At 46.7% G+C, this 122,677-nt stretch overlaps 1 protein-coding gene and 1 long non-coding RNA gene across 2 annotated transcripts in view; both read right to left on the bottom strand.

The window, feature by feature from the left end:
* Nucleotides 1-4,561: 4,561 nt before the first annotated feature.
* On the bottom strand, nucleotides 4,562-75,064 carry LOC149365220 (uncharacterized). The gene is made up of 3 exons (XM_089540971.1): nucleotides 74,724-75,064; nucleotides 34,996-35,112; nucleotides 4,562-5,614 (listed from the first exon to the last, which is right to left on the bottom strand). The coding sequence occupies exons 1-3, from the start codon at nucleotides 74,992-74,994 to the stop codon at nucleotides 5,493-5,495; spliced, it is 510 nt and encodes a 169-aa protein (XP_089397097.1). The 5' UTR covers nucleotides 74,995-75,064; the 3' UTR covers nucleotides 4,562-5,492.
* A 14,426-nt stretch (nucleotides 75,065-89,490) lies between these two features.
* The window catches only part of LOC149365218 (uncharacterized), a 163,011-nt gene continuing 129,824 nt past the window's right edge, over nucleotides 89,491-122,677 (bottom strand). The window contains exon 3 of the long non-coding RNA XR_016282528.1: nucleotides 89,491-89,821. This is a non-coding gene — a long non-coding RNA (uncharacterized LOC149365218). The remainder of the gene's footprint in view (nucleotides 89,822-122,677) is intronic.

The following is a 122,677-nucleotide window of genomic DNA, read 5'->3' as shown; positions in this document are numbered from 1 at the left end:
AAATAGAAGAGGAAAGAGTAAACGTGCTAATAAGACAGGCCTACAAATCGGCTCTAAATCTCCCTCAAGGGACTTCAACTAACAGACTCCTCCGCGCAGCACAGTTGGACTGACTATCCTCCACAAACACGGGCGGCCATAGCATCTTCCAATGCCACACTCATAATAAGCGGCTCCAAAACCACAATCAGGAATTTTATTGGGAAAGCAATATTGCTAGCACTTTTCTGCCGTCGGTGGAGGTCGTTCCTTCGCTCCGGCGCAGCTGCGGCGCACGACCAGAGGAGAGCAGGGGCCCCAACTCGTTTCTTCGGCCGTAGTCGTTCCTACGCTCGGCGCGGCGGCTACCACGTGACAGCCTCCTCGGCCCGTCGCGTGAGGGCGCCGCAGGCGCGCTCCGCTTAGTCATATCTGAGGAGTTCTACAAGGCGTCGCTGGAGCGACGTGCTGCGCGCAAACGCCGGCGCCGTGTCGAGGAGAGAGATGAAGAAAGGCAAGAGCGGTTGGCTAAGCAACCGGCCTATGCCGCAGAATGGCGAGCCCGGCGGCGTTCTACAAGTTCAGTGAGCGAGAGTAGTTTCATGGACTCTCTGAATGCCGAAGAATCGTCTATGAGTAGTGCAGAGCGATATAATTACCACCAGCAGAGCCAAGCGCAGCCAGGGAGCTGTTGCTGTCGCAATCACTCAGGCTTAACCAGAGCTAAGCTATAGCTAATTTTTCAAAGGGACAGATCCATTCCGCCTTTAATAAACCCGGGTCAATAGAAGCATGAATGCTTTCTTTGTGGGGCTCCTAGAGAAAACTTCTAACGCATACTCCACATATGCCGAGAACTCCAACCACCATCCCGCTGGAACATCACAGACCTAGAAGGTTGGGAGATCGCGGTCTCTAGCTGAGAGCCGGTAGAATGCGCGGAGAAGGTCACCAGGTAACGAGGCTGCAGACGCAGCCGCCTGCGCACTCACTTCCCGGGCACCTGGCGATGACCTTACCGATTCGGATTTGGACAACGAACCCCTTTTAAAATTTAAAGACATTGTCAATCACTATCAAGACTCTCACCGAAAGTACCCGACTCCCCTCAAGGGGCTGGGAAAAGCAGGTGAGCGTCTTCTGATAAGGCTTTTTACGAATACATTGCTGTGCCCGGCAGTCATGAAACACTTCGACCCCTCCTTTTCTGGCCTCTGCCCATACTGTACGGAGGTGGCTGACACCTACCATATGGTGTGGGCATGCCAGAAAAATCCTTCCCTCACCCCCCACCCCAACCCAACCCGAGAGGACTGGGAGGCGGCGCTGCTCGGATGCCACGACCTTCCGGCCCAACAGGCCATGGTCCGGCGTACCCGAGCGGCGGTAGAGTCAAATGGGATCCCGGAATAGGGACCCCACCTAGTATTGTGAGGGGGGTGGCGCACTAGGGGCCACCTCCCAAACTACCTCTCTATGTATAGTAACCTGTAATAAATGCTTTTCACCACCACCACCAGAACTCATGGACTGATGACCGCCTCCCGGGATTAAGTACCAAGGGAATCAAACCTCCCCTAACGCTTTCCCTGACTTGGCTCATCAGTAAAGTGTTTGCCCACCTAGCTGGCTAGTGGAAGGAACTCTCTGTGAGGCCCAGAATCATAGTGTGCTCCACAAGTAAGAGCCCATCCTTGAGGAGCGCATCTTGTATTTTTTGCTTGAAAATAAAGTTGTTAGTAACGTTATGCTACAAATGCCTTTCCCGCCTGAAGAATAAAATAGTTGTAACTAAGTGCCCGTTTTATCAAAGTTGGTGTTTCCATTTCGGTAATGCTATAGCAAGTAGACCGAATAATCGGGTCAGTCTAAGTGTCAACTCCGAACTGAATTTTCGAAAAGTGCACAGCTGTGCTTTCGGTGAAGAGTGAGTATGTTGAAAAGTACAAGAGGGCTATCTTATATTTCGAGGGCTGCCTTGCCTGAGCAATTCGATTTCGAAGGCAGAATGAACTTTAGCGAAAAAAAAAGAAATGAGCATGGTTCTTGCATTGACTGTTGCGGAGATACACAGACCGGTATAGGGTGGAAGGTACTGCGAAACTGTTAGGCCTAAATAGGACAATCTAGCACGAAATATGCTCTCTTTGAGGAATAACTGTAGCGCCTAGTATGTGAGATGTAAAGCCAGAGATTCGTTAGTCAGCTGGTTGTTATATCATCTACAACTGAAGTTGGTAGATGAAGTTGGCCGTTGTACACGTTCCTTCCAGCTATCTGGTTAATGTTATTTGTATTCTCGGGTACCTACCACGTAGAAAGAATTATTTGTTGACAGAGAGCATTTACGAGGTGAAGGAAGGTGAAGTTTCAGTCCTAGGCCCAAGATAAATGATGCAAGTGCTCTCAACAGGTGTGTGGACGACTGTACGCAGAAAACGTTTTGGCCATTAGTGTGGTGTGTGACTCTGGACTTGGAGGTGTCCCCGCCTGTATACAGGGCGTTTCACCGAAGACTTTACAGAATTGTTTAAAAATGAAATTATTTATAAGAGCACTTTTTTCCGCTTAGAATTGTCAGCTGAGTAGTGCATCAGAATGCAGCTAATACTGGCTGATTAACAAATATTCATTAGCTATTACTAGTGGGCTGGTTAATTAATGAGACGCCTGTAGCCTATCGTAACCTCTATATCAGTTTTTATAATTTCGAAAATACGGTCACCCTCGACGCTGTGGGCCAACAAATTTTGGCTATTTCGACGAGTTACGTGGCTACATCGAGCCAAAATGCATGCGCTTTCAAGAAGCTTGGAGGCAAAGCAAACTTCCTAGTGCACGTAACTCGTCGAAACAGCCAACGTGAATTGTGCCACCGCGGGGAGGGAAGCCGGTATGATGTTAAAAACTTTGGATGCTACTGTGGGCTACAGGCCTCTCAATAATCAAGGCTTGTAAGAGCAATAGTTTAGAAGAAAGCTATTGAATATTGGTTTACCGTCCTGCTACAGCACGCCTTAGCTATATTCTAGTGTACTACACCGCCGACAGTGCTATACCGAAAAAAGCTCTCTTCGAACACAGAAAGCCTATTCTAAAAAAAAAAAAAAACGTGTACAGTCTGAAGTTGAACACTCACTATATACATCCCTCGCGGTCGGGTTGTGCTAGTTTTCCGGCAGCTGCGCACCGCTGCCTGCAGGCTTCCCTAGAGCGAAGTAATCGCTATAGAGATCAGAAACTGCAAAATCGAAGCGGCGGAACGTCGGCGGGAGAAAAACGAGTTTCCACGGGCCAAACCAAACATACGGCGTATGCGGACGACTGCGCTGCATGAGTAGTTTCAGCGGGGAAGTACAAACTGCGACCGTAGGACGTTGATTGGCACGGTGCTGAAGGTGCCGTGGAAGGCAGCTGCGAGCGTGCATCGACCGAACATCCGGAAACGGGACGTATGCGTGCAATTTTTGTCCCTGGATAATTTTTTGGCATGCTGTTATATCCTGATGTCCCGTAAGAAAAAAAAGAAAGGGCCATGTGTAGTGTATTTCGGATGTGTGCTCGCGATGGTATTTGCAGCGGCATGCCTGTTAGTATAACGATATAAAATTATCTTGACAAAAGGAAAATTGTTTACAGTGGCTGCAGTCCACATCGTCTCTCTCTGCACTTTCCCCATGTTTGTGACATGCAATGGTGCTGTAGCACCGCGTAAACTGCGCAATGTTGAACTACGTAGCGCAATCAAGACTGGGGCCAGTAATTAGAGAAGACTCGCTATGTGTTAACGGTTCCACCTACCGGATTGTCGCAGACCTTTGCGGCAAGTGATCATCAATTCGGCGGTTGCAACAGACTATGATAATCGGAAGTGGCGAGCCATTCGCAATGACTGTCTGCAGCCTTCACCTTACGTTGCTGAGTTGTAGCAAGGCGATATGGACGTACTGCGGAAGCAATAACTAGAGCTAGTGAAGTTTAAGTTGTGCAGTGTGCGCGCTAATACAGCAACAACACAAGACACGAAGATGTTGACAGTGCAGAGAAAGACAATGAGGAGCGCAGCCGCTGTATATTCCGTACTTTCATGAAGGTGCTAGATAATGTTATACGAAAGGGCACGCTGCTGCAGGTGCCGTAAAAGACCGCAGCAAGCACACACTGGGCAGGCATGCGAAAGACACTGCGTACGCCCATATTATCGTTTTTTTTTTTATGGAACATCAGGATATGAGAGCGTTGTTAAAAAAAAAAATATAGGAACAAAAAAGAAGCACGTACGTTTCGTTTTCGGATGCATTTCTGTAACAATTGGCAGGCTGCTGCAGGTACCGTAGAAGTCCTCAGCCGCAACCAAACACGACAAGACATCCGAAAGGCACCACGTACGCTATCTTTTTTTTACTGGACGTTTTGGTTTTCATGACCGTTCTTGAAAAACAAAACGTCCAGTAAAAAAAAAAAGAGCGTGTGTACGTGGTGCCTCTCGGACGTCTCGTCGGTGTGTGGTGCTGCGGACTTCTGCGGTGCCAGCAGCAGCGTGTGCACTCCTCCCGGGAGTTCCGCACTAAGAGAAAGAAAAAAAGAAACTTCCTCCCCCGGGGACACCTCCGCAGGAGCAACGGGCATCCGCCCTCTGGATACCCGGGGGACAGCGAGAAGAAGAGCTGTGCGAAAAAGCACAGATCCTCCCCTTGTCCTCCTCACACGGCGGCCGAGCTGTGACGCTGGTGGGATCACCAGGTGCCGTTTTTTCTACAGCGATCCGCTGTGCCGGCGCTGGGAATCGAACCAACGTCGGTGGGGATATTCGCCCAAGCATTGCCAACTGGCGCGCTAACCACTCGGCTACCGTGCGGCTCTGGTTTTTGACGGCGTCCGCGAGTGCTGATAGAAGGGAAGTGAAGCAGGCCGAAACTGAGCATGCGCGGGGGACGCGGGTATCTGGCGATCGGGCGTGACAGCAGAAACGTGCTACGCGTCGACCGTGGAGCGGGCCGCACTAGCGCGGAAGTGCGATAGCGCGTGGGGCACCAGCTCCGTCATGGTATATCGTCTGTGCAGATGAAAGAGAGTTGGGAATGCGAAAACCACAACTTGAAACTCGATCGGTGCGATGTTCGGCGGTGAAAAAAAGTGTCCGCGCGGCGAGGCAAGATGGCCGGGAACGGCTTTGTTGTAGGTGTAGAAGCGCAAGCCAAAAATTGGCGGGATGCCTTAGCGCATGTATACAGTAGCACGCAACAGCGTTGGAGGGTGGTTACATAGGCTTCGGGATTGCCGGCGGCCCGTCTGTCGATAAGGCACCTGTCGATAATGGCGCGCGCAAAGGCGCATCGCTTCTGTGAGCGAAACGTATGTGACCTCCTGATAATTAATGATTCGTGCACGGCAGACATTTTCTGGCATATGCGTGGCCTACCCCACAGAGATGCTGCCGTACTAATAATCGAACTGTTACATGCATTGAATGAGGTATGCGTCATCGCAGTTGTAGCGACCATATGCAGTCTCTACCCTCGCAGGCCGTGGCACGGATCGGAGGATTCAGTCCCAGCCCGAGGACAAGGAGGTGCGTGGACTCCATCATTGGTCGTGGTGGGGCAACTACCCAGCCTGCAGTGCTCTTCCACACCTGCGCGAAGGGAGAGCAGGATATAAGGGACTTCAAGGAACACAAGGCTGCAACGGCAGTGCCATCGCGCGAGACCACTTGAAATTTGCAGGAGGGCGCAGTATTTCACGTGCTATACAGAGTGTGATGGGTTTCATTTATTCATTGTACACTCTTCACTTTCTAATGCAGACACTAGACAGTCGAACTGATCTCTTTCGATCAGTATACACTCTTCATTTTCCATTTCAGACACTAGACAGCGTGATGGGTGTGATTTATTCAGTATACACTCTTCATTTTCCATTTCAGACACGGGACAGTCTAACCGGTCTCTTTCGATCAGTATACACTCTTCATTTTCCATTTCAGACAGTCTAACCGGTCTCTTTCGATCAGTATACACTCTTCATTTTCCATTTCAGACACTGGACAGTCTAACTGGTCTCTTTCGATCAGTATACACTCTTCATTTTCCATTTCAGACACTAGACAGTCTAACTGGTCTCTTTCGATCAGTATACACTCTTCATTTTCCATTTCAGACACTAGACAGTCTAACTGGTCTCTTTCGATCAGTATACACTCTTCATTTTCCATTTCAGACACTAGACAGTCTAACTGGTCTCTTTCGATCAGTATACACTCTTCATTTTCCATTTCAGACACTAGACAGTCTAACTGGTCTCTTTCGATCAGTATACACTCTTCATTTTCCATTTCAGACACTAGACAGTCTAACTGGTCTCTTTCGATCAGTATACACTCTTCATTTTCCATTTCAGACACTAGACAGTCTTACCGGTCTCTTTCGATCAGTATACACTCTTCATTTTCCATTTCAGACACTAGACAGTCTTACCGGTCTCTTTCGATCAGTATACACTCTTCATTTTCCATTTCAGACACTAGACAGTCTAACCGGTCTCTTTCGATCAGTATACACTCTTCATTTTCCATTTCAGACACTAGACAGTCTAACCGGTCTCTTTCGATCAGTATACACTCTTCATTTTCCATTTCAGACACTAGACAGTCTAACCGGTCTCTTTCGATCAGTATACACTCTTCATTTTCCATTTCAGACACTAGACAGTCTTACCGGTCTCTTTCGATCAGTATACACTCTTCATTTTCCATTTCAGACACTAGACAGTCTTACCGGTCTCTTTCGATCAGTATACACTCTTCATTTTCCATTTCAGACACTAGACAGTCTTACCGGTCTCTTTCGATCAGTATACACTCTTCATTTTCCATTTCAGACACTAGACAGTCTAACCGGTCTCTTTCGATCAGTATACACTCTTCATTTTCCATTTCAGACACTAGACAGTCTAACCGGTCTCTTTCGATCAGTATACACTCTTCATTTTCCATTTCAGACACTAGACAGTCTAACCGGTCTCTTTCGATCAGTATACACTCTTCATTTTCCATTTCAGACACTAGACAGTCTTACCGGTCTCTTTCGATCAGTATACACTCTTCATTTTCCATTTCAGACACTAGACAGTCTAACCGGTCTCTTTCGATCAGTATACACTCTTCATTTTCCATTTCAGACACTAGACAGTCTAACTGGTCTCTTTCGATCAGTATACACTCTTCATTTTCCATTTCAGACACTAGACAGTCTTACCGGTCTCTTTCGATCAGTATACACTCTTCATTTTCCATTTCAGACACTAGACAGTCTTACCGGTCTCTTTCGATCAGTATACACTCTTCATTTTCCATTTCAGACACTAGACAGTCTTACCGGTCTCTTTCGATCAGTATACACTCTTCATTTTCCATTTCAGACACTAGACAGTCTTACCGGTCTCTTTCGATCAGTATACACTCTTCATTTTCCATTTCAGACACTAGACAGTCTTACCGGTCTCTTTCGATCAGTATACACTCTTCATTTTCCATTTCAGACACTAGACAGTCTTACCGGTCTCTTTCGATCAGTATACACTCTTCATTTTCCATTTCAGACACTAGACAGTCTTACCGGTCTCTTTCGATCAGTATACACTCTTCATTTTCCATTTCAGACACTAGACAGTCTTACCGGTCTCTTCCGATCAGTATACACTCTTCATTTTCCATTTCAGACACTGGACAGTCTAACTGGTCTCTTTCGATCAGTATACACTCTTCATTTTCCATTTCAGAGACTAGACAGTCTAACTGGTCTCTTTCGATCAGTATACACTCTTCATTTTCCATTTCAGAGACTAGACAGTCTAACTGGTCTCTTTCGATCAGTATACACTCTTCATTTTCCATTTCAGAGACTAGACAGTCTAACTGGTCTCTTTCGATCAGTATACACTCTTCATTTTCCATTTCGGACACTAGACAGCGTGATGGGTTTCATTTATTCAGTATACACTCTTCATTTTCCATTTCAAACACTGGGCAGTCTTACCGGTCTCTTTCGATCAGTATACACTCTTCATTTTCCATTTCAGACACTAGACAGCGTGATGGGTTTCATTTATTCAGTATACACTCTTCATTTTCCATTTCAGACACTGGACAGTCTAACCGGTCTCTTTCGATCAGTATACACTCTTCATTTTCCATTTCAGACACTGGACAGTCTAACCGGTCTCTTTCGATCAGTATACACTCTTCATTTTCCATTTCGGACACTAGACAGGGTGATGGGTTTCAATTATTCAGTATACACTCTTCATTTTCCATTTCAGACACTAGACAGCGTGATGGGTTTCATGTATTCAGTATACACTCTTCATTTTCCATTTCAGACACTAGACAGCGTGATGGGTTTCATGTATTCAGTATACACTCTTCATTTTCCATTTCAGACACTAGACAGCGTGATGGGTTTCATTTATTCAGTATACACTCTTCATTTTCAATTTCAGACACTGGACAGTCTAACTGGTCTCTTTCGATCAGTATACACTCTTCATTTTCCATTTCGGACACTAGACAGCGTGATGGGTTTCATTTATTCAGTATACACTCTTCATTTTCCATTTCAGACACTGGACAGTCTAACCGGTCTCTTTCGATCAGTATACACTCTTCATTTTCCATTTCGGACACTAGACAGGGTGATGGGTTTCAATTATTCAGTATACACTCTTCATTTTCCATTTCGGACACAGACAGCGTGATGGGTTTCATTTATTCAGTATACACTCTTCATTTTCCATTTCAGACACTGGGCAGTCTTACCGGTCTCTTTCGATCAGTATACACTCTTCGTTTTCCATTTCAGACACTGGGCAGTCTTACCGGTCTCTTTCGATCAGTATACACTCTTCAATTTCCATTTCGGACACTAGACAGGGTGATGGGTTTCATTTATTCAGTATACACTCTTCATTTACCATTTCAGACACTGGGCAGTCTTACCGGTCTCTTTCGATCAGTATACACTCTTCATTTTCCATTTCAGACACTAGACAGTCTAACTGGTCTCTTTCGATCAGTATACACTCTTCATTTTCCATTTCAGACACTAGACAGTCTTACCGGTCTCTTTCGATCAGTATACACTCTTCATTTTCCATTTCAGAGACTAGACAGTCTAACTGGTCTCTTTCGATCAGTATACACTCTTCATTTTCCATTTCGGACACTAGACAGCGTGATGGGTTTCATTTATTCAGTATACACTCTTTATTTTCCATTTCAAACACTGGGCAGTCTTACCGGTCTCTTTCGATCAGTATACACTCTTCATTTTCCATTTCAGACACTAGACAGCGTGATGGGTTTCATTTATTCAGTATACACTCTTTATTTTCCATTTCAAACACTGGGCAGTCTTACCGGTCTCTTTCGATCAGTATACACTCTTCATTTTCCATTTCAGACACTGGGCAGTCTTACCGGTCTCTTTCGATCAGTATACACTCTTCGTTTTCCATTTCAGACACTGGGCAGTCTTACCGGTCTCTTTCGATCAGTATACACTCTTCATTTTCCATTTCAGACACTAGACAGTCTTACCGGTCTCTTTCGATCAGTATACACTCTTCATTTTCCATTTCAGACACTAGACAGTCTTACCGGTCTCTTTCGATCAGTATACACTCTTCATTTTCCATTTCAGACACTAGACAGTCTTACCGGTCTCTTTCGATCAGTATACACTCTTCATTTTCCATTTCAGACACTAGACAGCGTGATGGGTTCATGTATTCAGTATACACTCTTCATTTTCCATTTCAGACACTGGACAGTCTAACTGGTCTCTTTCGATCAGTATACACTCTTCATTTTCCATTTCAGACACTAGACAGTCTTACCGGTCTCTTTCGATCAGTATACACTCTTCATTTTCCATTTCAGACACTAGACAGCGTGATGGGTTTCATTTATTCAGTATACACTCTTCATTTTCAATTTCAGACACTGGACAGTCTAACTGGTCTCTTTCGATCAGTATACACTCTTCGTTTTCCATTTCAGACACTGGGCAGTCTTACCGGTCTCTTTCGATCAGTATACACTCTTCATTTTCCATTTCAGACACTGGACAGTCTAACTGGTCTCTTTCGATCAGTATACACTCTTCATTTTCCATTTCAGAGACTAGACAGTCTAACTGGTCTCTTTCGATCAGTATACACTCTTCATTTTCCATTTCGGACACTAGACAGCGTGATGGGTTTCATTTATTCAGTATACACTCTTTATTTTCCATTTCAAACACTGGGCAGTCTTACCGGTCTCTTTCGATCAGTATACACTCTTCATTTTCCATTTCAGACACTGGGCAGTCTTACCGGTCTCTTTCGATCAGTATACACTCTTCGTTTTCCATTTCAGACACTGGGCAGTCTTACCGGTCTCTTTCGATCAGTATACACTCTTCATTTTCCATTTCAGACACTAGACAGTCTTACCGGTCTCTTTCGATCAGTATACACTCTTCATTTTCCATTTCAGACACTAGACAGTCTTACCGGTCTCTTTCGATCAGTATACACTCTTCATTTTCCATTTCAGACACTAGACAGTCTTACCGGTCTCTTTCGATCAGTATACACTCTTCATTTTCCATTTCAGACACTAGACAGCGTGATGGGTTCATGTATTCAGTATACACTCTTCATTTTCCATTTCAGACACTGGACAGTCTAACTGGTCTCTTTCGATCAGTATACACTCTTCATTTTCCATTTCAGACACTAGACAGTCTTACCGGTCTCTTTCGATCAGTATACACTCTTCATTTTCCATTTCAGACACTAGACAGCGTGATGGGTTTCATTTATTCAGTATACACTCTTCATTTTCAATTTCAGACACTGGACAGTCTAACTGGTCTCTTTCGATCAGTATACACTCTTCATTTTCCATTTCAGACACTAGACAGTCTAACTGGTCTCTTTCGATCAGTATACACTCTTCATTTACCATTTAAGACAGTGGACAGTCTAACTGGTCTCTTTCGATCAGTATACACTCTTCATTTTCCATTTCAGACACTAGATAGTCTTACCGGTCTCTTTCGATCAGTATACACTCTTCATTTTCCATTTCAGACACTAGATAGTCTTACCGGTCTCTTTCGATCAGTATACACTCTTCATTTACCATTTCAGACAGTGGACAGTCTAACTGGTCTCTTTCGATCAGTATACACTCTTCATTTTCCATTTCAGACACTAGACAGTCTAACTGGTCTCTTTCGATCAGTGTACACTCTTCATTTTCCATTTCAGATACTGGACAGTCTAACTGGTCTCTTTCGATCAGTGTGCACTCTTCATTTTCCCTTTCAGACAGTGGACAGTCTAACTGGTCTCTTTCGATCAGTATACACTCTTCATTTTCCATTTCAGACACTAGATAGTCTTACCGGTCTCTTTCGATCAGTATACACTCTTCATTTTCCATTTCAGACACTAGATAGTCTTACCGGTCTCTTTCGATCAGTATACACTCTTCATTTACCATTTCAGACACTAGACAGTCTAACTGGTCTCTTTCGATCAGTGTACACTCTTCATTTTCCATTTCAGATACTGGACAGTCTAACTGGTCTCTTTCGATCAGTGTGCACTCTTCATTTTCCCTTTCAGACAGTGGACAGTCTAACTGGTCTCTTTCGATCAGTATACACTCTTCATTTTCCATTTCAGACACTAGATAGTCTTCCGGTCTCTTTCGATCAGTATACACTCTTCATTTTCCATTTCAGACACTAGATAGTCTTACCGGTCTCTTTCGGTCAGTATACACTCTTCATTTACCATTTCAGACAGTGGACAGTCTAACTGGTCTCTTTCGATCAGTATACACTCTTCATTTTCCATTTCAGACACTAGACAGCGTGATGGGTTTCATGTATTCAGTATACACTCTTCATTTTCCATTTCAGACACTAGACAGCGTGATGGGTTTCATTTATTCAGTATACACTCTTCATTTTCAATTTCAGACACTGGACAGTCTAACTGGTCTCTTTCGATCAGTATACACTCTTCATTTTCCATTTCAGACACTAGACAGTCTAACTGGTCTCTTTCGATCAGTATACACTCTTCATTTTCCATTTCAGACACTAGACATCTAACTGGTCTCTTTCGATCAGTGTACACTCTTCATTTTCCATTTCAGACACTAGACAGTCTAACTGGTCTCTTTCGATCAGTGTACACTCTTCATTTTCCATTTCAGATACTGGACAGTCTAACTGGTCTCTTTCGATCAGTGTGCACTCTTCATTTTCCCTTTCAGACAGTGGACAGTCTAACTGGTCTCTTTCGATCAGTATAGACTCTTCATTTTCCATTTCAGATACTGGACAGTCTAACTGGTCTCTTTCGATCAGTGTGCACTCTTCATTTTCCATTTCAGACAGTGGACAGTCTAACTGGTCTCTTTCGATCAGTGTGCACTCTTCATTTTCCATTTCAGACAGTGGACAGTCTAACTGGTCTCTTTCGATCAGTATAGACTCTTCATTTACCATTTCAGACACTAGATAGTCTTACCGGTCTCTTTCGATCAGTATACACTCTTCATTTTCCATTTCAGACACTAGATAGTCTTACCGGTCTCTTTCGATCAGTATACACTCTTCATTTTCCATTTCAGACAGTGGACAGTCTTACCGGTCTCTTTCGATCAGTATACACTCTTCATTTTCCATTTCAGACACTAGATTGTGTAACTGGTCTCTTTCGACCAATTTGCCCATTTCCTGTTTGGGTTAGTGCAACACGATTCCCTCTGAGCGTTCATTTCTCGCGCTATTCCCCTTCGGTCCGGCTTCAAGTCCTGAAATCTGTATTATATTTAATAAACAGTACACAAATACTTACACAGTGCTTCAACGCTTTGGGGGAATGTGTACAGCGATGTGCTCCGTGCCATGTTGGTGCTATCAGCGCTTACATCGCACCGATCGAGTTTCAAGTTGCGGCTTTCGCATTCCCAACTCTCTTCCATCTGCACGGACGAAATACCATGACTGGGCTGGTGCCCCACGCGCTATCGCACTTCCGCGCTAGTGCGGCCGCTCCACGGTCGACGCGTCGCACGTTTCTGCTGCCACGCCCGATCGCCAGATAGCCGCGTCCCCCGCGCATGCTCAGTTTCGGCCTGCTTAACTTCCCTTCTATCAGCACTCACGGACGCCGTCAAAAACCAGAGCCGCACGGTAGCCGAGCGGTTAGCGCGCCAGTTGGCAATGCTTGGGCGAATATCCCCACCGACGTTGGTTCGATTCCCAGCGCCGGCACAGCGGATCGCTGTAGAAAAAACGGTGCCTGGTGATCCCACCAGCGTCACAGCTCGGCCGCCGTGTGAGGAGGACAAGGGGAGGATCTGTGCTTTTAAGCACAGCTCTTCTTCTCGCTGTCCCCCGGGTATCCAGAGGGCGGATGCCCGTTGCTCCTGCGGAGGTGTCCCCGGGGGAGGAAGTTTCTTTTTTCTTTCTCTTAGTGCGGAACTCGCGGGAGGAGTGCACACGCTGCTGCTGGCACCGCCGAAGTCCGCAGCAACCACACACCGACGAGGCGTCCGAGAGACACCACGTACACACCTTTTTTTTTTTTTTTACTGGACGTTTTGTTTTTCAAGAACGGTCATGAAAAACGAAACGACCAGTAAAAAAAAAAGGCGTACGTGGTACCTTTCGGATGTCTTGTCGGTGTTTGGTTCCGGCTGCGGACATCGACGGTACCTGCAGCAGCATGCCGATTAATCCAGAAATACATCCGAAAACGCAACGTGCGCGGTTTTTTATAGAACGCTGTCATATCCTGATGTTCCATAAAACAAAGAGATAAAAAGTACATACGCAGTGTGTTTCGCATGTCTGCCCAGTGTGTGTTTGCTGCGGTCTAACATCTAGCCTTCATGAAACTACGGAATATACAGCGGCTGCGCTCCTCATTGTCTCTTTCTGCACTGTGAACATCGTGTTTTGTAGTGTTGCTGTATTAGCGCGTGCACTGCACAGCATAAAATTCACTAGCTCCAGTTATTGCTGTAAGCAATTTTTCTTTTATGAAGATGCTTTATATCGTTATACGTATAGGCATGCCGCTACAGATACCATAACAGGACCCTGCAAGCCCTAATCCGAAAGATACTACATATATACTTTTTTTTTTTCACGAGACATTAGGATATAGGAGTGTTAAGGTCGAAGCCTAGGGCGCCAATAGCTAATTTCCTCCTACCGTGTCCGTCTGGAGGGGTTAGGAATGGTGACAGCGAGTCGCGCGCTTCGGACGCTTCGGACGGGGACCAAGGGGTCCCTTGACGACCATTGAAAAAAAGGATTAGCTGTCAAGTGGGTGGGGGTCAGTAAGGTAGGCGACTTCTTAAACCCCCGACTGTCTAGCTAAGCAGTGGACGTTACTGGCGCCTCTAGAGTCGGGCTCTGGCGAGCACTGGGCTCCGCCAACTTGTATGTACAGTGTGATTGCAGCGGTATTGGTCGAAATTGGGCGAGAGCAGGTTTGATAACGCACCGCCCAATTATCGAAGGTTTAAAACCCGATGCAAACAAAGAGGACGAGCGTGCCAAGTCTCAGTCTCGGCCGCTTTTCTACAGCCCTTCTTTTAAGCCGCCTTTTTCTCCACGTCCTTCTATTTTGCTCCAGTCTTCAGTAAAATAGTTTTTTGCTCTTCAAGAAGTTTCGTGTGGCTGCCCGAACCGGGAACGTGTCGCCGGACGAGTGGACGAAGACGTGAAGTGCCCAGAATACGTCAGACCAACCGGCCATTACGACCTTTTTTTAACTAGGAGCATGCCAAAAAGTTATGCAGGAACAAAAAACTAGAGCCGTACGTTGCGTTTCCGGATGTACGGTCGCAATTAGCAGTTCCCCGGATACACCGCCGCTTCGATTTAGCAGTTTCTGCACGGTTGATGTGTCTGCCTGTGTTTGTGAAGGATAGCCAGTTCTTGTAGAGTATCATCGACTCCCTTGAGGGAGATTTAGAGCCGATTTGTAGGCCTGTCTTATTAGCACGTTTACTCTTTCCTCTTCTATCTTTGTGAGCATCATCCACATTTAATTTGTGGATGATGCGATTTACGTTACGTTGTTGGGAGACTTTAGTGTTTTCTGGTTCTAAAAGGCAACATAGCAGTTTCCACGTGTCTTTCAGTGCCAGATTTCCTCCCGTGCGGTTGCAAATCTGGCCCCACTGTTGACGGGTTAGGTGTGCTGCATGTGTTTAGATCATTTTTACTAAGGCCGCTATCCAGAGGTCAGCTGTGCACGGTTTCCGCTTCCCGATTGTTCGGGACTCAAGATGTGGCGACGTGCTTCGTCAGTCTATTCACCCAGTTTGGGAGGTTCTCTACTTCAGTAGGAGATTACTTGCTGAGATTACAGAATTTATCCCAGCCTGTGATCTTTAGTTGCCTTTTTACAAAGCGGCATATTGACTGCAGTGCGAAGGTTGTTTGAATGATGCAGTGGTCGCTGCCTAGGGAGGCCTGCGTGTGCTGTTGCTTATCGTTAACAAGTTAGGCCCTCATTTTCTATTGATGTTCACAGTCGCGATTTCTTTCTACACTTGTGCTTGTAACCCCAGATTACGTGTCTTGGGTTAAAATCTCCTCGGATTAAGTAGCGGATCTTTAGCACTTTTGTAATGACCGCGAGGAAGGGGCTCTATCAAGGACGGAGGGGGAGATGCAGCGGTTTGTCTGGTGTTGCCATCAGACCTCGCTGTATTTTGAATCCAGTAGTATGTTGAGGTGGATGGAGGATGAGGCGTCTGTTTTTGTAATATTTGGTGATATTTGTATGTTCCATTTTCCCGGGCACGGAGGGATAGTTCACGGGACAGTGCATGAGCTCGCTGTTTACCACGGATCGAGGCAACTAAGGGCATCATGCGCCAAGCGCAAGGTATTACGAAAATTTTTCCGCTGAATTTTATACAAATAAGAAGAATCACTGGTGTTGTAGGGGGTCTAAACTGTTAGTACTACCTAGTGCTCACATAGGAAAGAACTTCTAGAAATGGCTAATATTAAAAGCTTTAAAGGGGGTTAGTAACCTCAGCAGCTATCGTTGGCTGGGCAGGAATCTCGAAGCTCCCAACGAACCAAATAAGAAACCAGTTAAGCAGTAGGTAAGTATTTAGAGCTTCTCTTAAAAAGATAAAAACGCGAGACATGTCAATGAATGCATTATCGCCTAAAAGCAGTGTTGGATGAAAAGGAATGTATTCGTTGTAAAATTGAATAAACACATTTTATCAGTTTTTCCAGTTTTGCACAAGAGAATAAGATGTGGTTAACTGTAAACTCCGTCCTTAAGGTGTGTATGGCCTATTCGGAGATGACAGAGAACCACTTCCTTGAAACGTTCCTGGTGCACACGTGACTAACATTCACCTTAAAACTGACTTTACCAAGTGTACGTTGTCATTTACTTCGTTTTTCCAAGCCGACTGCCATTTTTTTTCATAATTTACGCAATCCGTAAATTGTATACATCGTTTATTTTTTCCCCACGAGCTTCAGCAGCGCACAAATCTGCTCTGTCGTTGCCTTTCATTTTGACATGACTGAGGACCCAGCAGAATTTTGTTTGCCCTCGAGCTGTGTCTTTTGCTATGTCGTGAATGCTGTCCACAAGTAGCGGAGTGATTGCACTTTAGGGAGTCTGTGTAAATAATACTGTTCCTGAGGTTCTCGTTTACTATTTTTTCGGCAGTGAAAAGTGGATGCACACTCCGGAAGTCTTACGGACGGTTTCTTTCCAGTTCCCTCGTACCATTACGCTTCCTACGTAACCACCCGTGTTTGAACCATGAGTATAAAAGCTACTGTATTTTTTCTTGAAGTGCAAGCAATTCTTATATAGTATGTTGTTGCGGAGTTTCTTTCCTACAGAGTGAAACTGCAAATTGCAGGAAAGCTGTAACATGGAGGTGTGCATCTCATCTTTGTTAAAGATCTTACTTTATAGACATATGCGCCGGTTAAAGCTGTTCTTCAGTATTCCAGGGAGGGTTCATTTGTTTCTGCATAGAGGTTGACTATGGGAGGTGTCCTGTATGCGCCACATGAGAGCCCTAGGCCTCAGTTTTGTACTCGATCCATTTTTTTGAGGTATGACAGACCTGCGGAACCGTACACAATGAACCCATAATCTAATGAGAAAAGTATCAAACTGAGAGTTGCAGGCGGAGTGCTCAGGTGGTTGCATTTTGATGAGAAAGTGCTGGGAAAGGTGATTAGGGCGTCTATCATGTTAAGGGTTCCCCTCTCTGACAGGCCGTGATTGCATGTAGCAAATCTGCGAATAAAGCCTGCTGTTAATTTTGGTTTCCTTCTCATGTATATTGTGGGAATTTCGGAACGCCGTATCCTTCCCTGGCCGGCGAGGCGCGCTGTGGAGACGAGGGAAGTGGTCGCTGATTGGACGAAAGTGACAGCGGGTACTGGCTGCGGCCGGAGAAAGAACACCGCGAGGTGAATATCTTTCACTTTGCCCCGCCAGCGATTTGGGAGAACCCAATAAACGTTTGGCTCTGGGCAAATCGACCTCTTCTGTGTCTGGTCCTCATTCGCATTTCCGCTGCGCCGCCAATAGTGGTCAGTTTCAAAGTGATAATATCAATTGTCTGTTGTAAAATATCTTGTGTCTCTCCTATGGAGAGACACCCATGAAGTGGTGCCGCGTGGAGGTCAGGCATGTTAGTGAGTTGTTTGGCCAGTGGGCTAACGCAATTTTCATTAGGAGGGACGTGAGTGTCACCTTTAATAAACCTCCCCATCCAGAACACTCCATAAGGTGCAGTTCTCACCTCCCTCCTACTGAAAATAGTTGAGTTGTTTGGCCTATACTGGCCAAACAACTCACAAACATACCGGACCTGGATGGGGAGGGATGATAAAGACGATGGTATAGTGCCGGCTTGGATGTAGCGCCATATGCGCGACACACAGCCAGTGGTGGCCATGGTGCGAAGGATGTGATCGTGGCTAACAGCGTCGAACACTTTTTAAACATCCAGGGAGAGAATAGCATGTGCGCTGGCTATGTGCTTCTTAGTGTGGAATATAGTTTCCTTATGGGATAGTGCCGAGGGAGTGGGATGAAAGCCAGACAGATAGGAATCATGAGGCTTCTGGAAAAGGTTGCAGTCTGTTGAGCATGATATGTTCTAAGAGTTTTCCCACGCAACTGATAAGGGAGATAGGGCAAAGGTTTGGAATGATGTGTGCATGTTTCCAGGTGGAGGGCAGCGGTCCATCAGTTCCTAAAGTTGGGTGTCGTTAAAGTTGCGGAGGAACCTGTATGCCATGTGGTCTGGTCCGGGGGGCATAAGGCGGCGTATGATAATCAGCGATCGGTTGATGTCAGTGCCGTTTTTGTAAATCAAGGTAGAGAGGCGGTAGGCAGATGGTTCTTGTAATCACAAAGAGAACAAGGAAGAGGAAAGCCTGAGGGTGCTTGCCAGCGTTTCGGCAAGAAGGCATGGCCCAGGTGAACACAAATCCTTTTGTCGAAACGCTGTCAAGGCCCCTAAGGCTTTCCCCTTGCTTGTTCACTTTGTGTCTTTTGTAGATCGAATTGAAAAATTGGCAGAGGCTCAGCTTGGTTAAGCCCGGAAATTGCGAAAGCAACTTCATTCGTGTCTACCGCCGCTCTACGCCGACAGTTGTTGTTGTGACTGGGAGAAGGATGAAAAAGAAATGCAATGGCCCGAGCCGAGCCACCACCTCTTCATCTGTTTTTTCAGCGCACCGGCGTTTCCTGGCTGCTGCATTTCGTTGGAGCTTTGCCTTATACACATCATCCGACATACCGAGGTAGCTCCACCACGGCAACTGGGAGCAACCGAGCTGCTCTCCTACCTTCATCCCCTGGTGTGAAATCATAGCAACGCGCGGCCTCTCGCGGCAGCTGCGCAGTGCGCCGTGGCAGCTCCGTCGCGCCCATGCTAACCGCGCGAGTTGGCGCCCTGTCTTTCTCGGTCTGGCGTGACGTCACCACAGGGGTCAGCTAAAGGTCCATGGTGGAAGCGCCACGACCACGCTAATGGCTCGAAAGCGAGAACAGTATTGCTTTCGCAATAAAAAAAATTCGCTGTGGCTTAGCTTGGTTAAGCCCGGTAATTGCGAAAGCAATATCCGTACCTACGCCATGGTACAGCTGGTAGTGTAGCTGGTGGTGGCGCTTGTGGTTAGACTTGTGGTGATGCATCGGTTATACAATCCAATCCAATGTAATCTAATGTAATCTAATCCAGTCCAGTCCAATGCAATCAAGGTCAATGGTGGTCCCCGCCGCGGCACGGCAAAGGCGTGAAAGTGCAAGTAGTATTGCTTTCGCAATAAAACGTTGCGTGTTGTGAGTTTGAGTATTGGCGGTGGTGGGGTCTAGGAGGGCTCGGAGAGTGGTCCAGGTGCGTTTTGTGTCTAATGTGTCTGAGTGCCCTGCGGCCGGTTGGCGGTGGTCGGTCACGGCGTCTGCGGCGCTGGGAGACACAGGTGGTCCGTTCCATCGCCCTTCCGAGCGCGGTCCTCGCCGGCTTTCTTTTCTGGGGCGCTGGCCTTTTTTGGCCGTGTTTTTCGCGACGCTGGGTCTCTCCGCTTCGCGCTGAGGCTTAGCACTAGCAAGGCCTAGGCCCTTCATGATTGCAATTCTCCATCGGTTTTTTTTTAGACATAAGAACACTCCGTGTGTCGATCTCGGTGACCATAACCGACAACACACTTCCTCACCAGAGCAGGATTAGGCCACCCTGGTGTAGTACTTGGCCGCAACCTTCCATGAATAACCCAATTAAGCCTCGGCCCTCAGTCCCCAGCGGCTGCGGAGCAACTGACCAAGGCGGCGGACAGGCCTCCATTGGAAACTGAACCTAGCAACGTTTAACGCAAGAACTCTATCCAGTGAGGCTAGCTTAGCAGTGCTTTTGTAGGAATTGGCGGGTATTAAATTAGATGCCATGAGGGGAGGGGGGGGGGGGGGGGGGGGGGGGGCTTGTACTGTGCTGTCGTGGATCAGCAGATAGACGAGAACTAGGTGTGGGATTCCTCATCAGTCAGGGTATAGCTGGCAACAGAGGAGTTTTATAGTATTATGTGAAGACGTTGAATCGGCAATGACCAAAGTAAAATCACAGTACACTGTACTGATGGGCGACTTCAATGCGAAGGTAGGCAAGAAACAAGCTGGAGACCAGGCGGTAGGTGACTATGGCGTAGGTTCTCGGAATAGCAGGGGAGAGTTACTAGTAGAGTTCGCGGATAGAAACAATTTACGGATCATGAATAGCTTCTTCCGCAAACGAGCCAACAGGAAGTTGACGTGGAAGATCCCCAATGGTCAGACTAAAAATGAATTAGACTTCATACTATGCGCTCGCCCTGGTATCGTAGAGGATGTGGAGGTCCTCAGAAAGGTACGTCGTAGCGACCACAGAATGGTAAGGTCTCGTATTAGCTTAAATTTGAAAAGGGAACGGAGGAAATTAGTGAAGCGGAAGTCTATTACTGAGTTAGCATTAAGAGGGAAAGTAGAGGGATTCAGGATTTTGCTGCAGAAAAGATTTTGTGCTTTAACTGAAGACGACCGTAATGTTGAAACATTGAACGGTCATCTCACAGCTATAATTATGGTGTGCGCCATAGAAAGAGGCGGTAGGATGGTTCGACAGGATACCGGCAAGCTATCTGAGGAGACTAGAGATCTGATTAAGAAACGGCAAAGCATGAGAACGCCTAACTCCACAGACAGAATAGAACTATTAGAGCTGTCGAAGTTACTAAATAAGCGCAATGTAGCCGACATCAGGAAGTTTAACGTGAAGAAAGTCGAGCATGCTCTAAAGAGCGGAAGTAGCCTAAAAGCAGTGAAGAGAAAAGTAGGCAGAGGAAAAAACCACACGTATGCGATAAGAGACAAAGAGGACAATGTCATTAGCAATATGGATAAGATAGTTAAAGTAGCCGAAGAGTTTGACACAAATCAATACAGCAGCGATTGTCATCAGAATGTTACTTAGAGAGGCAGTAGAGCACACCAATGGGACATCCCATCAGTAACGGAGGAGGAAGTAGAAAGCGTTAGGAGCAATGCCAAGGGGGAAAGCAGCTGGTGAGGATGAGATAACAGCAGATTTGTTGAAGGATGGAAGAGAAATTGTGCTAGAAAAACTAGGCACCCTGTATACGCAATGCCTTGTGACCTCGAGCGTACCTAGAGCTTGGAAAAACGTTAACATTATCTTAATTCATAAGAAATGAGACGTCAAGGACTTGAAGAATTACGGACCGATCAGCATATATTCTGTTGCCTACACGGTATTTACTACCGTAATCGCTAATAGGGTCAGGACAAACTTAGACTTCAATTAACCGAATGATCCGGCAGGCTATCGTAAAAGATACTCGACAATAAACCATATTCACGCTATCAGTCAGGGGATAGAGAAATACGCAGAATATAACCAGCGCCCATATATAACGTTCATTGATTACGAGAAAGCATTCGACTTAGTAAAAACCTCAACAGTCATGCACGCATTGCAGTCAGGGTGCAGAAGAATGTTATGGGAAAATATTGGAAGATATTTACAACGATTGCACAGCTACCATAGTTTTCCATAAAGTCAGCAATGAAATCCCAATAAGGAAAGGTGTGAGGCAGGGAGACACGACCTCGCCTATGCTATTCACCGCCTGTTTACAGGACGTATTCCGGGGCCTTCAATGGGAACAGCTGGGAATAAGAGTCAATGGAGAATACCTAAGTGATCCGCGATTCGCTGATGACATTGCCTTGCTAAGTCACTCAGGACATGAACTGCAGAGCAGAATAGTGGGACTAAAAATTAACATGCAGAAAACCAAAGTAATATTCAACAGTCCAATATGAGAATATGTCTATTTAGGGCAGGTAGTGACCGCTGATCCGGATCATGAGAGGGAAATAACTGGAAGAATAAGAATAGGGTGGAGCGCATGGACAGGTTCTCTCAGATCATGAATGGCAGTTCACCAGTATACAACAGTTGTATCTTAGCGGTACCCACATATAGGGTGATGGATTCTATGGGGGATCCTGGTCGAAATCAAGACGAAGAAATGGGCTTTGGCAGGGCTTGTAATGCGACGACAAGCCTAGCAGGGGGCGGCAGGAAATTTGGTGGCAAAAGAAACGGTTAATTGGAGAGAAATGGGAGAGGCCTTTGCCCTGCAGTGGGCGTAGTCAGGCTGATGACGATGATGATGTAGAAGGAAGCCCAGCTGTTTCAAGCGAGGGTGGCTGCATAAATTTTCGCGGCCTGTGTGTAGATGGAGATTCGGAGGCGGAGTTTGCTGTTGAGGCGTTGTCGACGCCAGCGTCCAAGGAGGTGTTGGCGGCTTGCCAGATATGTAAAATGTGTGAGTCTACCTGTGATGTCCTGGGTATCCTTTTGACTCGTTTGCTTGGGGTGTGCAAAGCTTGCTCAATCTTGCTGGTTCTGGCGGAAGATGAGAGCCAAGTTTGTCTCGCTACCAGAGGAGTTGAGTGCATTGGGTTACAGGGGTTTAACATTTCACCAGCGCTGCGACTAGGAACAAGAACAGAGAAGGAAGACAAGGACAAGCGCTAAAGAGAGAAATAACGTGCCAAAGGAAATAACCTTACCGTGCCAAAGCGACTCAGGCTATGAGGGACGCCGTAGTGAAGGGCTCCGGAAATTTCGACCACTTGGGGTTCTTTAACGTGCACTGACACCGTACAGAAGAGAAAAGTGTGGGGAAGAAATATTTTGGTTTTGAATGTAAGGGTAGTGTTAAAGATGGGGAGGTTGCTGCCGATCAAGACGTGTGGGCTTGAATATATAAGCAAGGTCTGTGGTGGGGCCTCATGTAACCGTTGCGCCGATTCTTGCGGGTGTGTTTAGGTTTAAGGAGTGAGGATGGCTTTGCGGCGTGTGGGAGCTGTCACCGGATAACCTTTAAATGGGTTATGACACCATTTTTCAGACTCACGTTGTTCATTACATTTTGTTCGCTATGCATCTCAGAACAGGGCAAAATGTGAGCTGATATAGTGCAGATAGTAATTTGTAATTTTTATGGTTTTTATGGGGTTTAACGTCCCAAAGCGACTAAGGCTATGAGGGACGCCGTAGTGAAGGGCTCCAGAAATTTCGACCACCTGGGGTTCTTTAACGTGCACTGACATCGCACAGTACACGGGCCTCTAGAATTTCTCCTCCAAAGAAATTCCAGCCGCCGCGGCCGGGATCGAACCCGCGCCTTTTGGGTCAGCAGCCAGTAATTTGTAATTGAATGTTTAAAACTTCTGCTGTACCGTGTGGTAGTTAGGTAAGACTAACGCGCTCGCGATTCATGACGCCGTGCTTTCGCTCAACAGAGCGAGTGAACTGCGCACTCCGCGTAATGAGCGTAGGGTAGTCGGTTGCTCGCTGTTCGGGATAGGGGTGCCGAAGGGTAAAGGGGGGGAGGGGGGGTCACGACAGGGTAACAAAGGCAACAGAGGTGCGTGTCCTTCCCTTTTCTGTCTACTGCCGATCTCGGCGGCTTCACCGTAATGTGTCCAGGTGGTTTTGCAGCGGTTTTCCACCAGACGGCGGCGCTGTCGGGGGAGGGGCTTAGACCCGATAACTTCAAATTTCAATTTTCAGCTAAAATGCGCACGTAGAGCCCTGCTTCTTTTTTAAGTATGCATAACAACGGTCGTGGCTAGAACCCCACGATTTGTTGGTAGATCATGTCATGATCCCTTTAATGTTCGCGTTGCTTGTTCCTGCGTAACTGCCTTCGGTGTGGAATTCTTCTGTCTGAATGTATTGTTGGACTCCTTGGTGGGTGGTATATGGGGTACGTGAGGGTGGAGATGAGCCTTTGGGTTGTGAATGGGTGGGGGTTGGGAAACTGTCTGGACCACGTATAACTTCGTGCGTGTCCCACTGGCAGCACTGATGGATGAATATGTGAGCAGCCCATCCGTTTGACGGATGGGCTGCTCACATATTCATCCATCAGTGCTGCCAGTGGGACACGCACGAAGTTATACGTGGTCCAGACAGTTTCCCAACCCCCACCCATGGCAGTAAATAATATTAAACCTCTCCACGTCAGACGCAAGATAGCCCGTCTATCTTTCCTTCACCAACTAATCCACGGAAAACTAGGCATCTCTCCAGCCCCCTATGTGCAGTACTCTGAAACGCGTAAAACTCGACGTCACCATAATCACACCTTAGCACCATACTTCGCGCATACTAACGCTTTTAAATTTTCTTTTTTCCCGAAAACTATTGACGAATGGAACGCTCTGCCTCTACAAGCGATATCGGCTGTTGATTTTGACAACGCACTTTGTGAGCTATTTTAGATTGTATATGTGCTACACTGTTGTATGAATGTGTTTTTTTGCCCGCCCTGCCTGGACCCAAATGAGGGTCTGCAGTATTGTGAAAATAAAATTAAAAAAAAACATCATGGCACATCAAACCATCAGGCTAATCAAAACAATGGCAAACAAGCACAGAGGCATGCGAGAACATGACCTCAGGCGGTTAGTGCAAGCATTCGTGATTAGCAGAATGGTATACACACTCCCTTATCTTCACCTGACAAAGGTAGAAGCGGATAGAGTAAACTCGCTAATAAGACAGGCCTACAAATCAGCCCTAAATCTCCCACAAGGGGCCTCAAACAACAGACTCCTCCACATGGAGGCCCACAACACTCTACAAGAATTGACTGAAGCCCACCGCACAGCACAGTTGGACAGACTATCCTCCACAAACACGGGCAGACACATTCTAGCCGCATTAAACGTTCAACCAACGGGTCCCCCTCCGGAGAACACCCACAGCGTTCCTGAACAAATCAAAGAAAAGCTAATCGTCCACCCACTACCCAAGAACGTACACCCAACCCACAACCGGGAATGACGCGAAGCACGCTCCAAGGCCCTGTATAAAAAACACGCGGACAACGCACTCTATGCAGACGCGGCAGAATAGCCATGCAGCCCAGCGCACGCCCTAAGCGTGGTGTCACACGACCTCAAACACAAGGCTTCGGGTTCGATAAGGGCAACCACCTCCTTCGAACCGGAAGAGGCGGCCAAAGCATCTTCCACTGCCGCAGTCATAATGAGCGACTCCAAAACCGCAATTACTGTTAAGATCCTTACTTACTGAGAAACGTGTAGCCCATCGTAAGTATTATTCATATCGGTTTTTAGAATTATCCAAACGTGGTTACCCTCGGCGTTGTGATCCAAGAAATTCTGGCTACATCGCACCAAAATACATGCGCTTTCGAGAAGTTTGCAGGCAAAGCTACCTCTCCAGTGCACGTAACTCGTCGATAAATCCAAAATTTGTTGGGCCACAGTCTCTAGGGTAACCACGTTTTCGAAATTCTAAAAACTGTTATGGTGGGCTATAAGCACCTCGGTAATTGTTTCAAAGTTTACTATTTAGTATTAGTTAACCATTCTGCGAGTTCGCAGGCCGTATCTAGATGTACTACACCACTGACGATACCATGTTGAAAAAGCCTATTTAAAAAAAAGAATGTATACTGTCTCAAGTGAAACACCTTGAGAAAACAGGTGCCGCGCACAATATGAATTATGCAGTTCATGCTATCTTGCAGAACCAATTTCTCAGGCACTGTAACCGCCGCAACTTTCAGCAATGCTCACCCTTCCCCAAAGGCACATTTCAGCATTACACTAAGGAGTATGACTACTCTGTCAATATACCAAACATGGCCGCCTCGTGATTGATCGCAAATATCCTGGCCACAGCACAACAGTGACAGTATGGGGAGAATGCACATATGCTACAAACCACTTGCTTGTTCACGCTGCGGCATTCCCTCGCGAGCTGGAATGAGTGGTGTGCTCTGGCGTCCACAGCTTTACTTGGGGCTACGTGGAGACCATGTCCTGCCCCTCCAGTCATCCAAAGCCTCGCTCGCGTACAGTCCTGACCTGCACAGATTCGTTACGGGGGGTTCAAACGTCGACCTCTTAGCAACCTCTGCGCCAAACGTTTGCACAAAACCCCGTTAGCCCAGTACCAGCTACGGCGCGTCCAATAGTGGAAGTGCGGATAGCATCGTCGCTTGGTACATACGATTTCTCTCATCTTGAGTCTGCTGCGTAAGAATCTGTCGCATTTAGTAATCTAAGCAGGGCGCCAAGGTGTTGGTCGGCTCAAATCTATTGCAATAGTGGGCAAGTGTGTGCCTTTGACGTGCTGCGGTAGCGTTTCCAAAGGACAGTACCCGGAGGGTTATTTTCTTTGCTAGGGCCATTTCGTGAACAGCGCCTCAAACCTGATCCGTGTTCTCAAGAAGGTGCAAGCTAGGGAGGACCAGTGGTGCGCTCCAGAATAGTAGGTGGAGAGAAGTGCGTGTCATTTCCTACTTCAGTTGCGGAAAACACAAAACACTGTAAGCAAGCGTCGATTTATCTGTCGCAGGAAGCGCGCTGCACACAGCTTCCGTTACAAATGCTTTCCTTCTCTTTTATTTGAATTTCTGAGGGGGATCGGTTTGCAGGGAAGTGTTCGTAGGCCTGAAGGAATAACAAATCATAGCTGCCTTCATATGCAGTATTCTCTACATTTATTTTAACGCCAGGAACAAGGTTCTTTTTTTTTTTAGAAGTGAGAGCTTTGTAATATGTATATCTTGTCTCTTTGCGCAGCAGCTGCAACGCAAGATGCAGTAGTGCCTGTAGTACTTAGATATTTCGAGTGCAATGGCAAAAAAGCAGCTAAGTCTATGGTGCACTAAACACGGGGTTAGAGTGTCTTGTGGGAAAGGTGAAGTTTTTAATACCTACAGTTAGTTTAAAATGCTACCTTCCTTGCTGACGCCGAGGCTCGGCTAGCACATGATGATGGTGCTTTCATAGCAATAGCCTTTTCCAGACCTAACGTTGGAGCCTTGCTGGCGCATTTCATGCAAGCCGCAATGCAATTGCACTGTAACGATTCCAGCCATCTACGGTAATGCGACATCAAGGGACTTTATTCCACCGTTTACAGCTTGGCGTTGCCTGCACCAAACAGTACCTTCACAAGATGGGAATAGTAACTAACCCAACTTGCGTACAGTGCCACACTCCAGAGACTATTGGACATCTTCTTTGCGAGTGCTCGAACTACACTGATGAGAGGAGAACAAACATTGGAAGCGACCGGACTAAAACTGCACTCCCGCCCTCTCTCTGAAGAAGCTCTTCTATAGGCGCCAAGTCAAAACGTGCTCAAGTTTTATGCGAAACATTCCTGGATACCCGTCTGTGACCGCCTGTGCTCTACCAACACGGTCTACAGTCTGACATGCGTGAGGGTGCAGATCCGTGTTTTCATAGAGCCCCTACTCCAGTATGTATTAATGATATTCGTCGGTGTGTGTGCGTGTGGACCTCACCCATGAAACTCATTGTATTACGCCATCATCAACCTTCGTTCGCAATTTCCTTTCTCCAGTGTGGAGTAGCAGGCCAGGGCCATGTTACCACCCACCGGCCGACCTCTAATTAAAATTCCTCTCTCTCTAGCTTCCTTGAAAAACTTACAAATATATGAGAAATACAAAAGTGCTTGATCACCTAAAAGTAGCATGGAGCGTAGGGGAATGTATTCAATGTAAAATGATCTAAAATATTTTTCTTAGTCCTTCAAATTTTGGGCAGGAAATTAAAATGTGGTTTATAGTGAGTTGATCAGCACAGAAGTTTGTCTTTTTTCTTGACAAGACATTGTGTGTGTGTCCCATGCGAACTCTACACGATTTGCATTCTCTTAAAAAGGGCTTTATGCTATGCAGCCTGCCGTTCATTTCTCAGTTTACCCCATTAACTTCGTACAATCCCTGTGTGGTAGGTTCATTAGATGTATTTGACCAAATTGTGCTTATCTGCTTTCTCATTACCCACAATTCCGACATGGCTAGGAACCCAGCAGAATTTAATGTTATGTTTTTGTTTTCTGATTTTAACTATGTTATGTATTATGCTTACCGTCATAGGTTCAAGAGCGCCGCCGCGGTGGCTCAGTGGCTATGGTGCCCGGCTGCTGTCCGGAAAGACGCGGGTTCGATCCCGGCCGTGGCGGTTGAATTTCTTTGGAGGAGAAATTCTAGAGGCCCGTGTACTGTGCGATGTCAGTGCACGTTAAAGAACCCCAGGTGGTCGAAATTTGCGGAGCCCTCCACTACGGCGTCTCTCATAGCCTTAGTCACTTTGGGACGTTAAACCCCATAAACCAACCAACCAACCATAGGTTCAAGAGCATTTCTAGAGTGCAGCGCTTTAAGCATGCTCAGGGAATCAGTGTTGATGTTCTTTTAAATTTTACTCTACAGCTACGAAGATTTGTCGGCAGTAAAAACCGACCCACACTGTGGCAGTCGTATCATTCTTTCTCTTTTGCGGCCATCAGTGTGAAATTCTGAGAACGTGTCATACTTTTCTTGCAGCTTATATCTGTCTGACCGGCTCGAACCAGATGGCGAGGCGCGGTTCCTGCGACGCTGGCACACACGTTTTTATGTTGTGAGGGATGGTAGGCTCGAGATGCCGCTCCCGGTCTCCTCCCTCTCATTTGTCACTCTACCCACTTCTTTGAATTAAGCTTTTGATTCTGTGCCCATGTTTTACAGGCCGCACTAGGCTTATGCTTAACTGACCTCCCCCTCCCGCATTATTTGCTTAGAGTACTTGTTCTGTATTGTAGACGAAATGTTCGCACTGTACGAGTTTTGTGTGTAGTATGTGCTCGTTTGGCTTATGATTTTATTGCGAAAGCACTACTACGCTCATGAACGGCCTTTCGCGTAGCGGCGGCCGGTAGCCACGTTTGACCTTTAGAATGACCTCTGACGTCATACCAGGGTGAGAGATGGGCTACCAAGTAGAGTTGTCGCGCAGCGGCTGCCGGTAGCCACGCGTGACCTGTAGGCGCGGCGCACTGCGCTCGCTTTCGCAACCTACCAGGCTTAACCAAAGCTAAGCCCTCGCCAATTTTTATTTGTCTGAATATATCAGTAAGACGTCACATAATGAATGGCAACAGTACCATGGTGGCGAATGTTCTTCATCATCAGCAGGCTGGCTACGCCCACAGCACGACAAAGGCCGCTCCCATGTCTCTCTAATTAGCCCTGTCCTTTGCTACCTGCGCCCATCGTATCTCCGCAAACTTCTGAATCTCATCTACCTAAATAACTTTCTGCCGACCCCTGCTGCGCTTGCCTTCTCTTGGAATCCACTCCGCTACCCTTAACGACCAGCGGTTATATTGTCTTCGCATTACATGCCCCGCTCAAAGCCATTGACTAGCATGTCATTAACCCGCGTATGTTTCCTCACCCAATCCTCCCGCTTCCGGTATCCTAACGTTACACTTATTCCTTTTCTTTCTATAGCTCGCTACGTTGTCCTCAACTTAAGCTGAACCCTCTTTGTTAGCCTCCACGTTTCTGCCCCATAGGTGAGCACCGGTAAGGTACAGCTGATATATTCTTCTCTCTTCAGGGATATTGGTAAACTGCCTAGTGGCTTGAGCGCCCGTCTCGGCTGCGGGAGGTGGGTGGTTCGAAACCCACCGCCGGGCACCCACCGGTACAAAAAGGTACAAGCGTCCCCCGGCCTGGCGCTCGGCTCTCTTTAGGGGTGTACGCTTGGGTGTACGCTTGGTAGAACATGCCATATGCGCTCCGGATCGTCGGTCACTACCTGCCCTATAAAGTATTCCCTTACCATTTCCAGCACCTAGCTATCAATTGTGAACTGCTGGTCCCTTGCTAGACTGTTGAACATTGCTTTGGTTTTCTGCATGTTAATTTTAAGGCCTACTGTTCTGCTTTGTAGCTCATCTTCTGAGTGACTTAGCAATGCAATATCATCAGCGAATCGCAGACTACTTAGGTATTCTCCTCTGACTCTTCTCCACAACTGTTCCCAATCCAGGCCTCGGAAAACCTCCCGTAAAGAGGCTGGTTTTGGTTTGGTTTTGGCTTTGTGGGGTTTAACGTCCCAAAGCGACTAAGGCTATGAGAGACGCCGTAGTGAAGGGCTCCGGAAATTTCGACCACCTGGGGTTCTTTAACGTGCACTGACATCGCACAGTACACGGGCCTCTAGAATTTCTCCTCCAAAGAAATTCTAGCCGCCGCGGCCGGGATCGAACCCGCGTCTTTCGGGTCAGCAGCCAAGCACCACAGCCACTGACCCACCGCGGCGGCCCCCTAAAGAGGCGTCGAATAGCATTGGAGAGATCGTGTCTCCCTGCCTGGCGCCGTTCCTTATGGCAATGTTACTGCAGACTTTATGAAAGGCCATGGTAGCTGTGCAGTTGCTATAAATATCTTCCAGTATTTTCATATAAGGCTGTCATACAGCCTGATTCTGCAATGCCTGCATGACTGATGAGTTTTACGCGGAGGCAAAAGGTTTCTCATAATCAATCAAGGCTATATATAGGGGATGGTTACATTCTGCGCATTTCTCTATCACCTGATTGATACTGTTAATATGATCTATTGTGGAATATCCTTTACGAAGGCGTGCCTAATAATTTGTTTCATTGAAGTTTAAGGTTGTCCTGACTCTATTAGTGATTACCTTCGTAAATATCTTGTAGGCAACGGACAGTAAGCTGACCGGTCTGTAATGTCCTTGACGTCTCCTTTCTTATGAATTAAGATCCCGGTATGCTTGAGGTCATAAGGAATTGCGTATACAGGGTGGCTAGTTTTTCTAGCACAATATCCCTTCCGTCCTTCAAGAGGTCTGTTGTTACCTGATCCTCACCATCTGCTTTCCTCCTTTGTATAGCTTTTAAGGCTTTCTTTACTTCCTCTTTCGTTAATGGGGGGATGTCCCAATGCTGTTCTCGACTGCCTTCCTCTCATTAACGTTCTGATTACATTGGCTACTGTACAAATTTGTGTAAAACTCTTCGGCTACTTTAATTATCCGATCCATATTGCTAATGGCATTGCACTCCTTATCTCTTCACTGCTTTTAGGCTACCTCCGTTCTTGAGGTCATGCTCGATTCTCTCCATATTAAAATTCGCTACGTCGGCTACCTTGCGCCTATTTATCAACTTCGACAGCTCTGCAAATTCTATTCTGTCTGCAGGGTTAGACGTCCTCAAGCTTTGGCGTTTCTTAATCATATTTTTGGTCTCCTAAGATAGCTTCCCGGTATACTGTGGAACAATCCTACCACCTACTTCTATTACGCAGTCCGTAATGATAGTTGTGAAATTATTGATCACTGTTTGAACATTACGAATGTCTTCCTCAGTTAGATCCGAACAACAGTTTTGCAGCGATATCCTGAATTACTCTACTTTCCCTCTTACAGCTAACTCGTCTACGGGCTTCCGCTTCAGTAGCTCTCTCCGTTTCCTCTTCAAATGTAAGCTAATTCGAGACCTTACCATTCTGTGGTCGCTACAACGCACCTTTCCGGGAACCACCCCATCCTGCACGAAACCAGGGTGAGCGCGTCACATGAAGTCTTTTTCATTTTTAGTCTCATCATTCGGGCTCTTCCACGTCTACTTCCTATTATTTCGTTTCCGCAAGAAGGTAATCATGATATGTAAATTATTTCTATCTGCGAACTCTAATAATAACTCTCCCCTACTGTTCCTAGAACCTACCTAACCTTCGCATTAGTCGCCCATCAGTAGAGTGACTGTGATTTTACTTTGTGCATTGGCGATTCCAAGTCTTCATAGAGGCTTTAAGGAAAAATGATAGGTGTAGCGTTAAAAGATCGGAAGCGGGCGGAGTGGGTGAGGGAACAAACACGGGTTAATGACATCCTGGTCGAAATCAAGAGAAAGAAACGGGCTTGCGCAGGGCAAGATAATCGCTGGTCCTTTGATTTCTCATACATTTGTAAGCTTCTCAAGGGCGAGGTTGTGTAGCCTTAGCAAGGATGGCGTTCGTGTCGCGATCATGTTCGCCGATCCAGCTCCCCGGCGCACACAATTTGGCAGGTTCACTCAGATCATGAATGGTAGTTTACAAATGTCCCCGAAAAGAACGGTGTACAACAGTTGTATATTACCGGTCGTCAGCTATGGGGCAGAAACGTGGAGGCTAACGAAAAGGGTTCATCTTAAGGACACGGAAGCGAGCTATAGAGAGAAAAATGATGGGAGTAGCGTTATCAGCCAGAAAGAGGGCAGAGTTCGATAGGCAACAAACGCGGGTTACTGACATCGTAGCCGCAATATAGAAGAAACGGGCTTGGGCAGGACATGTAATGCGAAGGCATGCGCAGCAGGGTGCGGGGATACGGTGGCCGCAACTGACAAAGGACGGGTTAATTGGAGAGGCCTTTGCCCTGCGGTGGGCGTAGTCAGGCTGATGATGATGGTGGTTATGGTGTCTTAGGAAGGGACCGGTTTGTAGCCGTCTAAGGTGGCACTCCTCGGTTCTGTCGAGACCCTTGGGTGTAGCCCCCTGCAGAGGCTTAAACGATTTGTAATCTCGGCGCAAGAGATTAGTGGGATTAGTACGAATGCAGAGGCAGAACCGGGGGACTGAGTGGAACCCCGGGGAAGGAACGCTTGGGCGGCCGCGTGGGCACCCTCCTTCCCCTCCACCCCCTGTTGACCGGGAACCGACACAATTCTTTTTTCACTAGTGGCCGAAACGAAATTGCTTCTATTTGCCCACACCATTGTGCGGGAGAGCGGCGATATTCCACTGCACACCTACCGAGAGTACGACATTATGTATACGCGGCGTCGGAGTGGGTGGAGCCAGTGCGATCTCCACTTCCCCTAGCATTAGGCGTCGCCAGTTTCTACTACCGACGTTAATGTTCTAATTTTTTTTTTAACATACAGCGATAGCGTAGAGCTAGAGTATCCGGCTCGCTTGCAACAGTACCGGGGTTCCGATCCAGATGCAGCGCAATTCTCCACCGAACAAGAAATAGCCTCCGGAGTTGATGAATTGCATAACCTCGTCGGGGTTGCGGCCTGATCTCGGTGACCAGAACCGCCAACGCACTCCCTCATCAGAACAGGATTTCGCCACCGCAGTGCAGTGCTTGGCCACAACCATCTATATGAATAAGGCCTGGACTGGGAACACTTGGGGATAAGAGTTGATGGAGAATACCATGATGATTTGCGATTCGCTGATGGCAGAGCCTAGTTAAGTCAGTCCGGAATGAACTGCAAAGCATGATGACTGAGTTAGACAGGAAGAGCAGAACGGTGAAGCTAAACAATTCTAAGGACAATTAGGATGCGGGATTCGAACGCATATATATGTCGGTGTTGTGATTTTGTGATATATTGAGGTAAATAATGAGAGAGGTACAGTACGTTAAGTACAGTTACAAAGCGCTGTTTATTTCCCACGGACACTTTTTCTTTGCGTAACCATCCTGTCCCAGTCTTTGGTTGTCATGAATATGGCTTTGTGGCCGGAGCAATGGATGGAGATTTGTTCACCTTGCTGCATCAATGCGTGATTCATCGGCAGACGCTTTAGTCTACGAAGCAAACGTTGTGAGTGTCGTGGCCGACGCGGACAATCTGTCGCGTGCAGCACATTTTACAGCCCGCTAACAGAGTAGAACATGGCGCTACTGCGAGAAGGCAGCGCGTGTGCTCCGCAGACAAACCGGCCCCTACCCTAGCCATCTATCTGCGCTTTCAGAAGGGAAACTCTTGAATGTGTGCCCTCATCCACGAGCGAGCTCCCAAAATAACCTCAACTACTGGATTTTTCACTAATTTTCTTTTTTACCAGGATGGGGCTGCTTTTGTGCGATTAAGTCGGCGTGACGGGTGCAGTTCCTTCACCTGCCCATTTCCTTTGTGTTGGTGCAGTTGTAGGGCGCGGCACTTGCCTCGCTCTTGAGGTGCGAGGAGGACAGAAGAAAGCAACGAGATGGCGACACAGTGGGGGAGGGACGAAGATGAAGAAGAAACGCCCGGCGCAATTCGACTGAGCGAGTTCCACTCGGCCAGCTGTAGCTATCGCGTCAATCCAGCTTTAACCGGAGCTAAACCATGGCCAATTTTTTTTGTTCAACTGTTAATTTTTCTCTCCGGTGTATGTCCTATTCTCCACGGTCGCACCTATGGTCGTACAAGTATCTTCCTTTTATTTTGTCGGACGGTAGTTCATCCACGCCTTCAAAGTAGTGGAGTGCCTTCCTAAAATTTCTGCACTGTTCGCGTTTGGCTTTTGTATCGATTTTTCACAAATAAATCTTTAAGCAAGGTACTAGGCACTCTGCACAAAGTTCATAGAACATGTCTTACAAGTCATCGGAACACCCGCCTTTGGAAACATGAAAATTTTCAGCAGAGACCTCTGCCTGCAAATCCAAACTGTTCATATCATCCCGCACTATTCCAAATTGAAACAAAAACCAAAATATTCCTTAAAGATAGCTTTTTGACAATCATCATGGGCAAGGCTGTTGCCAGAAAGGTGAGGTGGTATGGCTGCAGTACATTTTCTATCACGCTTTAAACGTTTTTTTTTTCCTCAGAGTTACAGGGTTATCCCTCGAAAGGGAAGCTAGGCCCCTATTTCAGACTTAGTCTTCACATTTCGCAACGTCGCAACGCGAGTTTCAATAATGCTCACCCTTCACCAAAAGCACAGTTCAGCACTGAGCACTGAACTGTACTCACAATCAGTTTGGAGCTCACACTGAAGGCCATAATTGGTGTGTTCACAGACCAAATATCATCACCTTGTGATAGATCATAAACATCCTCGCTACAAAACAACAGTGTCAGCATGGGGAGCGCACATACTGTATAGGCATCAAAGAAATTTTCCCTTTCCGTAGCCCTGCTGCTACTCGCCCAACTGTCCGTGCTCGTGCATTTACCGCATGACATTTGGGAATGCAGACTGAAATGAGTGGTGGGCTCACCATGTGCCGGTCCTCGTCGACGGTGAGCTCTGCCGTCCACAGCTTTAATTGGGGCTACTTGGAGAACACGTCCAGCACCTCCAGTCATCCAACGCCACGCCCGCGTCCAGTAGTGACCTGCACAAATTCGTTTCGGAGACATTAAACAGTGGCCTCTTAGTAGCCGTGATGTCACACATTTCCACAGCACCCAGTACCAGCTAGGGCGCGCCCCTGCGACAGTTTCATCAGCGCGTCTTTCCAATAGTGGAAGGGCGGATGCAGTTTCGTGACCATCGGAGCAAGACGCCGATGTGTTGCTCCGCTCAAAGCTATTGCATTAGTGCGTAAGTGTATGTCTGTGACGAGCTGTGATAGCCTTTCGAAACGACACCAACCTCCAGAGGGCACGGATACATGTGTCGCAGCCATCCCTGTCAACGTGAGCAGTACCCGAGAGTGATTCTCTTTGCTAGGGCCATTTCGTCAACAGCGGCTGCGATACTAGTCTCGCCCTTCTGCTAACCCTCGGCATGCCGCTGACACGACAGCACCTCAAACCTGATCCGTGCTCTCAAGAAGGTGCAAGCGAGAAAGGACCAGTGGTGAGTTTCAGAATAATAGATGGAAAAAAATTGCGTGTTATTTCACGCCTTAGTTGAGAAAAACCGAAAGCACTGTAAACAAGCGTCGAGGAAGTGCAGGAGACACTGGGACTGAAGTCTGAAGCGCGCTGCACACAGCTTCCGTTGCGGCATTCCGTTCCAACTGTTTTCCTTCTCTTTTATTCGATTTCTGAGGGGGATCGGTTTGCATGGAAGCGCTCGTAGGCCTGAATGAATAACAAATAATATCTATACTGACATGCTGTATTCTCTACGATCATTTTAATGTCAGAAATAGTTTTGGGGTCAGGAACAAGGTTTTTTTTTAGAAATGAGAGCTTTGTAATATGTATAATTTATCTCTTTGCGCAGAGGCTTTCTGACTGTCCATTCTATTTGAGTTTGAGTTTCTGCGTGTTTTCATCTCCCTAGCGATTGCTTCGCTCTAGAGAAGCCTGCAGGCAGCGGTGCGCAGCTCCCGGAAACTAGCAAAACCCGACCGCGAAGGATGAATATAGTGAGTGTTCAACTTCAGACTTTACGCATGCTTTTTTTCGGTATACCACTGTCGACGGTGTACTGCTATCTTCTAAGTATTACTCTTACAAACATAGATTATTGAGAGGCCGGCAGTTCACAGTAGCATCCAAAGTTTTTAAAATAACAACGGCTACCTGCAGCGTGGTGGCCCAACAAACGTTGGCTGTTTCGACGAGTTACGTGCACAAGGGAGTTTGCTGTGCCTCCAAGCGTCTTGAAAGCACGTGTATTTTGGATCGATGTAGCCACGTAACTCGACGAAATAGCCATAATTGGTGAGCCCATAGAGTCCAGGGTAACGAAATTATAAAAACTGATAGAGATATTACGATAGGCTACAGCGACAGCGTACATGGTGCCTCTCGGATGCCTTGTTGGAGTTGGAGTAAACGTCCGTGTTGTTGTCTTTCTTGTGTTGTGTGCTTCCAGCGGCCATCTACGGTACCTGAAGCTACTGTCCTCATGTTCGTGTCTCGTAACGTTGGTACTGTAGAGCGTGAACTGAACAATGAGAAATTAACTAGCGGCAATTGCTGCTGACACCGGGCCGTGTGGTCTAACCTGGAGCCCCAATCATTCGAGAGTCACAGACCATTGCTTGTACTGCGTCTATCACCCGCACACTCCGCATTTTTGGTTTTCCTTACGGAAACTCTCTGCTCTCCTGCCCTGTTCTATCACTTCATTTTCGCAGTCCGCTCATATTTTCATCTCTGATCATTAAAGCGAAGAATGTGCCAAAACTCCGACTTAGGAAGATATAAAGGATGTTTCAGCGAATACCTGTACATTTTTGTTTAAATAGAATTTTTGCATTAGTTTTTTAGAATTTGGAAGTCGTGGTTACCCTCGGCGCTGTGATCCAAGAAATTCTGGCTACATCGCACCGAAATACATGCGCTTTCGAGAGACTTGCAGGCAAAGCTACCTCTCCAGTGCACGTAACTCGTCGTTAAATCCAAAATTTATTGGACCAGAGTTGCTAGGGTAACCACGTTTTCGAAATTCTAAAAACTGATATGGTGGGCTACAAGCCCCTCGGTAATTGTTTCCAAGTTCACTATTTAATATTAGTCAACCATTCTGCGAGTTAGCACGTTGTAGCTAGATGTACTACAGCGCTGACAATGCCATGTTGAAAAAGCCTATTTAATAAGAGAATGTATACTGCCTTCAGTGAAACACCCTGCGAATTCAGCTTTCCGCGCACAATATCAATTATGCGGTTCGTGCTGTCTTGCAGAACCAATTTCTCAGGCACTGTATCCGCCGAAACAGAATGTAGACATCCCGCATCGTACCGCCGCGACTTTCAATAAAGCTCACCCTTCACCAAAGGCACACTTCAGCAGTACACTGAGGAGTATGACTGCTCTGTTTTCTGCATGCTGATTTTTAGCCCTACCGTTCCAACCAAATTCAGGCCTCGGAATACCTCCTGTAAACACGCGGTCAATAGACATCGTAAATGGAATACATTGGCGGAAGAAAACGAGGACGCTAAAGACAGGTCAAGCGCCCTCTGGTCCTCGTTTTCTTGGGCAATTGCATTTCATTAGCGATGTCTATTCACTAACTAGCCCAAACTAAAGTCTTGCGGTCAACAGCATTGCCGAGACAACGTCTCCCTTCCTGACGCCCTTCCTTATGGGAGTTTTATCGCTGACGTTATGGAGGACTAAGGTAACTGTGCAGTTGCTATCGAACTCGGTCAGTACTTTCATATAAGGCGCGTGATTTCCTCTCAGTCAAAAGCTTTCTCGTTATCAATGAAGGCAATATATAGGGGTTGGTTATATTCTGCACATTTCTCTATCACCTGATTGATAGTGTGAGTATGATCTATTGCGGAATATTCTTTATGAAAGCCTGCATGATCATTCGGATAATTGAGGTTTAAGGTTGTCCTGATGTAAACACCTTGTAGGCAACAAACAGTAAGCTGATCAGTCTAATTTTTCAAGTCCTTAGCGCCTACTTTCTTACGAATTAAGATAATGTTAGCGTTCTTCTAAGCTTCTGGTACATTGGAAGTCAGAAGACATTGCATATACAGGGTGGCTAGTTTTTCTAGCACGATTTCCCGTCCGACCTTCAACAGATCTGCTGTTACCTGTTCCTCACCAGCTATTTCCCCTCTTGTGCGCTACTGTCTCTCTCATTAACTTTCCGATTACGTTGGTTACTGTATGGACTTGGGTAGAACCGTTCGGCTACTTTAACTATCGTTTCCATGTTCCTGGTGACATTGCCCTCCCTGTCCCTTAACGCATATTGTTTTTACCTATGCCTAATTTCGTCTTCACCGCTTTTAGGCTGCCTCCGTTCCTTAGAGCATGCTCGATTCTCTTCATATTAAACTTCGATAGCTCTGCTAGTTCTATTCGGTTTGCAGAGTTAGACGCCCTCATGCTTTGGCGATTCTTAATCAGATCTTTCGTCTCCTTTGCTGGTATCCTGTCGAAACACGCTACGGCGCACTCCGCAATCATAACTGTGAGATTATCGTTCGTTGTTTGAACATTAACATCGTCTTCCTGAGTTATCTGCTTTATCTGTTCTGTAGAAAAATCTTAAATTCGTCTCTTTTCCCACTTCAAACGTAGGCTACTTCGAGATCCTGACATTCTGTTGTCGCTACAGCGCATAGTAAAAAGTCCATTTCATTTCTAGTCTCACCATTGGTGCTAGCCCTTCCACGTCCAAGCTGTTATCTCGTCTGCGAAAGAAGGTATTAATGACCTATAAATTATTTCTATCTGCGAACTCTGCTTACAAATCCCTCCTGCTATTCGTAGAACCCATCTAATAGTCGCCAATGAATACATGAAGTGCTTCCTTGAAAGTTATTTTTTTTTCTTCCAGGCTGAACACGACGTCGAATACGCGGGGTGATCCCCTTCACATTTCGTGCACTGCAGTGCAGCTTTGCAATGCTCGGATTCATGATCACGTGAGTGCGCACTTGGCGAAGGTGTAGTGGCCGCGACAACTGTGAGGGCCATGGTCGAATTTTTGAAAGCTGAAGCAACGTTGAGGATAAGGGACAAAGGGTCGTACATTTGCTTTCAGATATCCTACTCCTATGGATTCTGGGAGCTGGCTAAAGGCAAAAGTGAAGACTAAAGTGCTTTGTGGGTATTTCCTTATTATCTTTACAGATCTTCATTTTGCGGGCTTCAGGGACGTTTTGTTTTTTGAGACCTTCCAGCATTTCTTCTTCGGAGAGATTCAAGAAATCGTATTCTGAAATGTCACCTTTCACTGCGTTCAGCGATCGATGCGCTTGGCTACGCGGATCTGGAGGAGCACACCGTCGCTGGCTAGTTATGTTACCCAAGGCTTCCGTCAGAGATTTCGAAACAATGAAGGGTGATATTTTTCTGCTTCTTCACTGTGTATCCCATGCTGCCTCGGGAGAATCTTTGTTATGAACTGAGCCATTACTTTGGTCCGCACTCTTCGGCCGCAGTGCCGGCCGCCCGCCATGGAGACCAACGAAGGCACGGGGCAGGGACTTGAAAGCAAGCCCTGCCCTCGCCATCTGTACAGGGTCGTCCACTCTTAGTTAGAATGCGCTAGCGCATGGCCGTGCTGTTTGGAGGGTCACTGCGTCCGAAACGGCTGCGCATCGAAGCAAAGTGGCAGATGACGCGAAGCACCACGCCCAGGCACACCTTCTCCTGCGATACTTTGCTGCGATGAGCGACTGTGTCGCACGCGGTGGCCCTCTGAAGAGTGCGGCCATGCGCTAGCGCATTCTAACTAAGAGTGGATGACCCTGTACACCCCACCTGTACCCCAAAATGACATAACGAACGGTAGTTCGCCACACAAGGTTAACCCTCGCCGCCGGGAAAAAGGAAAAAGTCAATAAGAGAAGAGATGACGAGACAGTTGTGACAAAAGAAGATACGAAAGTTAAGGATGAAGGTGAGGACAACAAAAGGCGGCTGCCGATTTCCCCCGGTCAGGTCAGGGCGGAGGTGCCGTCTACACAAAGCTGGGGCCAAAGTTGTGTGTGGCCTCCGCCGAAGGGCCTTAAAGGTCCAAACGCTCGGCATCGGCTCAAACACCAGGATCCCCTTTTCCCCGGACACGGCGATGCCACGCACTGCTCACCCTAGTCCCGCTGCGGGGATTTCTCGGCGGATACTCGAGAACCCGTGCTGTCGCAACTCAGCAACATCTGCATATAGCAGATGCCCCTGCGGGGAGTGCCTGCATTCGTGTAATAGTGTTTTCCTGCATGCGTGCGAAACAGAGAAGTATGCGCTGCATTTTGTCGTATTTTTTTCGTTAGTATGCAAGTACAGTACCCGCTGGCCAAGGCTAGAGTATATGGTACAGTGTTATCTTCTATTACACTTTTCGTGCTTCCAGAAATCCGCAGAATTATATTTTAAACTCGACTCCGTACAAATGCCAACGGACGTTCTGCTGCTCCAAACTTTCATTTTGTCCGTGGTTTCATGCAGCGTCAGCCAATTTTTGCTCGTTTGTTTTCATTTAACTGCGCCATCAATTCGTGTTGACTTTTTCGCGTAAGACTGGTAAACGTCAAGAAAACCAGTAGATGGAAAACATTTTCCATCCGAAGAATAAAACTATACAAGCGAATTTCGACCTAATGTTTGGCAGCCATAAAATTGAAGGTGTGCCAATTGGGGCGTACATACAGATAACGTGTGAAGTAAAATCAACCGAGTTAACCGTGTCCTGTGCCGCCATAGATACATACTGCCTGGGCAGGTAAAGGTCTTTATATTTAACCTGTATTTAATCCCGATGATTAGTTACTGCCTAATTATGTGGGGTGCATCCACAAAACAAAATACACAGAAACGAGCAATCAGATTAATTGTGAATCTGCCATAAAATTCCTATACACACGCATACTTTAAGCAGTTTTGTTTCCTCAACATTAGTGCCACGTAACGGTTCAGACTACTGCGTACGTACGAAAATACAGTTTTAACCAATAACGAACCTATATTGATAGCTTTAAATCTCCATCATTACACATCTGCATTTAATGTGCGACCTTCCTTCCTTCATTTTTACTTATTTGATTTATTAACCATCAAGGAACAATGTGATGCTGTAGTTAAACACACTTCTCATGGAGCTAATATACCAACTCTAGAGAGAAAGCGGCGGCAGCACTCCCATGTAAACCCTGTCTCTTTTTTTTCTAACCGTGGATGGCAGCCATCTTGTTACTTCGCTCATGGTTCCCTGCATGATACAGACGACCTAGACCAAGTTTGACGGTTTAACGTCAATTACAGCGCACTAACCTGGCAACTTCGCCCAGCATGGCCGCCCGCGTCGTAGTGCTCGCTAAAGAGCTGTGCGAGGAACGGTGCTGAGGCTTGCTTACGTACTGTGTTGATTTCTTTTTAGTTCACGTGCGAAATGTTCGCGACTGTGAGCGTACAAAGACAGTTGCAGGTGGGGGTGAATCCTGTGCCGCTCATTATGTGTGGTTTGTGTTTGTGTGAGCCGAGATCAGCGATGATTGGGGGTAAGGTTCAGCAAGGTTTGTTTTGATGTACGGGGCGTTATAAAACATGCATGCCCCATGCATTTTGGCGTTACCGGGAGTCCCTTTAGTAAAGTGTGAACCATCGTCACCTCCTGTTTTCTCCCGCGGTCAGACTTCGTTGGTGTTCCATAATGGATGCGAGGCAGAAGGGAGACGGCACACGCGTATAGTGCAGCGCCTGCCTTTTGTGCTGTTTTCATTTTCTACCACTGCCTGTCAAGATGCGAATTCTGTTTGAATACAACGCGAAATCTGTAACGGACTCCGCTCTGAATGGTTTCATCTGTGTGCACTGAAGCACCAGCGAAGCTTGGTTTGGTTTGGTTTATTGGGGTTTAACGTCCCAAAGCGACTGAGGCTATGAGAGAGAGACGCCGTAGTGAAGGGCTCCGGAAATTTCGACCACCTGGGGTTCTTTAACGTGCACTGACATCGCACAGCACACGGGCTTCTAGAATTTCGCCTTCAAGAAATTCAGCCGTCGCGGCCGGGATCGAACCTGCGTCTTTCGGGTCAGCAGCCGAGCGCCGTAGCCACTGAGCCACCACGGCGGGGCACACCAGCGAAGCGTACATACATGAAAGGACTTTATACAAGAGACGTGTGGGATAAGTGGCGTTCAGAGAGCACCAGCAGAGCATTGTGCACGGTAAAGAGAAATGTTGGAATACAGTTGTCTCGCGTGCAGCTTTCGAAATATTAAAAATTCATGCCATGTTCTGCATAAAAAAATTGACAACCAGTGTATCTTTACAATTACAAGCATGTGAGTACTTGCTATACAACTTGCACTGCAAAGTTACAGCTGGCTTCATAGTTGACAGTTATTTATCTTGAGCAGTTATGTTTGTGAATGCGTTTTTTTAATTTTTTTCTATAAATTCACTGATATTACTGTTGTACACATGAGACAAATAAATATAGCCTGTAAATGATGCCTCAGTCATGCACAATGTACAATTCAATACCTTGCACATCTGTTCACATGCTCGAAGAATGCACATGAAAAAAAAAAATAGAAAGAGTGCCAAGACCTGTGCTCTTAACTGTTCAACACCTAATAGGGCTGCCTTGATGCGATATTGTTGGTGCTTAAAAACAAAGCGTCTTCTACTTAGTATCTTAGTACAGTGATTTCGCATGAACAATGTTGGAATAAATGTTCCATGTCACTCTTCATCATGCCTGTTATTTATACCACAACTGTGCGTCTTGTGCAGATCCCTTCAGAAAGTGTCCCTCGTAGCCTGTGCCACTCTTGGATGTTAAACTCCATAAAACCAAAAAATCAGACCTTCAGAATGCACATGAGTGCCTGTGTAAAAGCTTAAATGTGCAACTGCTTTGTATTTAGATTGTTTTAACACTAATAAATGAATGAGTACTTGCTGAACACTTCAGTGACCTTTGCAGTGTTTCTGCATCACAAGTATAAGGTGTGCTTTAGAAACTGCAACAAAGAATCTTATCTCCTCTACTGCAGTCAAGATACACATTTACCTTGCGTTTGGCGTATCATTGCCATTTATCTGACATAAGACAACACGAGTTATTTGCAATCTAAAGGAATGCAGGCCTGAATTCGACACTGGGATTCTACTTCATAAACAAGCACATTGGCCAGGTTCATTCCTTCAATCCACTGGTGAAGCTACCCCACTACTGTTACTCTATCAACAGTTATTGAATGCCAAGTTTTGATTGTGTGATGGAGGAGCATTTAAGAGAATATACAGTACGGCTAACTGGAACAGCTGGTACTCTGTATTTTGTAATAAATATGTGGCATGTACAAAAACCCCAGGGATTGAAATTAATCAAAAATCCTCTTCTGCAACGTGCTTCATATCCCAAGTGCAAATTTGACTTGTCAGAGGAGACAGTGCATCTTCTACCTTTTTTATGTTACCTGCAAGCACTTGCGTGGAGACTTCCCTGATGATGCTGCTATTGAGGGGGGGGGGGGGGGTTGTGGTGTAGACTTGTCCTGAAGCAAAATCAGTTTTGACCTGAGGTTCTAGCTATTTATCTGAAGCATCTCGCCTACTTTCGCTTGCGTGGGGACTTTGTTGTGGGTGTGTGCAAGTGCTTGCAGGGGGATTTGCATATACGTGAAAGACATGAGAGCGCAAAACGGCAACACGGACGAGTAAGGGAGCAGGACGAGCGCTGCACTTTCAATAGGATTTATTCAAAGAAGAACGTTTATATAGCATTTGCCCTTATCCATGTTCTTGATCGCATGGATTGGTTTTGCGCTCTCATGTCTTTCACGAATATGCACCAACAAGCCCAGCTTCAAGTACTTCTAGCCAGATTTGCATATAGGTGAGGTGACCGGTTGGCTGAGATACTTTGTCACACTAATGGCCTGAAGTAAAAACATTTACATTACCGGAGGTACCAGCATTCGGATTCATTGTGTTTTACCTGCAAGCGTGGGAACTTCCTCAAGGGTGACTGAGCTCGTGAGGGGGTTGAGGACATTGTCTGTGAACTGTCTGCTTCTGAGCTTGCGTGCTCCTACATAGATATACCCTGATATAAAAATTTTGTTGCCTGAAGCATTGGCCTTTCTGCTCACCTAACCTTACCTGCTTGCATTTTTGCTGTGACATAAGTGGCGAACACTGCAATCCTGAAATAGCACTGTGAGGTGTGCTTGCAACCTGAAGTAAAAGTATTGCACGAACTGAGGCACTCACTGTATTATAACCTATCACCCTACGCAGACAGACTTGGTGAGACACCACGACCTCTGTCAGAATTCTGTGTAATAATGTAGACATGCCTAACACACAGTCTCTCCTGCGTAAACCCTCCCATCTAGTGCACCACTCTGAACTGCTGATACATGGTGCATTTTATTTATCATGAACCTGATTCTTTTTATGCTGCATTGCTGCCTTTACTTTCGTACTGACATACCAGTTAGTAAATTTTTAATATTAACTTAAATATTTAGTGTTTTGTTGAAGAGTTAAGTTTACCTCTTTTAACTTACGATTTGGCTGTAAAGGCTGTAGCTAGGTTCAGCATAATTTTCAAAACTCACTCGTAAAAAGCATTAAAATTTCGCACTGAATGCAGCTTCTACTAGACATAAACAGAGAGCAGCCACAATTTGCACCTACCTGCTCACTATGTACCCTTTGGAATATCGTTGGCACTGCATATGGTTTCAAAAAGTGCCTGGTGTGGCTGCTGTAAAAGCATGACAGCTCAAAATGTCTTGATCAGATCCTCTGCCCTATATGTAACTAGGCAGTGGTGTTGTAATAGTGCTTAGCAACTTTTGCAGAAAGTTTTTATTGTTCTGAGGAATTCATCCACTGCTTCACTACCAGGCCTGTAATATATACCACTAAACGTAAGGCTCCACGAATTAATGCTTGTCAAGCGTGCTGCATGCGTAAAAAAAATCTTAACGAAAAAAACGCGCGACAGTGCCGTTATGAATTTTCCAGAGAACATTGCTCACACATGAAGCGAAATGCCCGATCGCTTTTGACACCTTTTTTTTGCATATGATGCACGATGGCGGCATTCTTCTGAAACTCTGTGCAAGAGCGAGGCAAAGCGGTAGATAGTGTCGCTCGGTGCGTGCCTAGGCAATTCGCCGGCAAGCGCCGGCAATTCGCCGCGAACGCTGCCGACGGGTCTAGCGTCCAGTTTCTTGTACGCGATCGACCGACGTGCGCACGAGAAATACGTTCGACCAATGTGCGCACCGGAGACGACTGGCGTCTGCAGTGCTTTCCCGGCACCGAATCAGACATCGAAAAACAAAACCAGCAGAGAAGCCAGCGCTCGTGCGAAAGACCGCGGACCGAGCGGCGGGAGTGAGTGATTCCGAAGTAGACATGGCGCGGAGAGGTGTGTAATGCAGTGCGTAATGGGCGTATTAAACTGCCGTATCTTAATTCTGTCCTGCAGCCTACGCGGTAAGTAGCAATGAACTAGAATCCCTCGGTAACCTACAGCTGCTACAGCACACGAAACGAAACCGAAACTTTCGTAAGTTCTGTGGCACACGTCTGTATATTTCAATGTTTAGAACAATAAAAGAATTAAGTGTAACGCTTAAGCACCTTCTTTGACGTTTACAGTTCTAGAGGTTTATTTTTAATGTGTTCTGTGTCGATACATTGAAAATGATCTCTTAATTTTCAATACCACGAACCACAGATAAGTACAGGGAGTAACAAGATGGCGCTGCTCAAGTGTATCCTTGGAGGACATGGAGGAAGAAAAAACTAGGAGGGAGCATGACGTCACAATCGTGAAGCCTAGTCATAAAAAATAAAATGGAAAGCATCATGGGAAATAGGCCCTCACGTGACAAGGCAGCGGTAGCTCTTAGCCGTATTTCGGTTTCGGTTTCGCTCTGTCGTTCTACGAGCAACTGCGCGAACATTTGCTTATGTTCACTGACGGCTCCGTGGTGAGCACAAACTGCTCGCTCGTCGCAGCGGCCACCATCCCCGAGCGACGCGTGCGCTGACTGCGGCGCAGTGGAGACATTGGAGCGCATGCTCCTTCGCTGTGCCGCTTCTGCAGTGCCGCGTCGCGAGATGCTCGCGGTCTACAGGGCGCTGGGAATCATCCCGGACAGTCTCGAAGCGCTCCTGTGGCCGCGCGGCAGTACGCGCACCCGTGACAGAACAATGGTGAGCCTCTGTGCGTTCATCGAGCAGGCGGGCTCGACTTCCCGCTTGCTCTTCGCCAGGTAGTGCACGCGTGACACGAACGCTCCGTGGGTGCTACCTCGGACGGTATACGCGGCCGGGCGCCCCACCCCGGCCGCTAGTGCAGTGTGCTGCGCGCGCGATTAGCCCGAGACAGGACGCTACGTGCGCGCGGCTATGTATACATACAGTTTACTTCTTTTTGTAAGTGATTGTGCGCAGTGGCCGGGAGACCCCACGCACGGGCAGACGTAAAGCCGCCGGCACTCTCTCTCGACAGCGAGAGAGAGAAATACTTGACTGCTGCATTTCACGTCGGAACAGCGTATGGGCGCGAGCATATTCGGCGCGACTTGTACCTCGGAAATAGCAGAGAACGGCGGGCCCATTGGCGGGCCGAAGTCCGCCTGCCCGAGAAATAGAATCTTGCGCAGCGCGCCGGAGCGCTCGTTAAACACGTCCGTCCGCCGTGAGCGCTCTGGAAGCCACTGCGCCCTCTACAGTGCACCCAAGAACTGACAGAGTGTTATCAACAGAAGTGTTGAGACGCGGAGCCTTCAGACAATCTCGAGCTCGGTACGCATTCCGCCAAAGCTGCAACACAGCCGCTGCGCTTCTGCGCTACATCAGAGCACGGACGTTCACTAAAAAGCACCGCTGGTTGGCAGTCTGGTAACTGTGTGGGGGGGGGGGGGGGGCCTATTTCCCAAGAGTCAGTGCGCAAAAGGGCCCTCGGCAGCGGCGTCAGAAGAGAGAGCTTGCAGAGGCTGAGCGCGCTCTCTCCTAGTTTTCTTTCCTCCATGTTGGAGGAGGCATGGAGGAAAAAAAACTAAGGAGGGAGCATGACGTCACGCGGCCAGCGTTCGCAAGCCGAGTGTTTTGAAGTCGTTTTCTCCCTCAGTTTTTCGCTCTCCGAGCCGGTCCTTTATGTTTTGATTCCGGTATGTTTTAGTGCGCGCGTATGTGCGACCCGCGGCGCGGGCGTTTACAGCAAGGAAAATGCTCTACAGTTAGTCTGCCGCGCTAATCGGCGCATGCGCGCGCGCAGCGAGGCTACACTTTACCGCACGCTATCACGTGGTGCGATCACGGGGGGGGGGGGGACACACTTTCTTTTTTTGCTATATCTTTACTTGTTAAGACTAAGCTTCAAGGTTGTCGCCGGACGCTCCCTCCTCAGTTTTTTTTCCTCCATGCTTGGAGGAAGGAAAATTAGAGGAGAGGCCGTCACGTGACATTTTGTGAAGCCGAAAACAAGCTCGGCGCCATCTTGTCCGGGCTGACGTCATGCTGACGTTCCGCCGCCGCGCCGATTGCGCGCGCGTTTCAAAGCTAACGAAAGAGCGTGCTACCGCATGGGCACAGGCCCCCGCAGGTTTGCATGTACGGGGTAGATGTTTTGACAAATGCCATTTGTTTGCAGTTAATGGCTTTGTTGTAGAGCAGAATCCTTTGTGTTGTTGTATATCATGTGAAAATATTGTAAATAGCCACGTTTTTCCGTATGAGTTGTTTTTTGTGAGAAAATAAATGTTTTTTTATGAATGAAGTTCTCGGGATCCTGTGTGCATTCGTATATTTATGTAGATATTGCAGTGAACAAAACTAACCCTTCGCATTTATTAAAGAAGAAAAATCTCTAAGGTATTGTTTAAGCGCAGGGTCTATTTCTTTTTACCGGCGGCGTATAACACTCCCCGAAAAATACTTCTGCCTACGCCACTGGTAGTGGCTGTATTGTGAAAGAATAAAACTTTACTCATCTGCTTCGGCGCACGTGTCTACATTGAGTTTAGAATAACCTAAGGGCGCGTGTGATCAATGAATACGTAAAGTCGGGATCGAATTAATCGCAGGTGTAAGCAAGATGCCGGTAGAAACTACAGCGAGTGCATAAAGGTATACGCAACAATAGTCGCATATAAAATCAACGGTAAATTTCACATTCAACCGAACGAGCCCCTGCATTCTTTACTGAGTATGGCATGCAATAGTCACCAGTAGCTCAGGTTTTTTGAGTCATTTGTGCAAAAATATTTTGTCAAATTTTATAAGAGCTTTGGGGAACGTTCTAAAATTAAGAGATTTCACATACCGATTGCCTGAAAGCACTTTCTTTTTCTTCTTCCTTTATTTTTCTTTTTTCTCTCTCTTTTTAATGCTGTGTGTCTTGGATTTCAAAGTGTATTTCATGAAGCTTCCGAACAAACTATCCCACCTTAATGCAGTGTAAAGTACTCCCTTTAAACTTAAGCTTCCTGAAATGTTTTAGTATATGGCTACCCTGGAAGCCTTCCATGTACAGCTTGCTTGCACGAGACTTATATTTGAATGGTACTCTGCAACACTTTCTATTTGAGAGCATAATGATTTTTGAGTGGACAGCTGTCAAATGTGCTCATGAGGTAGTAAAAAAAATCCTTTGGTAGAATGAGTCTAGAGGTTCATGCATGAGATCCCTGAGCAAGGTTATAGATATTGGGTTGTTTGCATGCTATGCTCGCATAAAAGTGTGCCGCATACTGACCGCACTTTAATCGCGCTCTGTGGAGGATAGCACAAACCTCTCAGTTTTATGCTGAATGAGTGTGCACTTGTCTGCTTTCGGCTGAGTCGTGAACAATGCTGCCATGCATGGTCACACCCAACCTTAGGGTTCAACCTGCCTTTTAATGCAGCTCTTGCTGCTGAATGTTGCCATCTGCTTCCATTGCATATGTTGGGAAGCTGGCTGTGTCAACGTTCCCTTGTGCTGCAGCAGTGAGGGTAGTCATCTTCATAGCATGTTTTCGTGCGGCTGGCGATGCAAGGAATGCTTTCTCGTATACAGCAGTGAGGATGGGCAAGTATACTAAAAAGTGTGAGTTCTTGACCCTGAACGCAAAATGTAATATCATAACGTGTTCTATTCGTGGCCGTGCCAGCAATGACTTTTGATTCACAACTCCAAGAGCCACTCACGCAGGTGACAGAAACGGAGAGGGCCAAAGTGCATATAGTAGACAGCAGGGGAGGGTTGATCTGAAATTTTACACAGGATAACCATTCTGAACATCTTTTTCTCAATGGAAAAAGTCCAAGAAATAAATTTTTAAAATGTGACTGCCCCTCTCCATAAATCTATCCTTTGTAGCATGGCAACATAACATGTTTCACATATCCACAGATCTAGTATTGTGCATAATATATATTACCGTCGCTTTTCAGACTTCTAGAAGTTTAGGAGTACCCAGTGGCTGGAGTATAAGTTTCACGCTGTTGTGCATCATTTCAATGCCGTGTTTCATGTGTAATGTGCAAAGCTGCAGCTGTACGCACCGCTTTTCGCTACTTGATGAAATACTAGCTTCTAATGTCACTGCATAGTAGCACACTTTACTCGTGATGACAACACATAAAATGAAAGTTGATCATTGTACGTAATGATCGAATGCATCAAATTACTTTTCTTCAACATAACCACAGACATCAATGAAATTCAGCGCACATGTGGGTCCTCAATTCACCAAGTACTTTTTACCCCAAAAAACACAATCACAGGACATGGGCACAATAAACACGTGAGAAAAGGCCTCCTAATTCAGTTAGAGCTTCGCCTTTTTCGCACATCTTGACTATGACATCAGATAGAAAAGCAATTGCAAACCTGCAACAGGAAACCGGTCTAAGCATAGCGCGCGACCAGAAACACAGACTTGGCCACGATATGAACGAAAACACTTGAGCCCGGCACGTCCCAGAAGCTAGAGCTCGCTAGACGCTTCAAACGTTACACGCTTGAAACGGGCGGGTAATAAAGTTTCTGCAGTATACTAAGAGCAAAGTGAGCGCAGCATGCTTCCTTTAAAATATCGCCCTCCGCCCATGTCATGGCCCCCGCCGCTCACACAAGCGCAATCGCTGAAAACGAAAATGACAGTTACACTAACACCAGTGACGATCACTGGAGCGTTGCAAGAACACGCCTAATAGCAACGAGGATTCACTGCCGATAGAAACAGGAGCGCGAATGGTACACGCACACTGCACGCACAGGACGCGAAACGTCCGCACAATACGCCGACGACCTCTCTAGCGCACGGCGTATTCAATCACTGGTGAACGAACAGCGCGAGTGCTCCTCAGTGAGCAGCGGTGGCCTCCCGACGGCTCCGAGCAATTGACGCAGTAGACGAATGCACGTGCGATTGTGGTCGCCGAGCACGTTGAAATCGATGCACGCAACAACGAGAGTTTTGCAGCGAATTCCACCTGAGACATGAGTGAACGGCGCCAACGTCAGCCTGTGAGCACGATCAAAAACAAACTCGAGCAGTTGAGAAAAGTACGCCTACGCCGCACCGCAAATGCTACGCCGCGGCCGTCTGCTACCGCCCGGTTTGCAAGCAGCAACTACGACGCCGTTGCTAAGCTGCCCGGACTAGATGGCCTCCCGATCGCAAAAAAACCACGTGATTTCCTCCACACTTTTCTCCCATGGTGTTGTGTGGAAAGGGCCTCTCCTCTCTTTTTCCTTCCTCCATGCCTACAAGGTATTTACTAAGGTAATCGCTAATAGAGTCAGGACAACCTTGGATTTTAGTCAACCAAATGATCAGGCAGGCTTTCATAAAGGATACTCGACAATCGACCACATTAACACTATCAACCGGGTGATAGAGAAATGCGCAGAATATAACCAACACCTATTATAGCCTTCATTGATTACGAGAAAGCATTTGACTCAGTGGAAACCTCAGCTGTCATACAGGCATTGCGGAGTCAGGGTGTAGAAGAGTGTCATGTGAAAATATTGGAAGATATTTATAACGACTGCACAGCTACTATAGTTCTCCATAAAGTCAGCAATAAAATTCCAATACGGAAAGGTGTCAGGTAGGGAGACACGATCTCGCCAATGCTCTTCACGGCCTGCTTACAGGAGGTATTCCGAGGACTAGAATGGGAACAATTGGGGATAAGAGTTAATGGAGCATACTTGAGTAATTTGCGATTCGCTGATGACATTGCCTTGCTAAGCCACTCAGGACAAGAACTGCAAAGCATGATCAATCAGTTAGACAGGCAGAGCAGAAAGGTGGGGCGAAGAATTAGCATGCAGAAAACCAAAGTAATGTTCAAAAGCCTAGCAAGGGAACAGCAGTTCGCAATTGGTAGCGAGGTGCTGGAAGTAGTAAGAGAATATGTCTACTTAGGGCAGGTAGTGACCGCAGATCCGGATCATGAGAGGGAAATAACTAGAAGAATAAGAATGGGGTGGAGCGCATATCGCAGGTTCTCTCAAACCATGAATGATAGCTTACCAATATCCCTAAAGAGAAAAGTATACAACAGCTGTATCCTACCGGTACTCACCTATGATGCAGAAACGTGGAGGCTAACAAAGAGGGTTCAGCTTAAGTGAAGAAGAACGCAGCGAGCTATGGAAAGGAAAATGATAGGTGTAACGTTAAGAGATCGGAAGAGGGCGGAGTGGGGGAGGGAACAAATGCGGGTTAATTACATCCTAGTTGAAATCAAGAGGAAGAAATGGGCTTGAGCAGGGCATGTAATGCGAAGGCAAGATAACCGCTGGTCCTTAAGGGTAACGGAGTGGATTCCAAGAGAAGGCAAACGTATCAGGGGACGGCAGAAAGTTAGGTGGGCGGATGAGATTAAGAAGTTTGCGGGGATACAGTGGCCACAGCTGGCAAAGTACAGGGTTAATTGGAGAGGCATGGGAGGCGCCTTTGCCCTGCAGTGGGTGTAGTCAGGCTGATGATGATGATATTGTGTTGGATTTAATGGCGCCTAAGCGACTAAGGCTATCATGCGCCAAGCTCAGGGTATGGAAAATTGTTTTATATAGGATGTTATACAGAAGTCTAAATGAACGGTGGTGTAAAGGTCCTAAAAAGTTAATTCGTGCAACCTAGTAAAAATATAAGACAAAATTTTAGAAGTGACTTATGTTAAAAGCTTTAAAGAGGGTCGGTAGCCTCAGCAGCCATCCTTGGCTGAGCAAGGATCGCGAGGTCCCCGACCGATGGAATAGGGACCTCAGCCGTCTTCTCAGGATTGAGAAAGTGGCAGAGGTGTTTCAAAAACAAGTAAGGCAATAGGTTAAAATTTATAGTTTATCGAGAAAACCAGCTTCTCTTAAAAAGCTAAAAAGGAAACTTATATGTACAAATGCATTATCGCCCAAGAGCCAAGAGTAGCATTGGATGGAGAGGAATGTGTTCATTATAAAATTGAGTGAAGTACTTTTTTCTTAGTGGTTCGAGTTTTGAACATGATATTAAAATATGGATTAGTGTGAGTTCGTCTCCGCATGTTTCACAAAGAGGTTTGTCTTGTTTCGTCATTAGGAAGTTATGCGGCAGGTGTGTGCGTCCTATGCGGAGCCGACATAAAAGTACCTTTTTAAAACGCTCCTGGTGCGTACAGGTCTTCCATTCCCATAGGACAGGTTTTACATAATGCACCTTGTTGTTTATTTCATTGTCCCAAGTTGTCTGCCATTTAGCTTTCAATTTAGAATGTATTAATTTCTTGCAGTCTTTATGGGGTGTACTTACGTTTTTGATTTCGTGACTCTGAGCTTCTGCAGCATACAAGTCGGCTCTTTCATTTCCAACTATTCCAATATGGCTCGGCACCCAGATGAATTTTATCATATGCCCCTATGTTGTGATTTTTTCTATGTTGTGTATTATGCTTCCTATTAATGGTTCAGCTGCATTTCTGGGATGTAAAGTTGTGAGCAGCTGAGTGAATCCGTATAGATGATGTTGTTTTCGATACTGTTACTTACTATTCTACCAACAGCGACAGAAACAGCATAACATAGGGAGCCTTTGTTTCTCAGATGTATTTTTGTATTGTAAAAATTGTTCTGTGTAGTGTGAAGAGCTGGAAACATTAGAGAAATGTTAAACTGAGTTGTTTGCTTGTTCCTGTATGCTTGTTTGTGCATCAGGGGCTGTAAGAAAGGGAATTGTGAAAGGGGAGAAGCTGCCCTTCAGTTTGCGAACTTGCGCCCACATTTTTTTGGATGTGACGCAACTGTTTATCGATGATATTGTGACGAAGACGAAGCTGGCAGGGGCGCGAGACGGAGCGCCCGCGCTAGGCCAGCGGCCATTAAATCATCTCATAGCCATCGTTCACCACGCCTCATTCTTCGGCTGGCCGCCGCTGGACTGACCTTTTTAAAATGTCTTTTTTCCCTAAAACGGTTTCGGAATGGAACAAGCTGCCTGAGGAAGTAGTGTCCATATTATCAAATGATTCATTTTCTTCCATGCTGTGACATTTGTTTGTGTATAATAATTCCGTGTTCTTTCTATCTCATTGTTATCTTCTTTTTTTGTAACCACCTGCACGCGGTGGCATTTGTGTACTTTTTCTTCTACCCCCCCACTGTAATGCCAGCCAATGGCGCTGTGGGTATGATGATAAATAAATAAATAAATAAATAAATAAATAAATAAAGTAACATTTGGTGTGAGGTGCTGGGGTCCCTTCATCGCCATCCTGGTCACGGAGCTTCGGCGTCCTGGGCCTGCCGTGGACGTCGGCCGTTAGTACCTGGTCAACGCCGCACGGCCGTCCCCCAGCCCGCCCGACCTGAACCGACCTCGACGCTCACCCCAGCCCCGTCCCCCGCCCGGACCACACTACACGACGACCCAAGACCCGACGGACCCAAGACCCCACCGAGCCAAGACCCCACTGACCCAAGACCCAAACGTGAAGATACCGTCCCCCTGCCTCTGCCGTTCGGTGCATCCAGAGACCCCGGCCGTCAGCTCCTGGCACCCTACGGCCTGGATGCTTCGTGGACCGGGACTCATTCTCTCATCTTTCTCATCGTGGCGGCCAGCACTGCACCATCTTCTACATCCTGTTCAACCCCCCACTCAAGACCATCGCCATTTCGCCGTCTGTTCGTCACCGATCGGGACGATCGCTCGGAGGCCCCGGGTAGTGTGACGAAGACGAAGCTGGCAGGGGCGCGAGACGGAGCGCCCGCGCTAGGCCAGCGGCCATTAAATCATCTCATAGCCATCGTTCACCACGCCTCATTCTTCGGCTGGCCGCCGCGTAACAATATGTAGCTTTGTTTTTTCCTCACTGCGACGGATATGTCGTGCTGTTGCGAGCGCTTTTTAAATCTCATAAGGTTCTTAGCAGTTGGATACCTGCGAAAAATTCCCCAGGCTTTATTCTGTTTCTTTTTTGCGTTTCTGCCGTCTTGGTTATACCAAACCTTGTGGTTTTGGCGTACCACTCTCGAAGACTGAGGAATGGCTAGGCGCGCAGCAGTTACAATACAAGTTGTAATTATTTCGTTGAGATCGTCTACACTGAGATCATTTGCAAAAATTTTATCCAGTACTGACTTCTCCTGAAATAGTGCCCAGTCAGCTACGTGGAGCTTCCAACGACGTGGTTTGCTAGTAATGATTGATGCAGAAAACCAAAGTAATTTTCAACAGCCTAGCAAGGGAACAGCAGTTCGCAGTTGGTAGCCAGGAGCTGGAAGTAGTAGGAGAATTTTTCTATTTAGGGCAGGTAGTGACAGCTGATCCAGATAATGAGAGGGAAATAACTAGAAGAATAAGAATGGGGTGGAGCGCATATGGCAGGTTATCTCAGATCATGAATGGCAGTTTACCAATATCCCTCAAGAGAAAAGTATACAACAGGTGTATCTTAGCGGTACTCACCTATGGAGCAGAAACGTGGAGTCTAACAAAGAGGGTTCAGCTTAAGTGAAGAAGAACGCAGCGAGCTATGGAAAGGAAAATGATAGGTGTAACGTTAAGAGATCGGAAGAGGGCGGAGTGGGGGAGGGAACAAATGCGGGTTAATTACATCCTAGTTGAAATCAAGAGGAAGAAATGGGCTTGAGCAGGGCATGTAATGCGAAGGCAAGATAACCGCTGGTCCTTAAGGGTAACGGAGTGGATTCCAAGAGAAGGCAAACGTATCAGGGGACGGCAGAAAGTTAGGTGGGCGGATGAGATTAAGAAGTTTGCGGGGATACAGTGGCTACAGCTGGCAAAGTACAGGGTTAATTGGAGAGGCATGGGAGGCGCCTTTGCCCTGCAGTGGGTGTAGTCAGGCTGATGATGATGATATTGTGTTGGATTTAATGGCGCCTAAGCGACTAAGGCTATCATGCGCCAAGCTCAGGGTATGGAAAATTGTTTTATATAGGATGTTACACAGAAGTCTAAATGAACGGTGGTGTAAAGGTCCTAAAAAGTTAATTCGTGCAACCTAGTAAAAATATAAGACAAAATTTTAGAAGTGACTTATGTTAAAAGCTTTAAAGAGGGTCGGTAGCCTCAGCAGCCATCCTTGGCTGAGCAAGGATCGCGAGGTCCCCGACCGATGGAATAGGGACCTCAGCCGTCTTCTCAGGATTGAGAAAGTGGCTGAGGTGTTTCAAAAACAAGTAAGGCAATAGGTTAAAATTTATAGTTTATCGAGAAAACCAGCTTCTCTTAAAAAGCTAAAAAGGAAACTTATATGTACAAATGCATTATCGCCCAAGAGCCAAGAGTAGCATTGGATGGAGAGGAATGTGTTCATTATAAAATTGAGTGAAGTACTTTTTTCTTAGTGGTTCGAGTTTTGAACATGATATTAAAATATGGATTAGTGTGAGTTCGTCTCCGCATGTTTCACAAAGAGGTTTGTCTTGTTTCGTCATTAGGAAGTTATGCGGCAGGTGTGTGCGTCCTATGCGGAGCCGACATAAAAGTACCTTTTTAAAACGCTCCTGGTGCGTACAGGTCTTCCATTCCCATAGGACAGGTTTTACATAATGCACCTTGTTGTTTATTTCATTGTCCCAAGTTGTCTGCCATTTAGCTTTCAATTTAGAATGTATTAATTTCTTGCAGTCTTTATGGGGTGTACTTACGTTTTTGATTTCGTGACTCTGAGCTTCTGCAGCATACAAGTCGGCTCTTTCATTTCCAACTATTCCAATATGGCTCGGCACCCAGATGAATTTTATCATATGCCCCTATGTTGTGATTTTTTCTATGTTGTGTATTATGCTTCCTATTAATGGTTCAGCTGCATTTCTGGGATGTAAAGTTGTGAGCAGCTGAGTGAATCCGTATAGATGATGTTGTTTTCGATACTGTTACTTACTATTCTACCAACAGCGACAGAAACAGCATAACATAGGGAGCCTTTGTTTCTCAGATGTATTTTTGTATTGTAAAAATTGTTCTGTGTAGTGTGAAGAGCTGGAAACATTAGAGAAATGTTAAACTGAGTTGTTTGCTTGTTCCTGTATGCTTGTTTGTGCATCAGGGGCTGTAAGAAAGGGAATTGTGAAAGGGGAGAAGCTGCCCTTCAGTTTGCGAACTTGCGCCCACATTTTTTTGGATGTGACGCAACTGTTTATCGATGATATTGTGACGAAGACGAAGCTGGCAGGGGCGCGAGACGGAGCGCCCGCGCTAGGCCAGCGGCCATTAAATCATCTCATAGCCATCGTTCACCACGCCTCATTCTTCGGCTGGCCGCCGCGTAACATTTGGTGTGAGGTGCTGGGGTCCCTTCATCGCCATCCTGGTCACGGAGCTTCGGCGTCCTGGGCCTGCCGTGGACGTCGGCCGTTAGTACCTGGTCAACGCCGCACGGCCGTCCCCCAGCCCGCCCGACCTGAACCGACCTCGACGCTCACCCCAGCCCCGTCCCCCGCCCGGACCACACTACACGACGACCCAAGACCCGACGGACCCAAGACCCCACCGAGCCAAGACCCCACTGACCCAAGACCCAAACGTGAAGATACCGTCCCCCTGCCTCTGCCGTTCGGTGCATCCAGAGACCCCGGCCGTCAGCTCCTGGCACCCTACGGCCTGGATGCTTCGTGGACCGGGACTCATTCTCTCATCTTTCTCATCGTGGCGGCCAGCTCTGCACCATCTTCTACATCCTGTTCAACCCCCCACTCAAGACCATCGCCATTTCGCCGTCTGTTCGTCACCGATCGGGACGATCGCTCGGAGGCCCCGGGTAGTGTGACGAAGACGAAGCTGGCAGGGGCGCGAGACGGAGCGCCCGCGCTAGGCCAGCGGCCATTAAATCATCTCATAGCCATCGTTCACCACGCCTCATTCTTCGGCTGGCCGCCGCGTAACAATATGTAGCTTTGTTTTTTCCTCACTGCGACGGATATGTCGTGCTGTTGCGAGCGCTTTTTAAATCTCATAAGGTTCTTAGCAGTTGGATACCTGCGAAAAATTCCCCAGGCTTTATTCTGTTTCTTTTTTGCGTTTCTGCCGTCTTGGTTATACCAAACCTTGTGGTTTTGGCGTATCACTCTCGAAGACTGAGGAATGGCTAGGCGCGCAGCAGTTACAATACAAGTTGTAATTATTTCGTTGAGATCGTCTACACTGAGATCATTTGCAAAAATTTTATCCAGTACTGACTTCTCCTGAAATAGTGCCCAGTCAGCTACGTGGAGCTTCCAACGACGTGGTTTGCTAGTAATGATTGATGCAGAAAACCAAAGTAATTTTCAACAGCCTAGCAAGGGAACAGCAGTTCGCAGTTGGTAGCCAGGAGCTGGAAGTAGTAGGAGAATTTTTCTATTTAGGGCAGGTAGTGACAGCTGATCCAGATAATGAGAGGGAAATAACTAGAAGAATAAGAATGGGGTGGAGCGCATATGGCAGGTTATCTCAGATCATGAATGGCAGTTTACCAATATCCCTCAAGAGAAAAGTATACAACAGGTGTATCTTAGCGGTACTCACCTATGGAGCAGAAACGTGGAGTCTAACAAAGAGGGTTCAGCTTAAGTTAAGGACAACGCAGCGAGCTATGGAAAGAAAAATGATAGGTGTAATGTTAAGAGATCGGATGAGGGCGGAGTGGGTGAGAGAACAAACGCGCGTTATTGATATCCTAGTTGAAATCAAGAGGAAGAAGTGGGCTTGGGGAGGGCATGTAATGCGAAGGCAAGATAGCCACTGGTCCTTAAGGGTAACGGAGTGGATTCCAAGAGAAGGCAAACGTAGCAGGGGGCGGCAGAAAATTAGGTGGGCGGATGAGATTAAGAATTTTGCAGGAATATGGTGGTCGCGGCTGGCGCAGGACAGGGTTAATTGGAGAGACATGGGAGAGGCCTTTGCCCTGCAGTGGGCGTAGTCAGGCTGATGATGATGAGAAACTAATTACTATAGGAAGGTGATCACTTCCGTACGTATTTTCAAGAACATCCCAATTAAAATCAGTAAAAACAGAGGGTGAATTAAAAGACAAGTCTATGCAACTCATTTTTCCTGAGGCTGGGTAAACAATACGTAGGTTTACCTGTATTTAGGAGGCAAACGCCGATGCACAAAATAAAATTTTCTAAAACACGACCTCTAGTGTCAGTCTGTTCACTTCCTCAAAAAACAGAGTGGGCATTAGAATCCCCAACTACCAGATATGGCTCTGGCACCTGTTCTAAATGTGTTTCCAAGTCATTAAGTGTAACTGTTTGGTGTGGCCCGAGATATATAGAGCATACTAAGCATGAAATGCTTTTAGCTCCCGTTGTCGGCAGTGTGGTGACGTCACGCCGAGACCGAGAGCCAACATCCGGGCACTAAATTCCACTCATCCGGGCACTGAAACGAGAGCATCCGGGCACCGTACGAGATTTAACGACACTCTAAGAGAGAGGGCCGCGCTTTCGCGCCGTCCCCAAGGATGGCGCTGCGGTACCACACTCACGCATGTAAAAGACCGGCCGCTGGGCCTTCAGCTCAAGAAGGTTCCCCCTTTGGCAGGCGGATGTATACACGCTCGCGGAGTATGCGGACGCGCTGCAGATACATTCTTGTCAGGCCTGCGTCTCGTCGTGTGCGCGTACGCTTCTGCATCGTCCTGCATTTCATTGCCGTCACCGTCACAGCTGCTGAAGCCGAGCAATGGAACCTGATGAAAGGAGAGATAGGAAGCGTCTTGCGGAAAGCGATCGCTTTGTGAGTGATACGCCACAGACTGCTCGCCCCTGCCGACAACGCCATGATTATGCGGCCGCTCCCGAAAGCTACAAGGCCGCCACGGTTCGCGGCTGCCTACCTAAGCCCGCACTATTGCAGGCAATCGCTTCGACGCAACAAGATGAGTATGGTGTGGTGTGTTCAAGATTTAAAGATTTTGACTAGTACCTTCTACAACCAATGTGTTATGCCCGTAAACATTTCATCTCTCGGTTACGGGAGAGGCAGAGATTTTTTGTAATTGTTTTGAAATGTATGACGGTGACTGCAAAAGCTTCATAGTTTGAAGTTAGATTTCGCAAGTTGCAACACCGCCTTGGATGACAATAGCAACACCTCCAGAGAGCCTGCTAATTTGCTCTCTGTAAGAACGAAAGACTTTGTATTTCCTCAAAAATTTTTGTGTTTAGGACCTAGGTTCGTTTCCTGTAGGCATAAGGCCACAGGGGAAAAAATGTATAAAAGATCTTTTATGTCATTACAGTTATAGAAAAGTCCACGGCAGTTCCACTGTATAAGGAACGCCATTTTCTGTGGCTTGTTTTTTTTAGAAGTGGGAACCTAGATTTCTGGTTTAGTGGGGCCCGTGATGGTCAAGTCAGCTGTGCCGCCCGTGTAGGACGGGCGTGCCGGGTGATTCATCCATCGCCTCGGTGGAGGCGCTGGAGGCCCGCGGGGATGCCTCACGTGTACGAACTTCAGACCTCCTCCGAAAGGGGGTGGTCTGATCGTCCGCCGACTCAGGGGACGGCGAGACCTTTTTGGGGGGTGGCAAGGCAGCATTCGCTGACCCTGCCGGGGGCGCAGATGGCCCTGCCTGAGGCTTTGCCTGGGCAGTGGCCGGAACGCGGTGCGGTGCAGCGCCCCCGCGCACCACCTGAGCGAAGTTTGTTCATGCTGTGAAGTTTGTTGTGTGCTTTGCATGAAAGAGATGTCGTCGAAAGAGTTGTCGTCGAAAGAGTTGTCGTCGAAAGAGTTGTCGTCGAAGAGAGTTGTCGACAGGGTTTGGGATATTGTGTCGGACATTTATCTTGAGGTAACCAACTTCTATTGATTCAGGCAGTATGCTTGAGCTGAACGTGAGGACAAGATGTTTTGTTGCTATTTCTTTGTTCTTCTTTGTGATCTTAATGTGGTGAGCATTGATGACATTCTGGTCCTTCAGACCTTCGAGCATTTCTTCTTCTGTCAGTTCAAGGAAATCGATTTCGGAGATCACCCCCCCCAGACGGTGTTCAAAAATCTATGTGCAGTATCCATTGGATATATATATATATCTCCAATGGATACTAAGTTGGACAGTTTAGAATATTGGTCGTTGTCTTTCACTTCTAGTAGAAGGTCACCGCTAGGCATTTTTTTTTAGCTTGTAACCTGTGCCCAAGGCACTGGTCAGGGTTCTTGTTACTATGAATGGGGATATTGTTCGGGCGGTTTTATCTGTTGCTTCACTGTGAACAACGTGAAACTTTGGGAACGTTTCTTTCGATTTCTGAAAGTACTGGGTAGTCACTTCGGTCCGCACTCTTTTTTGAGGGCGATCATTTTGTGAAGGGGGAAGAGCCATAAAAAATGTCGTTTTTAGGTCATGGTGCCAGCCACCCACCATGGAGCCCAACAAGGGGACGGGACAAGAACTTGCAAGCAAGTCCTGCCCACGCCAGCTGTACACCTCAACTATAACCAAATATGACGCAACTCAGGGTAGTTTGCCTCACAAGGATAACCCTAGCCGCCTATGAAAAGTGAAAAAAAAAAGGCTGAGGCTTAACTTGGTTAAGCCTGGAGAATGCGAAGCATCATCGTGTCGCGTAATTTGGAGGCGCACAACCACAGCGACGGCGCGAGGTGGGCCCCCGTTTCTCCACTGCCGTGACGTCATCGTGTCACGTGGTGTGGCATCATCGTGTCACGTGATTTGGAGGCGCACAACCACAGCGACGGCGCGAGGTGGGCCCCCGTTTCTCCACTGTCGTGACGTCATCGTGTCACGTGGTGTGACGTCATGTATCACGTGATTTGGAGGCGCACAACCACAGCGGCGGCGCGAGGTGGGCCCCCGTTTCTCCACTGTCGTGACGTCATCGTGTCACGTGGTGTGACGTCATGTATCACGTGATTTGGAGGCGCACAACCACAGCGCCGGCGCGCGGTGGGCCCCCGTTTCTCTACTGTCGTGACGTCATCGTGTCACGTGGTGTGACGTCATGTATCACGTGATTTGGAGGCGCATAACCACGGTGAAGGGCTGAAGTGGTAGCTAAAGTAGTATGCTTCGCATAAAAAAACGGAGAAAAGAGGAGGAGACAGGAGAGTTGTAAGAAAGGGATAGGAAAGTGAAAGATAGAGGGGAGGACAGGAAAAGGCGACTGCCGATTTCCCCCAGTCGGGTCAGGCCGGAGGTGCCGTCCACAGGAAGCTGGAGCCAAAATGGTGAGTTGCCTCCGCCGAGGGGCCTTAAAGGTCCAAACGTTCGGCATCGGCTCAACCACCAGGATCCCCTTTTCCCCGGACACGGCGATGCTACGCACGGCTAAGCGCGGGTGCTCGGGTCCGTGGTGGCGCGCTGCTCATCATCCCCGCAGGGATGTCCCTGCGGATGCTCGGGGACCCGTGGTGTCGCCACTCATCAACTTCTGCATGCTGCAGACGCTCCCTTGCGGGGATTTATCTAAAAGCAGCTCGGTCAGCGATTACATGAACACGTGCATAAGATCTGGCTTAATGCAACTTGCCATTGATCCCACAAGCGTTATTGATCACTCGCCCAACATTGTAGATCTGACAACTTTACTCCTATTACCCTGTTCGCGGTATGAGCGATCACTTAGCAGTACACACTTCATTTTATTGCATCATACTAAAGAAACAAAATAATAAAAACGTGCTTCACGATAAAGGGGACTATGTCAGCATGAATCGATAATAATTAGACTACTTCGTTAGCTTCACAGGTAATTTTCCACTAAATTCACTCCAGTCTAATTCGTTGCTTTTCAAAGCAGAGATGAGTCGGCATATAGGTCTTTACATTTCCGCGATTACAATAACAGAAAGAATGACATCACTATGGTTCAATGTATCCCTCAAACAAATGAATAACAAGAAATGCCTTTTTAGATCAGCCAAATGGTACAACTCTTCCTCCACATGGCAGAAGTATTACGCCGTCGCCAAAGAATACGACAGGTCAACAGTGCAAACTAAACGCAGTTTTTTTCTACTACTTCACCCCAAAAGCTGCAAACTAAAAAAAGACGTTTCTGGAAAACCATTAACCCTAAATTGTTCAATCAGATTTCACTTTGCAACAGCTGCGACCTTCCCATTCCTGATATTGAGGCTGCAGATTTTGCGTCCCCTAGCCAGGCATCCACATCCTTTTGACAGAATCGGGCCCTGATAGAACTTGGTAAGCACTCTTTCTTGTATCTTTCTAGCTATTTCAGTAGAGTCAGTTCTTGGGTTAGTTGGTATTCTTGATTTAAACTCAGTTTTTCAGCGCAACGGCACACGGCCAAAGAAAAGAAGCAGGAAGAGAAGAAGGACGAACACAGCGCTGACTGACAACTGTTTATTTAGGAACGCACATACAGCTTAAATACACTCAGACCAGCACAGGCGTACACCATGCAAGGTAAACAAGAAAAACAGGACAAAAAAGACACATCTTTATCGCAGAAACTTTGAAAGGAACATCTTTTCTGAGGCATAGAAAAGAACTGAAGCACCGCTGTCACATTTTGACCCTACTCTCTGAATATAATATGCTTCTCTAGTTATCTCATTGACGCACTGCTGCGATACTATGAAGTGAAGTTAGAAATCTGGGTCCTAAAAAAAACGTTTGAGATCACCGCAGCGACCCGCATTGGGAGAATGCGAAAGCACTGATGCTTACTTCACACTCGTCGCCTGTTTTTGCTTCACTTTAGACTATTTGCCTCGCTTTTTGTCTCTTTTTCCCTCTTTCGACTTTTTACCTCTCTTTTTACTTCTTCAAATTTTGATGCCTGCCACTAGTTTCACGTCCTCGCACTATACGCACGTCCGAGGCTATTTCAACGTCTAAAAGATCTTTTGCCTACTAATTAATCCAGATCAATCAAATTTGGTGTAAAACGACATTTTATCATCGTCTGTCATGTGGTTGCGTTTTCCCCGCGATATCTACGTCTAGTATTGTTTTCACGTCCTCGCACTACATCGACGTCCGATACCATTTTAACGTCTACGTGACATTTCTGGCTCTAACTAACTAATTACTCCACATCAACCAAATTTTGACGTGCATCATCCTCACATCACCCTCTATCACACACAATCATTCTTTTTCGCTTAACTCTCACACGAACGGAGAAATCTCTGCCGACACGTTTTGCGGACACGAAATCATCGACATAGCCAAGTAATGCTTTCGAATAACGAGCACTTTAAAACATTTGCAGCCAGCTATGTGCTCACTGCAAATACTAAACTATCAAAACAAATACAATAATCAAGTCAGCAATCAGTGTCTGTGCGTGTCAGGTCTTCTAACTGCCTGTTTTAGTCTGCTTGCTGAAACAGCAGATAATGTGTTGCAGAACTTAGGTGGATAGGTAACGGTGGCATTAGACAGACAAGTAGTTACCCTCTAGCTTTGCCTTTACTGCTGTTCATTGCTTTCACCATCTGTCAAGATATTTGTCTGTCTGTAAGTGCAACACCTGCCTTGAGGGCATTAACCCAGAGACTGCACTTGAGTTGGTGGGAACAGTGTGCATTGCATGCCGCTGTGTGCCTTCACTGCCACTCTTGCACTGGATAAAACACAAGCGTGTAAACTTTTCGGAGGCAGGAAACACTACAAAAGTCCCGCACTCCCCATCATGTTTCTGAGGTGTTTAGAAAAACCAGTAATCGCATACATTTCTTTCTGGAACGGTTTACACTGGACAGATATTAGGTTTATTGGTTTTGGGGGTTTAGCGTTCCAAAGCAACTCAGGCTATGAGGGACGCGGTAGTGAAGGGCTCCAGAAATTTCGACCACCTGGGGTTCTTTAACGTGCGAAGGCATCGCACAGTACACGGGCCTCTAGAAAATCGCCTCCATCGAAATTCAGCGCCGCGGCCGGGATCGAACCCGCGACTTGGCCGCGGCGGCTGAATTTCGATGGAGGCGGATATGCAAGTACATTTAATTACTGATTGTGAGTGTGTCATTTAACTGGGATGGTGCACGCGGTAGGTGGTTTGCTTGACTCAATACAGCCACCGTTGCCTAGACACTGCAATATTAGCAGTATGTGTCCTCCGCCACTGCAGGCTACATGCTTGTGAGGAATATTTGAGGCGTTCCCAGTCTAAGAAGACAACTAGCGTATGAACGTGTTGTCTGCAGACAGTTGTGTAAATAGTCCAAGGATTAGCTTCGAAGTGGTGCAGTGCTGCTTTTGTAGCATCCATAGATGTGACGTCTTTCAGAGGGGTGATAATGATGGGCCATAGTCTCAGTGAAGATAAGACTGGTGACACATATACATTGTTAAAGAGCTGGCACTTATTCCGCTCTCATGGCTTACGAAAGAAGCAAGAACTACATATATAGGATTTTAATACGTATGCAGCTGGGAATATCAACAATTTTTTCCCAGTCAAGAAGACAGTGGTAGTGATCGTATTTAGATTTAGTAAGAGGTGCAGGTTGAAGGCTGTCAATGTTTATGCGCAGACACAGAGTCATAAGGAGTTTAATAAAATGTTCTGTGAACACATAGAAGGCGAAGTGAAGAGACTAAAAATGCAGCTAGTACACATTGCTGATAGGCAAATTTAATGTGAAGACAGAGATAAAACATGCAGTAGGATAAATTCACTTAAACATCGGAATAACGGGAAAGCTATTAGTACAATTCGCAAAAAAAAAGTCATCTTCCTGGTGCTCGAGGAATTTGAGAACGCTATTTCCTGTCGCCATAGAAACCAGCAGTCTCACCACATCTATCTAGGCCCAAAGCTTCTTATATATTGACGCCTTATTCATACTGAGCTCTTTGTTCCAAGATGAAAGTGTGCAGCTTGATGCAGAAAATGAAACATCATGCACCACTCGTAACCTTGGCCGCTCTCCATAGAGAGTTGTAAATCACCACCTTTCTTAATGCAGCGAAGGCTTTTGTTTACAAGATGTGGAAAGAGCTGATGTGCTCTGACAAGGACGTAGCGGCCCTGGGGAAGAGAAAAAGGTACAGTCAGCTCTTCAGAATAGGTAATTTTTTCTAGCGACTGCAAGTCATCTTGAATGATGACCCAAGAAAGTCGATTAGGGCCATTGCCAAGGAGCTCCGAGTATCAGCTATCAGGCTTGCTGTGCAAGAGGTCTTCAGTTACCATTCATTCATCATGAAGAGGGGCATTTGATGTCCGATTAAACTGACTAAATTTGGGAGAATCGTCTAATATGGTCCAAGCGCTTGTTAAGCAAGGTAAAGAAACTTGAGGAGCGTGGAATGCTCTGAGGAGAGAAGAACTTTCATAAAGATCAAAAAGCTAACCACTGTAATTACAGGTGGCTTGGTGCAAGAGCTGATGAGGTGCCTACATGTCACCGTCAGAGGACCTCAGTTCTTTCTGCACCTTGTAGACGAAAGGCTTCGCTGTGTTCTGAATGGTGACAATTTCGAAGTCACTGCGGAGCGCAGCCAGGGCGGTGAGAACTGCGTGGCGTTTCATTTCCTGCATCTATCTAGGAACTAACTACACAGTATGAATGATAAGGTGTCAATGTTCAAGACGCTGCACGTCTAGGCAGTTGTGGTGAGACTGTTAGTGTCTATAGCGATAGGGAATAGAGTTCTCAAATTCCCCGTGCGCCTTATAAGAACCATAAATGCCTTCTACAAAAAACCAAAGAAAAGCTTCATTTAGTGATATCCTAACGAAATGAGCTACAGAAATGGGCATGGCTAAGGGGTGTGATGTAAAGATCAGCTAACTGGTGGCCTTTATGTGAAGCGATGGGCCTCAAGAGAAGAAAAAAGTCAGAAAGGGGCGGTAGAGTGTCATGAGTGTGGATGACATTCGGTAATTTGTGGAGATAGGGTGTCTGCAGCTGGCACAGGAAATGGCTTATAGACAGTGTTAGTAGCTTTGACATGCCGAGGAGGTAGCTGGAGTTATGATGATGATTATGTAGTGAAGAATTGATTCTAAGTCTCTGCATTCTCATGCTTTGTCCTGTGCCTTTGGAAGTGCTGACATGTTCGGTAGTATGGGCAGAAGTATTCTTCTGTTCTGTACAAGAGGTGCGGCCGAACAGAAACACTGAAAGTTGTGCATGATATTCATTGCTGGAGTGGTCACTGATTCCTATACTATTATTGTAAGGTATAAATCTACAATAAAACGAGCGTGCCTGTGACTGCGAACCAGTACATATGCATTGTGTACATTTTCCTGTACAAGTGTTATCTGCTTGTGGAGACCATGGCTCTGACAGGCCTCTAGAGAAAAATGAATGCTACTCCGAGTTCACTTATGGAAGCTTTTGATATAATAAAGACACTGGCTCCATGCATGGTAGACATTTACTCGTTTAAAAGCGTAGCATATCTCAATGAATTATAGTAAGGCTATTGCTAATGCTAATCCCTGCTCGCAATCCACGCTTGCGCAGCTGGAACTTTTTAAACCATGCACGGATTAGGCAGCTGTGGTTGATAAGGGTAACGGAGTCGATTCCAAGAGAATGCAAGCGTAGCAGAGGGCGGCAGAAAGTTAGGTGAGCGGATAAGATTAAGAAGTTTGCGGGGATACGGTAGCCACAACTGGCAAATGACAGTGTTAATTCGAGAGACATGGGAGAGACCTTTGCCCTGCAGAGGGCGTAGTCAGGCTGATGATTATGATGATGATTTATAACTGGCTGGGTGTGTTCTTGCAACATCTGCAGGGTTTCTATTTGTCGTTAGTGGAAAATATCTTTGCGTGTCGTAAGAGATTATTTCCCTCAAGTTTCCCGTGTCTCAGCATTGCTCCAAGCACAGAAGCCTGGATGTTGCCCCAGAAATGAAACCACACATATGAGTTCAATAAACCAGACAAGAGAGATCAGCGGGCAAATTGCACATTTATGGACTTCAGAAACTGTTCTTACTGTATTTTGTGAAAAGTCCTATGGAGTGTTTAATCATATTTGTCCGGATTCGCGCAGTTAGTGCCTGTTTGGGTCTGTGAGTAATTACCAGTATTAGAAGCCTTATACTTCGTGCAGATTGTAGCCTGTTTGTAGTTTCTTGTATTGCATTTGATGTGTACACTACTGCTAGGCAGGAGTGCTGCCTGTTTACACCTAATTCAATGTTTATAGTGCATAAATATTGTCACCTTGCTTGAAAATATTGCTCTGAACTTCATATGAGCAAAAATCAAGGGGTATTTGAGGGGGGTGTTCAATTTTCACCATTTATCTTTTTTAGCCTCTCATCTGCTTGTCACTCTACCTCGTCAAATTGGCCACAATGTGTCTCAGTTCTTTGTTACTTGAAGCCCATTTTATTGACACGGTATAAGGAGACCTTGACCGTTTTTAGGGGCATTCGAGCTGACAAATGTATTGTTAATGCACGTTCCTTCCTTAAAGCTACAGTGTGGTTTTCAAATCTTTGGTAGAGACGCCATTGCGGCATTTTGTCTGTCTTCTGGATAGTTGTGGTGGCCCACTAAATGTGATCAGGCTCTGATGGATAAATCGTATGTACAGTCGAGCCTCTTTAATATGGACACTTTTCCGTGCAAAATTGACGTAAAGTGATTCATCCATATTAACGAATCATGAAGGAAATGAAAAAAAAAAATTGGCAGTGGCTTAGCTGTGGTTAAGCCTGGATATACAAGCGAAAAGGTTCAATTACGCTTGGTTTGACGTCATGGCTGTTGCACCGGGAGCACCACGATAACGGTGGAGGCATTCGGCCGTCCACTCACTCCTTGCACGGAGGCGGAGGAGGAGACGCGCGTGTAGTGGGTGCTGTCCTAGAAGGTTGCTCTAGAGACATGTACTGTGGTGTCCATTCCTGTCGGGTGTACACCAAGATATGAGACAGAGGCATTTCCTTTCCTTAAAACCAATTCTCTTTTCATTTTCCTTCCCTTACGGCGCGGATCGGGTGTCCACCGATATATGAGAGTTTCCTGGCGCACTGTTTGTCCTATTTTTTATTTCTGATATTTTATTTCTTTCACTTCTTTTTTATTCTCGTTTCTGTGCTTATTTTTATTTTTGTTTATTACGTAGTCGGCCGCCAACTGCGCTACGCGTGATGTCGCTCGGTTTCGCGCATGCGCAGAAGTGGCAAATCTGGCATCCAGCTCACGCGAAGCGCGGTGTTGGCTAGCCTAGTGAAGCTTTTCGCTTCAAAAATTGCCGACGATTACACTACTTCCTAATGCGAAATTTGAAAGCAGCTCATCAGCTGTTTCAGCTTTTCGATGGATTGAGGCAAAGAATTCGAGCAAGACATGTATGTACAATTAGAGACAACTTGTTATTTTTCACACATAACAAACACTCCACTAACAGTCCATGATTTTCATGAAGGAAGCTTTGTGGACGGAGAAATAGATGGATATATGCTCGACTTGTGCACCAGTGCCTGGTTCTCAAATTCGAGTTCTCTGCAAGTATTTCGCGAGGTTGTCACAGCCTTGGGAACGGGACGTTCTCCCGCATGTGGCAAGAAATTCCTGTTTACCTTTATATCTACATTAAAGTCCCCACCCACCCTGCCACCCTAGCAGGTGTCAGTTAATGGATGATCGCGAGAGTTCGCGCACCGTTGTCAGCGCTAACACATACAGCCCACATCTCTCTGTCATCACCCCACGTACCTAGAGGGACGCCGTAGTGAAGGGCTCCGGAAATTTCGACCTCCTGGGTTTCTTTAACGGGCGATGTCAGTGCACGTTAAAGAACCCTAGGTGGTCGAAATTTCCGGAGCCCTTCACTACGGCGTCCTTCATAGCCTGAGTTGCTTCGGAATGTTAAACCCCAATAAACCAACCTATAAACGCGATTGTAATAGTTTTCCCGTTCTGCCACATGATGCAGCTGCTGGCATTTATGCATATCCTGCAGTAAGAAAAAGAGTCTAATGATTACGGATTTAGTGAGCATTTCAGTTTTAAAGCAAAAATGCGCTTAGACACAGGTCTTCAGAAACTTAATTATTTATTCGCCAAATTACCAATTATTTAGTCTGATCAACTGCCACAGGAACTTTTTTCTGCAATTTTACTTCACTTTATCATAAAGCGGAGGTGATGAATGCCTTTCTCCCCATCAAACAGAATGCATGTACCCTTACTGCTTTGTTGCTTGGAAATGTATTTTTTCTTTTGCTTGTAGCACCGCCACTTAATGTAATACCAGGTTGACTCGTTCCTTGCGTTGGAGCATTAGTCATTATTTGTTAGTTGGATTGAAACACATGTGTGCATGTGTTTTCAGACTAATTTTTTGTACATATTTCTGTATTGTATTTTTTTTCCGTATAAGTTAGGAGTGGTGCACTTTATATTAGCTACAGACTCCTCGGAATGGGTGGGCAACGTATGTTTCTGTGCTCAGAAACTTTCTCTGAAGCATAGGCCTTCAGATATTGAGTGTAAAGTTTTGTTTTATGGTGTTTTTGTATGTGAATGTGCGTTGAAGGGAATGTATTCTATACGTTTTCTAAGGTTATGCTTGTCATATGTGTTTCTAAGAACAAACACAAAGGTTAGAAGTTGGATACCTGTGATAATTACTGTAGATTTATTAGGCTGCTTTAGACTGTATGTTTAGTTTTTTTGACAGTAGTTTGTAGATCTGGATCTTGAAGTTTTCCTCTGGGACTTAGGCGCTGAGTTTAAGAAAGTGGTTTTGTTTGGTACCTAACATTTATTTAGCTAATCTTATCTGAGTGCTCCAATTAGCTTAAAGTGTAGTGAACAAATGCTGAACTTATCTCTGCATGATTTTTCACGATTTCCTGCTATACCGTTTTGATTACTTTTAGGTGCTGATTTCAAGTTCCTCCATATCCCTAATACCTGTCCAAAAATTGTGGTTGCAAATATTGTGTCTATTGTGCTCTGTTTTAGATAAATGTAAATTGGAATCTACAGGTCTTCGTGACCTTTTATTTATTACTTTACGCATATTCTTCAGTTTCTATTTGATTGAATAAGCTTCGCATGCCCCAGTTAAACTACCTTTTAAATGCTGCCGGTGTTAACGTTTTGGTTATGAGTGTGGCTAAGTAATTACTGACAGATTTGTGATAATCCAGGGCTATTTGTAACAGTGGTCTGTGTAATTCAATGTTATCGAACATCCAATAAAGTGAACGTACTTCGCATGCACAAGTGAAATTGTGAACACAGTATCTCAGCCCGTTGTTAAAAGCAATGTTTTTGTTTCTGAACGAACCAGCGCAAAAAACACAACGGACAAGAAAAAGGCGCAACACGACGGACAGGAGCGCTGACTGTCCGTCAGCGCCCCTGTCCGCTGTGTTTTTTGCGCTGGTTCGTTCAGAAGCATGTCCTACCAACTAGCCCAAACACAAGTGGAGCTCAAATGTTTTTGTAAAGTGCTTAAAGCCATGTGTTTGTGTGAACCTTAATGCGAACCATTTTGCTCTTATATTTCGATTTTGAGGACTCATAGACTGAATGAAAATGGTACTCAAAAGATATTTTAAATGCGCGAGTAGAGCACGTATAAAAAATTCTTTAAAAAGCTTCATTAAGGAGTGCAAAAATAAGTTACAGAAATGAACTGATTTTAAGCATACAATATACAAGAGTATTTTTAAAAATCCCCAGGGCAGAGAGGTAGCAAATATTAATTGTCCAATGTGGAGCTGCCAGCAGGTGGCGTCCTTGCGCACTGTTCAGGATCTTTGACTTCAGGGATTCTTTGTTTGGACCACAGTGCAGAGACAGTAAACTTTTATGAGCAGAAGAAAAATGTGTCGCAAGAATTTGGTACGTAGACGCGTTACGACAGTCTTGTTTCCGCTTAAATTTCCGCCACCTCCCCAACTCCACTTTTCTTGCCCGTTGCGGGCCATTCCGTCAAGATTCGTTGGGCTGGCGCCGGAGCCATGGTTCGAGTATTTTTTACAGAAGTCACAGCAAAGAAATATCAAAGATGTTTCCTTGCCACCGCCGGTCTCGTTTGTTTGCGTGGAGTGCAGCGATACGCTGCGACATGGCATCGTGTGCATGCATGGCGCCACGATCTTGCAACGGAGACGTCCAGGAAAACTATGTGAAGAGAGCGGAGAGCGGTGTGATGAACTTTTCTACCCAGCGTTTTTGCCCTGTTGCCTAGAGCAATACTGCGTAACGATATGGACGGAATTATGCTAGTTGGCATATCCCATCTTTGAGGTTCGACTAGGCTTCGTTCTCAATTACAAAGCGCATTCAAACCTAATTGGCGCGGTAAAACGAGGGGTTGAAATAAATAAGCACCAACCACTTTGCAGAATGCCAATATGATTTGATGTTATTGCTGTAAATTTTATTAAACTCTTCGCCACGCGTTTGCATTGTCTAAAACGTCTATCATTTGATTTGTTTTGTCAGAATAAGCTATGGTATCCTTACTTGGGGAACGACAACAAACTCTAATTACTACAGTCTTAATGTATTACAAAAGAAAATATTACGTATACTAGAACACTACAAAGGAAATAAGCAGTCTCTGAGAACACGGCCATTATTGTCAAATATAATATGTTGAAGTCTGACCAGGTATACTACTTTAAATTACTGCAGTGGATCCATAGATACAGGCTGCATATTCCCACAGTACATAGTTAAAGCTCATACAGCATTCGAAATCCAAAACGAAGAATGCCGCCAGTTAGAACAAACTACGGAAGACAAGCATTATCTTTTCAAATAACGAATGCTTTGAACAAAACAGATATGATGCAGATAGACTTTAATAAAGGTGCACAATTTTTTAAGAAATACTGTAAGAAGTTTCTTGTGAACAGCGGTACTAAATTCTCATTACTGCAACTATTCCGGAAAGTGTAACCTTCGTTCTATCTTATATTCCTCTTGTCATGTCCTACTAACTGTAATGTGATCTAATGTCTTCGCTTGACCGAACTTTTTAATGCTAGTTTTGTTTTATGTACATTGTTTTATGTACATTGCTTGTTTTATGTACATTACATGTTTTATGTACATTGCATTGTAATGCTAGTTTTGTTTTATGTACATTGTGCAAGGGGGCCGGGGCCCTTGTCAGGCGCTCCGTCGCCTTTAGCCTCGGCCCCCTCTTGGACTGTGTCTGAGGAAACAATAAAGAAAGAAAGAAAGATATGGTTATGGCTTTATTTTTGAAATATATGTGCTAGGAGCAGCTTTTATATAACCTAATTCATTGTGGTCCGGTTTTCGGTAGTAATCATTTCTAGCCCAACGTGACCTGTGCTTACAGTATCTCTATTCTATGCACTGTGTGTGTGCGTGTGTGCGTGTGTGTGTGTGTGTGTGTGTGTGTGTGTGTGTGTGTGTGTGTGTGTGTGTGTGCGTGTGCGTGTGCGTGTGCGTGCATGCGTGCGCGCGCGTGCGTGTGTGTGTGTGCGTGTGTGTGCGTGTGCGTGCGTGCGTGTGTGTGTGTGTGTGTGTGTGTGTGTGTGTGTGTGTGTGTGTGTGTGTGTGTGTGTGTGTGTGTGTGTGTGTGTGTGTGTGTGTGTGTGTGTGTGTGTGTGTGTGTGTGTGTGTAACTTCGGTGCTTGGATATGCCCTCTAACCCTATTGTCACTATGTATGCTGTATAGCCGAAAAGGGGGGCATTGGTTTTGTTAGACTCAAAACACAGCTCTTGCTTCGACTCCGCGTCATCATGTTTGACTTGACGGTCAAATAACTTTATTATTACTAATATCAGTCCACCTGTAAGACGGCATCTGTAGAGGTTTTGGGAATATCCGTGACATCCGAAATATCGTGACTTAGTACTCATTTTTTTAATGAAAATTATTATTCAAAATTAACGCAGGTTCAAGTCACCAAGCTTTACTTTCTGGCTTTCATTCCACTGCAACAACACATTGGCGATGAGCCAGTATCTTAGATTTCTCAGATTATTGTTTCGCTTTTTGTTTCTTTTTCTAACGCCTTAAAAGGCATTTATCTCATAACATTCGAATGAAGAAACCGATACGCCCGCGCGTTCCGTGCGCTAGCCTGCAAACACCACAAATTCACCGCGCGGATCACACTCATGCAACTCCTCACGCTGTTCAGTGCACGCGAGAAACGTCATCGGTGACGTCACCGACATCGCAGGAGCAACATCAACGGTGACGAATTATCAAGCTCTGTGCCAAAAGCTGACGCGCAGCACACGCAGAATTGTGTTAACACGTGGCCGCAATAGTGACGAAAGGAGATGCTTCGCGTCAGAGTTGCTGCACGCGAAAATTTCAGGGAAGCGCGCGCCGCGATCCGCTTTTGTACGGCGGCCTATACGGCGCATGCGCCGGTGATCGCAGCTTCGATCCGACAAGGCGAAAATGATGAAAGCAAACCCCTTCAGTGTGAAGGCAGATTCTAAGATGCAGGCTGTCTAAACCCAGACGTTATTAGTTAACACGCCGTCCGTGCAGCCCATAGCACTTGGGAGTAATTACTAACTAACGTCCATCTCGGCGTACGTAGCTATACGGCTAAAAGGAAAGCAAGCTATACAGCTTTCTCAGAAGCTTCGTAGTTGAGGGAAAAAATTCGACCTGATCCGTCTGGGCATCGAACCCAGGGCCACAGGCGTACTAACGACTCTACGCTTACTACTAGCGCTTACGTGCTCAGATTATAGACCATCGCTGCCGTAAATAAACACTAAAACAACTTCAAGAACAGTTCCTCGAAATTTAAAAGCGGCAGCGAACGTGTCAAACGCCAAATTCGGTTTATGGTTTATCGGGAGTGTAACGTCCCATAGGCCATACCGTGCTGAATACGCCGTTTCTAGTCCAGATTCAGCTCGTACCATCACCCGCTTTCTAAAACACACAACTCGCTATGTGGCGACAATGCGTGCCTTCAGTTTCTACAAACATAAATGCGATCAGCTCTTGTGGGCACGCACTAACAAGATTACTTTCATTAGCAGCTTTGCATCTGATTTTTTCCCCCGAAATTTGTGTAATAATTTTTACAGGGTACGGACATGTCGTTATGGCGATCTTCACCGGGGCAACCAGTGCAATTTGCATGCCGACAAAGACCCGGGATCGCGACACTCGGGCGTTCAGTAATAAGGTAAGCGGAAAAACAGAGGTCTACACCGCACTCACCATTGTGACGCTCCCAGCAAAGGTGCAGCAGACGACCTGGATGACTGAAGTCGAGTTTCCTCATTGAAGAGACGACGCCGTACTTGGAAGGGAAACCGCGAGCACACTTTGGCAGAAGCCATTTCGTCCTCTGCGGAGGAGACACCCACTGTGGCTGCAGACAGTCAAGGGAACAGCGAACACACACACACACAAAACGTTGTCGGGCGTCGTTTGAAGCACGAAAACGAGGCCGTATACCTTCAGAAAAATTCGATTCAGGGAACGCCATTCGGAGGGCGAGCCTGGGCGGCTTCGCTGCGCCCTTCTAGGCCTAAGCAATCAGTTATCGCATTCCTGGCTAGACAGAGTAGGCGCCACTCTTAATTTTCTTTTTTTTTTGGTCCCTTGCACCGGCTGTTGCCGTAGCGACAATTTTGTTGTTTTTTTTTCTGAGTCTGGCCGTTATCGCCACGTTATAGGTTCTTCTCGTCATATCTCGACGTAGGATCTTCGCTCGAGTGTCAGGCTAGCGAAAGGTTAGCAGGATCAGATAGCGTTCGGCCGCTGCTGAAGGTACGCCTTCATGCCACGAGGAGTTTAGGCAGTTCGTCAAAGTATTAGCTCGAACGAAGAAATAGAAAAACAAATTAGGAGGGCGCATAAGCTTCGCCTTAAGGCTAGACGCAAAAGCGCCGCTCTTTTTTTTCCCTCTTTTTATTCCTTTTCTTTCTCATTTCTCAGCGATTACCAATCCACGATGGCATTACTGGTCATGTTCATCGATTATAATCACAATTACCAACCCCCAATCAAAATTATTGATTTCCAATGACTGCCTAGGTTACACTAAACGACATACTACGCCACTATATATTCATACACATGCACCGTTTGTTTCACTACAATGAAGCACCATAACACCGCCTTTTCATTCCGCTCAATTTGTGACACCTAATTAGCATATTTCTATTTGGTTCTATCTTTTTAATTACTACGATCTTAGTACACATAACTGACACCGTTTGCTGTCACGCACCCCACAACGCGCTCACTTCGTGCCCCTATAACACGCTTGAACGAAAGAGCCTGACATCGCATGAAAGTTAGAGCACGATGCTGCTGCGACTGTGTGTGCGACCTGGTTAAGCCGGACTTGAAGTCTGTCACGCCGGCTGTACTACGCAATAAATAAAAAACACCTTTTTGCGGCATTTGCGTTGCGTGGCCGCTTGGCACGCACATGACCTGTGTAGGGACCCCAGTGCCGGCGAATTTCATTTTTCAACTGGAACTGTTGGGGAATATTTTCGTCACCTTTCTGAGGCTTTCCCGTCAATCCTATAAGTGACGGCAGCTGTTTTTCGACCGAACGAGCTGCATAAACTACCGCGTTAAAGTGCACTCCATACTTCCGTGTAGGCTGACTTCATAATATACCCCTTATCGCAATGCTAAAATCTTCGACGAGGTATCCGCACAGCGTACAACCGCCCACAGACTAAACACGAATGACGGAACGTGTGGCCTGGACTGCCGTCAGCGCCACGAAGTGACAGTCATCGGTGCGACATAATACCCTCGGTATAATTACGCTGGCCGACGATAGGTGGTGTGCAGCTCGCTTTGACTGGTGTTTCGTTTGTGCCTGATCGCCGCGTGGACTCGTCACGGGGGCGTTTCTGCGCTTTTCGCTCGCCGATGGGGCCTCCACGGTCCCGGCAACGCTTTTTGCAGTTTTCTTACCGCGGGAACCAGAAATTTCGCGCTAAGCTGCCGCGGCGCGCGCCCTTCCGAGTTTGATCCAAATGCTGCCGACGTAACAGCATTTGTTATGAGAAGTGCGATGCGCTTCCAAGTTGTTTCCACATAAGGTCAGAGGTATTCTGTCATATAAAAAACGACAAAAACAAGCAGCATGGCGAAGGCTAGCTGCTGGTGCAGCCAGTAATATTTGAGAGGAAATTAATGTGCTGCATGAAATTATGTCACATTCTTCCTCATTTCCTCACTCTTCCACATTGCGCGTCGGTGCACGTTTACAGAACAATTTACCTCTTCTATTCCGCCCTGGAGAGAATTTACATGCTGACGAGGTGTGGCAAAAGAGTTGCCCGTTTCCTGAGAATAAAAAGATTTCGATGAAACTGATCTCAAGTAAGCACATGCGATGTCGTATTAGAGAAAACCGCTAGAAATTGACCGAAAAAAATAAAACCATGCTGCTTAAGTTAACTAGTAACCCACTTGGTATCAGTGCAAAGTGTCGAGGGATAAATTCCGAAGGAGTCGGCTGCCCTATACTATAGCGGCTATTGCACATTGGAATATTATGTTTAGGTTTTTACTACTGCCGCCTCGCCATTCGCGGGCTACCTTTAAGTCATGTTTACAAAATGACTCCTTTACGCATGGATCTATATGAATGGTTTATGGGCTGCAAAGCCCCATAGTGACACAGGCTATTAGTGGCGTCGTAGTAAAGAGATCTTGATTGATCTGGGCTACCCGGGGTTCTTCAACAAGAGCTGAAATCGCGCAGCGTACGGGCCAGAAGGTAAAACGTCTTGTAACGACGCTGCATGCGTATGGAATTCGTCGCGGAAAAAAAGAAAGTATACTGCATTAAGCACCTCTTTTGGGCTAGATGGTACATACTTGAATTGTTGAAAAAATAACGCCAATCCACGCAAAACACAAGAAAGAACGAAGACGAGACACTGGTTCGTTCTTTCTTGTGGTTTGCATGGTTTGGCGATATTTTTTCAACAATTGAAGAAAAGCAAGGCATGAGACGTGGATCGCCTTACATTAAACAACCTTGACACTAACGGCTAGGGGGTGTGAAGCAATGATAAAGCACGAGATCTTTTGCTCTCTTTCAAACAACTAACAAAAAGAACCAGCATGATAACGAAAGCGACAATATCGCTATTGGCAGGAAGACAGCCAATGAAAATGATATTAACGGATGATGCCTAGCCTTAAATAGTGTGAAACCACGCGTTTCTGGACCATTTTCTGAAAATGCCTCGAGGAGTGCCCGCATACAAGCGCGCTGCCATAATGCATCAGGCTCGGACGGTGAGCCAGAGTGAAATAGCCGCAGGAATAGGGCGGCCCGTTTCTGCTGTCAACCGCATCGTTCCGGCGTTTAGGGATGGAGGAAGAATGGAAGACGCTCCGCGTGTTGCTCCGGAGCCCGCAACAACTACCGGAGATCTTCTGATTGTCGCGGCTTTAATTGACGATGCATTTATGACGGCGCGAGAAATCCGCGACGAGCTCGGGCTACATGTCAGTGAAAGAACCGTACGCAGAAGGCTCCATGATGCTGGAATTCAAAGCCAGGAAGCCGCGACTTGCCCCGCCGAACCGCCGGCTCAAGTTCGCAGAGGCCCACGAAGACTGGACGCCAGAAGACTGGGGCTTGGTCGTATTCAGCGATGAATCAATATTCCGCACACGATGGGACCAGCGCCAGAGTTTGGCGTCCTGAAAAACTACAGGTATGCTTCTGATGCGTCCTTTTGTATCAGTTGAGTGCAAAAAGATGGTCTCTTTCTTTTTTTTTTTCAGCTACGAGGAACGGTGTATCTTTGTGTGGTCGAGCGGGCGCACAGCAGTGAAGTTCCGGTGTGCCGTGAGGTACCAGACCTCGGAACCCACCCCCAGGATTCAAGATGGGATGACAGGGGATGCACACACAGAGATCCTGGGGGAGTGTTTTGATGCCGTATGCATTGGATGGGCCCTTTCAGGAAGGCTTCTTGTTTCTACACGATGGCGCTCCAATACACACGGCTCGAGGAGCGCAAGCCTTCGTGGACCGTAATGCAGGTGCAGTGGCCAACCCTCAGTCCCGACCTCAGCAGCATCGAAAATGTTTGGGGCATGACGTTTAGGCTCCAGTTCCACCACTTCGGACCAGCCCTGGCTTGTGATTCACGAGGAGCGGCAGCTTCTGCAGGAGCTGTGGACGCGCTTCATGAATCACTGCCGGAGCGCATGCAGGCTGTGAAGAGTGCTCGTGGTGGGACCATCCGCTTCTGGACTGAATTTTGTGAAGCGCTTTCTTTCTTCGTTTTCTTCTTCACTTCCTACCCCTTCTCTTCCCGTGCTGAGAGGCCGGACTGTTCTATTTTAGTCGTCTTGTGCTGCATCTTTAAGCGATAAAGATGGGCACACAGCTGTTAGTAATTCTACGGCCATTCTAGTCTTTCGCTATAGAAGCCACTCTGGCTATGAGGCACGCCGTAGTGGAGAGCTCTGAATAATTTCCACCAGCTGGGCTTCTTTAACGGGAACTAACATCGCGTAGTGCACGGGCCTGTGACATTTCGTCTCGATCGAAATGCAACCGCTACGGCCGGAATCAAAGCCGTGTTCTTCGAATCAGCGGCGGAGCCCCAACCAGGCTTCTCTAAGCGCAGTCGTGTGCAACTAACTGCTTCCGCCCATTTCCAGAGTGCTGTAGATGTTTTCGGGTATTTTTCTCGATCGCGGCCCCAGAGCTGTTCAGTTATTTGTAGCCGCAAGTCATCCCAATAAAATGTTTCCTTTTGAAGCCTCCTGCAGTCGTCTTGAATGCCATTGGTTCCTTCTCTAATCTAAAAATCTGAGAAATACTACATGTCTCGAAAGCGCTTTTCTTATGTCACCGTAAGCCTTGCTACGTTATCTGCAGGTCAAAGTAGTCTCCAAAAGCACCCCTCCAATTAACGCTGAGCTGTATCAGCTTTGTCGAACTTATCCCCGCAGACTTCCTAACCTCGAGGACCCACCAGTTTGATTTTCGCCTCGTGGTTAAGTGTTCAGTTTTGACCAGTCCTGTCTGGAAGTCAAAACCGGAATCGCCTACATAGACCGCTTTTGCTTCCGCAAGAAGTGCAGGCAAAACGCGAGTATTCATAAAAAATATGTCTAAGTAGAACGTGTTGCCGGGCTAGTTGGTTCAATACCGGCCAATAAATGGTTCAATACATGGCAGTTGTGCAAAACACACACAGGACAGGGTCCGGGACGAGCGCAAACTTAAAATTGATTTTATTCAAAGGACTCATCACATATTTGGAGGGAAAAGAATGCACTTTGAGCATGCGCAGCGAAAGTATACATCATGTGGCAATCAGTAGCACACCAAAGCCTGAACTTATACATCATCTTATCGAGAAAGGCTGCCTCACTACTGAACAGTACAACCGAAGAATCACTGATACATGCATCTCTTCTTTTCTTAGTGAAATAGGCTTCCATAACTTTTTTATTATTTTCTTTATTTGTTTCTCAGACAGTGTCTAAGAGGAGGCCAAGGCTAAAGGCTAAGAGCCTGACGAGGCCTTGGCCCCTTGTACAAATTTTTGCATCAACGAACAGAACTCAGGCATAATACTTCGGCCAGTAGCAGGGAAAAACTTCCCGCGCGATTGAATCGCGACTCTTGCCCAGAACTCTAATCTCATTAAGCCGTGGCCGGCAGTCACTGCAGGTAGTGTTTCGTGCAACTGCCATGTCTGAAGTATTCATAAGAAGCCTACAAGTTGCCAGAAATTCGAGATTGGCTTCCAAAGAAAACGTTTCAGGCGTCTCCACACTCTATATGTTCGTGCAATAATAAATGTTTTGTGCGTAAGATACCAATCTTACTATTGCCCGAAGTTTCGGCCCATAAGGGCTTTACTTGGAACGGCACCACAAAGCTGGAAGCATTTTGTTACGTCGGCAGCATTTGGATCGAACTCGCAAGGTGCGAGAGCCCCGGCAGCTGAGTGCGCAATTTCTGGTTCCCGCGATAAGAAAACGGGAAAGAGAGTTGCCGGGGCAGTGCAGGCTGCACCGGCGAGCAAAACGCGCAGAAACGCCCCGTTACGGGCGCGCTGTCCACGCGGCGATCAGGCAGAAGCGAAACAGCAGTCAAAGCGAGCTGCGTACTGCCTATTGTCGGCCACCGTAAACATGTAAAACTCTAGTCAGGGCGAGTTGGTTCATGTTGAAAGAAAAACTGGTAATGGCGCAAGAAACGGGGACACAGAAAGTGCACAAACGACAGGACTGACGCGTCAGTCCTGTCGTTTGTGTGCTTTCTGTGTCCCCGTTTCTTGCGCCATTAGCAGTTTTTCTTTCACCGTAAACATACCAAGAGTGTTATCTCGCACATATGATTACCGCTTCGTGGCGCTGGCGGCAGTCTAGGCCACGAGATCAGTCATTCGTGCTGAGTCTGTGGGTGGCTTTACAAACTGCAGCATTAACTCTGACTGCAGCAAAACACCCTACTCTCGGAACAGACCTCGTCGGATGTGGTGGCTCAGCATGTCCTGCGTAAATCTGGATCTCCCTCAAACTGAACGATCGTATCTATATAAAAATAGCATCCAAAGGCATTTCACAACGTTTCTCAAAAGGCAAGAGTAAGGGGCGATATATTTCGTAAGCGTTCGCTTGCTGTATACAGTATAATCCGTTTGGTTGTTTATTGTATTTATTGGTTTGCTCACACCGGCCAGCTTAAAGCTCGACCCAGCCTGCCCTCTAGTGGAGCCGCAGAAACTAGACGGAGGCCACTGAGATCGCTCCTTCTAGGTAGAGCTAGGTGGCATTTTGGTCGAGCACGTCTCTCTCTCTCTCTCTCTCTCTGCAACAGCGGTCTTATCCCTCACCCAACAGAGGGCACTACATCACCAAGGACGTTTGCATAATTACGCTCGTATATTTGTGCCAGCGGAACATGCAGCGGAAGGCTAATCGATTAGATTGACCGCATAGAGATCTGATGGCAGCAATACCTGCGTCTTTCTTCCTTTCTTCATTTCTTTCTTTCCTTCCTTCCTTCCTTCCTTCCTTCCTTCCTTCCTTCCTTCCTTCCTTCCTTCCTTCCTTCCTTCCTTCCTTTCTTTCTTTCCTTCTTTCTTTCGTTCTCTCTCTCTCTCTCTTTCCTTCTTTCTTTCTTTCTTTCCTTCCTTCTTTCTTTCTTTCTTTCTTTCTTTCCTTCTTTCCTTCTTTCTTTCCTCCTTTCCTTCTTTCTTTCTTTCGTCCTTTCTTTCTTTCTATCTTTCTTTCTTCCTTCCTTTCTTTCTTTCTTTCTTTCTTTCTCTCTCTCCTTCTTCCTTTCTCTCTTTTCTTCCTTTCTCTCTTCCTGTTTTCTTTCATTCTTTCTTTCGCTTTTGGCTACGGCAGAACCTGTGACGGCCAAATACACGGTTCCGACAATTCCCATGCTATGTGCATGCCGACTCTGTGTTTTGTTTTTTTACCTTCTGTGCTTCTGGTTACCTGGACAAATAAAACTCCGCTTTGAACGCCCAGTTTCACGCCAAGTTACCTCAGTCATTTGCCACAGTGTCTTGTCTCGATGCTCGATCAACTAAACTAGCATATCCAAGTAGGGGTCCGCACCGCCAAAGAGGCAATCATGGAGGCAATGGATGTCCCTGCTAGGGTGGCTAGAATATGAGGTGTGGAGACCGCTCGCCGCCACTATTGACTAGCGAGGCTCCGCTGCGCGTTCCTGCCACGGGGGGCAAATACGGCGCTTCCGCCGAGGGCGCCGTCCCAGACCCGAAGGCCACGGCGCCGCGCAAGGTACCGCGTTCCTGTGTAGTGCTGCTTTGTTTCCTTTGCGTTTTTTGTAATCATTCAATGTTGCTGGCGTGAGCAGCTGTCGGTGCCCCTTGAAAAGCTCTGAAAGATCCTATGAACAGCGAAGAAAAAAACCGCAAAAGTGGGCGCTTGCTATTCCAAGGGCCGACAAGCCGCTGCAAGCGAATTCTGCGGTTTGCGAAAGGCACTTCGACGAAAGGTAGGTACGTGTTTAAGCTTCTCTCAAAAGTTGAGGTTTTAACAACCCGATGCGACGAACGGGCCATGAGGGTAGCTGTAGTGAAGAGTTCCGGATTAATTCGGACGATCTAAGGTTCTTTAACGTGCACTTACTTCGCACCGCACACGGGTGCATTTTGCGTTTTGCCAACATCGAAACATGGCCGGAATGGAACCCAGGTACTCCCTGCAGCGGCGAGTAGCAGTTGTGCCGTTGTGCTTAAATCCGGGAAGTTTCCTGTAACAGAGGCTATGCTCACTTTTTTATATCTCTACAGGTTCATCATGAGACACTTCGTGTATGTCGTGAACGGAAAGGAAGACTTCATGCCACGCGTTGTTCCTGCCCTGAGAGACGGCGCTGTTCCAACAATTTTTCCAAACCCTCCCAAACACATGACCAAAAGTCTGCCAAAAGAGGAGAGAGGGGAGTGGGACAATACCCTTCCGTACTTGCAAAAAAGTGCGGCAGAGATTCTGACAATTCGGCGTGCGAATCGGTTGATCTCACTCCAGATGACGAACTGGACAGAGTTATTGATAAAGTAGCTGCGAAGCACTTCATTTCTGGCCTTCAGTTACCATCAGAATACTGGTCACGCCATACGTGCCGCCACAAAAATGTAGTGTGTTACCAAATAGGTTTGGTTTGGTTTATGGGGCACAACGTCCCAAAGCGACTAAGGCTATGAGAGACGCCGTAGTGGAGGGAGGGCTCCGGAAATTTCAACCACCTGGGGTTCTTTAACGTGCACTGACATCGCACAGTACACGAGCCTCTAGAATTTCTCCTCCAAAGAAATTGAACCGCCGCGGCCGGGATCGAACCCGCGTCTTTCGGGTCAGCAGCCGAGCACCATAACCACTGAGCCACCGCGGTAGCGCAATATCATAAAAACAAAGTAGCTTTAGTTGCCTTCCACAAGATAGCTGTGTATGGAATCTAGGAACAAACCTCACCAAGCTGCACCATTTTCCTGGCTGCACTATTTATAATAAACTTTTGTTGAGCCATCAACATTTTGTAGTTTATAATCTTTTTAACGACTGTACCATAACGACTGTATATATTGCACCAATCTCTTTTCGCTTTAAAGTTCTATCACAGTCGCAACTATGTGACAAATGCGCGGGCGACATGTTCAAGTTTGTTCCAGCGAGCTGACCTTTCCACACTAATTCCACAGGAATTTCCACAGGAATTCAAGCGGAGTATCGCCAACCTTTCATCTTAACATTTTTTACCATTGCTTGCCAGATACCGTCCACTCCCTCATGTAATGTCTCAACCGAGACCTTTGAGGAAATAAATAAATAAAAATTCCTATGACGAACTGTACTTTCGGCAACGCATATGTGCGCCAACCGCGTTAAGAGCAGTGGAGATAAGCATGTGAATTAAGCTCCTCGGTGTATCAGCTGCGTGGTCGATGCAGTCAGTTTCTCGCGGGAAATGAGAGCAGTGAAGCATTAAATTAAATTAACTCAGCGTCTACATTGCTGAAAAAAGATACTTGTCAGCATCTAAAGCATTCAGGCAGATAAAAATGTGCGCGACCAAATAATTCCGCCTGGCCGGAGCAATGCAGACGCCGCGAGAAATGACGGCGCCCCCGCCGGCAGCGCCGCCGCGCGCCAGGAACGCGTTTTGATCCATAGACTGCGACATATTTCTAGCGTTAAACGCTAGTAATATGTTAACGCTAGTAAAATGTCGCAGTCTGTGGATCAAAAGCATCAACTAGCCCAACTTTATTCTTTAAGAACGCGTTTTGGGGAGGCATACGGAAGCCGGTGTTCACACCTCTACCCCTGGCCAGGTCACGAGGTGATGTCATAAGAGGGACTGATAGGACAGGATAAGAAGTACTGTGCCGTAAGACATAGAACCACGATATCCTTCTTTCCCAGAAGTATTTTTGTGTGTATGTTTGAATGAACGCTGACACAAGTTACCGCTGATAATTCCACGGAAACGTAATAGTCCCGAACACACTGGAAAGGAAGATGCACTTCACTATTTCGGACAAAATGAAAAAGACACCACCAAAGGACTATTGAACTAAACTAAACTAAACTTAACTAAAGAAAACTAAACTAAACTAAACGTTTTAAAACCACGCCCTAGACGCTTATGGAAAGCAACTTCACAGGCATACGAATTGCAGACCGTTTTCACTGTGCCTTAACAGGATTTATTTTTTAAATGAGCGGCAAGTGGAGTAAAAATTGCCAAAAAAAGCAGATGAATCAACGCTGACACAAGTCACCATTGAATATTTCTGCACATACTTGAAATGGAGATTCACTTCACTGTTTCGGAAAAAATGAAAAAGAGGCCACCAACATGATCACTAAACAAAACTAAACTAAACAAAACATTCTGACGAAACCACACTCGAGACGCTTGCAAAAAGCAACTTCGCAGGCATACGGAGTTGAACATGGCTTCACTGTGCCTATAGCGCGGTTTGCTTCTGTAATGAGCTGCAGGTAAACTAGGAATGAATGAATGAAAAACTTTATTGTACAACAAGTGTTCTTTATCGAAGAGTAGGTGGAGCCCTCAGTCCAGGGCCCCAGCGGCCTTTGCAGTCTTGCAAGCCCTGTCGATCAGCTTGAGCTGCTCTTCAGGCTTCGAGCTGGACAGCGCAGCCTCCCACTGCTCCGGTGTTGGTGTGTTGTTTATCGGCACTGCCTACGAGGCAGAAGTGTGGCGCAATTTCCTCTCTCGAGGTGCCAAGAAAGCGGCCCCCGATTAAGAATCTGCGTCTTTACTCAGCGTGTTGTGCACCTTGCCCCGAAGTATGAAAGTGTAGAATCTCAAGCAGGGCTCACTTTTGAAGTTGCACTGTGAGGATGTTGCACGCCTCTAAATACGCTTCTCTGCAATGTCGTTGCAGTTTCGGCGTGTTGGTACGACTTGACATGAAAATTTAGGCGCACAAAAGTGATGTCAGGCCACGACTCGTCTATACAGGGCGTTTCACCTATGCATTTTTAAAAATAGGCTTGCAGGCAAAGCAACCTCTCCAGTGCACTCAACTTATCAACATAGCCAAAATTTGTTAAGCCACAGCGACAAGGGTAACGGCGTTTTTGAAATTCTGAAAGCTCATATGGATATAAATTACGGTGGGCTACACGCATCTCCACAAGTAAGGAGCCTAACGGTAATACAGTTAAAGAGCTAGCTATTAAATATTAGTTAACCAGCCTGCTAGTTGGCACGTCTTAGTTGTATTCTGAAGTATGCACAACTGACAATGCTATGCCGAAAAAGCGCCCTTCTAACTCAAAGCGCTTATTTTTTAAAATTGTGTAAAGTCTTAGGTGTATGGATGGATGGAAACAACTTTATTACACAAACACACAAAAAAATAAAAATCTTCCAGGGTGGTCCCCTACTGGTCCAGGAGTCCACGGGCTTGTGCTTTACGTAAAGCCCGATCCACAAGCCATTTCTGGCTGGCGGGCTGAGCGGTCCGTAAAGCAGCCTCCCAGGAAGAATGAGTGGGATTGGGGATGAGGGGTACTGCCTTTGGGGAAGGACATTCCCAGAGGTAGTGGAAAAGTGTGGATTTGGGCACGCCACAGGTGGTACAATCAAGAGGAAAGGTGGGATGAAAGCATGAGAGACGGTAGGGTGAAATAAAGGAGCCTGTCTGTAATTGTCGCCGTGTGGCGCTGGATAAGGGCGACAAGGTACTGTGGGGTGGTGGCAGTGTCATGCGGCTGGGTTTGTAAAATGTGGTGATTTGGTGATATGCAGAGAGGACCGATGGGGCCTCTTGCGCAGGGTTGGGTGCCTGATCATCCGGGGTCCGGGAGGAGAGTTCTCAGGCCAGGGCATGAACGCGCTCATTACCGGGGATCGAGGCATGCCCAGGGACCCACGAGAGTAACCGTTCGGTCGAGAGAGGTGGCCATGGTAAGAATACGGTGTGTTGCCGGCGTCGCCACGCCCTTTAGGTAGTGGCGATACGCGGCCTGGGAATCTGTGCAAATTTCGGTTACGTTATTGTCAATGGTGGAGTGGGCCAGAGCAAGTGCGATGGCGGCTCCTTCCGCCTCTGCAGGCGAATTAGTTCGGATAGTGGCGGCGGCCCCCACTGTGCCGTCTTCATAGGCTGCGACTGCCGTGAAATATCCTGCATGAGAATTTTGTGCCGCGTCGACATAAAGGATATCGGAACGGTTGCTGTATGTTTTGGTGTAATAGCTCGCTCGTGCCTGCCGCCAACCCTGATGGAGACTAGCACTCATATTGCGTGGTAGGGGCTTCTGATATATGTGATCCTGTGTGCGCAGAGAAATCATGTACGGTGTAGGACTTGCTGGGGCGGGAATTGGTGGATTGAGACGTAGCTGTCGCAGTAGCCATTTTCCTGTTTCCGTGCAACTCAGGTGGACTAATTGGTTGGTGCGTTGAGCCTCTATTAATTCGATCACTGTATTGTGGGTACCAGTGGCCGAAATATGAAAGTGTAGAATCTCAAGCAGGGCTCACTTTTGAAGTTGCACTGTGAGGATGTTGCACGCCTCTAAATACGCTTCTCTGCAATGTCGTTGCAGTTTCGGCGTGTTGGTACGACTTGACATGAAAATTTAAGCGCACAAAAGTGATGTCAGGCCACGACTCGCCTATACAGGGCGTTTCAACTATGAATTTTTAAAAATAGGCTTGCAGGCAAAGCAACCTCTCCAGTGCACTCAACTCATCAACATAGCCAAAATTTGTTAGGCCACAGCGCCAAGGGTAACGGCGTTTTTGAAGTACTGCACAGCTGACAAGGCTATGCGGAAAAAGCGCCCTTCTAACTCAAAGAGCTTATTTTTTAAAATTGTGTAAAGTCTTAGGTGGATGGATGGATAGAAACAACTTGATTACACAAAAAAAAAATAAAAATCTTCCAGGGTGGTCCCCTACTGGTCCAGGAGTTTACGGGCTTGTGCTTTACTTAAAGCCCGATCCACAAGCCATTTCTGACCGGCGGGCTGAGCGGTCCGTAAAGCAGCCTCCCAGGAAGAATGAGTGGGATGGGGATGGGGGGCACTGCCTTTGGGGAAGGACATTCATCTAGCCTCTAACGAAAAAGTAGCAGTCGCAGAAGGAACCCAGTGTATGGCTCACAGGGGCCCCTTCAAGCTCAAGCAAGCACTTCGCAATGCATACCCACTGACACTGACAATACAGGCCCTCCAGTTTCTTCTAAAGTGACGACAGTAATCTCCCCATCGTTGCGATTAGGATGTCTGCCTGTTGTCTTTGACGTTGAGTGAGTATGTGGTATGGAAGGTGGTATGTAATGCGGCTAATGATTAGTGCATTTGTCATATTGAGGGTCTCGCGTTCAGACAGCCCATGATTGCGTGCTGCCACCCGCCTGATAAGTGCAGCGACCCGTTTGGTCTGTCTTTGAAAGAGCTGAAGGGTGGCGGTTGCATCGAGTGTGTTGTTAATGAGAAGACCGAGAATCTTCACCTGAGGCACAATGGGCACTGGATTCCCGTATATGTGCAGTTCAATCGGAGGGTCACTGGGGAGGGGTTTCAGCTGCAGGAGTTCCGATTTATTTGGAGAGCAACGGAGGCCTGTGTTTGCTAAATGAGTGGTGGTGATGTCTTAGGTGAAACACCCTGCATGTTCCACAAAGCGTTAATAAATTCGTGCAAGATAGCACTCGTGTGCTACCCGTCTTTCTTCAGCGTCCTGGTCTGGTTGCGCGCTTAAACCTTTCCCCAAAAATATTCAACAACCGGTTCGCTGACCATCTGAAGAAAAGGGAAGTGGCGCGTTCTCTAAGCAATGCAGGTTTATTAGTACTTAGTTTTCATCCGCTTTCATTTTTTTTTTGTCTTAAACTTCACTCGTAAAGGAAATAACTGTGATATTCTATTGTATATCGTGTAAACGTTTGAGGCTTTAAATATGTAATACTAATGATATACAGGACTTGAGTATTACTAGCACTTTGCTATTATTCCGTCATCATGGCAACCAATACTTCGGACGAACAAGAGACGAAAAAAAAAACAGGAAAACCTAACTCCGTATGTCTTGGCCAGGCGACAGTATTAGCAGCTGTGTACATCTTAACAGGACGTCGCCCTTAAAATGACGTCACTTCCGCTCTGGTTACGTCACTTGCCTCCAGCAAATGGGCGAATTTTATGACCGACGATTCACTTTGGCCTCATCTAGTCTCTAACGAAAAAGTAGCAGTCGCAGAAGGAACCCAGTGTATGGCTCACAGGGGCCCCTTCAAGCTCAAGCAAGCACTTCGCAATGCATACCCACTGACACTGACAATACGGGCCCTCCAGTTTCTTCTAAAGTGACGACAGTAATCTCCCCATCGTTGCGACGGTACGAACGGAAAGATCTGCAGGTCATTGAATGGTGAGTGAGCGTGAACTCCAGGCCTACGACAAATACCCTTGGCATAGCTGCATCGGAATGAACCGCTCTTCAGCTGTCTTTCGGGTTCAGATTTCTTTTTTATTATCTTCAAGCAAAGGCACGTGACGGAGTAACCACGAAGTGATGGGTCGTTCAGAATGTCTACGTATGCTTCCCAAATCTGCAACGGCACAGAAATCTCTCAAAGACCCACGCCGGTGCCAGAGGGCGACACGCATTCTCAAGCGCTTTTCTTTTTTGTATTCTATCATCCGCTTAGAGGTTCAAAGCACGCCAGGGTGTCCCCGACGCTCGCGCTTCCCGCGAAACCTCGCACGGAGCACAAAAGCGAGCCAAGCCCGGTTTCACAACCGCTCGAGATGCAGCTCGTCCACGGAAGAGAATGAAGACCCCCACCCTCCCGGCCCAGAAGCCCACGTGTCCGAATATTTCTGCGAGTTACAACTCGGTTCCGTGGCTACATTTAGTATATTTGAAGTGAACTGGGTTCCAGATAGTTTACCCCTTTTTATCTTTACCTGTTAAGTTGTATATTTTATTCCACATTTTACAAATACACTTTTGATTGTCAACTGTACAGTCTTGCTGTTTTTGCAAGTGCACTGCTGTGTCGATCTCTGCAGCTTGATTATTGCTGCCAATTGCCATGGGCAAGGTGTGTTGCTGGGCGAGTTGGTTGGGGTACATCTTGAGTTGTGTGTCCTTCTTGTTCTGGTCCTTTGTCTGCAAGCGCTGCTTTTCTCAAAATTGCCATGGTTTTATTTCTCTTTTGCTGTTGTATCTTGAGCGAGTTGTATAGCCCTCTGCCAAGTAATAGGGTTCCTCAGCCTCTTCAAGATGTTCCAGTAGCTTTTAGCCGTGGGACCCTTGATGCTTTCTGTGCAAATAAAGAAATTCAATGAAACTAAATGAGTGTGGCTGCGCTTGTGCAGATCCTGAGTAGTAATTACTCCCCTATTCAAATCTATACTCCAACTTATCTGATTCCCCTAAACGCAATGTACTATGAGCGTCAATTGAAACGCGAACAAGCCAATTGAAACGCGAACAGCGCAACTCGCAGATATTATACTAGGGAGGCAAAATATATGAGCAGTAGATTTTCCCATCAAAGCCGAAAAGACCGCTCTTCTGAAATGTTAATATGCCAGGCCTCTATTTCACCTCCAGCCTCTAATATGCTTGATTTTTGGTGCTCGCGTTTCAGGTGTTTTGTTCGCGTTTCATTTGACGCTGATAGTACATTCAGTGAATACGTTGAAAGCAATTCAGCACTGAATGGTGCACATTCCAATCACGCTGCAAGGCGAAGAAGGTGACAACTCTTGCAACCTCAAAGCCAGGACATAGATGAATTTGGAAGGAAATGCTCTTGTAGCTGCAAGTTCACTACTCTTGCCACGCTTTTCGGGGCAGTACAACTTCCCCTGCGGAGTTCATCACTTGCTTTAAAGCACTGGTGACTAGCATCGCGCGGGCAAATGGTTACTGAGCCTTCATTAAAGATCTGGAACAAAAAGTTTAGCTCCCAGGTCAAGAGCCCAGCTAAGGCTGGTGTATTAAGTGTTCAGGATTGTAGGGCACAGTTGCTTGCAGTCAGGAGGAAAGTGTGTCACCTGAGGTCATGTGGCCATAGAGTCGAGGCGGGAATTATGTACTATATACAGGGCGCTAGCATCTGTCTATTTTAAGCGGACTTTACCTATAAGTGTTTATTTGTTGCTCTACGCAATTTGTTTGTCACTCCCCTCCTCCCTTATGAAAATCATTTGCCAGACAGCCTTTCGACAGAATTCAATAAGTCAATAAATTAAATCAGCAATGTCGAAGAGTTCGACCTTCTAACGATACCGAGCTAGTAACAGCTATGTACTCCATTACCTTTCTCGACAGGACTGCTCACTAGAGGAATACTACAGATCACGAAACTTCAAACGGGACATTGCACAGCCGCCGCCGTGGTCATTCCAGTTAGCTCACTCCGTGCTCACAAGATGTGAGGGAGCGGCTTATGTGGACAAGCACACAGGGAGGACCCTAGATTGTGCCCACGCCCCAAGTCACCTAGAGAAGGCTTTCACTACCTCGTAGAAGAACGTGGGAGAGCACAGTATGATACGACGCCGATGCCGACAAGTTCTGTGAAAAGAGGCATATCGTATCACTTTTGTCAAGCGGCATGCTGCTTATAAGGTCCTTGCAATGGACTATTCGTTTTAACGAAATAGCGTTATAGTCTCCGTTACACAGAGAATCTGGCTTCGGCGTTTGTGAGCGAAAAATAGGGTGGCGCCGGGTAGTCCAGGTGACCACCGACCGGAGAAGCAACCTAGGTGGGCCACCTGGGTCACGTGACCTTGTGGCGTCACCGCAACCTGCCAACCGGATTGCGAGCAAACTTACCAGCGTGACAGATGGCTGTTAAATCAATTAGTGATCGCGACAGGTTGCGCGGGAAGAGCAACCTGGGTCACACAAGCCCCACCGGTGGCAGCGCCTGCCATCGCAGGGCAGTGACGCGTTTCTTAACCGCTGAAGGAGTGGTGCGAGGACTCCCGGGGACATATGAATGTAAAGTTGAGGATCACCAATTCCACATATACGAACATTAACCTATTAACGCCATCGCGTCAAATCCTTAAAGACGAGCTTAGGTGTCCCCTCTACATTTTTTTTACACGACGCCGATGCTCAGTCGACACGGACAAATTACAAAGGCTGACACCGAAGCGAGAGGCCTAGCTACTTCTCCAGAGGCTTGCATCCCAGACAACCGCCAGACCAGCGTCCGCTCGTGCTGTTGCTGCACGCATTCACCTATGCGTGGCATTCAAATGGGCCGGCAAAAAACATCGACGGGCTTGTAACGAGCCTGCTGATCTACAGAACAACCAAGCTGCCGCTTCCCGGCCGCACGCCGTGTGAAAGACGCTCACGTGCGAAGAACGGGCGTGAGCAGCGCGCTGAGTTCACGCACGGTCAGCTCAACCGAAACGGTGCAGTACTCAGGACGCTTGTTCAGAGTGAGTCGGCCATGGAGCGAATTCACAGAGCTCTCTCGTCTCACGCGTGGCAGTGGTCAGCAGCGAGGTGACGCTCTGGGCCAACACGAGGAACAAACAATGCCGCATACGAGACGCGCGTCTGGTTACAACAAACTGTAGGAGAACGGCAGACTGGGCGAGTTGGTAATCCATAAGGAGGTTTTTTCAACAACGCCTGACAGCAAGTCATAGAACAAGAGGAAACGAACACGGCGCTGAACTTACAACTGGATTTTAATTGAAGTAAGCAAATCAATATATATATGTGTTACTATGCGCAAGCGCGCTCTCTTTATGAGTGTATAGACTAACTTGTTTATTCGAAAAAAAAATTCAGTTTAAGTTCAGCGCTGTGTTTGTTTGTTCTTATTGTATGCCCTGTTGTTTAGCGGTGTTGAAAAAGTTTATTTAATTTTTTATTGGGGTTTAACGTCCCAAACCGACTCAGGCTATGAGGGCCTCCGGAAATTTCAACCACGTGACGTTGTTTAACGTGCACTGACATCGCACAGTACACATGCCCCTAGCATTTCGGCTCCATCGAAATTCGACCACCGCGGCAGGGATCGAACCCGCTTCTTTCGGGTCAGCAGCCGAGCGCCACAACCACTGAGCCACCGCGGCTGCTCCGATTTATCTATGTGTGACTATGAGCGTGTGCGCTCGCTATATACATGTGACTTGCACATTTCGAATAAAATCCAGTTGTAAGTTCACCCTTATAAAAATAGTCTATAGACAGTCTATAGAATTATTGTAGAACCTTTTGCCTTCCTATAGATTTTTTGCCTATTCATAGTTCATAGCCATTCTGCTGTCCCAGTTTACACCCGCCTCTAGACCGTCCTCGCCACTTTGGAGCCTGCACAATCCCCGTGTGCTTCTTGCAATACCTGGCATCAGGAAGAAGAAAGATTTATGGCCGATAGAACTAAAACAAGTCACTCTTGAATATTTCCATGAGCACCATGCAAACCGGGTGCACGTCTACACCGACAGCTCAGTGAACCCTAACACTTCTTCGGGCTCCGTGGTCATCCGTTCAAAGACAAGAGAAATTAGAGTTAGGATAGCTCACCAGACTTCTTCGACGGGTGCAGAACTCACCGCTTTTTGTGTCGCCATGAACAACTGGTCGCGGAAATTGGACAACTACATCACTCTGCCATCAATACAGGACAGTACATTATCTACGAATGGCTACCGGGGCACAGCGGCATAGCAGGCAATAACCGCTAGGATGAGGTCGCGCGAACTGCTCTCCAGGACGGCGATATTGTGTCGATCCCCCTTTCGAGATATGACGCAGCGGGCAGTCTTCGCGAACTTTATCAGTACACTGAAAGTAAAAAGGGCGTAAGCTGTCCTCTAGCACACACCCTTTTATCAGTACACTGGGAGTAAAAAGGCAGTCAGCTGTCCTCTAGTGCGCACCCTTTTATCAGTACACTTTGAGTAAAAAGACAGTCAGCTGTCCTCTAGTGGGCACCCTTTTATCAGTACACTGGGAGTAAAAAGGCAGTCAGCTGCCCTTTATCCCACACACTTTTATCTGTACACTGGGAGTAAAAAGGCAGTCAGCTGTCCTCTAGTGCGCACCCTTGTATAAGTACACTGGGAGTAAAAAGGCAGTCAGCTGTCCTCTAGTGCGCACCCTTCTATCAGTACACTGGGAGTAAAATGGCACTGAGCTGCCCTTTAGCGCACACCCTTCTATCAGTACACTGGGAGTAAAAAGGCAGTCAGCTGTCCTCTAGTGCGCACCCTCTTATCAGTACACTGGGAGTAAAAAGGCAGTCTGCTGCCCTTTAGCCCACACCCTTTTATCAGTACACTGGGAGTAAAAAGGCAGTCTGCTGTCCTCTAGTGCGCACCCTTTTATCAGTACACTGGGAGTAAAAAGGCAGTCAGCAGCCCTTTAGCCCACACCCTTTCATCAGTACACTGGGAGTAAAAAGGCAGTCAGCTGCCCTTTAGCGCACATCCTTTTATCAGTACACTGGGAGTAAAAAGGCAGCCAGCTGTCCTCTAGTGAGGACCCTTTAATCAGTACACTGGGAGTAAAAAGGCAGTCAGCTGCCCTTTAGCGCACAACCTTTTATCAGTACACTGGGAGTAAAAAGGCAGTCAGCTGTCCTCTAGTGAGGACCCTTTAATCAGTACACTGGGAGTAAAAAGGCAGTCAGCTGCCCTTTAGCGCACAACCTTTTATCAGTACACTGGGAGTAAAAAGGCAGCCAGCTGTCCTCTAGTGAGGACCCTTTAATCAGTACACTGGGAGTAAAAAGGCAGTCAGCTGCCCTTTAGCGCACAACCTTTTATCAGTACACTGGGAGTAAAAAGGCAGTCAGCTGTCCTCTAGTGCGCACCCTTTTATCAGTACACTGGGAGTAAAAGGCAGTCAGCTGCCCTTTAGTGCACACCCTTTTATCAGTACACAGGGACTAAAAAAGGCAGTCAGCTGTCCTCTAGTGCGCACCCTTTAATTAGTACACTGGGAGTAAAAAGGCAGTCAGCTGCCCTTTAGCGCACAACCTTTTATCAGTACACTGGGAGTAAAAAGGCAGTCAGCTGTCCTCTAGTGCACACCCTTTTATCAGTACACTGGGAGTAAAAAGGCAGTCATGTGCCCTGTAGTGCACACCCTGTTATCAGTACACTGGGAGTAAAAAGGGAGTCAGCTGTCCTCTAGCACACGCCCTTTTATCAGTACACTGGGAATAAAAAGGGAGTCAGCTGTCCTCTAGCACACGCCCTTTCATCAGTACACTGGGAGTAAAAAGGCAGTCAGCTGTCCTCTAGCACACGCCCTTTTATCAGTACACTGGGAGTAAAATGGCAGTCAGCTGACCTCTAGCACACGCCCTTTTATCAGTACACTGGGAGTAAAAAGGCAGTCAGCTGTCCTCTAGCACACGCCCTTTTATCAGTACACTGGGAGTAAAAAGGCAGTCAGCTGTCCTCTAGTGGGCACCCTTTTATCAGTACACTAGCAGTAAAAAGGGGGTCAGCTGCCCCTTAGCGCACACCCTTTTTTAATACACTGGGAGTAAAAGGGAATAAAGCTTCTTCTAGCGCACATCCTTTCTTAACAGAGTGTGCCTCTTGTCCACAACCTTTCCATGTTCAAAATTCTCAGGCAAAAGTTTTTGATTACTGAAAAATTGTAAGGGAACTGTTTTGAATATAGTGAAGGTAATTGTCCTTCCTTCGGATATGTCACAAAAATCCTTCTTTTTATGTGTTTCCACCGATCGAATCGAGAAGTTAAGACTGCCAAAGAAAACCAATTGGGAATGCTTTTGATTAGAGCGAAAACGCAAAAACGCAAATAAAAAATCAAGACTGCCGTCAGGTGGTCGGCGAATATATTGATTGTTATATTGAAATCTCGCATTATCTGAAGACATTGCGTTGATAAACTGTTTCCCGCTTAATAATACTTTGCTTCGGAATTGCTGAGTACAATAAAAGGGTGTGCGCTGGTGGACACATCACTCAGTTTTTACTCCCAGTGTAGTACAAACTCTCTGCATCTAAGTAGTGATGATAGGGGCCGTCGCAAAGGCAGACATTCACACGAGACTCTACCATCACAGAACACAGGCGTTCTGAAGGTCGCTGTGTACCAGTGTACGGCCAAAGCTACACAGGACGCCGTCTTATCGTCACTGCCAGCATTAGACTGTCAAGATTTTCGAGGACAGCTGGTCACAGATCGCGGTTGATGTCATACGTACGAAAAGCTTAATGAGTGCGTAATTTACATATTTTTTAAGGTGGAAGCCTTTAATGCCTCATCAGTGTAAGCAGTAGTTGTCGACAGAAATTCCACGCTTTTCACTTGGTCGAAATGCTCGTGACGTCACAGTGCGCGAATTTCAAATGGGACCAATTGTACTTTGGCTAGTAACCATGCAACCAAGTAAAAGGATGGTATAGTGATGCTCCAAGTGGGACTAAGTTTGGTTAATTAGTTAATTAACCAATTAGCCTAATTAACCTTTCCAGTCAGACCATAGAAATCAATAAAATCGAGTAGGAAATTGGTCGAGTTGGAGAATCGAACCAGGCTCTCCAGAATGCGAGACCAGCACGCTAACCACTCCGCCATGCCAGCTCGATGGCTTGGAATGAACAAAGGCGCGTCTAGTGAATACGGTGTCTTCGTTCACTCCCATCTTCCTCCCTTTCTCTTTACAGCAAGGTTCGGCTGTCCACCGAGATGACAGAGAATTGCTGCGCCATTTCCTCAGTTCCTTGAAAAGCGTTGCGTTCAAAGGGCAAGGCATCGCGCCGACCGTGTGGTGGCATTCCTCGTTTCCTGTACGGTGGGTTCGGGTGTACATCAAGATGACAGAGAATTACTACGTAATTTCCTTTCCTAAATAAAGCATCGCGTTCAAAGGGCAAGGCACGGCCGCTCGATCGAGCGGCCGTGGGCAAGGCATCGCGCCGAACGGGTGGTGGCGTTCCGTGAACTGCCTGGCAGCGCTACAACACGCTGTCGCGTTCCACTTCTAAAGGCGAAGCGTACGCGCTATTAATTAGCAGTTAATTAGTATATAGTCAATAATCAGTAATTAGTCACTAGTTAGTAATTTGTCATTACTTCGTCATCAATTATGTGTGACGTAATCCACTGGTGACGTCACCAGTGTCACATAGGCAAAGTGGTGCGGAAAACGCTTTCGCCTATACGCACTTTAGACAGCCAAAGTGCCCCTGATTTTTTATTCGTGCCTGCATGCTTTGTTTCGTCTTTCCTTTAGGACTGACGCTACGCATCACTCCGGAATATGTTGTTAGTAGAAGAAAATATTGCGAGACTTTTAAAACAGGTCACGCAGCAAGGTTGTAAAGGAAACGTTCAGTTGACACCAAACAACAGCGGAGGAACATGCAGAGGCGGCACCTGCGACATTGAATTCAAGCTTCCTGTGCTTCGTTTTGAGATCACCAGCTCATTAGCTCCTTCCTCAGTTTCGTGCCGCCGTCGCTATCACAGTCGGCAACCGTTTCGGCGGCGTCGTTCGCAGCGCACATTGTAAAGATGACGACGATGAAGAAAGTGCCAGTCGCCGTTCTTCGTCATCGCTGACCAGCCTTGCACGAGTCTCGTGCTTGAGCTGTCCGTTCCCCCTGGTGGTTTCTGCCCGATCTGCCTTATCTGCCTTAGTGCATTAGCTCTTCCCACCTCGTTCCCCAGCTCCGTCGGCGTCGACGCCGTCCGCAGCGCAGACCTTGGCATCGCGCCAAGATGATGCACATCAGTGCCCGCACTGCGTGTTCATGGTTTGACGGGTGGAGGTCGCTTGACGAACTCGACAGCGCGCCAGGACGTTGCTGCGGCATTGTATGTATGATAAAGCCTGAGGGACTGTGCGGGGGGGGGGGGGGGGGGGGGGGGTATGGTGCACAAAAAGACGCGTGTTGCGCACAAGTGCGCCAGCACTGGAGAAGAGCGTGTAGTCAAATACAACTCAAGAACGCAGCGGCTTTTTCCCGACAACAGACGCTTTCCAGCCAATGGCGTCGACCGATTCTCATGACCCTGCGAGCGGCACCACAGTGGAGAGAGTAGTCTACCCCTGGCCATAGAGGGAAGGGATTATCCCATCTGCCACTCCCTGCTTTGTCACACTATCAGGGTCATGAGAGTCTGCCGACGACATTGGCTGGATGGGGGTCCTTTGAAGGAGAAAAGCCGCTGCGTTCTTAAGTTTTATCCGACTATAGTTTAGACCAGGATAATATAAATCTTCTTTGCTCTCACACCACAGCTAACACTTAAACATGTATACAGACTCGTAACCGTCCTCAGAGATTTTTTTCCCAAAGCCCGATTGCAAAGTTCGAGTGCACGCGCCTAAAAACATGCCACATGAATTCTGCATGTGCCTAAAAGCGTCAAGATATATTGAAGACGCGTGTTTAAATGTCTGTCCAGTCGCCAGATGCATCCAGCGTTCTAGTGGTTCCGTGAGACTGGTATCAAATCGCGCCAGGTCAGGGGTTTCCGCGGTGTATTCTTCGAAGTATTAAGGCGAAAGCCTTTAATGCCTCATACTGTCGTTAGCAGACGCGTCGGCAGCCGTGTCGGCAGATTTGTTTAGGCGTCACCGCTTAAAAAGAAACTGCGCCGAGGGTGGGAATCGAACCAGGGTCTTTGGCATTTGAAGCGGAGACGCTACCACTCCGCCACGAATAGTGAATGCATGGGTTTCGTAAATAAAATAAAAGTAATGAAAAAGTAAAAATAATGTAGAAAAATAAAAACAATAATAGTAAGTAAAGGAAGATTAAAAACAACCATAAGAAGAGAAACAAATATAAAATATGAGAAATAAAAATAAGGAAAGAAACGAAAATACAAATTAAATTAAAAGAGTAAATATGAAAAATAACACAACAAGAAACAATAAAAATAAGAAAAGAAACCAGAATAACATGGAAAAAATAAGTTATGAAAAATAAAGAAAAACAGTGCGCAAGGAACCGCTTTCGCCTTGCAGCACTTTAGAGAGCCAAAGTGCCCCCTGAATTTTAACCGCACCGATTACCGTCTCCTCCTCCGCCTCCGAACAGGCAGTGTGTGGATGGCCGAACGCCTCCACCGTTATTGTGGTGCTTCCATTCCATTGCGCGCGAACTGCGACAGCCATGACGTGAAATCAAGCATAACAGCAGATTTTCGCTTGTATATCCAGCCTTAACCAGAGCTAAGCCGAATTTCAATGAAGGCGAAATTCTAGAGGGCCGTGTACTGTACGATGTCAGAGCACGTTAAAGAACCCCAGGTGGTCTAAATTTCCGGAGCCCTTCACTACAGCGTCTCTCATAGCCTTAGTCGCTTTGGGACGTTAAACCCCAACAAACCAATAAACCAACCAGGGCTAAGCCGCTGCCTAATTTTTTTCTTTTATCAGTTTCGCCTACATGACGAACGAAGCTGCGCAAGTTTTGGTTTCGGTGGGGATCCAATCGACCGCAGACGGCGCCAATGGTCAGAAGACGGCGAGAGAGCCTCGAGAGAGAGAGAGAGAGAAACTTTATTATGGCAAGTGTGTTTAGACCCCCATTGGGTCCCTGCACCACCGCACGGTCCCACTCTACGTCGGAACGTTCATGTGGTGTTTGTCCATGACGTCGGCACCCCGAAGCACCGCAGCAAGCTGCGATGGCGGGTCCGGAGACGAGAGCACGACCTCCCAGTCCTCCCAACTTGATAACGCGGGCTGTCCCTGCGGGGGAGGATCAGCAGGGCAGCCGAAAAGGATGTGGGAGAGTGTGGCGTGAGGGTCGCCGCACAGGGTGCATGCAGGGGAGGTGCCACAGTAGTGGGATAGCACTCGAGTGCGGTCTTTGCGCGCACTGCCCTTTTACGCTCACTGCCACCAGCCCTTGCAACGACAATTTTAGTTGGGAGTGGCTAGCGTAGCGACCGGGAAGCGTGTGGCGCCATCTAGCGATAGCAAGTGAAAGCTCCTGAACTGTGTGCTGAAGAAACTTTTTTCCTCTTTTTTTTTTCTATTTGGCCCCGTACCTTCGTTTGAGGAAGACAGATCTAAACCACCTGGACGTTATCATTCGAACGGCTTATAAGAAGGCACTCGGCCTACCCATGAAAGCATCTACGGAGCGTCTACTAAAACTAGGGGTACACAACACGGCTGATGAATTGATTAGCGCCCATCTTACAAGCCAGGTAGTGCGACTGGCCACAACTACGACCGGCCGTAGGGTCCTAGAAGATTTAAATATTAGCTTTCCGCAGCAAGTGGCTGGGAGACAAGATATACCTAAAGAGTGGAAGAGCAAATTCCTTACGCTTCCGCTTCCCAAAAACATGCACCCGGAGCATCATCATGCTAGACGAGTGGCGAGGAGCAAGAAGATGAACGAGTGCTATTCAACAAAAGAAGGAGCCTTCTTCGTGGACGCTGCGGGTCCTGTACAAGGAATATCAACAATCTCAGTGGTGCACCAAATGCAAGTCGTGGACGGGCTTTCAGTTCGTAACGGGGATACACAGGCTATGGAGGAAGTAGCGATAGCCCTTGCCGCAACGCACTCAGAATCTAAATACATAGTTACAGATTCCCAGGCGGCTTATAGAAACTATATGCGTGGCAGAATCACGCCGCTAGCCTGCAAAATTCTTAGTCAATGTAGGACTTTAGCTGAACGGAAGGAATTAATATGGGTACCAGGTCACCTGGGAGTTGAAGGAAACGAGCGCGCACACGCTTCGGCCCGAGCTTTTCTTCCCCGGCATCCTTCTACGTCCTCCCTTCCTGATTCTGGCTCCCCCTCTCCGCTAACGACATATTCAGAAATATTGCAACATTTGCGCCTTGAAAGGCAGACACTCCCGAGGCCCGCTAAGGGTCTCAGTAAATCAGAGGAATGTCACCTTCGCAGGCTACAAACTATGTCTTTCAATAACCCAGCTACGCTTCACGCCATTGAGCCCGAGTCCTTTTCGGCACAGTGCAAATTTTGTGGCCAGAAGGCAAACTTGTACCACATGGTATGGGCTTGTCAGAAAAATGACAGCATTGAGATCATAAATCAGCCAACGCGGGAGGGCTGGGAGGCGGCCCTGTCCAGCTCGGACCTCGAGGAACAACGAGCCCTCGTCGCCAGAGCACGGGCAGCGGCTTTCACCAACGGCGTCCCGGACTAGGGACCCGATCAGCCTTCCCTTCAACTAAGGCTTTAATAAACGTTTTCATCATCATCATCTCTTTTATTAATGACAGTGGTGTTTGCATTTGAAGTCTTTGTCTTTTTTAATGAAAATCAATTGATTCAAATGAAAACAAATTCTAGTGCAAAGTTGGAGAAGTACTTTACCGGGGTTTCTTGCTATGACAACAATGTACGCCGTAGATAGCTATCGCATCGAAAAATGCAGCGGCGATGAAGTATTTGGTTGGAAGCGGGCGTGCAGGGCGCCGCAATGTTGCCAACGTTAACCACGTAAGGCACGCAAGCAACGCAACGCAAAGACCGCTGGCATGCGTACGTACGCAAGACGCAAGGCTCGCACTCTGCGCATGCGCACTATGGTCCCCGCTAGCTTCTTGCTTACGTTAAGCCCTTGCGGACGCACAGCTAAAACTGATATCGTGAGCAGCGACTGCGTGTTTGCCTTGGCTGCTTTCTGATGTTCGGCGGTGAAAGGAAAGACTCCTACTTAACCGAATTCACTGGTTTGCGGATGACGATTTGGGGCCTTTGTGAGCGAATCCAGCGAAGCACAGGCTTTGCCGAGTCCGTGAACAGCGGGAGAGAAGTTTCTACCTTGACACGGCTGTCCTGAGGGTATTCTCGAAGCCCTGTCGTCTCACATCCGTCTCAGTGCCCTGATAAGTGATTTTTCATCTTAACTAGCGTCGTCTGATAAAGACGTGAGCAGGCTTGTCTATAGCGCTAGAGCATTGTGCTGCGGAATAGAGCATTATAGAGGAATAGGGTTTTAGACTGACTGGATATGCTACCAAATGTACCTTTGGTAGAATGCAGTAACTCTAGGTTTTATATGACTATGCGCCAGCGCTTCAGCGACTGCAGTGGCAGTCAATCCCACTACCTGCGTTGTAAGTTCGCCTTTCATCGTTCCGCGAAGCACCAGGCGAGCGCTCTGTACGTCTGCTTACTTCTGCAATGAAGTTCACCTTGCAAGTGGATGTAGCTTTTCAGCATTTATTTTTAGCGCTCTCCGAAGTATTTTGTCTCATTTTAGTTAGGATATGCGTAACACTTTTGAACACTGTTACTCTCATGCATGGTCGCAGAACGCGGTATGCGGCGTCGCTATTAACTTAAAAAAAAAAAGTAACCCCGTCGCTTTTTCTAAAATGCCATGGTTCCCCGCAAAAAATATAATTTTGCTTATCATGCGGGTCGCAGCAGATGAATGCGCCCCAAGTTTCTGAAGTGCGTTCTTGTATTCTGCCGTCACAGATGCGGCCGCCGCATTTATAATTCCAACCTGATTACTCCTTGGTTTTAGCACAACGGCGCAATCACTCAGTATTAGAACTTCACAGCTCCTGGCACAAGGTGCAGTTAATTCATAGTAGCGATGTCAAAAAAGAAAATATAACTGTCTCACTGCTTTAATTCATTCATTGAGTGTATACTGCTGAAGCGAATGTGACAGACGTAACTGTAGGGCACTATATGGAATAAGTTTATGTGGAACTAGGCACCAGTACTTATGCCTGAGTTGTTTTTTTAGGTGGACTTTGTTAGTGCCTTTTTTAAGCGGAAGTAAAAAAAAAGCACTTGCTGTGTTTCTACTAGAATGGAAATGTGCTCTCATGTGCACAAAGGGTGTTTCATTTCTAATATGAGTAGGAAGACCCTTTTAGCAACAATGTTTACGGCGAAATTACAGTTGTGATAATATTAATCAAATCTGCTATGGATCTAGTACTCATTGCTGCATACTGAAGCTTCACTGTGGGTTCAGGGAAGGTGGCGACAGCATATACATACACCCCAATACATGGAAGCAGCACTTATACTTTTACAATGAGACGACAAGGTAAATGATTTCTTCAAACCAGCGGTTCAAGACAGCGTGGTGCAAACGCAGGCGTACATCTGTTAAATGAGAGGGTAAGCAGCTTGTGATCCTTCACTGCATGATTATTTATGCTTTTAAGGTTTTGATACATCTTCCCATTTTGTGCCTGGTACTAAAGGCAACAGAATAATGTATCCGCAGTAAATGGCCTGTTTTGATGCATTTCACTGTTATATTTGATTTGTGTGCCTTACTCGTTTGCACAACCCCCTTGATCACATTTAAAATAAGCTGCCATTGTCTTTGTTAAAAAGTTCTGGAAATTAACATCGATTTCAAATTTAAAATTGTGTGGTATTCATTAAGCTTGCAGAGAATCCGCGAAACAGTTGGTAGCATTCAAAGTAACGGCTAGAAACCAGTTAAGTAAGCTCGCATAAAATATCTGCACTTAGGAATGTTAACAGAGTCATTATATTATTTTATTCTTGCTATGGATTGTTTAGTCTCTTCTCAGTTGCTTCTCGTGACTGACTTCGATTATATAAATTTTGTCACCCAAAGTTCTGAGGCCTGGCAGGTAGAGCTCAGGAAGGAACTCAGGCAAACCAACGCCTGCTCATGATTATTGCGAAGTTTCAGCAATTCTTTGTAGTAATCATGTGATTCTGTTATTTGTCATTTGCATCCATTGAAGACATTCATCTTGCAATACTACACAATGGAAGAACAAGAGTATGCTACCATACTTCATGGTCTTACAGGATGACTAGTCACTGTCTGGAATTAAGATGAATATTTGTTGGCTTGTAGTAAAAATGTATGTATTTATGTTGGTGTTTGAAAAGAAATTAATTTGAGGCTTTGTGTACAGCCATTTCAAATCTGCATAAAATAATGTATTTTTGATCACAGTGCATGTAGTAATCCTCTTGCGGAACGTAGCTTACATGTTCATATCCAGCTTTAGCACAGGTGGAAATAGGTTAAGGACCACATACTATGTGGTTTGTTTACCTCCTCCCTTCAGTTAATAAAGAAACTAGAGGAAGCAGAACTATTGTTGCACACAAAGAATGTGTTTATTTTGCAGCATTCCGTATAAGTTACACTTTGCATCAGTGTGGCTTGGAACCGTATTTCTATTCTTTTCATTTAAGAGCACTTTATAACCTGCTTTGCAGGTCCCCTTCCCAGGCCTGTTCCCAGCACCTGTACTGGGTTGGTTCCCCTAGCCAGGCGCCCACATCCTCTTGACAGTATTGGGCACTGGTCTGACCTGGTACGCACTGTTTTTAACTGTTCTTTCTAGTCATCTCATTGATGCTGTGCTGCGATATACTGAAGTGACATTTGAAATCTTGGTCCTGCAAAAGTAAGCGCATTGTTTTGCTCTGTTAAAAATCTGCAGCCAGCTATGTGCTCAGTGAAATTATTAAAGTATCAAAACAAATACAATAATCAAGGCCCCTCTTCATCGGCTGTCGATGTCCATCTGTCAGACTTTCTCTGTAAGGCGAGCCAAATGGGATAACAAACGCCAAGACACACACGACAAAAGCAAGTGCCGTCTGAAACCCACTCGTCCCGCCAGGCCAAACCCAAAGCAAAACTGATTGCGCCTAGCCATTCCTCTAAGAAAAACCTGAAGTGAAACAAAATTTTGCGGAACGAACACGAAGTGCGTAGACGATGCATGGTTCAGGGGTACGGACCTCATCAAAGTGTTGTCATAATGCACGACACTTCAAGAAACAGAGGGAAAATTGGAATTGGTCTACAATCGGTCGGAAAAGTGGAAACGATTCTCGAATATTACCTGGGCAGGGAAGAATCAACCGAGATGTCAGACAGAGGCTTTAAATTTGGCCCCAAAGTTGCTTCCTATTCGCAACTACCACAACTCTCTATGTGATCTGCATTTCGTTCTGCATGGCAGCAGACAAGACGTAAATGTGCAAAATATGCACAATAAACTTGCAGAAGTTACACACTGCGCAACTTCATACGGCCACACAAAGTAGCACCTCTAGGAGCTCACGCCAGCTTCTATAAGCTACGATGGCCAAGAGTGGCCTCGCTCGTGCTTGCGTGTCAGCGGACACTAGCACGCAATAATCAGCGCAGGCAAAGTTTGCGTGCCAAGACACAAAATGAACCTAACAAAATTAAAGCTCGAAGTCACCTCGAGGCACCCACACAAGAGTCTCCGCCAAATTAGCCCATGGTTGACTTCGCTGTTCATCCGCGCCTCAGCAGGCACACTCAGAATTCGCAGCGCAGCTAAGCCTATGTACTTACAAGTGCATGCTGCACGACATTTCGCATCAAATCTCAACTAAGTGATGCCGTGGAAGAAAAGGAACAAAACACAGTAATCACGCGGGTGAGATTAAAGCTCCGTGAAAGACATGAGAGCGCAAAACGGCAACACGGACGAATAAGGGAACAGGACGAGCGCTGCACTTTCAACAGGATTTATTCAAGGAAGAACGTTTATATAGCCTTTGCCCTTATCCATGCTCTTAATCGCAGACAATCACCTGTCACAAATATGCATCAAGAAACAGCATTTTAGTGTGGCGAAGAACAACTGACGTGTCACTAATGCAACTACCACCTCGCTTCTTGATATAGAAGGCTTCCACAAGCTCACGTTCTGTCCTATGTCGGCTTTTCAATAGCACTTTGCAATCAGATAGTCGAGCCTTGCAGGCTATACGCTTCTCTTTCGAGCAGGCTTGGCAGTGGTCTGGAAAATGGCCTCTCTTGTTTAGTGAATTCTTGTGTTCAAGCAGGCGCTCATTAAAACAACGTCCGGTTTGTCCGACGCACACCTTGCCGCATGTAAGCGGGAACTCGTAGACTACTCCTTCCTTGCAGCCAACATGTGGCTTTTGGTGTCTGATGCTGCACTCTTGTACTTTTTTTCTTCCAATGCGTGAACACATTCCGGCGAGTTTTCGCGGCGCTGAAAATACCACATCGACGCCATACTTACTGGCCACCTTCTTGAGGTTATGTGAAGTGTGGTGTACGTAAGGTACAACTTCCGGCCTTGCCTGCTTTTTATCTTGATTTCGGTTGTTTTCCTTGCTGCCCTTCAGCTTTTTCAGCAAGGACTGCGCCACGAAGAGAACCACGGAAGCCGGGAAGCCTGCTTTCTGCAGCCTGGACACCTGAGAAGCAAAGCTTGCGTGCATGGCATGGTGGCAAGACTTCTTGAGTGTGGATGCTAAGCATTGAGAAGCGATAGCCCTCTTGACGGTCTTAGAATGGTTCGAATGGAAAGGCAACAAAACTTTCTTTGCGTCAGGGTGGATGTTTGGGCGAGTTGGTTGCTCATGATGAAAAACTGTAGCGCTCGAGACGAGGACACAACGAAGACGACAACACATGCGCTAACTTTCTAAAAGGTTGGTTGGTTTATGGGGTTTAACGTCCCAAAGCGACTGAGGCTATGAGAGACGCCGTAGTGGAGGGCTCCGGAAATTTCGACCACCTGGGGTTCTTTAACGTGCACTGACATCGCACAGTACACGGGCCTCTAGAATTTCTCCTCCAAAGAAATTCCAGCCGCCGCGGCCGGGATCGAACCCGCGTCTTTTGGGACAGCAGCCGAGCACCATAGCCACTGAGCCACCGCGGCGGCTAACTTTCTAAAAGTTAACTTTCCCTAACTTCTAAAAGTTAGCGCATGTGTTGTCGTCTTCGTTGTGTCCTCGTCTCGAGCGCTACAGTTTTTCATCTTTCTGCCAGCAAACGATACTGCCAGCAAACGATACTGCCAGCAAACGATACTGCCAGCAAAACGATACTGCCAGCAAACGTGTGAAGGATGAAAGGTTAGGGTGAGATCTAAAAACTGTAATTGGTTATTACTGCTAGGTAGTTCGTGAGTGAAGGTGCGGCCCATGCTGTTCCGACCAAATGTACCTAAAACATCAGCTACTGCTTCGTCAAAAGTAAAATCGTTATCTGCTAAAAGCAGATAACGATTGATTGATAAAGCTCGCATAGGAAATGGTCGTTGCCACAGTGCTCGTTTGCGCTACACTAAACTGTGCAACACTGAGGTTACATAGAAACAAGTGCCTTCAAACCTAAAACACTACAGCGAAAAATCCATGAAAAGTACAAAATTCACTCCAGCGAAGGTCAATAGTTTTTTTTACAGTAGCATAAATACAAGAGGCACTGGAGCCACTCGCCATTCTTGCTGGAGCCACTCGTTGTAGAATGCACCGATGCGGTCTTTGAATGGCTTGTTGAGCACCACATCCAGTGGCTGAAGAATAGGTGTCAATCGGCCCGGAATGATAACCAGGCCGCATCCCACGTCCTCTACCGCTTTTATCACACGGTCGGTTGTGTGGCCGCGGAAAGAGTCCAGGATGAGCATGCTGCGGGGCTTCAGCAGTGCCCCCGGACGCCTGCACCACACGAGACGAAACCATTCGAGGACCATTTCATCACTAAAAAATCCCTTCCCATTCTTCAGTACGATGAATTTTGGCGGGAACTTTTCCTTAGTCGGGATCATTTTCCTCTTGAACAGAAGGAATGGCGGTAACTTGTGCCCATCTGCCGTACAGCATAACATGGTCGTGAAACGGTTGTGCTTGTTGCCCGTTGCCCACGGTTTGTCGATAACAAGTTGCTCTCGTATTAAAACAAACCTTTGGTGTATATCTCAATTAAATTCGTTTTTTTTTAACAAGATCAACTTTCACACCATGTCTGACAACTATCATGGAATTACGAGCGCACGGGGCGTGATATTATCCGCGACTCGGTCGAACTTTTGACCCCGTATATAAGGCGACTTTAAGACTCCGCATATAAGTCCATGTGACTCCGATTATAAGTCGACCGCCCAACCTTGAAAGGACATTTAAAAAAACCCCGCCGACTTATGCGCGTTAATATAGGTTAGTTAGTTAGTTATATTGATTTTAATGGCGCAAAAGCAACTGAGGCTATGATGCGCCAAACACAAGGTTAGAGTTTTTGTGAAAGGTGAAGCTTTTTATACTTAGAGTTTGTTTAAAACACTGGCTTCCCTGAGAAACCTAAAAATACAAGAGATGTCAACCAGTGCTCGATCACCTAAAAGTAACATGGGGTGTAAAGGGATGCTTTCTCTGTAAAATGTTGTAAAATATTTCTTTCTTAGTTCTTCTAGTTTGATACATGAAATTAAAATGTGGTTCACCGTGAGTTCAGCACCGCACATGTCACAGAGAGGTTTGTTCTGTTTGGTTAGTAGAAAGCTGTGCGTGAGGTGGGTGTGTCCAATGCGAAGCCGACATAAAATAACTTCGGTAAAACGTTCTTGATGCCTACATGATTGCCATTCCCCTAAAATTGGTTTCACAGAATGTAGTTTGTTGTTTACGTGCTCTTGCCATGCAGCCTGACACTTACTTTTGAGTTTACTGTATATAAACTTTAAACAATCCCTGTGCGGTATGTTCACTTGCTTTATTTAGCCATTCCGGGCTTGTGCAGCGCATACATCTGCTTTCTCATTACCTACAATTCCAACATGGCTAGGAACCCAGCAGAATTTAATGTTATGATTTTGTTTTGTGATTTTAACTATGTTATGTATGATGTTTCCTATTATAGGTTCAGCTGCATTTCTGGAGTGCAGTGCTTTAAGCATACTCAGGGAATCGGTGTAAATGATGCTATTTTTGATATTCTCTCTTACTATTTTTTCTACAGCTACAAAGATGGCATAACACTCAGCAGTAAAAACCGATGCGCATTCTGGTAGTCGCATTATCTGTTTATTTTTTCCCTGGATTACTGCACTTCCAACGTGACTTTCTGTTTTTGAGCCATCGGTATAAAATTCAATGTAGGTGTCATACTTTTCTTGTAGTGTAAAGAATTCCTGTAATATGTACTCATGTGGCGTTTGCTTTTTATCTAAATGTGTCATTGTGAAGTTACATACTGAAGGCAGGCTGTACCATGGTGGCAAACATTCATTCCTTTGTGCAATATTTGGTAGGGCATCTAGCACTGCTAGCTCTTCGCATTTATCTTCAAAGCGCAGTAGTAATGGTCTGATAGAGTGTGGTTTGTTGATGAATAATCTTTTAGATGGGCACTTGGTGACAATTGGATGGCAGAGATGTTTCGGAAGAGAACGGATTTTTAAGACATATGAGCATGTAAGGGCAATTCTTCGATCCTCAAGAGCGGCTTCATTAATTTCAACGTAAAGGCTAACTACTGGTGATGTTCTGTATGCTCCAGATGATAGGCGCAGACCAAGGTTATGAATGGGGTCTAATCTTTTTAAGTAGGATGCTCTTGCCGAACCATATACTATGCACCCGTAGTCCAGCTTGGAGCGAACCAGAGAGCGATATATTTGTAAAAGGCTTGCTCTATCGGACCCCCACCGCTTCCGTGAGAGAACTTTTAAGATATTGAGGGCTTGAGAAGCTTTCTTTTTAAGGTTGTTAATGTGTGGTAGAAATGTGAGTTTCTTGTCGAAAGTTAGGCCTAAAAATTTGTGTTCTTGTTTAATTGGTAGCACAGTGTGATTCAGGTATAGATTAGGATCGACCTGTAGGCCTCGTCGCAATGAAAAAAGAACAGCTACTGTTTTTTGAGGAGAAAATTTAAACCCATTTCTGTCGGCCCAAGCACCTAGTTTATTTAGTGTGATTTGTATTTGTCTCTCGCAGGTTGATATGCTAGAGGACGTGCATGCTATTTGTAGGTCGTCTACATAAACTGAATACACTATGGACTTGGGTATTACTTTAGCTAAGGAATTCATTTTTACTATGAAGAGTGTCGTGCTTAGAATGCACCCCTGGGGTACGCCGTTCTCTTGGGTGAAAGTCATGGAGAGAGTTGCTCCTAGGCGGACTCGGAATGTGCGGTTAGCCAGGAAGTCGTTCAAGCAGTTCAACATCCTGCCGCGGATACCTAGCTCTGCTAGGTCACGGAGGATGCCGAACTTCCACGTAGTATCGTAGGCCTTCTCCAAGTCGAAGAAGACCCCAATACAGTGCTGCTTGTGGATGAACGCCTCCCGGATGGTGTTTTCTAGGCGGACAAGATGATCTGTGGTGGAGCATGTTTTCTTAAACCCACATTGGTGTTTATCTAGTAGTTGCCGAGATTCAAGTACGAAGGTTAGTCTAATGTTTATTACACTTTGGAAAGATTTAGCAATGCAGCTGGTGAGGGCTATTGGTCTGTAACTGCTAGGACTTGTTGGTGGTTTTCCGGGTTTGAGAAAAGGTATTATGACTGCTTTTTTCCACTCGTCAGGTATATTTCCAGTTATCCAGATTTTATTAAAGAATTTTAACAGTGCCTCTACAGCAGCCTCGGAGAGATGTGCAAGCATAGCGTAACGCACGTTGTCTGGTCCTGGTGCTGTCTTTTTTCCAGAAGATAATACTTTATTTAATTCTTGTAGTGTGAGAGGCTGGTTATAATCCTCATGTACAGCTGCTCCAGATGGAAATTTTTGTTTTTCAGCTATTGATTTGTGTTTCTGAAATGTGTTTGTGTAGTTGGATGAGCTTGAGATCTCAGCAAAATGCTCGGCCAGTATGTTGGCCTGTTCTTCTAAAGATGTTTGTGTCCCGGGTGCTGTCAAGAGAGGAAGTGTGAAAGGGGTATGGTCACCAGTAAATTTACGAACTTTTCCCCACATTTTCTTTGATGTTATTGAACTATTTATTGAGGATACATATTTCTGCCAAGAGGTTTTCTCTGCACTTCTTCGCACATACCGCGCTCTGGCTTTTGCCTTCTTAAAGGTAAGTAAGTTCTCTGCAGTGGGATATCGACGCAGAGCGCTCCAGGTTATGTTTTGTTGTTTTTTTGCTAATGTGCATTCTTTTGTCCACCACGCTTTATGTTTCTTTTGTGCAAGTCCTGTTGTTTGTGGTATAGCGAGTGTTGCAGCCGATATTATGCATTCAGTAAACTTCTCATTAATTTCATCTGTGCTAAGGTCGTCACAAAATTCCTTTTCCAGAGTGGCACTTTTTGTAAAAAGTGACCAGTCGGCGAGCAGAATTTTCCAGCGCCGTGGCCTTGTGGGGATGATTGGAGTAGACGATGAGAGCCTGATGACGGTAGGTAAGTGATCGCTGCCCATGGGGTCATTTAAAACATCCCATTTAAAATCGTTAAAAAGTAATGGTGATGCGAAAGCTAAATCGAGAGAGCTCATTTTTGCTGTGCTTGGACAGCAATATGTGGCTTTTCCCGTATTTAAAAGACAGACATTATTCGAAAGTATAAAATCTTCGATTGTTTGGCCTCTAGAGTCACAGCGTTCGCTTCCCCAAAACGGAGAGTGAGCGTTAAAATCGCCAACTACCAGAAATGGCTCCGGCAGTTCATCGATCAGGCTTTCTAGATCTTGGCATGTTAATGTGATGTGTGGGGGAAGATATACAGAACATATTGTAATGGTTTTGTAGCTGATGACGCTAACCGCAACCGCCTCAAGTTTTGTTTTCAGTTTGATTTCTTGAGCCGGGACGCCGCTTTGGATGATGATTGCGACGCCTCCCGAGAGTCTATTTGCATGTTCGCGATCACGCCTAAAAGTTGTATAATGCTTTAAGATATTTGAATGTTGTGGACCAAGATTGGTCTCCTGGAGACATAGGGCTAGAGGCATCACTGACCCTAGAATATGAGTTATATCACTGTAGTTCCTCAACATTCCTCTACAGTTCCATTGTATTATGAAAGCCATCTTAGTTTTGTGTTTGTACTGATTGAAAAAACTAGATCAAGTTGTTTATGGCCCCGTGACTCGGGGCCTGTCTCTTTTTGACCGATCCAGGGAGCTCCGCCGACCATCCGACGTGGACGGCGAGGGGCTGCCCGGGGTCGTGTCCATCGCCTCTGCGGAGGCACTGGACGACCGTGCAGGAGGCACATTGATTTTCGAATTTGACCTCGACCTGTGGGAAGAGGTCTTTGGGCCCGCCGACCCGGGGGTCTGCGTCCCCTCCTTTGGGGTAGGCGGAGTAGCGTTAGCTACTCCACCAGACGGCGCGGATGGCCCCGCCACAGGCTCACTACGTGTGGCCTGGACAGGTGCCGAAGCCTGGTGTGGTGCGCCGCGCCCACGCACCACATCGGCGAAGTTTGTTTTTGCAGTGAAGGTGAATTTGTTTGTTTGAGAGTATTGCCTTCTTGCTTCTTTGAAAGAAATGTTTTGCGTAGTCTTGAGAGTAATGATTTCTTTCTCTTTTTTCCAGGACGGACAAGCCCTGGAGTAGGCAGCATGGTTGCCATCACAGTTTGCACACCGTAGGTTAGCAACACATTCTTCGGATTGGTGGTCCTTCGAAGAGCATTTTGCGCAAGTTTTGCGGCCGCGACAACTCTGGGAGCCGTGGCCAAATCTCTGGCAGTTGAAACATCTGCGTGGGTTGGGAATATACGGTCTTACATTTATTTTCAGGTAGCCTACTTCAATGGATTCGGGTAATGTGCTCATGTTGAATGTCAAGATCAGGTGTTTGGTGTCCACTTCTTTGCCATCCTTCCGGATCTTGATCCGGTGGACATCTATAACTTCTTGGTCAGTAAGTCCTTCGAGCATTTCCTTTTCAGAAAGGTGGACAAAATCTATTTCAGAGATGACGCCTCGTACAGTATTCAGAGACCGATGTGGGGTCACAGAGACAGGGATGTCCCCAATGGATACAATTGTTGCAACTTTTGAGTGTTGTATGCTGTCGCGCAGTTCAAGAAGTAAGTCGCCACTGGCCATTTTTGACACCTTGTAGCCAAGGCCTAAGGCATCCGTCGAGCGTTTTGAGACTTGGAATGGGGATATTATCCTTGCTTGTGTTTCTTCTGCTTTACTGTGAATGACATGAAATTTTGGAAAGGATACTTTTCTTTTCTGGAAAAAGTCATCTGCTTCGGTCCGCCCTCTCTTGAGAGAGCGATCAAGTTTTGAAAAGGGGGGAGCCATAAAAAAATGTAGTTTTTCGGTCATGGTGCCAGCCACCCACCATGGAGTCCAACAAAGGGACGCGACAGGTACTTGAAAGAAAGTCCTGCCCACGCCAGCTGTACACCTTAAATATAACCTAATATGACTCAAATCAGGGTAGTTGGTCACACACGGTTAACCCTCGCCGCCAGGAAAAAGGAAAAAACAAAGAAGAGAGGAGGATACAGGAAAGTTGTAAGAAAGGAAATAGGAAAGTGAAAGGTAGAGGGGAGGACAGGAAAAGGCGACTGCCGATTTCCCCCGGTCGGGTCAGGCCGGAGGTGCCGTCTACAGGAAGCTGGGGCCAAAGTGGTGTGTTGCCTCCGCCGAGGGGCCTTAAGGGTCCAAACGCTCGGCATCGGCTCAACCACCAGGATCCCCTTTTCCCCGGACACGGCGATGCCACGCACGGCTAAGCGCGGATGCTCGGGTCCGTGGTGACGCATTGTTCACCATCATCCCCCTGAGGGGATGTCCCTGCGGATGCTCGGGTTAACCCCGTGGTGTCGCCACTCACCAACGTCTGCATGCTGCAGACGCCTCCCTGCGGGGAGGCAATATAGGGTAATCCTGGAATTCTCCATTCTTCAGCCGGCCGGGCTACCCGCTAAGGTTTCCAAAAAGCTGCGGGGCTGATTAGTTCCGCCTGTGCTAGAGGGGCGCTTCCTCCTCTCTCGGTTGCCCGCATGCTGTGGTCTCCTCCGACTCGCGCGCGATCTGCGGAGCCCCCGTCCCTTGACAACTTCTACTGTGGTCCCACAATGGGGAAGGTGGCTTACACCCAGACTGCGCAATGATGAGTCAGCTGGGCTTTTATGCAACGCTTGCGAACTCCTGAGCGCCGCGGTGGCAATTTCCAGAAGTTACGCCGATGGCCAGTCCTTAAAATCGCGTAACCGTTCACACTGGCTTTCTTTGCGCGCCGCCGAATTCTCGAGGCTGCCCTAGCGCATCCGTTGCGCGCGCCTTCAGTTATCGCGGTGCCGTCACGTGTTAAGCTGCCGGCCCTCGCCGCAGCATCAAAAGCTGACATAACACTTCTGGAAGGCTTGTCGCGTTCGTGATTTTCCTTGCGCAGCGAAGCCATTTTCACTTTTCTCGTAGTGCTGGGCGACTGCCTCTCTGAAAAGGCCACCGCTCCTGTGAGCGTAACTCGTTTTCGGGTGTTCGATCGCGAGCGGCTGTCGTTCCCTCATCACTGAGCTGATCTTTGTTTCGAGGAAGCGCTGAGGCGCATTCCTCGCTTACAGTAGAACTTTAAGCTGTCGCTTTCAGCGCGCGACTACTTTCTGGAGTACTACATTTCGGCGCTGCGCCTACACTTTTCTGGGTTGCAACGGAAATCTGTGTGGCAACGCACTTTTCCGCTAACGCTATTTTGTGGCCTGGCGCTTCAGCGCCGCTGTCAGGTGACTTAAGGCAGCCACGCTTTGTGCCGCAGATTATCGCATCCACTTCCTGACTGCTACTGTTCGCTAGCTGCACCAGCGGACGACCTTCTCTGGTTTCGTCACTTGGTTGACACAAAACTTCACTGCAGTCTTTCTGGCGCGGGACTTCCGCCTTATCTACCAAAGGTTCATGTGTCTCAGGGCTAGAATTGGCCTTTTAACAAATGCCGAAGTGTCAAAAGAGGGCAATTTCCTCTACTTGATAGTTATCGATTTCCTCGTCGGACAGGCGCGCCAATACACCGCCGACGTCACCAGGAAGGACAGCCACTAACATCACTGACCATTCGTTCTGGTCTAGCTGCTCCTGCGTACGGATATGCTGAAAATTTTCGAGGGAATTTTTGAAGTTTTCTCCACTTCGGAAACTCCTCACCTTTGCCATTTGAGAAACTGAACGTTACGCATGAGCTCCTGCTGCTGAAGCAGTTCGCTCTTCTCTTTCTCCTCTCGGAGTTTTCGCCTTCCGTGCTCATCTCGCTTCTCTTTCTCCTGACGAAGCCTTCGCGTTTCTCGCTCCGCTTTTTGTTCTACAATCATCTCCCATGTCTCGTCTGCTTCTTCGACTGCCACCTCCTCCGCCCGCATAACATCCAATGTAGCCTCTCTCGTTTTAGTGGGGTCTACTGAAATGCCCAGTTCTTCCAAAATTTCAAGGAGGTCCTCTACATTGAACTTCTCCATTGCGGAACACACCTTGTGCCGCTAATCTCCGCTAAAACACAAGAAGCGATAAAAACACAAAACTTCCAAAATTTCATTTCTCAGAAAACCAATACCCCACTGCTAACATCTGCCTGTGCTAGTGCGGACTGGCGAAACGAATGGCAAACATCGGGCACGCATCCTGGCGAGATACAGCTGACGCCGTTAGTCCCGTAGCTGCCGGGGTCCGTTGGAGCCAATGACATGACGTGGACATCTCCAGCAATTCATTTGTTGGGATGTAGCTGCCATCACACCGCTGGCAACCAGTTACTAGGATCGGGTGTAGCGTGGTCTGGCGGGAAGACGGGACGAGGAAGTCGGAGACGTGGTTTGGAAGAGAACAAGGAAAAAACTTTCTACAGGCTCTTTGCATGATTTACAAAAAGAGCAACTGAGAGTTACTCTCAGTGGAAGTGAGCTTCTTTGCCAACGGCAGTCTGTAGGCCACACCCACAGCCGAGTTAAATAGGGCTCTCATTCCCTAGAGTCCCTAGACAGCCTCGCCCAGGAGGGAGTGGCCTGAACGTTCACTTTCGCGCACAACCTCACTTTCTCTCACATGTAGCCACGCCCCTGTCGCATGTTGGAGCTTGAGTGAGGTCAGCACGGGTTGTTCCATGGCCAGCTGATGGAAGAAACGTGTTGCCGGAACCAGTGCTTAATAACACCCGACTCGTGGGGCAGGCACGCAGGAGGGCAACACCCGAAACAAGACCTTCGTCTTCAGAACTGGCCGCGATCACTGGGTAAGATAACGCCAGACTTCTCGCTGCGGTGGCTGTCGGCACGTGGGGCGACACATGATATTGGCCACTTTTGTGTCCCAAACTTCGGCCCGACGTCCCTTTCAGTCATAGACGGCCGCGCATAGGGCTTGCGTTCGCCTTCGGCCTTCGCCGGTCCTTGGCCGCCGCCGCCGTGGTCACCCCGGTCGAGGGATTCCGCTGCCGTAATCCACATAGGCTGGGGGAAGTGGAGGGGGGGGGGGGGGGGGGCATTCCAAGCATTACAGCCTGCAGGCTTACTACATGACACATTTGTCATAAGCTAGATTAAATGCACTTTTCTTGCCGACTACAGGCTGTCACTTTCTCGTGCCTCAGCTCACTCGGCCACAGAACAAGCGCGGAGTAACACGCCTCCTTTTATTAATGCGAAAGCATTTCCAGGCTATGTCGGCGGGGTCGTCGTGTCAGCAGAACGTGTCCGCAGCAGTTGTGGCGTTCTCAGCAGAGGTTGCATCAAACGAGTGGTAGTAATCGATAGAGGATGATGTGAGGATGCTGGGCAAAAAATTGTGTGGATAGGATGATTAATTAATTAATTAGAGCCAAAAATGTCGGAAAAGGGTCGAAATAGTGCGGACATCGATATAGTGAGTGGACGGGAAAGCAGCCGTAGACGACAAAATAATGCAAAAATAGACAAAGGAATGAAAATAAAGTTTGAAATGAATTGAAATGTATTTGATGAGAGATATTAATTTTAAAAAGTTTCATTGACATAGATTAATTAGTTAACATCAAAAACCATTGGACGGTTGTATAGGCTGGACGGGGTTAAAAGTGGACGGCAAAGCAACCACGACACGAAATTTGAAAAAAAAGGTATAATGGGAGTAAATAAATCGATCTTTAATTAAAGAATCCGATAATTACGCTAAATCAGTAGTTAAATTAACAAAAAAAGAGAAAAGACAGGCAAAGAGGCGACGAGTGCCGAGGAGGCGTCAATGCTTTCGCATTCTCCCAATGCAGGTCGCCGCAGTGATCTCTTTTTTTTTTTGTTTTTTTTTAGAGTGGACTAATACAGCGTTGCACTTGATATATGAAACAAAGTTCAGGAAATGTGCCCGCAACAGGCGTCGTTGTAAAAGTGAGATTTTCTGGAGTGGGAAATGCCAGGCTCTGCAATGTTAAAACAAAAATAATTAAGATAACACCACTGCAGAAAATCGAAAAGGTCATCGAAGACCAAAAATATTAAATGCTAGCGAACTGGACAAATGGGAGCAATTTTGGAGCCAAATCTTGCCAAATGAGTGAAGGGGAACTAAATACTAATCAAAAAGCCACATTAAGACTACGGAGAAGGAATTTTCGAAAGTAGTAAAAAAGGATAAAGCCAAACGTTAAAACTGAACGCGGGAAAGACGCAGCACTGATCAGCCACACACCGGTGCAAGATTTGAAGCGTCGCTGGCTTGAAAGCGATCACTCGGAAGAGCGTAGCATGCGCCAGACCGCAGGCCGGGGGGGACAGGAGCTTGGTATGGACATTAACAGTTTTACCCCATTTCTATTTCTGGCCTCTTAAATATTTGCATAGACGGGCCTGTTGTACCCACGCTGCCTTCGATACCTGCAAGTGTGCGCGGCAGGCAATGCAATCGAATTGAAGGTACAGAATAAACGCATTACGCCCGCTTTTAAGCAGTCTATATATAGTTTTGGTCCAGCCGTTTCCGATGTTTTGTTCACTCCGCATAATCTTAGCACGCAATGAAGTTTAAAGTGACGCTGAAAGCGATGTGCTGCGCAGTCCACAGCCGTTTCTACGCCAAGGAATCTTGTGCCAGGGGCACAACCCTTCTTTCCCGCAAATCAGGCCACACAGCATTTTTGTTTGTTTTTTCTCCTAGGTTCGCCTTGCACGTGCCTACTAGTACTGTAAAATGCTTTGAAGACCTAGGAAAAGATGCAGTGTTTTATTTCCACGTGAGAAAGAAATAGGCTAATCCTCCCCTTATTTGGGTCGAAGGAAGGAAGGCCATATTTCCGTTTATTTCTGAAAAGCTCATTCCAGGGCTCTAGTCGCAGGCGTTAGCGAACCCGACTCACTGCCCTCGATAAGGGCATACACACAGAAAGATCATTGACGTTCTCCTAATGATTCAGTTTCCGTCCGAAACGCCGCCTTGGGTCACCTGAGTCACCGGAATCCAAGTAAGGGCTAGCTTGCAAATCGCTTGAGTGGCCCGAAGGCTTCCAGCTAAAAGCCTTTTTGTGTACTTGGAGTGAACCTAATGCTCTCATGCCAAAGTCAATAAGGCCTTTTCCCCAGATATGTCGTCACGGATGAGGCAGCGCGACCAAGCCGTAGAGCGAACCCTCAGAGGTTGATTTATTCCCAGGGTGCTGAGCTGGCGTGCAGTGTTTCTTCCCTCATTCGTCCTCTTCTGGATTTCCGCATATTTGGTGTTCTGCCAAGATACAGGGGTAACATGGATTGTTTAAAAAGCGAATAAAAGTTTGTTACGAAATTTTATTTTCGCCGCTAATCTGCCGAGAAACTCGGCGCTTTGTGAACAGTCGTTACATCCTCACAACGGGCGTTTCATACTCCAGTGGAATATGCTGACCCAGATGCTTTGCATTTCATTACTTTGAAAACAAGCAGGAGTACTTATTTCGAGCTACATTTTCATATTCGCCAAAAAGTGCCATTCAAGCAGCTTCTCGTTCGCCGCGAAGTGCAAGAAGTTTACGAGGATGAAACGTTAAAGTTGCGCATTATAACTGCGCCCCAAGCAAATGTTGTTCTGGAATGCAAGCATTTCGCATGCCTTGCCTTGCATACTTTGGAGTTCAGTTGGTCTACAGCCGTCTCACCTGACCTGTGATTCCCAATTTTTTCTCCGCACGCTTTCTCGAGCACAGGGAAATAGCCGCTGTTCTTTTCTAGACTGAGCGGAACACCAGGGAACACAAAAGTCCCTCATAGCTTGATCTCCGACTGCTGCATCACGCTCACAACACGAGCTCACTTCAAGCAAAGAAGCGTGGCTAATGAGCTAATTTGTGTACACTTCCGCCTCGCTTTTGCATGTTTCGAGCGTTCCTGATGCTTTTCTTCTCCCGATTGGAGACGCATCATTGTGCAGCAGCCTCAGTACACATCGAAACTTCTGCGCACCACGCTGTCAGAAGTCGCGCGTTTTGTCCAGACCACCTGCGCCATGACGTGGGCCGGAAAAGCTGCATTCATCATGTAGTCGACTGCGGTGAGGGGACGCGAGGATTAAAATTTGCCAGGCCAAATCCAAATTTGCCGAGCGCTTCCTACAGGACCTAATGACAAAGACGCTTCCCAGTAAGGCACCCATATTATTTAGGCGCGCTCTCGCTAGTAAGCGAGTAATATGAGTTGTGGGGCTAGTTGGTTCATACTCAGATTTCTTTTATGCGCACAGATAGACGACACAAAAAGACAAGGTAGACAGGACGGAGCGCTCCGTCCTGTCTACCTTGTCTTTTTGTGTCGTCTATCTGTGCGCATAAAAGAAATCTAGTAAGCGAGTATGTGAGCTTTCGTCAATCATTTTGTTCCGTGTATTTATCATTACGTAACGAAGGGATTCTAACCCCCTCTCTGGCTGCTGCCGGGATGAGAGCTTGTCTGCCCTGTTGACTCGTCCGTGTCCTTCTGTGCGCTTTACGCCAAACGCGGCTTTCCAACAAGCCCGAACCCTAATGGGAGATCTATTGCCCTGCCCGACTGCTACTGAGTGAGGCCTCAACCAAGCGTCCTTTGGAGACTAAAACAGACGGTTCCGCGGAAGCGAGGTAGGCGGCCCGCATTGTTCTGGCTCCATTTTTTTTTTAGTTTAGCCACAGTCCTTCAATAGTTTAGCTTAGCAGGGATAGTGAGATTCAAACGAAGTGGTTATAAGAGGCTGTTTTTGTGAGGTTACTTTGTGAATCGGTCGCTTTTGATTATTTTTTCTTGAAGTTTCGAAAAGAAAAAATAAATGTGTCAGTTAAATTTGTCCTCGAATAAGGCAACTTATAAACTACGAAGGAGCAAAACGCAGTCTCATCGTATCATCAATCTACATCAGTCAACACCGTAAAGAGAAAAACTCAACCGTCTGCATGATTCTTTTGCTGAATTCACGAGCAGTTGAGAAAGTATGGCCAATAGGTTTCAGACATGTCACAGCTGTACACCTCAGAGCAGTGTGGTGACGGACCGCTTGGAAGATATGATTTGGTTTATTGGGGTTTAACGTCCCAAAGCCACTCAGGCTATGAGGTACGACGTAGTGAAGGGCTCCGGAAATTTCGACCACCTGGTGTTCTTTAACGTGCATTGACATCGCACAGCACACGAGCCTCTAGAATTTCGCCTTCATAGAAATTGGGCCGCCGCGGCCGGGATGGAATCCGCGTCTTTCGGGTCAGCAGCCGAGCGCCGTAACCACTGAGCCACCACGGCGGGGCGGACCGCTTGGAACAGAAATTTGCCATTGCTGCATGGAATTCTCTGCGCATGGTACAGTAATGAGACGAAGGGATCCCAAAAAATGCTAAAAAAGGGGGTGTTAGCTACGCAGAAATAGCCATATTTCGCAGGTCACTCTCCGCGCTGCTGGCATACCTGAGAAAATTAGGGCCCTGAGAACAGTCCTTCCGTACGAACAACAAATGCAGCATAATTCTACTGAATTCGGTGACCATGACAATCTAAATTACAACTACGAAGGAACTCCGAATAACCGCTGTCCTCTTTCAGTGCAGCCAGTGACTGCGGAACATAGCAGTCTGTCATTACTTTTCGGTTGCCGTGTGGCTAGAGCGACTGCGTAATGCACACTCGAAAGTGCCAGAATATTACAGCTACGAGCGAAACAACTATGTACTGCACATTTCCAGTTCAGTCGCATTATTCCAGTCGCCCCGCAACCGCATACAAACCACGCCACACGCATAGCGCACTGTACGCGACCGGCGCGTCGGACCCAGCATGCCATCGTGAGGTGGGGGTGGTGGTGGTGGTGGTGGTGAAAAGCATTTATTACAAGTTACACATAGAGAGGTAGTTTGGGAGGTGGCCCCTAGTGCGCCACCCCCCTCACAATACTAGGTGGGGTCCCTATTCCGGGACCCCATTTGACTCTACCGCCGCTCGGGTACGCCGGACCATGGCCTGTTGGGCCGGAAGGTCGTGACAGCCGAGCAGGGCCGCCTCCCAGTCCTCTCGGGTTGGGTTGGGGTGGGGGGTGTGGGAAGGATTTTTCTGGCATGCCCACACCATATGGCAGGTGTCAGCCACCTCCGTACAGTATGGGCAGAGGCCAGAAAAGGAGGGGTCGAAGTGTTTCATGACTGCCGGGCACAGCAATGTATTTGTAAAAACTCTTATCAGAAGACGCTCACCTGCTTTTCCCAGCCCCTTGAGGGGGGTCGGGTACTTGCGGTGAGAGTCTTGGTAGTTCAAATTCAAATTTTTTATTTCTGCCTTGTAAAGATACAGACAGCGGAGGCGCAGAAAAAGCTGAGAGACAGCTTGACTAAGCCGCAGCCCCCTTTCGCTTGGCAGCAGCTTGACAGCAAGGCTTTTAATACAAAAGGCAGTTGCAAAGCGTGATAACAAGTATACAATAATGAGCAGGTACAAGAGAAAACGAAAGAACATTATACAATATTGACACAGTATTCACACTGGGTAGACACAGGTAATGGCAGCAAAGAAAGAAAGAAAAAAAAGAGAAAGAAGGAAAAAAAAGGAAAAAAAAGCACAAAACAAAAATCCTACATGCTAGCATACAAAGCACGCAAAGACCTGTTTGACGAACTGAAAAGGTCAAAATTATTATATATATACGCGTTTAGCAGGGACGGAAGCGTGAACTGCAGGCGTTCTCTACCCGAGTTTAACCGTGGGGTCGGGACTATCCATGTCTCCGCATACCTTGTTGTGTAGCTTGCATCTCGGGTATGTAGTTCAGCAAGTTTACGTATGTGGTTTACATTTCTACGTGTTTCGAGTTTAAACCGGACACTCAAGCGATAGTTATACAAGTTGTGTATTTTTAGCACACCGCTTTGTAGAAAGAGATCTTTGCTTGGCGAGTCCCAGGGGACATTATAAACATGACGAAGGAACTTTTTCTGAAAAATGTAGATACGCTGAAGACAGCTTACCGTAGCTGTGCCCCACACTAGATGGCAGTAGTTTAAATAGGAGTAGAAAAGTGAATTATAGAGGAGTAACTTTACTGTTCTTGGAATGACGTATCTGAGCCGACTTATGACTCCGGTTATTTGAGCCAGTTTAGTGACAATATGGTCCGTGTGGTGTTCCCAAGACATGCTGGAAGAAAAAACTACTCCAAGGCATTTAAATTGTTCAACTATGTCTATACGTCGCGAATTTAGTTTAATCTCGATGGGGGAAGGAAGTACTTTGTTTTTAGGACGAAATATGACAGCTTTTGTTTTCTTCTCATTTATACGCATGTATCTGGATTCGGACCACTTTTGTAATTCACTCAAGGTGTCATTGCATTCCTGAACAAGGAGATCAAGATCATTTCCAGTAAAAAAGATGCTAGTGTCGTCAGCGTAGATAATAAATTTAGCGGCGGAGTTAATGTTGGAGATATCATTTAGGTACATATTAAAAAGTAATGGTCCCAATATACTACCCTGGGGAACGCCAGAAGTAACAAGTTTTAGTTCAAATGTCACATTGTCTATGCTTACAGCCTGTTTTCTATGCGAAAGATATGATTTCAGTATCATTTGAGCCAGTCCGCGAATACCACAACGCTCCAAGTTTTTCAGGAGTACACTGTGGTTTACTAAATCGAATGCCTTCGAGAAGTCCACGAAGATACCAATAACAAAGGCCTTATTTTCAAACTGTGTTAGTATATATTCCTTTTGTTCGAGTAGTGCTAACTCGGCAGATTTATTTTTACAAAACCCAAATTGATTAGGAGACAAAAGGTCATGTTTATCAAAAAAATCAGACAACCGTGTATACAGAACTTTTTCAAAAGCTTTCAAGAAGATTGGGAGTATCGATACTGGTCTATAATTTCCTAAATCATTGCGGTCTCCTTTCTTATACAAAACCGTTACTTTGGCTATTTGCATTTTTTTAGGAAAAGTGCCCGTAGTAAAGCATAAGTTAAATATATCTGCAAGAACAGGGGCAATAACTCTTATGACATGCTTGACAGGCCTCACTTGAA

The sequence above is a fragment of the Amblyomma mixtum genome, chromosome 1 (genome assembly GCF_055824585.1).
Source record: "Amblyomma mixtum isolate Tamu chromosome 1, ASM5582458v1, whole genome shotgun sequence".
Classification (NCBI taxonomy): domain Eukaryota; kingdom Metazoa; phylum Arthropoda; class Arachnida; order Ixodida; family Ixodidae; genus Amblyomma; species Amblyomma mixtum.
The sequence above is the reverse complement of the archived record's forward strand: the minus strand, read 5'-3'. Positions and strand labels throughout refer to the sequence as shown.

Bases quoted from the DNA above. Each gene is read 5' to 3' on its own strand.
- LOC149365220 (XM_089540971.1), bottom strand. From the start codon at position 74,994: ATGGCGTTCCCTGAATCGAATTTTTCTGAAGGTATACGGCCTCGTTTT. The intron at 35,113-74,723 runs GTGAGTGCGGTG...GAATTTGTGCAG, and splicing joins TTGCTGGGAGCGTCACAATG to GTCACTACTGGACGCGGGCG. The intron at 5,615-34,995 runs GTGAGCCCACCA...CCCTTCGCGCAG, and splicing joins TCGACGAGGACCGGCACATG to GTGTGGAAGAGCACTGCAGG.